The sequence below is a fragment of the Bidens hawaiensis genome, unplaced genomic scaffold (genome assembly GCF_021521415.1).
Source record: "Bidens hawaiensis isolate Kalapana, Puna unplaced genomic scaffold, B.hawaiensis_p1.1 tig00009085_1, whole genome shotgun sequence".
NCBI lineage: Eukaryota > Viridiplantae > Streptophyta > Magnoliopsida > Asterales > Asteraceae > Bidens > Bidens hawaiensis.
Window position 1 is genome coordinate 545,389 of NW_027491667.1, and position 144,179 is coordinate 689,567.

Here is a 144,179-nt window from a genome sequence, read left to right on the forward strand (position 1 = left end):
GGATATGTATGCATTAAACAATTGTGCCTTTCAATTAATCTATAATCAAGGTCATGGCTAAAAAGTGAATAATATCTTGATGATAAACTCCCTTTTACCACACACAAAACCACATTTTCTCCTTGGAGCGCCATAGAACTCATTAGAGTTATAATGTGGTTGATGCAGTGGGAAAGGTGATCCTTGGAAAGGAACATGACTTTAAAAAACTTTTGGTTTGTGACCCGATCATAAAAAACACTAGTATAATATGAATCAACGTAGTTTTGTTGGTAGTGATTATAGTAGTTATTATCAAAATAGTTGTATCACTGAGGACTTTGTGAATGATTAGTTGTTTGAGAAAATGATATTTTATTTGGTGGCGCATACTTACATGAGGTACTCGTTTGATTATAATTTTCAAACACTTTTGTTTTGATATTTTTATCCTCAAGTTTACAACTAGATTGAGAACAACTTGGTATGTTCACTTGTACTAGTTCCTTTGCATGAATTTCATGCATAGATTCTTCATAAATAATTTCAAAATCACTGTCTGAAATAACATCAACATTTTCATTCAAACTAATGTGAGAGGAATCTAAAACACTTTTCTTTTCAATACTCATGTTCTTTACCTCTGACCCACCTTCTTCTACATAACTTGATGAACAAGATGAATCACTATTAGAACTAACTGGCATCGGATTGGATCAATAATTTTATAACATGATTCATTATACGACTAAGTCAATCCATAAGTCTAAACCTTTCGTATATCCGACTATAAGTAATGGGATCGAGTGTCCACGAGGGCTTCTAAACACATTGTGTCTAAGCTTCAATGCATGACTTCTACACTCCATTAAGGATCATTTATCTCAATCAAACTCAAGTTTAAATGCTAAACACAAGTCATGGCCGGCTCCGAGAAAACAAAAAAAAAATCGGGCCAAAGGCGAAATTTTTTTTAGCCTAAAGTAAAAGGAGTATTTTGTTAGGTTTAAACAATTTAATTTTTATATGGGTTTATTTGGTTATAAGTGGGTTGTGTAAAAAACTTTTGTATAAAAATAGGATTAAACATGCCTCAAATGATAATAGAACTCACAACCTTTGGGTTGGGAGTAATACCCATTTGCCACAAAACCAAACTAATGGTTATGTAATTGAGTTTAAACACTAAATATACATATTGTTTTAATAAAAATACATATAATTTACAAAAAAGAAAAAAAATCGGGCCTACGGGTCGTAGGCCTATGGCCGTCGACCACCCGGCCACACCTCATGACCGCCCTGACTCAAGTGTCCCACTATGTGTCCTGAGTTACATGCTCAAAACATATGTTAGCTATAAAGCAGTGGGTACATGTAAAATCATGAAAACAGAAATTAATAGTAAGGATATGTATGCATTAAACATTTGTGCCTTTCAATTAATCTATAATCAAGGTCATGGCTAAAAAGTGAATAATATCTTAATGATAAACTCCCTTTTACCACACACAAAACCACATTTTCTCCTTGGAGCGCCATAGAACTCATTAGGGCTTTAATGTGGTTGATGAAGTGGGAAAGGTGATCCTTGAAAATGAACATGACTTTGAAAAACTTTTGGTTAGTGACCCGATCATAAAAAAACACTAGTATAATATGAATCAACGTAGTTTTGTTGGTAGTGATCATAGTAGTTATTATCAAAATAGTTGTATGACTAGGACTTTGTGAAGGATTAGTTGTTTGAGAAAAATGATATTTTATTTCATGGCGCATACTTACATGAGGTACTCATTTGATTATTATTTTCAAACACTTTTGTTTTGATTTTTTTATCCTCAAGTTTACAACTAGATTGAGAACAACTTGGTATGTTCACTTGTACTAGTTCCTTTGCATGAATTTCATGCATAGATTCTTCATAAATGGTTTCAAAATCACTATCTGAAATAACATCAACATTTTCATTCAAACTAATGTGAGAGGAATCTAAAACACTTTTCTTTTCAATACTCATGTTCTTTACCTCTGACCCACTTTCTTCTACATAACTTGATGAACAAGATGAAAAACTACTAGAACTAACTGGCATCGGATTGGATCAATAGTTTTGGGAACCGTAGGAACAAATATCTTTGATTTTGCTACATGACCAACTCCATAAACCATTTATTCCTCTGGTGAGGTATTGAAACTAAAGTGGGGTAGACTCACATAATTATCTTTAAAAGGTGGAGGAATGGAAGCATGCTCATAACCCAAACCCGTCTTTTGTTTCACCCATTTGTGCTCCAATGATGCCATTTAACTTATCATACGCCGTCTCAAATTTGTCTACAATAATGTTTCTTTCAGAAAGCTCTAGTTCTAGTTTTTCAATTTTAGCATTAAACTCGGCTATTCGCTTTTCATGAAATTCAATGGTTTTAGTAGACTGAAACAATTTACCATGAATTTTTGCCATGTCGTCATGATGAGTTCTGATTCTATTAGTGTATATCTTATCGGCCTTTTTGTATTCATCATTCTGATATTTCATGCCCAAGCTTTCATTGATTAATGCGGCATTATGAGTTCTATATATTTCTACCTTATTAATGAAAGCTTGATAGCATAGATGTGTGTATACCTCGGGAGGGATAGCACTTACTTGATTGTTTCCATCTGCAGCACATGTCCATCTTTATTTTCTTTGGAATGATTGTTTATTCGGAGCTTGATCTGAAAAGACTTGATGGTAGAAGTCGAGCTGAGAGTGTTGTAGTATTCATGTTTGTGGTTCTCTTGATGGTAGCCACACTGTTGTACCATGTGTAAGGAAGTGAATTCAACAACTTCATGTTGATCCCATACAAATCATTGATGATACCGACACTTCTCATTTTAGTGACGAGTGACTCAGATTGTCTGTTGATAAGAGAGGCAACCAATTCTTCTTTATTATGTTTAAACACGTTGAATTCTCCTTTTAATATTTCATTTCGGCTTTCCCTCATATCCAGATTTCCTTCAAGCTTTGGATTGTAAGACATTTTTTTGTGAAAAAGAAGGAAAAATTTACGTTTTTATAAGAGATAGCACTGATATACATCTATTTATACATCCCGAGTCCCTTGTAAAGTTGTGTTCCTTTAATGTTTCAAGTTCGTTTTAGTTCATCTTTTATTATTTAAGGTTTTTGAGTCAAGTATGTTATTTTTATCGTGTTTTAACTCTTTTGGTGTTTTGCATGTTAAACTTAATTCTTTCTATCATTTCGTGCGAAGTTTATGCTCGTTTTGCTTATCATTGATTACATGATTACTTCATTTACGATTTTTGATTTATGTTCATGTAGATGGTGGCTTGGTGATCAAGGGAAGGAAGATCTAGAAGGTTCTAAGCATTACTTGGAGTTCAAGGAAGAATAATATCAAGATTTGGCAACAAATAACAAGAATTAACAACAAAAATTCGTGAGCTACATCAGAAGCTAGCCGCGCCGCGCTAAGGCAAAAGGCAATATGCCTTCGCGCGGCGCCTAGGCCTCCTGGTCAGCCCATCTTCGCAATTCCAAGCCCATTTTCGTTATATAAACGCATGGTTGCAAACCTAGCCGAATGGAGACATAATTGGAGCCGATTTTCCAAGGGTTTGTGAAGGTTTTGAAGCTAGTAGTCAAGGAAGATCATCAAGCTTTCATCCAAGTGTTTAAGGGTCGATTAAGACGGGTTCTCTCGTTCTTTATCTTTGTTCTTGTTCATTATATTTCATGATGTTTTTCTTTGTTCTTGGTTTTAGTTATTTATCTTTGATTAAGACTATGCTAGGCTAGACTTTATGTCTACCTAGGTTTTATGAACATGTTTGAGACTTGATTCTTGCTTTGGATAATGTTTTGATTATGGTTTCGTTATATTAATAGTAAAGACTTGGTTTTGTTTTCATGATGCATATAAGTATTTATTATCTTGGTTGATTATTAACTATTGCTTCACATAGACCTTTTATCTTTTGTGTTCTTTAGATTTAGGGTTTATGTTTAAATCATTACTTAGTGTATTGATTATTGTGATTGAATGGGCCCATTAGATCATAGAAGCTTGTTAATTGTTAATTAGGATTTTAAATGTTTTGCTAAATTCCAATAGCTGTAAGGTGAGGAGTTATTCATGTATCTTGGTCAATTGCATGCTAGGATAGATAGTGACAATATTCTTGCTTATTGTGTTAATCCATGTTCATGATGTCATGCTTAGCTTATCAAGTTATCTAGGGTTTAGTGTTTCGTAAGATTGCTTGCCTATGATACTATTAGTTAACCCTATTTGATAACTTTGCGGAAATCAATTCAACTGATTGCTTAATAATCTAATAATTGATCTTTGGGATTTCATTTGATTCAGTCAAGGGTCCTTTAGGGTTTGTTAGATGAATACATTTAGAAATCAGTTTCCATAATCATGTTATTTGTCCATTTCTTGATGATTGTTGATTCATGGGATTCTTACCTAGGTAGATTGCTTCTCTGATTGTTTTCAATCTCGTGATTAATTGCTTATTTTCTCGTTCACTTGTTTATTTAATTTCTTAGCTTAATCTTAGTTTAAAACCCCCCCTTTAAACATTAATAATAAATAGTTGTGTCGTAAGTTGAGTCTAATTAGTTAATTAACGTAATTTATAGAGTCCTGTGGGTTCGATATTCCGGACTTACTTAGCTTTAGTACAATTGACCGGTTCACTTGCCGGTGTTTTGTGTAGTTGAGTCTTAAGTCTAGTTTTTATTACTTGTTTAGTTTAGTTAATATTTAATTGACTGTTTTAAGCACATCAAGCACCGAAATTACCAATAAAGTCAAAAGGACTTTAGTCTAAAAATCAATAAATCGTTCTATGAACCCGAACATAAAAACTAAAAACACCAAAAACATAGATATGATGGTTTTCGTGTAGAACTAAGGTGTAAAGAACTCCAAAGAAGTGAGTAGCACGAAAAACAACCTCAAATCCAACAAAAACTAAGATCAAAATATGAAAAGTATGATTCGAAAACCACAAGAAATTGAGCCGAAAGCTTTGATACCAATTGTAGGTCCTCTATATGGATCTCACAACTTTACTCCATATCTAGGTCATTACATGGCCAAGTGGGGTTGCCTAATGGGCTTTTAGCGTACAAAATACACGTACTTAGTACGTAATACATTGACTATAAGGTATTCCTGATAATAGAAAGACATAAGCAAACAGAAAGACATACACAGTCTTAATAATAGAATACAATATTAGCCCTACATCCTTAACACTTGCCAACTCAACTTTAACGCTCTAGGTATACCGTTGGGCGGCTTGGGCCTAATGAATAAAGTTTGTTGTTAATGAGAATTCCATTGTTGATGATGAGCTAGTAATGAATCCACGTTTCTGGTTTTTTGGTAATGTAGTGAATGAATGCAAAAATTAAGAGAAATTATTTAATGTAATTATGTGTGTAGAGGATTTTAAAGTCTATTAACATATTAAATGCACCTTGTGTTTAATGCCACTTAACCATGAAGGGAGTGTATGACGCTTATTAACACTTGTCGGCTCAGCTTTAACGACCTAGGTGTTAAGGTATATTATGTTGGGCCTAATGAATAAAATTTGTTGTCAATGAGTGAAGAACATTTATTCGATGATATATTGTAAGCAGAGTCGGGTGGTAGGTTTGGCGACCAAGACGACTCACTTAAGTTTTGGGGCACGAATTTATATATATATAGGGGATGGATCTTGCGAGAAGTGCGAGAAGTGAAGGTGCAACTCCATTAATACACACATTCAAACCTACCTACACATATACATGCGTACCTACACACATTTAAACATACCTACACACATATAAACGTACCGAGCCACATTCAAACCTACATATCTACACACATACAAACATACATACACATATACAAAAATACGTACCTACGCACGTACATACGCACCTATATAATAAGAATCAGAGTGAAATTAGGGATTAACGGAGTTACACCTTCACTTCTCGCTGTAAAAAACTTCTGAAATGATCCAATACCTATATATATATATATACTAGTTTGAGGCTCGTGTATTACACGGGTAATTGTTGAAAATTTTAAACTTTAACCATTTACTGAAATACGGTCAACAAATTGATCATATATTGTTAATACATTTAAAATTAAATTAAAATTACATAAATTACATAACTAAGCTTACACAAAAATGTTACAAATATGTAAAAATTTTCTTTTACACTACATTTGTGATTGTATTAGTAGGTATCCATTGTTTATCAAAAATCAAAATATTTAGTTCATGTCTGCTTATAACTCTTAATAAGGAAACATATATGCCTGCTTATAACTCTAGATATAGTAATATATGGTTGTATGTGTGACAAAAAAGGTTCGACTCTAAATAAATGATAATCAATGTTGCACGGGAACTGGTACGGGAACGGGAAACGGGCACGGGTACGGGAACGGGAACGGGAACGGGAACGGCAAAACTCAAAAAATCAAGAAACGGGTACGGCAAGGGTACGGCAATAAACACATAAAAAATAAATATATATTATAGATAATGTACCACAAAGCCCAAAATATATTCATACGTTGATGTAAACTTCAAAATTCATACATTTCCAATGATAATCAATCATAAGTTTTTCAGAATCAATCATAATCAATCATAGTAATAATAGAGAGGGTTAAATATTGAAATACAAAAACTATTTTAAACTTTTTATGTTAAAACTTATAAGTTTTGGGGACTAGATACAAATAATTGAAAGTTAAAATGGTAAAATGTTAAAATATCTATAGTTATTTAACCTAAATAACCTAATTCTAAGTTCTAACTTACAACCGCTATTCCAAAACCAGATACTCTTCTTCTTCTTCTTTGTTTCCGGCAAATACTTCAGCTCCAACGCTGGAATATGCCACCGGAAACGTTTAAAAATCGTCCCACTGGAAACGTATCGAAACACCGTTTGAATTTTCGAAACGGTCAACGACCGTCCCCAACTTCAAGGAAACGGTCAAGAAACATTTCCTGCCATCCCCGTCGGCGTTTCCGTCCCCGGCGAGTTTCCGGGACGGGGTACGGCACCTTGGTCGCGTTTCCGTGCATCAGAGATGATAATACATATCCATGATACTAATAAAAAAATATTCATACACATAAAATATCATACCTTTTAATCAGTTAATATAATATCATTTGTGAAAATCTGCTCATGTTTATAAAAAAAACATGATTATCCCAAAAACTATATACCTGAACTATGATGATATAATAATTTTTAGAATCTTTACAATTTGAAATTTATTAATCATGATAAATTTGTTGTCATTAATATTCCGTGTATGACATGTTTTTAATTGCCTTTATATTTTACAATTAAAAATTGTATAATCAAGCAACATAAAAATCGAAAATGTAAATATAACAAAATGATTTGTTTATTTCATATGAATGTAATTGCTAGGAAAATGACATTACTAACATGAAAACAATGTTCAAATAATAGTGATTATTCTGAGTTAGAAGAATATTAGAATATTAAAAGTTGTATAAATTGAAAGTAGTGATTCTTATTTATAGTCGTTGAAAGTAGGGCTGTCACTTTTACCTGTAACTTGAAACTTAACCCATGAAAAGCCGTACCTGAACCCAAATTAACCCGACCCAAGAAACTCGAACCCAAGAAAATACTAACCCGAACCTAAACTGAAGTAATTCGGGTTGGTTCTTGAGTCCAAATTCTAGGTTTCGGGGCAACCCGAAAACTTTTAATTTTTAAATTATATGTATTTTTAGGTATTAAAGGCTAGCCGCTGACGTTATGAGATTTAATCCAAGTCGATTATTCTCATTTCACATATTATGAATCGAATGTTTATTGTTTATTATTTTAAATATAAACCATAATAAACACTTTAATTAACACTTCTAAATTCACTAATCATCTCTTGTCAATCCATATGAAGAATACTTATTATATGTAGTAATGGATTTAATTAGAATAAACCTATAATTTAATTGTCATATATTAAAATGACTTAAAAATAAGGACCATACATGAAAATTGGTTGAAAGATTTATTTGAAATAAGCCTAAAATTTTAAAATCATATATTAAAATGACTTAAAAAATAATAACCATATATGAAAATTAGTTGAAGAAAAGGTGAAAGTGGCTATGGGATTGACAAGTGGCAAAAATGGTATGCTTTTATTAGAATAGATAGATATAGGGGCGCCTTTGGGGCATTAAACCATAGCGGCGCGCTGGTTGGGGCTTCGACGCCGCCCGGTGCTTACGTGGCGCTGACGTGTCACGCTGGAGGGGCTTTGAAGCGCCTCACCATAGAGGATGGTCTTAGTGATGAAAATCAAGAAACCAGTATATATTTCTCTATTTCCAGTATATTTACTTTCCATAATTGCCGACAATCTTTTTTGTAGTAAAGCTATATATCAGCCAGCATACTATAAGTTAGGAAAGAAACGAATAATTAAGTCTTGAGCATCACTTGTATTCTCTGGTCCCCAAAAATGATCACTTCACTGGTATGAGAGTCGATTCATCTCGAGTTAGCCATGTATGCTTCTAACTCACCTCCCAAGCTTAACTAGCCAAGCTTCAACACAATTCATATATTACGCGACTAAATAATTTGGTATTACCACCCGGTGTTTCAGCTTATTCACACATTCATTCAAAGAATATTACATGGCTATAAACTCAAGATTGCATATGCTCTTTTGATCTTTATAAATATTTAACGTTCAACGACTTCACACGCCTTGTAATTTTATACGTATTCCGTTTGTGTGTCCTCAGAAGGAAAACATAAAATTAATGTATACACGCTTTCAATCGACTGTGTTTGTTCAAAGATCGATGTTACATGAAAAAGGAAAACAACATAACAAAACCGATTTAAAATACGAAAGAATGGCTATGTAGAAAAAACAAACAAACAAACGAGAGTAAAGAGAGGGGGTAGAATGAAAAAGAATGGGATGAAAATTGTAAATTATCAAACCTTTGTAGAGTAACACAATTATAAAACCCTACGGTCTCTTTAATTCCACAGCCAGGACGCAGCCGCAAGACAACCTTCATCGTTCGGATCTGCTTCATCATTCATGTTTGATGAAAACATGCATCCTGATCTCACAAATTCGGTTAGTGGATTTTGATTTTGAATTCTATGAATCAGTTTTTTCAACTTGTTCGGATTAGCTTCTTGTGTTAGAAACTGGTTATGTTGTAATTGCAGTCTTTTGAATTTTTCATGACTATGGCTTGCTAACTTAGAGTTTGTATCATCATGCAGGGTATCGAAGAACAATCGGTGACTGTTCATAGGATTTCAGAATACAATCTAGCTAGGTAACTGTTAATTGATTCGTCTTAACTACCCACATCTTCAATCCAGTTATATGTCTATCAACAAGTTAAATATATGTCTAGAAAAATAATTGTACACGCCTGATTGTATAAAATGAGATTTTGACCGAGATAAAAATTTTAAAACTCTTGAGTAATTACTAATTAGGAATATAACAGTCGATAAGATCAAAGCTAAACCTCAAAGGCAATTTTAGGGATTCATTTGAGTCGGTATGTGGAAAGGGAACTTTGCATCTTACTTTTTGTACCCAGCATCATATATTGTACCATTTGTTTAGTTGTTTTAAGTGTTCTTTCCTTTTTATCTGTCTTTTGTCTTCACACAGAGAGAGAGAAAAGGATGTTATCGATTATTGGCATCTGGAATGATCGGAACATAAATCAAGTGCATTTAATGGAGATCAATGGAAATTCTGGCTCCGAAATGCAATGTGAACTCCGTTCGTTTGAGCATCAAGTTTTCAGGCGGTTTCATGTGCTTTCGGGTTCTTCCGATGATGAGATTTTGTCGCTGAATTGGGTTTCTAAGCACCGCGTGTCAAAAGATGATTTGAAGGTTATTTTATAAAGAGGTTCGTTGCTGCTATTGTGGACGGAAACGGAGAAGGCCGACTGCAGCACCAGTGCGGTGGTGGTTCCTTCTTTGCATTAGGTGTGTTTTCTACTCTTTTTGTATGAAATTGATTTGAATCCGTCTCCTTATTGCGGATAGTCTTAGAAAGTATTAAAATACCAAAGAATAGCTTTACAGAAAGGATTAAAATTATAATTATCAATTCTGTGTACAGAAACACAACATAAAGCCCTACAGTCAGGACGCAACCGTCGGACAACCTAGATTGCATTCACTTCATCATTCATGTTTGATGAAAACATGCCTCCTGATCTCGCAAAGTTGATTAGTGGATTTTGATTTTGATTTTTTTTTCATCAGTTCGTTCTTAAACTTGTTCGTCATTGTGTTAGAAACTGGTTGTTTTATAAGTGCTTTCTTTCAAATTTTTAAGACTATGACTTGCTAACTTAGAATCGCTAATTCGGTATCATCATGCAGGGTATCGAAGATCGGTGACTGTTCATAGGATTTCAGAAGACAATCTTGCCAGGTAACTGTTAACTGATCAAATTTCTTATTCATATTAACTACCCATTAGATCTAATTGCAATTGACGTTTTTTATTTTAACTTTTAGCTGGTTTTGTCGATCTGCAATGTAATATGTCTGTCTAGAAAAATATTCGTACACCCCTGGAGTCGGCAAGATGTTATATCGAAAGAAAATTTTATATATCCCTCATATTTATTCCTTTTCAATTATTTATTTGACTTAGTATTTTTCCCATTTTATAATAATACCGATGTATGAATGAACATATATTGAATTTGTTCTATAATAAACGTTAGATTTTAGAATTTTAGTATTCTCTAGATTAATTTATATTACGTTATTGGCACATCTCTATAACACTGATTTATTTTTATTTGAATCTGCTTCACTCATAGGTGGAATGCACAGAAGTGGATTTAATCAAAGAACATGTAAAGGGTGGTTAGTTTTCGTCGATCGACTAGTTTGTCATCCACGTCATTTTCTTGATGAGTAAAACAACGTAAAATTAGATGATGATCTAGACATTACCAAAGCATGTGCGAGAGATACTTACATCAAACGAGAGTCAGGGAAGTCAGATTGTGATTCGAAATAGGGGATTTCAGCTTTAATTGAGGCCCAACGAGCCATTAGAAAGAACATGGTCCCCGGTCTCCCTCAACTCCCCACTAGAAGTGCGAATGGAATAATAGGGCTTGGCCCAGCAGTGTAGTGCAGTCGTGCTCATCAATCATGTCCACAGATCTTTATAATCCTTGGACTTTTCTTGGTTATTGCAGACTTATAAAGGTCTTTCATATTTATAAAGGTCTAATGTACTTGAGATGAACTCAAAAACTACATAAACCAAATAATGGTACATTACCTGGTTCGATCACGTACTGCTCAATACTGAATCTTATAGTGATGTTATTCATGCCCTTCTTTACAATTCAAATTAGTTGGATGTATGTCTAAATGTCACTCACATAAAGCCGCTATCACAGAAAGCTAAGTAAAGAATCTGTATAAACAAATAAAAATGATGGCCTTAAGCTGATTAATATCAACTATGGTTCATGTGAAAGTGAACCATATCAACAAAATCTAGATCCAGAAGTCAAATCATCACATTAATAACATTAATAAAATCTAGATCAAGAAGTCAACCTAAAAGCACAGAGTGAGTACTGAGAGTCTTTCTATGAGACTTAATCTCGCTAAATAAGGAATCGATTTAAACTCAACTCCATGAGCCATTAGTATACTTCTCTATTTCTAGTAGATTTCCTATCCATAATTACCGAGGGTCAACATTGTTTTCTATTCCTTTTTGTTCTCGTTATCAGCCAACATATTTTAAGTTAGGAAATAAAAGAATAATTAGGTCCTAAATATCACTTGTTCTATCTACTTTCTCTTAAACTTCTCAAGTCCCCAAAACGATTCATGAGATTCATCACGAGTTAGCCATGTATGCTTCAACTCACCTCCCATGCTTAACTAGCCGAGCTTCAACGTAATTCAAATATTACACGATCATGACTAACCTGTGTGTTTCAGCTTATTGACACATTAATATTACACAGATATAAACTCAAGATTACATGCTCATGATTCACTTACGATCTTCATAAACTTTAAATGATATATGATTTATTCACACGCCTAAATATATTACATGATTCCATCTGTGTGTTCCTTGGTAAAAGAACATAAAATTAATGTATACGCTTTCAATTACCGGAAAAAGGAAAAGAGCATAACATTCCCGATTTAAAATACGAAAGAATATCTTTGTAGAAATAAACAAATAGGAGTAAATAAAGGGGCGTAGAATGAAAATTAATAGGAGTAAAATTGTAAATTATCAAATCCTTGTAGAGTTGCACAATTATAAAACCCTACCTACATTCTACAGTCAGGACAGCTGTCAGACAACCTAGATCTAGATCGATCGGATCTGATTTATCATCATCATGTTCGATGAAAACCTTTCTCCTGATCTCTCAAAATCGGTTAGTGGATTTTGATATTAAATTATTCTCATCAATTTTCTTAACTTGTTCGGATCATCGTCTTGTGTTAGAACCTGGTTGTGTTATGATTAAATTCCAGTCTTTTAAAAGTGATCACTTGTTAACATGGAATCGTTATCATCATGCAGGGAATTGAAGAACGATCGGTGACTGTTCATAGGATTTCAGAAGACAAACTCGCTAGGTAAATGTTGATTAATGAAATTATAATTTCTTCATCTTAACTACCCTTAAATTATGATGCATGTCTTTTATAAGAATTTGAAGAATTTTTGGATCTACAAAATAATATGTATAAGATGAGATACTTACAAAAGATATTCATCATGATTGTATAAAATGAAATTTTTACCAAGATAAGAATTTTAGAACTCTTAAATAAGGTTATAACAATTGATAAGTTCAAAGCTAAAGTTCGAAGGCAATTTTTGGGATTGATTTGATTCAGCTAGATGTCAAATTCATAAATTGTTGTTACAAAATCAGCTTTAGAAAGCAAATCTTGAAATGTCGGAGTCGGTTTGGATGAACGAATAGCTGTGGAAAAGGTCTCAAAAGTGGGCACTAACACCACATTAATGAGAATAGTTCAGAACCCAAGCAGTTCATTCTAAACTGTTTTTTTTTCTAATTTACATTCATCCGTATAATAGAATACATATATTTATTGTTGATATAAACCGTGCCCGTTCACTAAAAGCAACAAATTTGATTCGTTCTCTAATATGATTATTTTGACTGGTTCTCACTAAAAAAGATAATTTTGACCTGTTCACTAAAACGACAATTTTGGTCGTTTACTAAACTATAATTGACTGCTTCACTATAAATGGAATTTTGACTTGTTTGCTAAAATGATGACTTTGACCTCCACAGATCCTCAGTGAACTTTGTTGGTAGAATCATCAAGAATGAGGCGGTCGGATGGCCTTCTAAGTGTACACACAGATCCAACAGAGAGTTTGTAAACCCTATAACAATGTAAGTTAGTATATTCTCCAAACAGAAAGTACCAACTCTAAATACTATCTTGTGTAGTGTTTATATGGTATTCCTTGATATTAATTTAATTTTTCTTAACTGTTTTACGAAGTGTAATATGCACCAAACAGAGATAATACCGATAATACTGATGCATTATTATTATTATTATTATTTATTCCACGATCAGATGGTTTTGCGATTTTTTTGCTGAAACCGTTTATTAAATGGCACGTTTAATTGTACAAAGGGTGTAAAAGTTATATACCTCAAACAGAATCTTGAAACCTCATTTGTGCTTCAATCTGGCATATTAGAGCACCTGCAATGTGGATATCTCGGTATGCAAAAAAAAAATGCATAATATTACAATAAAATAAATACGGGTCCCGAAGTTGGAACCTATCCTCCAGATTTGAAATTGGAACCTATTCTCCAGATTTGATAAAACCCGTAGCCTGGAGAATAGGAACGAAGTGATTGTGTATTTTGTGAATAAACCTTATATTAAAATAAAAGACTCGATGAATATTAAAAGGACAGCTGTCCCATATTGGATTCGTTTATTATATAGGTTAGATTATATATATTAGATAGTAGGTTCATTTTATAATTGAAGTTGGGTTTTATAGTTTGATCAATTTCTGATATTATTTTTACCTTACACACAGAAGAGCCTCCCATATTGGATTTTATAGTTTGATCATATCCAGCTGGTATCATATGTTAAACACAAAGTGGAAATCACACTCAAATGGAAAATAACTATTGTATAGAGAATTGGCACACACTATCACTTTGCTCGAAAGCTTTTCTGTATATTGAAACTAGTAATTGAAAAGTGGTGCATTACAGTACATTAGACAGAAAATAAATAGGAAATAGATGACCCACTAACTCATGACCCATTACTTAAGCATAAAAATAGGAAACTAACTACCCACTAGAAAACAAAGTAACATGTGATAAAAACAAACTTTTTAGAGAACAACTTGCTGACTTCACAACCAGCTGGATGTTGACTCTTTCAACATCATATACGGGTAAACTGGAGTCTCGGGAGTCATATATCCGAAGCCCAATGAAGAAAAACTGGCAGGATTCTGAGGAAATTGATTCGGGCCAACATAAGTTTGAGGCGATGACATGGTTTGAGGGTGGGGGCCCACTTGGACAACTTCACTTTCTAAATTTGGAAAGTTTGATATGTGAATCTATTCTACTTCTTATATCAGAAATATTAGCATCAGAAGCACCAATAATGAAACCACGGTAATGAAGGAGATCGTATATTGCGGTCATGTGCAAAGCAATGCACTGCAAAATTGGATATTGACTCATGTATACCCTTGTATAAAAGGACGAGAAAATTAGATGCATATGTATTAATAGATGTAAGTGTTAAGAGTTAATGTAAATAGCTAATGTGTTTTCGTAACCAGTTGTATATTTAAGGTAGGAAAAACAATCACTTGATAGTAATCATCAGTTTATATAAAGAAAAATGATTCGGTTTTATAATGTGTTCCAGTTTTGTGATTTGGTATGTTTGCTAGATCTTGACGATTCTTTATTTTTGCAAGTTTTGTGAATTTGGTACATAGCGAACTCAAAGACTCTTAACAAATGATTGTAATGAAGTAGAAATCAGTCTCAAGATATTTTGCATGTTGATGTAAAACTAGATTAGCTGCTAGATAATTGTTACCAATTCAGGTGGGTGGATTAGGCAGTGTAATGCGAAGCTCCCATGGTATCGGCATGGCCCAACGAAGCTTTAGTGGCTGTATGAGCAAGGGTATTCTGTTAAACGTGTCCAACACCAAACCAAATTGAAGGCTCCTAGAATCTGGGAGAATAATTAATATAATAATTAGTTTGTTATTATTGGATAAGTTAATCTTATTTTATTTAATCCTATTTGTTTTGGATTCAAATTCTGTATTTGAGTTAGTATAGGATTAGGAACAGTGGGTTTATATATACCATTGGTTCGTTGTGTTAGTTAATTATTAAGTTTTTCTCGTTTGTCATTTTCTTAATAAAAAAGTCGATCGTGTGTTGATCAAATTTCGTGTTCGTGTTCTTGATTCACCTGCCTAAAAGTTAAACCTATTCAGCCTCAATGCCCATTAAAGACACAGTATCATGTGTGATAAATCGACAACGAGAGAGACGGAGAATACTGCCATTAAAGGTGGTTTGGATAACCAAAATAACTTAGTAGTCCATATCCTTAAGGGCAAGCAATGAGTGGACAGTGACACAGGTACACTATTGGTGTCGGTCGTCTTTTTATATGATAAAAATTTTGAAGCTATATGAACATTACCAAATGAAAAATTGCAGTTTATTAAATTAGCCTAGTTCCATACAAAATTCAAATGAAGCTCATATTAGTTTTTTAACGAGTACTAATTGTTACTAGAGGTGCACACATCGGGTATTAAAAAAACCCGGGTTCGGGTATGATCGGGTATGGGAAAATCGGGTATTAGTAATACCCGAGTCGGGTTCTGATCCGAGTATTGGCTTGAAAAACCATACCCTATGTACAGGGTTCGGGTCAGGTATTGAACCAGGTTTTCAATACCAGGGTATTTGAATACCCTATTTTCGGGTATTGAAAAAACTCGTTTTATGGGTTTTGAATACCTATTTCCGGGTATTAAAAAACCCTTTTTCTACAACTTTTTTCTGTCAACGGGCCTGCTTCATTTTTTTATCCTAACTCTATTTTTTCTCATACCAACTTTATAGTTCATTCAAACATATATAAACAACTACAAAATGATATAAAAACATATATTTTATGCGTTTTCGATTGTTGTTTGGTATATCAAAAAGTGTTGCTCTAAACAAGTATTTATATCATATATGTGCTCCAAAAAAGATCCGTTGGAGAACGATTATAAATCTGTGGGCAGCTACACAACATCATGTGCACAAACACTAATATCCGGGTATGCAAAAAACATGGGTTTTGGGTATAACTAGAACCGGGTTTCGGGTATTATCGGGTTTAGATCGGGTATGGGTTCGGGTTCGGGTTTCAACATTGAAAGTCATACTCTATCTGTACCCTACGGGTAGAGCCGGGTTCGGGTATTAAAATCCGGGTTTAAAAAATCCGGTTTCAGGTATTTTTTTCGGGTCTGGTTTCGAGTTCGGGTTTTTTGTGCACCTCTGATTGTTACACTTCAAGAGTTCATGAAACCCCTTTAATTTTGTAGCAATTATGTCAATTGGGCCATATCTCTACTTGGGATATATCTTAATTCATTGGGTTTTCAATTAACTTACACATATGGGTTTCAAAACTCTTGGCTTAGTATTTTACTTGAGCATGGTATCGGGCTTAGTAGTTTACTTCACATTCATCTTAAGGCCTAAAGGGTGTTTAGGTAAGCTTTTAAAACTTGCTTATTTGTTTTTTGAAAAACAAAATGTATTTGACTATTTGAATAACTCCTCCAAATGCTTTAAATTTAAGCTTTTCAAAAAGCAAATAAGCACATAAGCAAGTTTTAAAAGCTCACCCAAACACCCCCTTAATCTAACTCAATTATACGTTGGGTGTACCTTAGTTGGTTTAATCTGATTAAGTTTATAACGATTCTAAGATTAATCAAGTCAATTGCATCTAAAATTATTATTCATGACGTTCGCATCTTATGTTTTGTTTCATCATAATCGGTTCGATTATTCAACAAAATTTAGAGACAATTTTATAAAACAACTCAATACACGAAGATAAATAATTTTTAGTGGAGAAAAGTAATTTTAAAAGAAGTTTGATATAGTTTTCCAAAGAAAAGGAATTGTACACTTTTTATTAATTATTATAACATGACGAAGTTTCATTTGGAATCTATGTGGGTACATTGTGGGGACTAGGGGCGTGTGTGACTGTAATAGGGGTGTCGTCTCATGTTATCTTCTTGTTACTTTAATCAATATCAATCAATAATTGAGCACAAAAAATCTGTATTCAACTTTATTTACAAGTATATACTGTTGATTCATATAAATAGTTTATTTATAGGCTGATTTAACAAATTTGGAATTGGAGATGTGTAATTTAGTTTATTAATTTAGGTCCAATAAGTTTTTATGTGGTAACAAAAATTTCTCACTGTTAATGAGGTTAAGTTTTTCGTTAAATATTCTCATGTGCCTAGCACATGCGCGGCAACATGGTAATTAATTTTCAAACACGTCATCTGCATATTACTATATTAGGGTTCAATTGACCGAACTCTATCAACGTAACAATTCTTCCGCCTTCTTCACGACATCAGAGTTATTGATCTATAGGACAAAATCGAAGGAATCTTTGAATCTTCATGTTTCCAATTTCTCAAACTTAATGTGGTAAAGATTTTTCCATCAACACCTTTTTAAAAGAAAAAAACTCCAATTCATGATTCATATATAATGATCCCTCAAGAAGTTACAGTATAACCCTTCAACTATAGGTTGGCTTACCATTTAAGTCCTACTCCTTTTCATTTTCGTATATAAATATATTGTTTTTGTTAAGTGTTAAGAAATCAACCTAAAATGGCGGTTGTGATTAATTTTTTGTTCTCAAATGTAAATTCCATAACAAGCGGATAAAGCATACTTTAGTATTGTAAGCTATATCGAGTGCCATTACCATGTTGACACTGTGACGAACTGAACCAAAGAGAAATGTGGTCCATGTATTGGCACACTACAAGTAGTAAATGTAGGTCTTTTAGCAAAAGTTTGTGGCACTTCAAGAACAAAAAATACCCTTCGGAAAAGTGGTATTGTCAAGTACATGACAGGTCAGACAATGAAAGATGATCCCCAACAAAGTTAGTATATCCTAGTACTTGGATAAACATTGGTAAAATTGACACGATACTAGTTGGGTCAAGTGTACATATCAAAAGCATGATAAAAAGTCACAGGGGGAGGGGGATGTGTCACACCCGTCAAAAGAGGCCTAGACGTGACTAGTTGATATACATCTTACATAGTGGAAAATTAATAACAATTTTATAACATGATTCATTATACGACTAAGTCAATCCACAAGTCTAAACCTGTGGTATATCCACGAGTCTAAACCGAGTGTCCACGAAGGCTTCCAAACACATTATGTCTAAGCTTCAATGCATGACTTCTAGACTCCATTAAGGATCACTTATCTCAATCAAACTCAAGTTCAAATGCTAAACTCAAGTGTCCCACTATGTGTCCTGAATTACATGCTCAAAACATATGTTAGCTATAAAGGTCATAGCTAAGAAGTGAATAGTATCTTGATAATAAACTCCCTTTTCTGTCACACACATTGTCAACTGGTAATTTGACAAAAAATTTATAGTATTCACCAGTCCTTCACGAAATCACCATGCCAAGGTAGGATGTTGGTCTCAATTTTAAGTAGTACTAACCAAATTTGCATGTGGCACAAACGAGTTAATTACTTTACAAAGTCAATGTAAGCATACACCATAAATTTATTTAAATTAAGAAAATGAGAAAGTTATGATTTGCCTCTCTGTGCTTTATTGGCGAGCGTAACTTACAGGTCTCATTGCAATTTTGCGCGTTGTGTGCCACCATCATTTTGAGCAGGCCATTTTATTTTATGATTATGTTTATGATAATATACATTTGAAATTTGAGATGATTATTTTATGATAATATACATTTGAAATTGAGATGATTATGTTTATTATTATTATCTCAAAGGCTTAACTTTATATCTAATCTAGGTGATTATGTATAGTATTTTGGATTAATGGTGTTGATCCCCCCCCCCCTCCACATGTCTCTTTGTGTTCGGTGAATAAGTTCATTTCCTTAGCAAACGAACACGAACAAGATTTTCCTTCGGTTAGCGTTCATGAATTGTTCATGAATAAGTTTAATGCTAAACAAACGAACACGAACAAGGCTTCGTTTCATTCGGTTTAGTTCTTTTGCATCCCTACATATAACAAAATGCTAGAGTGGCACGTCCTCCTAGAAGCTTGCACATCAGTTCGCTCAATCAATCACAACCTGTAGACAACCCTCTAGAGGAAACTCACCATATGTAATAAAACCCTACCATGTGACCTAACCTGGAAGCTAGCACCCCGTATTTTTTGTCACATGTGGGACTTTAACTTACTACTTTTCTTTTTTTATAAAAATTAAATAATAAAGTTTGTAAATATTTCACGTCAATCACTTAGGCTATGGATCATTTGCCCTTGAACGGATTACTAAATATATAAAAATGTACATCTTTACAAAATAATTATATCTAAATATTGGTAATAAACGATATTACACAAAAAATAAAAAATTGAAATTCATATTCTTCAAGTATATTCAACAGTATTTATATAAAAATACTATTCAGATTAGCACAATCATAAGTATTAAAATAAAAATATAAGTAACATCGTTATCCAATCAATGTGTTTTGATATATTTAAATGGAGTTCTTTATATAAGGCAGGCCGGCAGTGAAAAAAGCGAGCTTGATGCTACGTCACTTGTTGCGTCATGTTTTATGTATAAATAAAAAATTTTTACTAAAATAGGCATGTTTAACCAAAATTTTACCAAAATAGACATGCCTCTTTTAGCCTACATCCCTCTAATCATTGATTTTTCGATCAATAAACAACTGACATGCCGCCACTTTATGGACACGAAATTTTATGAAAAGTATACGGGACCCACCTTTAGCCAATAAAATTTCGACACGTGTCAATGGCGGCTAAACTTAGCCTACATCTATGGTTATTTAGCCGGCATCATTGACTTTTAGCCGGCTTCGAGATACGTGTCTATTCACTTAGCCAGGCTAAAAGTCAATAATGTCGGCTAAATAACCATAGATGTAGGCTAGGTTTAGTCGTCTTTGACACGTGTCGAATTTTTATTGGCTAAAGATGGGTCCTCATAAAATTTTGTGCCCATAAAGTGGAGGCTAAGGCTTAGCCGACTTCGGTGACGTGTCAATTGTTTATTGGTCGAAAAATCAATAATTAGAGAGATATAGGCTAAAATAGACATGTCTATTTTGATAAAATTTTGGTCAAACATATCTATTTTAGTAATTTTTTCATAAATAAAAATCCTTCACCACCTCATTTCTTATTTCCTATTCTAATCAACTTATTTTTCAAACGTGGCAAATCTTTTGAACTCCATCGTATAAAGTTTAATAATTATTTAAACCATTTCAAATATAAATAAATATGAGGTCAATGCATTCCTAACTTATATTTAAAAGATTATATATATTATAATATGTAGAATATCTAAGAATCAAATCAAACGTTATTCCCCATCATTCCAATCACACAAATATATATAAAAATAAATAAATTTTAACATCTTTTATAGTTGACACAAATCTTTTTCTAGAAACGGATTAAACCATCGTGATCTTAGTTTCTCTGTCTTGGTGATGAAAATGTCTTTATTCATATGAACGATCCAATGACTTTTTTTATATAGTTTCTTTTTCTTTGTGATGGAAATGTCGACCGATACTGTTTATCATATGATGTTAGCTACTTCATCAGAAAATTCAAGAGGTTAATTAAGAGTTAAGAAAGTTATGGTTAAAAAAGGAATCAAACATACGGTACTTAAATCAAAAGTAATCAAATTCTAAAATAAACTTGGATCCCAGGCATTAACTTATTCTTTAACAACCAAGCCAACTTTTTTTACATAGAAAATTTCCCAAAACATCCATTTTTATATAAAATTGTATGTTTCAACATTTATCTTAAACAATCATGTATAGGATCTCTATGTTTAATATTCATAACTTATTACGTCATTTAACTAATGAAAATAAAAGAAAACAATTATGAAAATTACTACTGTAGTTTGATCATTTAGTAAACATGTCATTTTCAAAGAAACTAAATGAAGATTTTAACTGCAGCTAATGTAAAGAATGTAAGAGAGGAAAACTAACGATAAATATATAAAAAATATTATTTAGATGAAAATAAAAGATAAAATGCAATAACATTTTAGTTTAGTTATATATTTATATATCAGAAAGAGACGTGAACACCCTAAATTATGTTACAAAAGTAAACATAAAGAATTAAAAATATATCATAACTAAAGTTGTATTTTTTTTTGTGTAATTTTGTCCTTTTTTATTATTATTATGACCATGAATTAAAAAGATATTTTTATTATTAAAAAAATGATATATGTATATTCCTGGAAGAGAAGATATAGATATTGGAAGTGGACAATAATAATAAGTTGTCGTTGTTTGTACTTTATAATAATAACTAGTTTTTATTCCCGTATTACGGGGGTTGTTTTATATTGTTTGTTCTAATATTTATTTATTTATTGAATTTACTTTTTTTTTATTGTATGAAAATTAATAATATACTTATGGTTTAATGATAAATTGTTTAAGAAAAATGAGATGTTATAACCCGGTTTAAAAGCTATATGGTTTTGATGAGACCCAAAACCCGTTTATTTTTTTTACTATAAAATTGGTTTTTTAATTATAAATAATATTTATAAAAGTTAATAATATACTTATAGTTTGATAAGACCCAATACCTGTTTATTTTTGTTACTATAAAATTGGTTTTTAAATTTAAATAATATATATGTCTTTTTTTAAAATAAATAAAATATTAATTTTTAGTATATCTTATTTTATATGATTTTTACATCAATAATTTGGTGAGAATAATTTTTTATTTAATGAGATGTTATAACCCATTTAAGCAATATATGGGTTTGGTAAGACCCATACCCATGAATTCGGGTCAAATGCATGAGAAGCATCCATTTAAAAATCAAGCAAATCTGGCGACTCCAAAAAAAAGGAGAGCGACCACATCACGACACGTAGGGCTTTTTTTATGTTTTCGTTTATATATATTATAGATAGTCTAGTAGTTAATTAATAATAATAATAACTTAGCATCCATCCATCCATGGACCATCCATCCAATGATTGTATTGTAGAGTGAAGAAGTTGATGATGATCGGCGGAAGTAGATGAGTATACGAAATACCTTCTCTCGCCTTCTACGGAACCACTGTTCTTCTTATTAATTAATTCATTATATTATAATCAATACAAATACAATACAATTCAATTCAATTCAATTCAATTCAATCCCGTAACAACAACCCACCTAAGGTTAGTTCTTTCATTCTTTCTTCCTCTTATTATTATTATTATTGGATCATCATGATTGAATCGGGTATTTTACTTTCTGGGTTGCTAAATAATTAAAACTGATCATGTGAATTTCATGTGATTGAGTCAATTGACACGTGTTGACCATATTATTTTGGGTGTAATATATTATATATATATATATATATGTGTGTGTGTGTGTGTTTGATGGTGATTTTGTAGTTGAAGTTATGGCTGGTTGGTTTGATTCTGATTTTTATGAATCCCGAAAAGCGGGTTCGTGTTTGGTCCTGTAATGGAAATTGCTACTTTCTCTATGGAGGGTTTTCTTTTTGAACCAAATTCATAGAGTTGTATACGAGTCGAGCTCGTTTTACTTTCACGGAGCTCTATTTCTAAAACTCGAGCTTGGTTTTGGCTGGTTTGTTTTTAGTTAATTTATAGTTATTTTTGTATATATTTTCAGCTATGAATTTTATATTTAACATAATATGTATTATTTACTTGTTTTTATCTTAATTTAATGTATTACTAGTTATTTTTAATTATTTAGTTGTTTTTATCATCATTTAATGTATTATCTATTATTTTGATTATTTAGTTGTTTTTATCTTAATTTAATGTATTATCTAGTTATTTTTATTATTTAGTTGTTTTTATTATAACTTTATGTATAGCTATAATTGTTAAATAAATATATAAATTTAGCATATTAAATGAAATTTTATAAATAGTAGAAGCTCGTTTAGGCTGACGAGCCGGCTCAAGTTCGATAAGTGAAACCCGGGCTCAGGCTCGGACTCGTTTATTAAACAGCCTTATTTTTAGGCTCAGCTTGAGTATCTCGTGAGTGGCTCGGCTCGTTTACACACCTAAATATAACCTCCTTGACAACTGCCATAATCACAAAAGCAAAAAAAAATTAATAATAATAAGAAAATTGATAATATTATCTTTGTTCCATTGTTTCTGTCTTATATAATGAAAGGATTTAGCATATAGTTTTTTGGTAATAGGTTTACTTGGGTTTGTGGTAGGAAGTGATTCAATGGAGAAGAACTTGAAAAAATCTTTTTCAGGTGAGTTGTTATATTTTTATGGTAATGTTAATATAATTTGGTCACAAATAATAATACGAATTTGTATATTTTCATCATACAGGTCTGCCTGAATCTTATGCAGCACCGACCGTGTTTCAAGAAGTGGAAAACGTGTATCGAGCATCGACTGATATCAGTTTGTTTTCAAGCTCATTACCGGTCATTGTACATGAAAAATGTACGATAAATATTAATCTGTTACATTATTCAGTTGTATTTTATTTTTTATACAAATTAATTTAAACATAATTTTGTGAAGATGGATTTCCTCTAGAAGATGAGAGTGAAGACATCACAACTAGTTTAACCGGAAGCATGCTTCCAGGCGAAGAAGACGAGATATTATTTACAGGAACGGACGATTTTGACCTTGGTGATTTACCTACTCAGTTAGAGGATTTGGATTTGGAAGATGATCTTTTCGAAAGTGGAGGTGGAATGGAAATGGACTCTGATTCCCATGATGGTATCAGATTCGGTCTATCTAATTCAAGGTTATCCGATAACGTTCCTTTAACTGGTGTTAACCGTCACGAGCTTCCCAATGGTGGGGTCCCGGTTGTTGGAGAACACCCGTACGGAGAACACCCTTCGAGAACTTTGTTTGTTAGGAATATAAATAGTAATGTTGAAGACTCTGAATTGAGATCACTCTTTGAGGTATTCATCATTTTGAAGATCTTGTTTAGTTATTTGTTGTATTTATTATTAACTTTTGAGAAATAATTATTTTGTGTAGGAATATGGGGAAATCCGAAATTTATATACCGCGTGTAAGCACAGGGGTTTTGTGATGATATCTTATTATGACATTAGACACGCGCGCGCTGCAATGAGAGAGCTTCAAAATAAGCCTCTGAGAAGAAGAAAATTAGATATTCATTTTTCAATCCCTAAGGTTTGTAATTTTTTTTTTATCTGTTATCTTTTTGTATCTTTTTATTTATATTTTTATATGATATATTTAGGATAATCCATCAGAAAAGGATATTAACCAAGGAACTCTTGTTGTTTTCAACTTGGATGCGTCGATATCGAGTGACGATCTTCGTCATATATTTGCGGTTTATGGGGAAGTCAAAGAGGTATTTGACTCTCTTAAGTTTTAAAAAAGTTAAAATCTTTAAATTATTTTTTAATTATTTTTCGTTTAAAAAACAGATAAGCGAAACACCACACAAGAGGCACCACAAATTTGTTGAGTTTTATGACGTCAGAGCAGCGGAAATGGCTTTAAAAGATTTAAACGGGAGTGAAATCGCAGGAAAACGAATAAAACTCGAGCATAGCAGGCCCGGTGGTGCTCGTAGAACGTATGTATTTTTTATATTTGCTAGTAAAACCATATTTGTAATATTATACTAATGTTTTTATATGTATAGTTTGATGCAACAACTGAGTCTAGCACTCGAACAGGATGAAACCCGACCCTTCTGGCACCATGCTGGTTCACCAGTGGTCAACTCTCCTCCTGGTTAGTTAGTTGACCCGTTCAAAAGTTAACGGGTCAAAATGTCACCTCTGTTATATTTTTTATAATTATTAATATTATTATTATGTGGCAGGTAGCTGGACCCATTTTAGCAGTCCAAGAGAACACGGTTCACCGCAAGGGTACAGTTGGTCACCAGGGTTCGGACAACTTAGCCCGGTTCACAACCCGTTGCCTGGACTGGCATCTATACTTCCACCACATATGTCAAACCCTGTAAAGATTGCACCAATTGGAATAAAGTCAACTCTAGGAATTGACCATCAACAATCACATACCTCCAGTCCAGCAAGTTCACCATCTCTCAACAATTCAAATTTTGACCCGTCTAGCATCGGTCGGTTATCGGGTCCAGAGTTTCTCTGGGGAAGTCAAACTACTTACTCTGACCACCAAAGCTCTCCTTCAGTGTATGCCAGTCCTAGTCAGCATGGCTCGTTTCTGGGCCCACGCCATCTTGTAGGTTCTGCCCCTTCCAATGGTGTGGGGCCCATTATTAGTAACGGAAGTGGAAGTGGTTCGCCTATTTCACGAATGACCTTTTTTCTTAATAAAGGACCGGTTATTATCGGAAATGGTTCTTATCAAGGACGGGGAGTGTTAAACGAGGGCTTTATCGAATGTAACTATCCTCGGCGAGTTGACTATACTGTTAACCAGATGGCGGGAAATAAACAGTATCAACTGGATTTGGAGAAGATAATTAACGGGGAAGATTCTAGAACGACATTGATGATCAAAAATATTCCTAACAAGTAAGAAAGTGATAATCTTTTTATTTAGTTAAGTTAAAGTAGATTTTTTGGTTGGTTAATAACATTTTTTGAAATAAAAGGTACACTTCAAAGATGTTACTTGCAGCAATTGATGAAAATCACAAGGGTACTTATGACTTTGTGTATTTACCGATTGATTTTAAGGTAATTAGATAGTACCATGAACTCATGAAGTCAACTTTATAGTCAAACCGGTGTAAGTTTAGTAATTTGATTTTATCTTTAATGTTCACAGAATAAATGCAATGTGGGCTATGCATTCATCAACATGGTGTCACCTTCACATATTGTATCCTTTTATGAGGTTCTATTTTTTTTTATTATTATTATTATTATTTTTTTAATTTTCATATGAATGTTAATGAAATTTACTTTTTGTGCAGGTATTTAATGGGAAAAAATGGGAGAAATTTAACAGTGAAAAGGTTGCTTCGTTGGCGTATGCAAGGATCCAAGGGAAAGTGGCTCTAATTACACATTTTCAAAATTCGAGTCTAATGAACGAGGATAAATGGTGCAGACTGATTATCTTCCAGTCAGAGGCCCAAGAAAATGATAATCAGGTAACGTTGACCACTTGTTTGACTTCGCATATGTGTTTTGACTACTATATTTCCATTCAAAGATTTAAATTATTATTTTCATTATTTATGATAATATGCTAACTTCATTTGTTATCAATTTTATATTTTTTCAGGATTCTATTCCTTACCATAACATGAACATATGCATTCGTCAACCAGACGGATCATACTCGGTGGATTCACTAGATGGTTCAACAAGTAGTCCGGAAAAAAACTAGACTTGAAAAAATATGATTTTTAACGAGCCGATGTAAACCAATAAAAGGGAAGTTGGTTTGTTGTATTGTGAGGAACAAGTTTTATGGGAATTCGAGAAGACCGTGAAGCAGAGATATTCGTAACAATGTGCAGTCTGTGTGTAATTAAACTAGCGAATGCTTTCTAATAATATGTGTAAATAAATCCCTGCGAGTTAGAAGTTTAGTGTCATGGGGCTGTTTTCAAGTGTATAGAACGGAGACAGCAGACCCGTCGTAATCTGTTGGTGATCTTATATGTATGTATATATTGACACATTGTAATCCAGTAAGTTGTTTGTATAATAATTTGTGTAGACTTGCTTATCATACTCTCATTGTGCTTATATACATGTAAAGCTTATAAACATGGAAGTACTTAGAATAATTTTGGTTCCATATCGAAGTTGGAACAAAAAGGATTGGTAGGTTGATGCTATAAAATGAGAGTAAGGGTGGAGTTAAATTCATGATCCTTCAGGCACGTTTTGATGGGAAGTGATGAGTGGTCAATACTCGCACGTAAACATGAGAGAAGGGGTGTCCGCCCAAAGCCTGTTACGATGAGAGAAGGGTGTCCGCCCAAAGCCTGTTACGACAATTGGGCGCCTCTAATTTTAAACCATCTGATCCCTATTTTTTATAATATAATATTTTTTTGTTTTTTTTCTTTTTTTATGTATAATTTTTTGTTTTTTTTCTTTTTTTGAAATTGTTTTCTGATTTCTAATTTTTATAATATTTTTTGTTTTTTTTTTCTTTTTTGAAATTGTTTATTGTTGAAGTTAAAACGTTTTAGATTTCTTTTGATCATTTTCTTTTTTTGTTTCAGAAACATATTTTTATAATAATTTTAATTTTTTTAAAGTTATTTTTCGCTTTAAGTTAAAACATTTTTATGTTTCTCTAACCATTTTCTGTTTTGTTTAGAAACCAACTTTTATTCAAAAATCAAGTTTTCAAAATCTAGGAACTGCTTTAAATAATCTATACTCATTATAAAACTTTAAGAGGGCATGCTAAGAATTTTGTTTAATTTACTTTTACAAGTTACTATTCATTTACTTTTTCTTATACAATTAAAATTTAATTATTCAATTTCTATTGATGATCTCCTAGTTTACATCTTAACCATCTAATTAACACTTGATGTGTTCGCTTTAAATAATTACAACTTTTTAAAGAAGTAAAATGTTTTTTAGTCACTAGTCAGGCATTCAACTCACTAAACTCTTAATGACATAGGTTTCTTTATTTTATTTAATTTATTAATTCATAATTAATAACTTCAACTCTTTTTATTTTTATTTGTCTATACAACTACAAAAGCAACCCATTCCATGGTTTAAACATGTTTGCCACAACATGTAACTTAATTAACACTTAAATTTTTTTATAATCAACAATGGTCATATTTCACACCACCGTGAAACGCAGTCTCTCCACTGGCCTGTTAATAATCATGTTTTGGTTCACTCTTCAAATGACTGGAATCCCTCTTGGGAATAAATTTTCAAATATTATGCCTCATACCATTGTTTATGTGGTTCTTAGACCAAACCTAATGGTGAGTATTTTTGTCAAAACCATTGTTTAATCATGTCAAAACACATTCATATCAAATGGTTTAGTACCCATACCCAGCCAAACAACCATTTTATACCATTTTTAATCTTGTATTAATATGATTATAAAAATAGAATCGTTACAATCACGAATTTAAATTTTGAATCGATGTGATACTTCGCAAACTTCATTTGTTATGAATCTCAACTTTAGGATTATATTCCCAATAATAATATTAACATATGTACTCGTCAACCGATCTTACTAAGTAAATTTCATTAGACTGTTAGAAAGACGATTTTAGATGATTTGTTCATTAGTTTGTTATTATTTTGGTTAAAAACCCGATAACGAGAAGTTGATTTGTTCATTAGCATCAAGTTTGATACAAATTTGTTGAAATGAAAGATTAAAGAAGTAAACTCCCACACCGAAATTAGAAGAAAGTGAATGGCACTAGGGATGCTATAGAAAGGGATTAAACGTTCTCTTGGAAGTCATGATCTTTCAAGCAAGTTTTAATGGGAAGTGACGAGTGGTCATCACTCGCATATAAACATGCGAGATGGGGTGTTCCCCTAAAGTTTTTACGACAATTGGCACCTCTATTCTTAAACCATTTGATCCCTATTTCTTAATGTTCTCAAAAAAAAGTTGTCTTTTAAAAAAAAATTATTTTGTTTAGTCTTTTAATAGTTTTTGGTCAAAAACCTTTCTTTTTTGTTCTTTTTAAAGACAAGATATTTTCTAAAGTGTTTTACTTTTAATTATTTTGGTTTAGACTTCAAAATTTTTTTTGACAAAATTACGTTTCCTTATAATTTTTATGTTAAAAACAAGATGCTTTATAAAGTGGTTTATTTTAATTATTTTGTTTACAAAATTGTAATATGAGTTGGCATTTGCAAATTAAAAAACGTGTAAGCTTATGATGTGCTAGATTGACATAGAAGTGACTAATGCAAAGATGCACACAATTGATTGACAAAACCATACAGCCCCATATATACTTTTGAAATATCTGCACAATACTGATTGACAAAGCCATACGCCATACGACCCAAATATGCTTTTGAAATATTTTAATATCAGTAAGTGTTTTGTCTTTCAATACTCTCATTGTTAAGGCATTTGAACAAAGATGCTTTGTGCATATCACTAAAGGTTTATAATCACATGCATAACATAAAAAACGGAAAAAAGTGGACGAAAGGGTAGATGGTTATCAATATGCTCAGACTGTAGATATCAGGCCATGAGGTATGCTCTAACTCATCTTAACTCTACATAAGCTTCACATCACTTATTTTTTCTCTTTCACTCCATGTCATTCAAAGGAAATGGTTTAACCCATTTAACTCCATCTCTCTCCTATTAATACATAACTAAAATAACAAATCAATTAGTAATTAATACATAGTAAATGCATATTGTTCCTTTTAACCCGTTAAAAGCATAACCCATGAGCCTTTTTAACACACTTAACACAAGTGGGGAGTGGTTTAATCCATCTTTAAAGTGTCATGTCATTTTAACATTTGTAGGGGTTAGAGTATACCCCCATGGCCTCACACTAAACCCAGTCATCGAGCTCTCCTAGGCGTTTCATTAAACAATAACCGGACATCATCAAGTGTCTAAACATGACCAAAACATATTACGCCGCTATATCAGTATAATATAACAAAACCATATGAAAATAACAACCGCCAATGGCGACTAAAGTAGTCCAAAAGGATTAAGGAAACCAATGATAAAAGAAAAAAATGATTTTTTGAACTCTAATAATCCAGGTGGATAACAGCATTGTTTGTTGATTAGATGACAAAATTAGTTATTGGATTACTCATGATCAGTGTAAAAGTGTTGTGGTTGGTTTCCTATTATTAGCATCATCGTAGGTTATATTGGTCCCATATCGAAACTGGAAGTAAAAGGAGTGGTCGGTGGCTATTATATAAAGGGGTTAAGTGTGAGGTTGAAAATCATGATCCTTCAGGCGCGTTTTGATGGGAAATGATGAGTGGTCAATGCTTGCACATAAACATGCGAGAAGGGGTGTTCGCCCAAAGCCTGTTACGACAATTGGGCACCTCTAATCTTTAAACCATCTGATCCCTATTTTTTTCCCCTATTTTAAAAATATATATATATATATATATTTCAAGTTTTTATGTTTTTGATTATTTTTTATCTTTTTTAATGAAACTTTTTAAAATTTCTATTTTTGTTTTCTTATAAACCTTTTTCATATATTTTCAAACAGACTTTTTAAAATATTTTTCTACACAACAAATAAATTTTCAGCTCTAATCCTAGATCCAGTTACATTTCTACAAATCCGATAATCATTTTAGTTTTTAACAACTTAACATATTTCTTATCATATTTTGAAGATATAGAAAGTTTTTGTTTTAATTCAGGTAAAGAGGAAGGTAATGAGACGGTATCATCTAATACCATATCCGGTCCAAACCAACATATTATTTTAAAACTGTTCTCGTACCCAGTACTAACCAAATACACGTGCTAAGTTCTCGGGTTCTCCCTTTGGGTTCTTTGGCCATCTAATATGTGAGAGAAACCTACCTTTCGTGCTTGGTGAGCATTTGAGATCCCTGATGGCGTATATTGTGTTGAAGTGATACCTATATTAATTCGATCGATTGCTTAAAGTTCATGGTAGCATTGGGCCAAGAACGTATATAGAAAAAAAAAATCTATCATATTAATGCAACAACTTGGTAAATCCGTTCTTACCTACATGCTATCTCTGTAGACCATGAGAACAAGGTGCGGCGGGAAGAGGATTGTAGCATGATAGAAGCAAGGAGATCAACCTCTTTCAAATATACTAAAATGATATTTTTAATCGACACAATGTAACTGAATTCTTGTGTTAATCAAACAAATCATCCTTTTTGCGAGGCAAATCTTTTTCTGTTATATATAAGGACAACAAGTTACACTGAAAGTTTAAAACTTTGAAACCTGACACAGAAGGTCTAACATGATTGTAGTTTGTGGCCTCGGAAGTAATTGTTGTTTTAATATACAAATGTTGGTGTTGGTCCCCTATTCTTTCTACCATCATGGTTAGAGGTTGAATATTATTAGTCACACATCGAAGTTAGAAGAGATTAGATGGTTTAGAGGATACTATAGAAAGCCATTAGGGTGTGAAGGGAAAGTCATGATCCTTCGAAGCAAGTTTTAATGGGAAGTGATGAGTGGTGATTACTCGCACATAAACATGCGAGATGAGGTGTTCAATCAAAGCCTTACAACAATTGGACATCTCCATTCTTAAACCATCTGCTCCCTATTTTTTAACTGTCTTAAATTTTTTTATTTATTTTAGTCTTTAATAATTTTTTAGCAAGACCCTTTTTTTCTTTTTTGGTTGAAATGAAAGACAAGATGTTTTTTTTTTTTTTTAATTTATTTGAGTCTAATACTTTTTGGCCAAAAACCTGTTTTTTTAAAAAAATAAATTTGAAAGACAGGATGTTTTGTAAAGTGGTTTACTTTAATTATTTTGTTTTAGACTTTAATGATTTTTGACAAATTAACTTTTCTTATAAAATTTGTGTTAAAAAGAAGATGCTTTGTAAAGTGGCTTACTTTAATTATTTTGTTTACAGAAGTGTAATATTCGACTCATTTTTTGTGTAGGTAATTTTCATTTAATATAATTTTTTTAACATTTATTTTTTCCTCAAAATTCATCAAAGATGTAAAAGTGATTTGAGAAGGCAATAACCATTTTCAACGGCAAGGGTCATAACCAACTCCGTTTTCATTGACAAAGTGTCGTACCCGTCGCCATTTATAGTTGACAAGAACCACACATCGCCATTTGCATTGGCAATGTGTTATCTCATACCGACAAAAACTCTTACATTCATTTACGAAGGCTGACAAGCCTGTAAGTTTAAAAAACCATCGGCATTGTCATTGGCAATAGATCCTGCAAGATTCAAGACTTCAAAAGGAGTGTTTTTTCAATACTTTTTACAACACGAGAGCATGAACCAGTGACCCAAAACTAGTTTTCTGCATACTTAATAACAAGACATTGATATTTCACATACAGGTGTGGTCAAACGTAAACGGTTGATTAACATGTCAAAACATATCCGTACAAAAACATATAATGATTTAGCATCAAGTGAACGTGTAAACTCGACATTTTGCCACTACAAACAACCTTTGTCATCGAAAACAAAATCTTTTGTATATAGACAATGTAAATTGTAAAACAAAATTACAGACAAATTGGAAACTAATTTTTCTTCCAGTAAGAGGCCAACATTTTAACTTAACAGTTTGAATGCGCCCGTTTCCAGGCTAATCCTAAACTTTCTCATTTAATTGTTGTTAAACGTATTTTTAGATATCTGAAAGGGCAACCGAAGCTAGGTCTTTGATATCCCAAAAACTCAGATTTTGATTTATATGCTTTTGCTGATAGCAATTATGGTGAAGATGATATTGACAGGAAGTCTACGTCTGCTGGATTATATCGTAGTTAGAAGAAAGTTGATTACTTGGGTGGATGCTATATAAAGTGGTTAGAGATGTATTTGTAAATCATGATCCTTTAGGCACGTTTTGATGGGAAGTAGTGAGTGGTCATTGCTCGCACATAAGCATGCGAGTCGGGGTGTTCGCCCAAAGCCTGTTACAACAATTGGGCACCTCTGTTCTTAAACCATCTGATCCCTATCTTTTAATCCCATTTAGTTATTTTACATTGTTTTTATTTAGTTTGTTTTGCTTTAATCACTTCACTTGTTTTTATTTACTTTGTTTTTAAATTAGAAAAACAAAATGTTTATTAAAAACTTTAAATATTAAATTAAACTAAATAAAAAAATATTTTGTATTGGTAAGTGATTATTTCAAAGAAAAATGAAAACAAAAGGAAAACAATAAGTTATCAATGTTTTTCACACAAGACCTATTCTTTATGAAACACCATGTCCTAATAAACCATCATTAAACAAACCATCCCCTTGGGGCTAACCAAGTTTTTGTTATTAAGAATTCTAGGTCCCATCAAAAAAATGAATGATTACATTGCATCAAATGGCACACATGCGGTTAGACATGATGAATAATCACTAATCACTGGCTAACGACTCGTTTATTTGTTAAATAAACCACAACAATACAAGCAACCCATCATATTTGAAGTGCATCTGCAATCGATCCTGCAAGACTCAACACCTCAAAAGGAGCTTTGTTTTCAATGCTTTTCACAGTAGGCGGGCATGAATCGGTTATCCAAAAGTAGGCAAACGCCTTGTTTGAGTTCTCTGCACATGATAATAGTAAATATGAGAACCTGTATCTCTATCGACATGACTATTAATAAACAGATTATAGGCCATCTAAGTATGTATCCTGATTAATTTACCAAATCTAACAAAAAACATGTTGAATATAAACAAAGTAATAACTTTTTTACTTTACAACATAATAAGATAATCAAGGATATTTTTGGTTATCGAATATTTTAAGGTTTATTCTTACCACCATTTTTGTGAACAAATTTTTCCCATGAGTTTTTAGGAAACACTGCATGAGTGACATAAGCACTGACTTTAGTTGCACCATGAGCTGCCAAAACTTTCTGCAACAAAAGAATTATCATAACCATAATTATTCAACAAACTTATCCTGTAAAATATACAGTGTGTCGAAAAAGTACCTGGCATTCAATTAAAGTGCCTCCAGATTGCACTAAATCATCAACAATAACTACATGGAAACCGCTAGGATTACCTTCTTTCAACCTTACTATTCTTTTATCACCCTCACGAACTTTTGCACAAACCACCTGATAGTAAAATATTATATAAAGTTATACATTTTCAATTTGCTATTTTTGTAATAATATTCAACTCACCATGGGAAAGTGATCCAACTGCTTGTGGAATCGTTTCCAAGCTCCATCATCCGGAAACGCAATTACAATCTAAAGACCATATGTCCATATGAAAGAATCGCATTATCATCATAATATGTGAAAACAATATTCTTGAAAAGTGTATTATCTGGTATAATACAAGAACATCATGAATATATCAATTTTGACATAGGATATTAACAATATAAACTTGACCCTTTAAAAATACAAAAATAGCATTTATTTTTTTTAATTTCCACCAATCACTGACAGATTAGACTCTCAACTAAAATCTCCTACGTTTGAGTGAAATCTCCTGCGTCACGTTTTAACTTTAAATAAAAAGAAATCATTTTTTTAAATACGCAGGGCCTCTGGATGCATGGATCTGCTGCGACATATTGAAATCTGTTGCATCAAAAGACATTTGTTGCACTCTGGTTGATTAGTAATTTTATAAAGTCAAGACTACTTTGTTTAATTTATTGGTCAAAATAGATATTTTCATGATTTTCCTTGATAATAATGAAAGTTAAATATAAGAAACATAAAACTGAAACAGAGACAAACGAGGCTGTTACGTTATCAGAATCCGGAAGCTCGTGAAGGCGTTGTTTCAATAACGGAATCCCAGTTTCAAAACACGGCAAAACATTGTCACTAAAGTAGAATCTTTCCTGCATAAAAGATAAATTATAGCATAATCTATATTAGAAATCGCTTAATGTTAGTTAATCAACAACAGATAACTTTAAGTACTTTAACTGACCTGCAAAGCATGAATGTCATATATGACAATGCTTGTGGGACCACCTCTTGATATTGGAATGTTAGATAATATTCTTGCCATGGTGAATGCAGTAGCCACGTCACCTTCTTCTTCCATTCTTTCAAAGGATCCGGTCGGGAAGAAAGGTAAAACCAAAGTGAAAGAAGCTACAAAGAGCCTTGGAAGCGCAAATATAACAGATAACTGCTCGAATATTACAGCCGGTGAGCTGAAAGATGCAAGAAAAGATACATGTTGCCCTCTAATATCTTGTGCATTGTTTATGAATAAGTTAGGAAATCCATCATCAAAACTCCTGAAAACAGTATATATGTTAAACAATAAATTACAATATCTTTCAGCATATGGCTTCAAATGTCAAAGATTTTCATTGATTTCGATTTAAAATTTAACAATATTCACTTTCAAGATAGGAACTAGCAAGTTCTCATAACCATCTTTCACTGTGTAAACGAGCCAAACCGTTCATGAGCTACTCAAGTTCGGCTCGCAAAAGGCTCAAAGTGATTCGAGCTTAAACAAGCTCGGGCCTAAATATAAGCTTGTTTAATAAATGAGCCCGAGCCTGAGCTTCACTTATCGAGCTTGAGCCTGTTTGCAAGCCTAAACAAGCCTAAGTATTTATATGAAATTATGAATTTCAATAATATATATTTATTTAATAATTATCTATATCATACTATATTATAATACATATAAGGAGGACAAAACCGTAATTTTACAAATTTTTAATAGTTTAAGCAATAACAGCATAAAAAACATATGGTATGATCCTTTAAAACATATTGTTGCCTTTTAAACCAACTACCCCACGATTTTTAAACGGCCATAACCTTTTTATACGCTAATATTTTAAAAATTTACATCATAAAAACGAGCATTTTTATTCTTTGTAATGGTATTGCAATAGTTTTTTTTTTAAATAAATATGTTACGTGATTACTAGTATTTGTGTTCCCCGTCGGCCGTCGCATTGCACGGGTATCCCTCTAGTTATTATATATTATGTTATAGAAAAATTAATAATTAAAATACATATGTATAGATAAATATAAATATATAAAATTTAGTTAAATATAATAAACGAGCCCAGCCCAATCCAAGCTTGAGCTTTAGAAATAAAGCTCGAAACGAGACGAGCTCAGGGCCTTAGTGGAAGTCGGTATCCACTCGTTCACAACCCTTTAGTTCCAATACAGAAAAACCACTAGAGTTGAAAATTAGGGCATCAATTTGAACTAAAAACAGTTTTAGATAGTTGAATCCCCCAAAAGCAATTCACATTTTATGGAGCGACAAATGGAGAGCTGTTCACGAGCCGTGCCGAACCGAGCGAAGGCTTGCTCATTTACAACCGAACGGCTGAAATTCGAACCGAGCAAAAACCAAAACGAGCGAAAATCGAATCGAACATCGAGCGATTTCGAGCATTATTTATTTCCTTTTTCACTTAATAAATTTCAATAAGAAACAAGTTTGAATGTTGTAAATTACATATTTTATAAATAAATTATTAGTTTTTAGACAAACTGTAATAGATTGTAAATTTTTATTAAAAATAAGTTTGAAGTGAGATATAATGATCATGTAAACAAACTTCTAGTATTCTATAAACTTGAAGCGAACAAATAAAATTATAAAATTGACGGAAAAGGAAATTTTAAAGAATTAAAGGGGTTAAAAAAATTTAAGCTTATATTTATGTGTTTTGTCTATATATTTATATTTGTTCATATATAATTATATATAAAATAAATCAAAAATATTCGAGCCAAACTGAACCGAGCAGACCTTTGCTCGTTGCTTGGCTCGTTTACAAACTGAACCGAGCATATAATAATAATAATAATAATATATTTGTTTATTAAACCTCCAGTTGATGGATTGAAGCTGAATGTGTTCCGATTGAGCAGCTATTTTGCGAGCTAGCTGTTCAACTTCAACGCAGTAGAACAGAAGCACCTGCTTCTTCTGCGGCTTCTCCATTTTGAATGTGTTAGGGTTTTGGTAATTGAAGAAGAAGACTGTTGGTAGTGGTGGATTCTGAAGAAATGAGAGTCACTTCTTTTTAAATATTATTATTATTATTAGGGCTTTGTTTTCAAAAGGCATGATTCGAACTAAAATGCCTTGCCACCTCAGCTTAATAATAATATAATAATAACAATAATATCTTTGGAAAAAATTTATAGAAAATGTTTTTAAAAGTTGAATATTGTCGTGTAAAATAAGTTTAAATAAAGAGTTAATTGTAACTGTGGTTTTTGTGGTGAAACTTAAAATTCAGGTTTCAACCACATGGTGATATTTTCGGTAGTTTTAGGGGTTAATGTATTTTCACCTCTAATCAAAACCTCGTTCCACACCCCCCCCCGGAACTTACAACCCTAAATTAGTATTTCTGTCGTCGTCTCCCACCTTCCCGATCATAAATATGGTTTGGATTTTTTATGCAATCCTTAATACCATGTTTTTCACAGGTATCAAAATTCACATTTTCCTCCGTTAATTCTTTTATTCGATTAAATTTAGTTTTAGGGCGATGCTTTGTAATTGAGACGATTATGTTATTGGTTTTATAGCCACAATTTGGCTGGATGTTAACTTTGACCACCTGAAACTTGAGTTGGTGGTTTTGGTGAAAATCTTACCATACATGATCTACAATTTCCAGTTTCAAGCGGGTGCTCAGAATCAAATTGAGTACGGTTAAGTAGTTGGTGGTTTAGGTGTTTTATATATTATTAACTTAACTAGTAATGACCTAGACTGGTAACCATGTATTTTGTATTATATCAACAACTAATCAGGGGCGTTTTGTATCAACAACTATAGTGGTAATCTTTTTATGCAGGGGCAATGTTGTATTAACTTATGTATAATTAACGTGGGGTGTGATTGTGTGTAAGGCCCCGTTACCAGTAGCCCTACTTTCGTGTTGGATTTACTCATAAACGCAGTTCTAAATATCAGAGTTAATTAAAACATTCGCGGAATATAAAAGCTTTCGTAAAACATTTCATAGCAAAACGCATCTTGTCTTAAAACAACATCTTGTCTTTCAAAATAAACAAAACATTAAACTTAAACGTCTTGAGTCTTCCGATGCCAGCCTCTTATTCAGTGCCACGTGTCTCCTCAAGCGAGCTGCCTCATCCTACTCACATGCGTGCATACTAAAAGTCAGCTACGCTGAGTGAGTTCTAGTTAATCATACATTATACAATACACATAAACTTATATCCTTTCAATCATACTTTCATACTTTCTTTTGTAATAACTTGCTTTCATATCTTATGTTATAAAGAGCATTACGCCCTACATTCCTCGAGTATTATTAGGCTCGGTACCCTCCTTCCTCGAGTATTATTAGGGCTCGGTACCCTCCTTCCTCGAGTATTATTAGGGATCGGTACCCTCTTTCCTCGAATATTAGTAGGGTTCGGTTCCCTAGTTCTCGAATATTAGTAGGGTTCGATTCCCTCTTCGTTACCATACAACCATACATCATACCTCGAGTATTATTAGGGCTCGGTACCCTTTTCATAACCATACAACCATACAACCATCCTTTCCTTCTTTTATTAACTTTATCACGTTCATACACATAAGCATACATATCATACTTACCTAATATATAGCGTTACAACCTGACAGTACGTGCAATATCCGAAGATCGTTCACGTACCATCAAGCAATCATTCATACATTTCACATTATTCACATAAGGCATACACTTATCTCTTAGGATAAGCGTATTAACAAACATATTGAGTATGCATACAACCCCGAAAACATAACACATAAATGGGGCTAGAAACTCACCTGAATCCTGTTACGCTCTCCGTTAATCGTTATTCCCTTCTTGAGCTGTGCACGGCTAACTGTATAATATTTATATGTATCAATTAACTACTACTACTCATGTTGTATTTCTATCTTTATATAACCCACAACGAACGGGGGTCGGGGGGCAGCGCCCCTGGCAGCGGGGTCTAGGGGCGGCAGCCCCTAGCAGGGTCCAAGGGGCAGAGCCCCTGGCTGGGGTCGAGCTGCCAGGTCAGCTTGGAAAAATTTTATTTCCATTAATTGTCTTAACACATTTTCCATTAGCATTTTGAATCATTGAATAATATGTTACTTAAAAGTTCAAGGGCTTATTTGTAATTAAATCATTCTTTTCTAAGTCCAGAGACCATTCTGTCATTATGTTAAACTTCTAATTCGTTATTCAGTCTTTAACGAATTGACTTATCTTAGCGAACTGGTCATTTGTAACGAACTGAACCCTCTAACGAACTAGACCTCTGACGAATCCGTCCTTGTACGAACCAGTCCACATAGCGAATCAGTTCAAGTAACGAATTGGACCTTCTAATTCGTTATCTCCTTTAACGAATGGCTATAACGAAATGGGGGGGGGGGGAGTTAATTCGTTATCTTTTCCTTAACGAATCAGGACACGAACTAAGGCTAGTTCGTTATCTTTCCTCAGCGAATCTACTTAACGAATCACCCTTAATTCGCTAAATTTCCGTTAGCGAACTAGGGTTAGGTCAGGGAATGTCAGAACATTCCCTGACATACCCTTAACCTCGTATTACTTTTCCGGCGCCGTCATTGCCGGAAAGCCGCCGGAAAAACGCGAACTCACCGGAAAAACGATTTTTAACTCGTTTTTCACCGTTTTTCGCCCCGTTCGATCCAGATCTGAGCTAGGGTGATCCCTAAGCTCATCATAGGTTCGGTTTATACCCGATTCCATCCGGATCTCGTGACTTAAACGGTTTAACGGTGTCGGCTCGTCGTTTCGTGACTATATCTAACGGGTTTAAGCTAATAAAATATCATACTAGTATTACCTCGGGTCGGTGCTCGGTTTCCTTCTTGGTTTCGGTGTAGATAGGGAAGAATTAGAGAGAAATCTTAAGTGTGTGTTTTGGGTGGTGTATGGAATATGTGTGAATGAGGATTAAATGGATATTAAGGGTTTATATATTTATGGATCATGAGCTTAAGCCCATGGTCTTTCCTTCTTTCTTTCCTAACCCAAGTCCATAACCCATATTCATTTACCCAGCACTGGCCCAACTCGTATTCTATTTATCTAAACCGATAACGACCCACTATAAAATAGACGATATTTATTCTATTAATAAAACCGAAATTAGGATGTTACATTGTGTCTGTATCTATGTATGTGTTGTTTTTGTGTATATGAATTTGTAAAACTGTGTGCATATGTATGGTTTTATGTTGTATGCATAACTAGATGTATGTGTGATTGTATTAAGGAGTCTAACTGTCTAAGTGTTTTGTTTGATTTTATTAGGTGTGTGTATGTATAATTAGATGCATGTATGTATAATTAATTTTACTAACTAGTATGTATAATTAGATGCATATGTTGACTTCGTTTGACTTCACAGAACAACAATAACAAACTAATTAGTTAAGGAATCAAGTGCTTGCAATGTATGTATGTGTATTTATGCATGGGCATAACAGTCTTTTTATATATGTATGTATGGTTGTGTGTGTCCTTATAACTGTATGCATCTGCGTATGCATATCTGTATATATGTATGTGTGTATATGTGTGTATCTGTATGTATGTATGTATGTATGTATGTATCTGTGTCTATATATGTGTTTGTGTGTATCTGTGTGTATTTTTATGTATGTATATGTGTATATACATGTATGTGTGTATATATATGTATGTATGTATTGTATGGATCTGAATGTATGTAAAGTCATAGTTGACCTCAGAAAGTCAAACTCTGTGTAGTGTGTATTGTATGGATTTGAATGTATATACATGTATGTATGCACCTTGTGTTCCGGTTGGTTAATGTTGTGTAAAGTCATAGTTTGACTTAGGAAAGTCAAACTATCGATAATTTTTATTTCATATCAATCTGGTTAATTTATACAAATAATTAGTTTAAATAGTCATATTTATGATTATTTATGTTTAGTAGATTGTAATAAGCAGCTTACAATAAAAGTCAACGAGTCAAAGATAGTCAACCATAAAAGTCAACATTTGGTTGGTTAAAACTGTTAGAGGGAATATATGTTAACAGACCGAGGCTCCATGTTGCAAGGGTACTTTTCGCATAAAACAAATTTTGGGTACACGACGAGGTCTCGATTGCAAAAAATAACCACCACAGGGCCCATATCAGCGAAAATGTCACCACGGGGTTGAAACCTGCGTTTTGGGTTCCACCACATGGACCATAATTGCAATTAACTCTTAAACAAATTACATGAAACAACAATGAGTTCATCATCTAAATTGATAAAACTAATAACTTAATAACATGTGTTAACACTCCTTTTGTGAGGAAGCAAGTCGAATAATTAGGGACTTAGGGTTGTTTAACGATCAAGTTGAGCCATCTTTAATCCAGGCTCGAGAACGAGGTTAAATGAGTCAGCTGTATCATACCCGTTTATTCTTAACAAGCCAAAACATTAAAAAAAAAAAAAAACTACAAACACCAACACTGAATTCAAATTCCTAAACCCAAGCATGACTCTTGGTCGTATGATCTTCAAACCCTTAACTCAAACCCATCAAATTCTCATCAATCTTCACTTTCACTCCAAACCCACTTCACAAACAACTCACACTACTCATCTGACTCATCACACACCCTCCAAACAGTCACCAACCTCATCTCCATCTTCACCCACCAAAACCCATCAAAACTAACTCAATTTGACATCAAACTCACCACAAACTTAGTCGAAACAGCCCTCAAAGGCTTCAAGAACTGGAAACCAGCCTTCAAGTTCTTCAATTGGGCATCAACCCAACCCGGGTATCGCCACAATTGCTATACTTACAATGCCATGGCTTCCATCCTATCAGGTGTTCGACAAAATGCCCCAATGAAAAGTTTGTATCTTGATTTCATTAATTCAAATTGTTATGTTACCCCGGGTGGGTTAGGGTTCTTTATTAGGTGTTTGGGTGGGTTAGGGATGATTAATGAGGCGAATGAGCTTTTCGATCATGTTAAGAGAATGGGGTGTGTGGTGAATGATTATAGTTATAACGCGTTGTTGGAGGCGGTTTCGAAGTCGGGGTCAGTTGAGTTGATGGCGGTGCGGATGAGTGAGATGAGGGATGATGGGTGGAACCCGGATAAGTTTACGTTGACTTCGGTTTTGCAGTGTTATTGTCGGGCGAAGTTGTTTGAAAAGGCGTTGGATGTGTTTGGACAGCTGGAGGGGTGCGGGTGGGTTGACTCGTATGTTTTCACGATATTGATTGTGTCGTTGACGAAAGCGGGTGAGGTGGAGGAAGCGATTCGGTTGATTGATAAGATGGGTGAGTTTAAGATTAGTTTGAATGAGAAGACTTTTTATGTTTTGATTCATGGTTTTGTGAAGGGTGGGAAAGTCGATTATGCGTTTAACTTGTTACAAAAGATGCAAGCTTTAGGTTTTGCTCCTGGGATTTCGCTGTATTCGGTAATAATCGAAGGGTTTTGCAAACAAAAAGAGTTTAAAAAAGGTTTAGAATTGTACTCACAGATGAATGAAATTGGTATACAACCTGATGTTAGTATATTTAAGAGTTTAATATCGTCTTTATCCGATGAGAAAGATCTGATCTTGTTACTTAAAGAGGCAAAAGACCGCGTGAATAACAAATCCATGACTGCATTGTTCAACACTGCTTTGACTAGTCTGGTCAAAGGCGGGTCAACTGATAAAGCGCATCACCTCCTTCGAGCAGTCATCAAAGATGATGTTGATGACGACACTTTCAAGATTCAAAATCTTGTTTCTTTAGACGCCTCGTCTTTTGAAATTGTCATTAGCAGTTTATGCGAAAAAGGTGAGTTAGACATTGCGTTAGACCTCTTCAACGATATGGATCAAATCGGTTGTAAAAAAAGCTTGCTTATTTACAATAATCTGATTAACGCTTTAAGCAATGCAAACAAAGTGGAAAATTGTCACGAGCTTCTTAAAGATATGAAAACGAACGGTTTTTCACCTTTGCAATTCACTTACAATTCTATATTTGGATATTATTGCAAGATTTGTGATGTAAGTGGTGCTATAGACGTGCTTCGTGAAATGCATACTCACGGGCATCAACCGTGGATCAAACATTACACTTTGCTTGTGAAAAACTTATCAATAAACCGAAAAGAGGCCGACGCGTGTAGCTTTTTGACAATAATGAAGGAAATCGGATATTTTCCAGATATGATTGCTTATTCTACAGTTATTGACGGTTGGTTAAAGATTGGAGAAATCGATTATGCGTTAAAAATGTTAAGGATATATCGGCTAACGGGTATTGTCCCGATGTAGTTGCATATAATACTATCATAAACGGTCTTTGCAAAGATAAACGAGTGTCAGAAGCACGTGACATTTATGATGAAATGTTACAAAAATCGTTTGTACCGTCTGTTGTGACGTATAATTTGTTAATCGATGCGTATTGTAAATCCGGTGAGGTTGATCAAGCGGTTTGTTTCTTTTCAATGATGAGTGAGAAGAAACGAAACCCGAATGTTATTACTTATTCTACTTTGATTGATGGATTTTGTAACGTTGGAAAGTTGGATGAAGCTGTGTTGACTTGGAATGAAATGGTCAAAGTTTGTGACCCGAATAAGATAGCTTATATGGGTTTTATTAATGGGCTTTGTAAATGTGGGAAACCGGATTTGGGGTTAGTTTATTTCGAAGAAATGGAAGCGAAGAGTATGAAGGCGGATGGTTATGTTTACGTGATGTTAATAGATGCGTTTGTTTTTGTATCGAATGCACCGAAGGCGGTTTATGTTTTGAGAAAGATGATTAAAGATGAACGGGTTCCGGATTCTGTTGATAAGTATTGTGTAGTGTTAAAGGAAGCTTTGGTTAAACTGTTGGATGATGAGTTGACTTGTTTGGAAGTCAAGAGTCTTATTGAAGATGGTAGTGTTCCGGGTTATGTGTTAGAAACTGGTGGGACGTAGTTGTATTTGTAAGATGATGTTTGGTCGCTCGGATAGTCGGATTGCTAGCTCTGAAGCTACACTGCTACAGTTTCTATGATCTCTTTATTCCTCGCGTATAGGTGTTGCATCTAGGTTGGCTCTTCCAGTTGTTTTCGTAACTGTCTGCTCCAGTTGGCGGACACTTGAATGAGCTTGTTCGACAATGTGTGCTCCTCATTTCTGAAGGGTGGCTTCTATTTAAGGTTTGGGGAGCTCGGCAGGGGAACTTGAGGTATGTCGAGTGGTCGAGCCTGTCGGTCAGTTTAATGGAGTTTTGACTCAAAGTTGGTATTTAATTGGGTTGAATGGAATCTTGAATTCCGGTTATGTGTTCTCTGGATGACTGAACACAGGCTTAGTTTATCGGGTCAATGTATCATGAAGTGTAGAACTGTATATAAACAATATCCCATTTTTGGAGCTCATTAGAAGGAATACATAACCTTGTGTTGACTTGGAACAATAACCTAGAGGTCGTGGGTTCGAAGATCCTAAGCGCCAATCGCCTTGCCGCTGAGTGAGGCTGATTTACCTCTCACGTGATGGGCCTGGGATGGTCTGACGTGGGCCGGTTTGCGTGTCCGGAACAACACGTTTTGGAACAATAACCTTGTGTTGAGTATTAATATATGTTTAATTTTAAAATCTGAACTTGACTTCCGGTTGAAATGTCAAATTGTCAATAATTCCAACTATAGATGCATATTGTGGTACAATGTTTTTTTTTCTTTTTTCTTTTTAAGTTTAGCACATGCTTGTGACTTCATGTTTTAGTTCTTCTGTTGTTACATTTGTACATTGGTTGTTTTGCCATTCATGGATTTTAACTCACTTTCCAATAAGTTAAAACTCGAACATATTTTCGACTTTCAATGTATTTTTGAACAGATTAGACCAAAGGGTAACCAGTCCCTAAGTGTTTTTTTTTTTTTTGTTGTGGTGACTAGTGAGTATGTTGATACTACTTGATAGTGAGGAACATTTGGGCTAGGATTGACTTTTCAGAAAGTGTGATGAAGTATATATGCCTTCAGGATAAGGGCAACATGATTGCCTTTAGTACCAAACCCAATAAATGGGTGCTCAAATAGTCCTCCATATAAATGGACTATATGTTTTAATTTGATTTTGAAAGGTCTGACCCTAATAACAATAGGTTTAATCAGTTTTCGGGTAATGTGTTTGTTCTGGCCAAGTTAATCTGGTAGATGTGGAATTGGGTCAGGTCGGGTTGGATTAATCAGGTGCAGGTAAAATTGACGGGCTAAAGGGGGGACAAGCATTTGCCAGATAGGGTTTATGGTTGAAAGGGTTGGGCGGGAACATTGCCGCAACTGCCTCTATCATGCTAGACGGGATCATTTTGAGATCATTTATGGGTTCACGAACCCGTATTGGATGAGAGGAAAATAAGGAAAAAAGGGGGGGGGGGGTTAATTTTCTTGGAAAACGTGGGGTTTCAAATGATGAGCTAAAACATCGCCACAGACGGCATGAGATTAGGTTACTACATCATGTTGGGTAGTTTCATGGGTTTGTATTTGAGCAGCCCAACCTGGAGTGTCAAGTGATGTTGTATAGCATAACGAAGAATCAAACTTCATTAAAAATAACTTCATTCGTGAAAAACTAATCATCTTCAGTTTTTACTATAAACGTGAAGTATGTCTAAAAAATCATGAACATATCCTCATAACTTTTGTTAATGCACAAAATAATAAGTGTATCATGCATTCTAAATTAAAGAAAAATGTGACACGTAAAGCAGCTCTCAAGCTTTTGTTATCCACGCATCCTTTGACATATTCAAACACCCACCATATGAGTCGTATGAAACCTAAGTCACTAGTATGATGGGTGTATGACAACATGGAAAGAGTAAGTCATACATACAATATCCGTGTTCGTGTTTGTTTATGTTCGTTCATTTAAAATCTAAACGACCAATTTATGAACTTAATGAATATAACTGAACAAAGATAAACAAACATAAATGAATATGAACAAACATAAATGAACACAAACGAACAAGTATAAAACATTAAGTAGACGATTATCCAAAGTTTAAATCAAAAATGAACATAAATAGATGATCATAAACGAACGAATGAAACATTATTCGTTTACTTAGACGAACACAAGTTTTTTTTTTCACGGTCGTAACTTTTCGTCAAACGGTTCACAAACGGGACAAAAGGATCACGGGTCAAAATCAAACGGGTAGTTGACCCTGACAAACTGAACACTACACTCTCCACCCAAACTCCACAACAATGGCGGCTGCTTCATCAACCGTTCTTCTTTATCGTCTTCACGACACCAATTCATCATTATTATCATCAACTGGACTGCACAATCGTTCATCTTCACTATCTCTTCTTTATCACCGTCAAATCTCATCCACGTCACCACTCATTCAATTTTCCCCAAAAGGTAACATAACATAACATCTAGGGTTTCTAATTCCGCATTCAATTTATTCAATTTGTTTAATTTCCACTTATTACTCTCTGTGTTACTGTTAGGTTTAGCAAATCCGTTAATTGTAGCGCCTGTGGAGAAGAAGAAACTGTCAGTTCAAACCGAAGCTGTTCGGAAATTTACCGGGTTCTTGACGAAAGCCGAGGGTTTTCGTTTCGCCATTGTTAGTTTCTAATTATCTGCTTTTATGTGTGTTTGGGAATTCAGCTGCATTTCGTGTTTAGAATATGAAAAAAATATATAGGTGTGGTTTGAGTGTTTAATATAGTTATGTGTCTAGCAAATGCTATAGAAATTAGGGGTGCAAACTTGCCGAGATCGAATTGACACGAGCCCAACCCTCAAATAAAGCTCATTTAGTTATTGAGCCCGAGCCTTGTGTATTTTTAATTTTTACCTCTTTTGGACTTCTATGTATTAATTTTACACTGCACCACCAACTGAGCTTAGGCTCGTTTAACGTTTTTTTCTCATAATATATAATAATAGTTAAAAACATATATAAGCTAATTAATCATAATAAACGAGCCAATCCCAAGCTTGAAAAAACAACTCACTAGCCAAGCTCGAGCTTTAGAATAAGAGCTCGAAATGAACCGAGCTCGAGCCTAGTCAAGCACAGGCTAGGCTCGTTTATACCTCTACTAGAAATCAATGTTACTCAGTGTTATAGAACTCTCTAGACACTAGTCGGGCGGTGGGGTAATGACTAGCGATTAATTGGATTGGCATTTTATATGTAATTTTTCAAAATATATACATACAAAATTTTATATATGATTTAAAACTCCCTAGGCGCTAGTCGGTAGTCCTTTTATTTCCGATTAATCAGCACCTAATTGCGATTGTTACAACACGGATTTACTAATATATGAAAACAAAATTTTGTTCCTTTTGCTCACATTAGTTTGAATTGATGCGGTCTTTTAGCTTCATCATCATCATCATCATCATCATCATCATCATCATCATTGTACTCAGTATATCCCACCAAATAGCAAAACTATGGTAGGGTCTGAGGAGGGTAAGATGTAGATAGCCTTACCTCTACCCTTTAGGAATAGAGAGGCTGCTTCCGGTGAGACCCCCGGCTTGATAGTAGTTTTGCATCAAGCCTTGGACATAAGGCACATAACACTCAACCATCGAGACACCGCCGATTGGTGCATGTACCCTTGTATTTCGGCTATCAATGCCACCACATGATGCCTAATGAACCTTCCGCCACTTTTAACGTTATTTTCACGAGATTAGTAAAATAACGTCAAAATTAGTGCAATTTCGGCTAATCTTTAGTCTTTCGTCAAAATAACGTCAAGATTAGTATATAACCTTCCGCCACTCTTTCGGCTATCAATGCGGTCTTTTAGCTTGAAGAGTGTAATTCACATTGTTGATTCTAGCTTTCATTTATAACACAGAACTCTAGCTTGTTTTGTATTTTAACAATTCAAGTTTAATTTTAGTTAACCAAAAAGTTCGGTATTTTATAACATTTATACTTATATGTTGCTACTTATCATGACATAGGTTGTTGCAAGGTTCAATGAAATTGTCACAAGGCCATTGTTGGAGGGTGCTTTGGACACATTCAAGAAATATTCAGTGAGGGAAGAAGACATTGATGTATGCAATACGTCTTGTTTTTCTTTCTTGAATTCTTTACTTTTTGTGGGCTATAACCAAAATGCAATTTGGTTGAACCATTTAAGAGTATATTGTGACTAACAATATTGTGTTAAAACTTATTAGGTCGTGTGGGTTCCTGGAAGTTTTGAGATCGGGTTGGTTGCTCAAAAGCTTGGAAAATCCGGGAAATACAATGCAATCTTATGTATTGGAGCTGTGGTAATATTATTGTTATTCACAAGTTATACATGATATTGCCATAGTAACACTACTAAACTAAATTGACATCAATGTCTGAATGTATATAACTAACTATTTATGTTATTTTAGGTAAGAGGTGATACTACTCACTATGATGCTGTTGCTAATACAGCTGCATCTGGAGTTCTTTCAGCTGGAATTAATTCAGGTTTGATTACATTTTTATTTAAAAGTTTTTGGTTGAACTGATTTCATACTATTCAATAACAACGTTTTAGGTGTTCCTTGCATATTTGGAGTCTTGACATGTGAAGACATGGATCAGGTATATTTATAATCGTCTTTGTGTTTTGTTTTGTTTTTAATTGTCTAAATATATGTATGGATGTATTAGGCCTTGAATCGTGCTGGTGGTAAAGCTGGGAACAAGGGCTCTGAGGCAGCTTTGACCGCTGTAAGTTGACTTTATTTTATCAAGATGTTACTGTGTGTTTGTTCTACTTCATTTACATAAGTCAACTTGTAATTTTGTGCTTATTTTGTTCACTGAAATCTTTATATGTATTGCAGATTGAAATGGCATCATTGTTTGAGCATCATTTGAAGTATTAATTATTGTGACAGTTTATTCATGCAAGAAGAACAAGAGAATCCTGTCATTTAAACTACTTATAGAGTTGACTAATCGTTTTTTCGTTCTTTTTTGTTTGTAATTTGCTTGAAAAGTCACACAATAAAGTCTTGTGGTTTTGTTGAGTACATGACATTTCAGCTTAATAATGGTGAGAATCAAGTGGAAAACCTGTGATGGATATGTTGATTTTTAAGCAATTAGGTATATTTTTGCAAACACAAGTTGAAGTTTTAAGTAATCCTGCATTGGGTTTCTTGATATCTAGATTATGAGACTGAAAAATGACTTACAATTAGCATAGTCAATGCTAAAGAAAACATCACTAACACACTATCTATACACCGTTAACAAGTGACAGGTCATACGGTATGTATGACTTTTTTGCCAAACCATACGGGTTGTATAACCCGTATGATATGATGAAATTTGGGTCATAATTTTACGGAAACTAATTGATGTGACGGTGTTGTGTTACATGGCTTGTATAAAACCCAACAACTTGTTGCGCTTAAAGATTATGAGATGGTGTTATTTCTACATGCTCTCAAACATGATGTCTTGTGAGATTTGGGTGACGGTTAATGACAACGTTTTTATTATGCATTTCTTACTTTTACTAACATATTTTCAACTCGCAAGTGCCAATAGCCACATTACGCTCAAGTCCTCGTCCCGTGTCTGGGTGTGAAACACTTTTCCGACTGTCACTAGGGGGCTGTTTGGTAACCTCTTATTGGCCATTTAAGAGGCAAAACTAGTGTGATATTACTTTTCCTATAAAAACCAAAAAAAAAAACAAAAAAAAAAAAAAAAAAACTTTACGTAACGTTTGATACGCATTAATTATAGATGGAATGAAATAGATCATCCTGAAAGAATGAGAATGAGATGGGGGTGGGGTGGGGTGGGGGGGGGGTTGATCAATAAAATAAAATCAATGATTACATTATTTTTGTTTCACCATATTTTTGTGAGACAGCCGTCGCCTTTGCCGCCACCACCAACGCCACCAATTGATCCATCTCAATTGTTATATATTTATCTATATTTTTTATCTCCGGTACCGTAACAAACATAACTAAAACCGATCAAATTCGTGTCAAGTTACCGCTTTAATGTCTGGGACCGACAACACTTGGGGTTTTACCATCGACGGGGTTTACCAAACAAACAAAGGTCAAATATTTTATTGATTATATGTTAACTTTACGAATTTATTTTTCTAGGTTTTAACGTAACTGAATTCACTTAAAAGTCGTAGGGGGTGTTTGAGATTTCTTATTTTACCTCCTTATAACTTTTAATTAAATTAATAAGATATAGTGTAATAACTTTACCTCTCCCAAACATCACCTTAAACTCACCACTGCTTAATGCGATCCACAATTAACTGGTAACTGTGAATGTAAGGGATATGTATGTATAGATTGCAAAATGAAACTCATTTCTGGTTGTTAATTAATTGTTTACTCTTCATGCAATCTCACAATGCGTATGTATTTGTTGCTTTGATGACCTAATTTGCCGTTACATTTCCGAAAGAATTATGTTTTTGTTACTTTATAATAATTAGGTCATTCTTCATAATTTGGTACACAATTTGGGGCTTAGGAGGTGCACTGCTCATCCAAGTTATTATCGACTGACTTGTACATTAGTAGAATTCGCTAGGTGCTAGTCGGGCTAACAAGGATTAATTGGATTGGAATTTTTATATGTAAAAATTATATATAGGGGGGCGGTTATTGTACAATGCCTCCTTATCGTACAAAGCGTACGAAGGATCCTACCTCTCGATTTCATTTTAAAACTAATGCGGTGGCATAAAATTTGGGCTTTCTTCAATTAAGGGTATTATTATAGTCTCAAGTTACTTCTTATTTGTAATCGTTCCACTAAAATCCGCACTCGTCTCTTGAGTATCTAAGCCCTATTCAAAGTCACTACAAAATCTTAAAAATTTATTGTCGTTGATCATGGAAAATTCATTGTTAAAATCAAAATCAAAATCAAAATTAGTTGCATCTATGTGTGTAAAAGAAAACAAAACAAAACAAAACAAGTATTAGAGCATGTTTGGGATATAGTTTGAAAACAACTTATTGATTGCGGCTTTTAGAAAAACAGCTTTTTAACCTTATCAAAAAGCTCAATAAGGACTTTTGTGATTGGCAGACATTTTTTAAACTTATTGGCTTTTTGAAAAAAACAAAAAGTCAATAAGTTGTTTTCAAACTCAATCCCAAACATGCCCTTAGTCTATCTTAGAGGGTTTAGAATGTAAACACTTACTCTTTTATAGTCTCCTTGTATTCTCTTCTAGGGATGAGATCGGTACCGTACCCGTACTTGTACCCTTATCTGTACCCGAAAGTACACGTACCTAAAATCAGTAAATCTGGGTACCCATACTCGTACCGAATTTTATGGTACGGGTAATATAGGTACGACGCCTGCTTTGGTATCACTTTTTACTTTTTTTTTTAAATCTCCACTAAACTTGGTATCGATACCAGTAAGGTACCGACAATCAATTATCTATAATACCAAAACCAAAACCGTAATACCATAACCATAATACTAAAACTAATTAACTAAAAATGAAAAAAATCAACCATAATATAAAATCCATGCATGGTGGCTGTTACGAGTTATTGAATGGAAGAAGAAGAAGAGAAAAGAACTATGGTTTGATTAAAACTGTTAGCACTTAATATTTTGATTATCAATGGTTTTGAAAAGCCCACTTGAAGCCTTGAGAATATCCCAATAAAAACACGGTTAGAGTTATTAGTTTTGGAAATCTCAATAAAAACCCCTACATATTTCTAACGGATACTGAGTACCCGTAATACCCGCACCTGTACCCAAAAGTACCCGTACCTAAAATCAATAAATCTAGGTACCCATACCCGTACCAAATAGACGGACGGGTACAGGTATTCGGGAAAAAAATCTCATCCGTGTTCTCTTATGTAAACATACAATCAATTACAGTACAATATCACTATCAATCGATCACCAAGTTTATCTCATGCATATTATATTCATGCAGATAAACAAACAACACACAAGAGGATGAAAACTTTTGCCGAAAAGGTAGTAAGGAAAGCACGAAAAGAAAACATTGTTAAACGTAAACATGTTGTTTCTGACTCTGATATCGACTTCAAACACTTAAAGAAGAAAGGGAAAGCATCAGTGACTAAAGAATTAAAAAACGAGCAACCTTTTGAAGAGTTCCTGGATATTAAACTACGGATGAGATGTTCGCCTGTTAATTTATGGGAAACAATCCAGTCATTGACCGAAGAACAACAAGCTTGTGTTAGGGAGATGGGATTCGGTTCAATTTTGCAAATGAATATAAAGAGCATTCCAACAGCCTTAGGATATTGGTTGCTTGTGAACTACAATCACCATCTTAATGAATTAAACGTGGGAGATCATGTTATCAAGATAACACCTTCACTAGTTCACGAGATCCTGGGAATACCGATGGGTAACATAAAGGTGCTTCAAGGTACAAATCCAACGACAGATCTATTTAAAGATCAGTTCACAACAGCAAGGATTAGTATTGGAAATGTTGTGGATAAAATCAAGGAAAGCCGGGACACCGGGGCGAAGTTCAAACTATATTTTCTTGTTGTGTTCAATACAATCATGGGACATATGACAAAATCCACAACAGTGAATTGGAGATTCATTTAATGCCATTAAAGACTATTCTCATATATCAAAAATAGATTGGTGTAGCTATGTAATTGATAATTTAAAAAGCACAAAGGAGGGATGGGGTGGTGAAAATGCTCAATACGGCGGACCTATAACGTTCCTTGTGGTACTTTACACACACGAGTACCAGAAAAGGCATGGAGCACTTGGTGATCCAATTCAAACGCCTGCAATCAACTACATAACAACAGATTCTCTTTGGACAATGCAGGCAGATTTGTATGATAATGGTCCTCTAACACAAATGGTACGATTTTTAAATTAAGCATGACAATTCTTTTGTATTAAGCATTGTTGTAATCTAATTAAAAAAATGAAATTGTTTTGTACAGAAAATATAGAAAGAAATGAAAATGAAGAATTGATTGTTGACAATTTAAATGAAAAGCAAGGAGAACCGTCTTTTGAAAACGAGGAAAGAGACAATAATCAAAGTGGTGACAATGAAAATGATGAATCAGGTAAATAACTTATCATGCATGTTTATTTGTATTATTATGCATGTTTGTAATAAACTGTGCCTTATAATTAATTACGCATGGTGTATACTGTATAGTATCATACGGCAGTTGCACCAACCTGAAATTTGACTAAAATTTGAACGTTTTGGCTCGATTTAACAAGCTTTGACAGCCTACCAATTATTGGGTCCGACAAGCTAAAATGACATTGGTCTCTCACCGATTACTTATTAATCAGCGACTAATACCGATTAGTCTACTTTGCTTTTAGTTAAATGGAAAGGTTGTACTTTCTGCACTTTTATATTTATGAAGATTAAAAAGAATCATGAAATAGTGTACTTGTATCTTTTCACTTCTGCCAATAAAGTTCATGGATATGTTTTAGATAAAAAGAATTTGTTTTAAACCGTCACAGGATAAGATGCTTAAGAGTAGAACCCTCTATGACTGTTTAATTCTAAATGGTCAGTGCTAAAGAAAACACCACTGACATACTATCCATACACCACTAACAAGGCAGTTCGTATTGCATTTTTCTCCGAATAATATGGGCCGCATGACCCTATGTGACCCGTATGATATGGGAAAATTTGTTCCCATGGGTCATATAACTTTACTGAAACTGAGTGATCATGATGTGACAGTGGTGTATTGTGGCAGAAGTCATACAGGTTGTATGATGTAAAAGTTTGGTTTATAGTTTATACAGCCCGTGTGATGTAAAAGTCGAATAGGCTAGTTTAATCAGAGTTTAGTTTTTCTGGACAGATTGGATTGATGATGAGCCTATTGCTAACTTGCTTCCGAAATCAATAAAGTTGACCCATGTTGACTTCTCACCTGAAGAGCGATCTTTCTATCAGAAGCTTGACGTTGAATCACGCTCACAATTCAAGGTGCTTTTGCTAACATATGTGTTCATATTCCTAAAAGTGAATACTGAATTGTACCTATTTAAAACCAAATCAAGAAGAATAAATATTAAGCTAATAATACTCTTTTAAAGACATATGCGGATGCAGGTACTGTGAGTGAAAACTACGAAAACATCCTTTTGATGCTTTTGCGGCTTCGACAAGCTTGTGGCCATCCATTGCTGGTTAAGGGATTTACCAAAGAATCTATTAGTAGATCTTCAAGAATGGCAAAGAACCTTCCTAAATATATGCAATCTTATTTGTTAAAATATTTTGGAAACTCTCAACATATGTTGCTTGTGTAATGTGAGTTTCATTGGCCTTCACTATTATTATTATTATTATTATTATTATTATTATAATTATGAAGAAGCACTAGATAACCCCGGCAGATTAAAGGTAATCTGGGGGTTAAGTAGATGTTTCCCACGAGGGTTAGGTCGGGCAAAGATGGTTATTCTTCTCGACCTGCAAAACAGACACCGTAAGCTCGTCACTGAGAAGGGGGGGGGGGTTCCTCCTTGTGACCACCCTCCGGCGTGAGAATCAGACTAGATTGCTCTGAATATAAGTGTATATTGAGAGAAATAGCTAGAGAAGATAAGATGATATGAGATCATAATACCGTTCCAAGGTGTTGGAGTATTTATAGCCGAAGGTAGGTTTCCAAGCAGGTACGACCAGCTGTATATAATATTCCTTTTCCACCAACTACGGGCTATGTTCGTGCCACGATGGGAGTTGGTAGGTAGGCAGCGGCTGATAGTGACATTTTGTACTGGAGCGTGCTCCTCCTGGTACTATTGTCAGTGAGCTGTCACCCTGTGATTGGTTCATGGGTCGCTTTTGTCAGATCTTGTCTATTTGTCCATACCTTGGTAGGTATAGTACAAAAGATCTTCTAGAAGCGTACGGACTGGCTCTTTTGGGCGGGAATATTCCCGCCCTGCTCATTCCTTCTTCAGGTGACATTACTGAAGTATAAGAGTTAGTGCCTTATGCGTGTAGCCTTACTGTTAGTGCGGGTAGCCTTCCTTCTTGGCTTGTATCTGCAGCTGCGGGAACAGGCAGGGTACTTTACCAAGGGAGGCTTTCCTGCGGGAACAGCTGGCTTACTGCGTGTAAGGTCTTCATCTCTGAGCATGGTGGGTCATGCGGATCCAGTTGGTCTTTGCGCAGACGTCCCTCTTTAAGGTGAGTCTTGCGGGTCCAACATGGCTTTGCTGGGACCTACCTCTTCAAGTCCCCCAGTCCATTGTTCTTCTCATGAATTGTTAATAAGTGAGGGGAACTTTTGGACTTTAAGCAAGGGGTTTTGAGAAGGGTTTTTCGTTTTTTAAGGTTTTCCGTGGGGATTGTTCCCGCAGTTTTCCTAATGTCACTTGCAGAAATTCCCGACTTTTCTGCCTGATCTTTGGGTATGATGCGGGTAGGTGTGTAACCTCCTCGCAAGTCGGGAGCGTTGAGTTTCACTTGTGTAGATTCTCCACGAGGTTTTGGTAGTTTTAGACATAGTGATCAATTATGTTAAACAACCAATTTCACTTGTGTAGATTCTCCACGAGGTTTTGGTAGTTTTAGACATAGTGATCAATTATGTTAAACAACCAATTCCACCTTGAAGCTTCAAACAATCTAGTTCTCAACGTTCCCGCCATGCGGGTGTGCTATTTCTCTTTCCGCAAGCATGGCCCATAAGATCCTTCTTGGTTTCAATTCCCTGCAGGTGCTAAGTATGTGAAGGGTTTCGCCTTGACACTGTACCCGCACTTGGCTTATGGTTCCTTGCTTTCCAAGGTATTCTTGTCTTCAATTTCCTGCAAGTGCTAAGTATGTGAAGGGTTTCGCCTTGACACTGTACCCGCACTTGTCTTATGGTTTCTTGTTTTCCAAGGTAAGGGGGTATATTCCCTCTTATTTTTGAATCTTTTTGAATCTTTTTGGAATTCGGAGAGTTGGTGAAAGGATGAGGACAGTCCAAACAGTTGAAGGGACGTTGGCGTCTTCTGACGGTTTCAGGACGTGCAGGAAGTTATGACGACGTGACAGCATGTGGTCAATCAGGACGCTTTTTCAGGCGCGTGGGCGCGAGTTTCATGACACGCGCCATTCCGACACCTGTTGCCAGCTTGCTGTATCCACACGTGTCGCCGTGTCATTGCGCCTGCGCTTTCTCTCTCATCCGCATTAAATTCATCGTATTCATTGCGATGAGTATATAAGGGGGGAGAGGGTGTATTTCATCCATCATCTTCACTTCACTCTCCTTTTCCTTTTAAGCGATTTCCGGCGAATACTCATCTTTTCCGGCGAGCATTCTACTGAAACCGCTTTCTTAACACTGAAAAATGTCTTCTTCTACTCAAGATCCAGAGGTTAACGTCGAGGAGTCCGACGTTTACCTTGAGAACCCGATGTCTACGTCCGATAAGGATGATAAGAGTACTGCTGGCGAGTGTCAGTGTACTCTTTCTGTCGATGTATACCATTATATCGTCAAGAAGTTCATGCTCGAGCCTTATGAGCCTGAGTTTCCGGAGGCCCATCAGACGGTGTACGATGCCCCTAATGGCAAGATAGGGGTTTACGCCTCGTTCTTCTTATATGGGAATCTAAGGTTCCCATTAATGAAGTTCGTGTACCGTGTTCTGGAGAAACACGGTGTTCACTTGACGGAGGTGCACCCAATGGCAATTGCCAAAGTTCGCCATTTCGAATGGGTGTGCCGTATTTTGGGCATCGAGCCCCGCGTCGACCGTCTGATGACCTTCTACACCTGGAGGTGCATCCAGGGTTGGTATACCCTTGTTACTCGGATCAAGGGGTTGAAGATCTGCGCTACCGAGCGTAGTCTTCGTTCTTGGAAGCGGGAGTTTTTCTACATCTCCGCTCGCGTCATCCCCATCGCGATGACGTTCAAGAATGGGAGGGCACTCCCTAACCTTCACGCCTCCAATTACCAGGAGACGGAATGGTTCGCCAAGATCTCCCAGATCCAGACTCTGGTTTATCGCTTCGCGGAGTTTGGGATGGTGATGCTTGGGATGAGCTGCGTGTGGAAGGATGCCGGGTCTGGGACGCCGCAAATACCCATCGTCCTTGAATACGGTTTGAACTATATTCCTTACGGTATGCTCCGTCTTTTGTGTTGGTTTAGGATTTTCTTCTAACATTATGTTTTTTATTTCAGAGGGGAACGACTTACAGTCACTCTTGCATCCGCGGGAGACTGGTGGTCCCGCACGGTTGGGTACTCGTGATCTCGATGAGAACGAGTTGCCCATTTTGGAGCAGACGGCGGATAGATTCGCAGAGGTCTACCCGCCAGGCCACGAAATTTTAAGCGCCACTCGGCCAGGTAAGGAGTTCTTTAATCCTCGTCCTCTCCATGCTCAAACTTCTGCTGGAATTCCTCTGATTTTGTCATCTTCTGATGAGGGATCCGCAGATGGGCCTTTCTTTGTGAGGAAGAAGAAGGCTGCTGGCGTGAAGGGCAAGGCGAAGGTTGCTTCCGTCGTCGACCTGGGAATCAGTCTGATTCCGAGACTGAAAGTGAGGAGGCGGCGGGGAACCTTGGTGGTGGTGACGAGACCATTGTCTCAGAGGTTGAGACAACGGCTGTCACTTCCGAACCACCAAGCGCTGCGAAGGTGACTGGCGCAAAGAGGCCAGTTTCATCGGGTCTATCTCCGCCTGTCAGGTCTTTCAGGATCAAGAAAGCCAGTAAGTATATTTTTTGTTCACCTTTTCCGCATTTCCTTCCGCCTTTGTTTTTAATATCTTGTTTTTCTTCATGCAGGAGTGGACTTATCCGCTTTCGAGAGCGGTGCGGGAGGAAGCGGTTCAGGACCCACGACGATAGGTTTGGTCAACCTATCTGAGACGATGACCCAGGCGGCTGCGCCTGTTTTTGGTGCTGGTTCAGTTGCTCATGCTGTTGAAGCAACTGTTCCAGTTATGACGTCATCTCCGCCGGCCGTCAGTGCCATCTTTACTACATCCTTCACCGGACCGGCAGTGACATTTTCCGTGAGCTCATCTGCGGCTGCTACCACGGTTATGAGTTCATCTCAAATGAGTTCATCTCCGATGGTGTCTACCTCAATGGCTTCTGCATTGTCGCATTCGGCGTCAGCGACTACCTCTGTTGGGGCCAGTTCTCCAGGTATGTTTAGAGTTGGAACCTCTAGACTTACCTCTGTTGATGAGGGAGTCCAACCTTTGCCTCCTTCCCATCTCCTTGACCTCTTGGATGGATATCCTTTAGGTTCAGGTGATGGGTTTAGCGGCTATCGGCCTGTTATCGACCCTACAGGTGCGTGGGGTTATTTTGGCCTATTATCCATTCTTATCATTTTTTCCTAACTGTTTTTTGTTTTTGCAGTTTCGGATTCCAATGAGGTGTATGCTCCAAGGTGGAATATCCGCCGGGGAACAACTCTAAGGACGGATGTGGACTGCGTCGACTGGGCGCGTCATGCTGCTCCAAGCGGTGCATTGGGGGAGGCAATGGCTAGCTACCAGGAGGGTAGGTTGTCCAATGAGCTTCGAATCCTTCTCACCCGGATGCAGCCGAGTGTCAAGTTACTTTGTCGTGAAAACGACAAGTTAAATACTGCGCGTAGCCTGGAGGTGGCTCAGGCGCGATCGCTGCGGGAGGAAAACAAGAGGCTTGCCGCCATCGCTGCGGAGAAAGAGAAGGCCTTCAAGGACCTTGAGGCCGAGATCCAAGCCAGGCATGAGGCCCGTTCCAAGGCTACCCAAGCTGTTAACGAACAGCTTAGGTTGGCTAAGGAAACTGCGCGTAATGCCACCGAAAGGGCCACCAAAGCCGAAGCCGTTGCTGAGCCTCTGCGCGTTGAGAATGAAAAGCTTAAAGCCAAACTGGAGAAGCTTCAGCAGGCTCATGAGGCTTTGGCTTTAGAAGATGCCAAGAAGCTACAGGAGCTTTTGGATCAGAGGGCTGTGCTTGATTGCACTGAGCGCAAGCTTAAAGGCGTTGAAGAGGCTGCTGCCAAGGACGTGTTGCTTGCCAACCTCAACAAGAATGAAGCCGAACGCGCCCGCGATCAAGCTCAAGCTACCCTTCAAGAAGCTCTATCTAATAAGGATTGGCTTCTACGAGAAGCGTTGCCGCAGGTACGCATAGCTCCATAATTTATTTGCTTTGCGCTTTTCTTTATACTTAGAAAAGTTTTTTATATATATTTTTTATTGTAGATTGTGCATCGGATATTCGCGAATACATCCTATGATGATGCCATGAGCGCAGCCCTCAACGCTTCTCATGAGGATGGGGAGAAGGCTGGTTTCTTGCTTGGTCTAGGATTTGCAGAGAAAGGCATCCCGCCTTCCAATTTTCCTTTACACGATGTTGATACTGAAGTTGCCTATGACCAAGCTGTGAACCAGTATGCTGCCTTCCCGCATCCGGTTGTGGAGAAGGTGAATGAAGTTGCTGCTGCTGATGACGGGCTAGCTGTTCTCAAAGCTTTCCTCGAACCACCGCAGCCGACTGATGGTGCGGGTTCAAGTGGGTTTGGAGGAAGTGGTCCCGAAGCTTGAATCTTGAGATTCCTCCCAGCCGTTAGGATAGATTTGTACATTTTATAGGCGGGTAGATACCTGGCCATTTTGTAATGTTTGAACAGCTTTTATCGTGAATATAAATGATTGTGCGGGTAGGACCGTCACTTTCACTTAATGGCTTGCTTTATAAACGTTATATGATTTGCTCATGCATATTTTAGTTTAATTTAGCAATTGCCTTGCCTTATAAACATTATATGATTTGCTCATGCATATTTTAATTTAATTTAGCAATTTTCTAAGTGTTTTGAATAAGTTAACTTTTCGACGAGTGTCAGATAATAGGTTAATGTTCTGTTTCCTCTATCATGATTGTGCGGGTAGGACCGTCACTTTCACTTAGGATGACCAAACTTTATCTATATCTGACCTACGTGAAGGTTTTCCTCATATTTTCCTTAGAAATTTTCTAAGTGTTTTGAATAAGTTAACCATTCGACGCGTGATTGATAATAAGTTAATGTTCAGTTTCCTCTATCATGATTGTGCGGGTAGGACCGTCACTTTCACTTAGTAGGATGACCAAACTTTATCTATATCTGACCTGCGTGAAGGTTTTCCTCATCTTTTCCTTAGAAATTTTCTACCGTTTTTGTGTTTATGCGGGTTTTGCCGCTTTCCACACGCAACGACTTACTTCCTCCCTCACTTATTTATGCGGTGAATACCGGCATATCAGTGTGGTCAGTTCATAAGTATAAAGGTAAGGCTATCAACATCAATGTGATAAGGAGAATCATTTCCATTAGAAGTGGCTCTAGGCCTTTTCTTTACAAGTTTGGAATTGATCTACATGTAGCATCTGCGTAATTGAGCTCCATTCCATGTTCATCGAGCCTTTCGAGCCGGTATGCGCCCTTTCCCAGAATTTAATGTATGGCCCTTCCCAAACCGGGGCCAGCTTTCCTGGGCGCTCCTGGTTCGGAATCTCGTTGTTACGCAGTATGTAGTCTCCGACATTGAAGTTGCAGAGTTTCACCCGCGTGCTGTAGTTGTTTACTCAACTGGGGTTCTACACGCGTTAGCCTGCTCAGCACCTATTACGCCACGAGGTGTGTGAGTTTCCCATCTCTGACGAATGTTTCGATGACATCCTTCAAGGATATGCATTCCTCCGTGGTGTGTCCTTTTGTCCCGTGGAAGTCACAGGATTTGCTCTGATCAGCGTTTTGACGCTGTCGGATTATTGGAGCCTTTGGCCATGGGAGCCTCTCGGTGGCAAATATTTTGGTGACGCTTTTGGTAAGTGGCGTCCATCTGGGATTCTGGTTCGACGACTGCATGTTGTCCCTTCCGCCTAAGAGAGGGCGAGAGTTGGATGAGGTGTCAAAGTTTACCCTTGAGTGCCAAATACCAAGCTTCCTCTTTTTGTTTTGTCGGGCGGTATGGACGTTATTTTCTCTTGTCCTCTGGGTGTAGAGGTTTGTGTTCTGGGGAAGATCTCTACCCAGTTGCTTCTCCATTTCGGCAAAGCGTTTAGCTGCCGTCATGATGGCATCCCACGTGGATGGCATGCCGTCTTTACCTGTCAAGGTGCGGATGAGCTCTGGGTACTCAGCGCCCTGGATGAAAGCGGCGCGAACAAGATCTTCGCTGATATTGCCCAGACTTAGCTTCTTTGAGTTGAAGCGAGTGATGAAGTCTAGCAAAGATTCGTCTTCTTCCCGGATGCAGTTGAGGATCGTCCATTGCTCTTCAGTATATTTTCTTTGTTGACTGAAGTGCTGGCTGAATTTGTGCTGGAAGTCTGCCCAATCATAGATGTGGTGGACCGGTAGACAATCAAACCACGCCCTGGCTGCCCCGACTAGCGTCATCTGGAACATGTAACACCATGTGGGTTCCGTCCAATTACTGACGGTTGCCCCCGCTATTAATCTGTTCAAGTGATCGTCCGGGTCAGATATGCCATCATAAGTGCCTATGTTGGACATCTGTTTGGCACTCTTTGGGGCGATTGCTTCCGCAATGTCCCTTGCAAATTTGGACGTTCCCGCATTCGCAGCTGTTGGTCTGAAATTTTTGAAGGTTTCCTCGAAATTTCTCTTCGAGTGGAAGTCTTCTTTACGCTTCCCTTTCGCCTTATGACGAGGGTTTGCGTCACTGTCAGATTCTTCCCAATCTTCATCATCCACGTACTCGCAATCGTTGCTCATGTTGAGCTGTTGTCTAGTGCTTCCGAATTTGTCATTGGCCTGCTGGAGTGAACGTAAACGTTCGTCCAACTCAGCCTGGAATTCTTTCTGACGTGCTTCCGCCCAAGCTTTAACTTGTTCAAGTGTTTGTTGGGGAAGTCTCGTCTGTTGTTTCTCCACCTGGGTATTAATGAATCCCATGGGAGGATTGTTTACTGCACTTGCCCCGGCTTGTGTAACCGGGGTAGTGTTCGTAAAAATCGTGTATTCACCGGTGTTCCCCCCAGTAGCTGGAGTTGTGGTTACCGGAGTTTCTTGGTCACTCGGTGGCCTTGGCATCGGAGTAACCCTAACCATCTTTCCAGAAGTTTGAAAAAACTGAGAGAGAATTAGTTCTAGCTTAATGCACGGATGGCGCCAATGAAGAAACACTAGATGACCCCGGCAGATTAAGGATAATCTAAGGGTTAAGTAGATGTTTCCCACGAGGGTTAGGTCGGGCAAAGATGGTTATTCTTCTCGACCTGCAAAACAGACACCGTAAGCTCGTCACTGAGAAGGGGGGGGTTCCTCCTTGTGACCACCCTCCGGCGTGAGAATCAGACTAGATTGCTCTGAATATAAGTGTATATTGAGAGAAATAGCTAGAGAAGATAAGATGATATGAGATCATAATACCGTTCCAAGGTGTTGGAGTATTTATAGCCGAAGGTAGGTTTCCAAGCAGGTACGGCCAGCTGTATATAATATTCCTTTTCCACCAACTACGGGCTATGTTCGTGCCACGATGGGAGTTGGTAGGTAGGCAGCGGCTGATAGTGACATTTTGTACTGGAGCGTGCTCCTCCTGGTACTATTGTCAGTGAGCTGTCACCCTGTGATTGGTTCATGGGTCGCTTTTGTCAGATCTTGTCTATTTGTCCATACCTTGGTAGGTATAGTACAAAAGATCTTCTAGAAGCGTACGGACTGGCTCTTTTGGGCGGGATATTCCCGCCCTGCTCATTCCTTCTTCAGGTGACATTACTGAAGTATAAGAGTTAGTGCCTTATGCGTGTAGCCTTACTGTTAGTGCGGGTAGCCTTCCTTCTTGGCTTGTATCTGCAGCTGCGGGAACATGCAGGGTACTTTACCAAGGAAGGCTTTCCTGCGGGAACAGCTGGCTTACTGCGTGTAAGGTCTTCATCTCTGAGCATGGTGGGTCCTGCGGATCCAGTTGGTCTTTGCGCAGACGTCCCTCTTCAAGGTGAGTCTTGCGGGTCCAACATGGCTTTGCTGGGACCTACCTCTTCAAATTATTATTATTATTTTTAATTCTTCTATAATTGAGAGAATAAGTCAGTTTAAGAGAACACTAAAAACTGATTATGATTTATAGGATATACCGGAAGATGCAGTTGTTACCCTGTGTGGACATGTATTCCGTTATCAGTGTGTATCTGACTTCCTAACAAGCGATGATAACACATGTCCATCACCAAAATGCAAAAGCCCGATCGGGCCCGATGTGGTATTTAACAAAACCACATTAAGAAATTCTATATCTGATGATAATGGTCTGCAGCAAGATTATACATCTTCCAAGATTAAAGTTGCAGTTGAGATTATTCAAAAAAATTGCAGATCAAAAGGTTCGGGCGTCAAAGAGCTACCAGTAAAAGCGATTGTGTTTTCACATTGGACGAAAATGTTGGATCTTCTTGAAATGGCACTTGATCAGAATCATATTGAATACAGGAGACTTGATGGCTCAATGTCGTTATCGTCAAGGGACCATGCTGTTAACCAGTTCAACAATGATCCCGAGGTTTACTTTCTACTCTTTATACTTACCAAAGTCAAAGTTCTTTTACTGATTGCTAAAAGTTGGCTAACGGGCGGGTTGGATAAATGGTTGGGTCAAAAACACATTTTTTTGTTTAACTAAAAGTTGTACTCGTCATTAAATTTCACACGTTTAAAACGGCATGTGCTTCATACGGATAAAATTGACATTTTTGTCTAGCGAGTACTTACTTTTTTCGGTTAACCAATTTATTATAGCTAAAATTCTCATTAAAGTTTCAGAAAATATGATTAGTTAATTGTGATAATATAAGTTAACTTTTATATGCAATCAGCCCTTTTTTAACAAATTAGTGCCGAATATTATTACAAATATTTTGTTATTTTATAATAATCTGAGTTTCTAATTAAAATGATTTAGGAGGTTTTATCGATTAAAGATTCACTTTGTGCGGCTTTAAACCCGTTTGACATGTTAAGCATTTATTTGGAATTTTGTTTTCATTTTTATCAAGAAACGAACTATGTTGCAGGTAAGGGTAATGCTGATGTCACTGAAGGCTAATAATCTTGATTTAAACAAGCTGGCTGCATCTCATGTAATTCTTTTGGATCTGTGGTGGAATCCAACTACTGAAGATCAAGCCATTAACCGAATCAGTCAAACTCGTCCTGTTACAGTGTCCCGGCTCGCTGTTAAAGACACAGTTGAAGACAAAATTTTTAAACTCCAGGTTTGTACTTCTGGAGTTAAAAACTGTAGTTTCACTATTTTACCATGTCCCTGAAATTTTACTTAATGCAGGATGAAAAGAGGAAAATGGTTGATTCGGCTTTTGGTAAAAATCGAAATGGAACATCAACCGATCGTTTAACCACTGAAGATCTGATATATTTGTTCATGGGTGCACATTAACTTATATTAGTTAGGTGGTAATTTTGGGTAATTTTGTTTAGATAAAATGCAAAGCCCAGTAAATAGTGGTAATTTACTATTGCTGCTGAAATGAATATAATTTTTAAAGTAAATATTTTCATTGATTTCAATCTCTATTTAACATACAAGGAAGTATCCTAATTAGAGAGAATACATGAACAACAAATGAGAATTACATGGAATATATGTAGTCTATTATAGGTATTTTATATAGGTGTTTATATACCAAAGTTTGAATGTAGTAGGATGTTAATATCTTAGTTAACTAACCTCTTCATAACACTTGTTTTTTATTTGGTTGGTTGGTTAACACCCACTGGCTACATGATAGTGACGTCAGAGACCTTTTAAACTAACCAACCTCTCAATAACACTTAGACCACTTGTGGTTGGCATCAGGGGCTTTGCCACCTCAAACACGACGCCGGACACATTTTTTTTTGGGGGGGGGGATGAGGGGGATCCGGAAACCAATTGACGAGGCGACATAGGGGAATAATGGTAGAGCCATGATGGAATGTTTGTGGGGTTTGTGTGATGGGGTGGGTGGGTGGGGGGGGGGGGTTGGTTCAATCCCAATGATCGTGAGACTATTCAACATAAAAAAGGTAGATCTATTTAAACAATCTACCTTCTTCTCCAATACACACTCTCAAGCCAGAACACGAATGCGGGCATGAAACTGAACCCGTGGGATCCGTCACAAATGTTTTGGGCTAGTATGGTTTCGAACAACGACGGCTAACTCTTTTTATTCTATTGTTTTGTTTAATTTTATAAAAAAATGAAAAAACAAAAAACAAATAATGGTTAAAGCCCCTTAGGGCTTCGAACCACAACGAAGCAACAAGACATAAGGGCTTTATAGCCTCCGATAGAGGTGCACAAAAAACCCGAACCCGATAAAAATATTCGGAACCGGTTTTTTATACCCGGGTTTTTAATACCTGGACCCGTACCCGACCCTACCTGTAGGGTACGGATAGGGTATGCATTTTAGTACCAAAACCCGTACCCGATTTGTATCTAGTAATACCCGAAAACCTGAACCGGTTCCATACCCGAACCGGGTTTTACATAAATACCTAGGACCGGGTTTTTTCAAATACCCGATATTACCCGAAAAATAATCCTAAAAGGTGCAACCCCTTAAAAAATCCAATATATATCCGAAAAATACCCAAAAATTGGGTTTTTTTCAATATCCGTAAATAGGGTATTCAAATACCCAGTTTTAGAATACCCGGTTTTATACCTGACCCGAACCCGATACACAGGGTATGGTTTTAGAGACAATACCCGAACCCTAACCCGGGTATTTAAAAAACCCGATTTGTGCAACTCTAGCCTCCGATGCTCACAAGATAGAGTAACATGACATATTGACATGTAAAGGGCTTTAAAGCCAATTCACAACGGTTAAATAGTTAAAACTAATATGATGACGTCAGTTACTAGTGTTTTGGGATATTAATTAACTAGCTTATATCCCGTGTTACACAAGGGTGAAAAAAAATATTATAACACATTAATATTAATAAATCTATGAAAATTTAAAATCAAAATAAAATATAACCAAATAACTAAAATATATGAACACAATTAAAGACAAATAATAAATGCATAAAATTATGTTTTAAAATGTTACAAAATGTTCAAATGAGAGTCAACTTTTAGTGTGAACAAATGAAACAACGTTAAATTGACATCCAGAAGTGATCATAATATTTTCACATAAAAGTTTACAAACTTAACAATTCACATTAATAAAAAGGGACTTAAAAAGAGCGTCTTTCGAAAACCCGTGATTCAATACAACTTTAGCAATTGACTTATTCTAAATATCAGGATTCAACATCATCTGCATTTAATCAAGATAAATATAAATAACAATAACATAATCTTGATGTGATAAAATAAACACCCAAATTCATTATAAAAAGGAAAAATTAGTAATGGAATTGAACCTACCCTATGCATTTACAAAAGTTTTCTCTCATAGCTTATTACCTATGCTTTTATACCTCACTTCAAAACCTGCATATAATCAATTTTATGCGTCAGCTTAGTTACTGAATGGTTTATAGTTAAAAAGTATTGTTTGATAAAAAAAACTTAAATTGCAAAATAAAAAAAAATCCATATCTCATGACAATTTATTTGCTCACTTCTCACACAAAGAGGGAAAAGAATCTTGATAGATGGAGTATACCTTAATTCTTATATTCCTAGAATTAAATCTTTAAGAATAATACAACGAAAAGCTAACAAATTTAATTAACAAAGCAAACATGAAAATCTCAAAAGGAAAAATTAGTAATGGAATTGAACCTACCCAATGCATTTACAAAAGTTTTCTCTCATAGCTTATTACCTATGTTTTTATACCTCACTTCAAAACCCGCATATAATCAATTTTATGCGTCAGCTTAGTTACTGAATGGTTTATAGTTAAAAGGTATTGTTAGATAAAAAAAACTTAAATTGCAAAATAAAAAAAAATCCATATCTCATGACAATTTATTTGCTCACTTCTCACACAAAGAGGGGAAAGAATCTTGATAGATTGGAGTACACCTTAATTCTTAGATTCCTAGAATTAGATCTTTAAGAATAATACAACGAAAAGCTAACAAATTTAATTAACAAAGCAAACATGAAAATCTATGAATCAAAGTTCAGATAAGTAATAAATTTGAGATTATGACCCTTTTAATAATAAACTTTTTAATTTGGAGGGGAAACAGGTTTAAAAATTATCAAAGGAAGAGCAAATTCAAAGTTACATTATTTTTTATATTCAAAATTATATAGCACATATTAAATTTTATTCAAAGTTACATTATTTTTTATATTCAAAATTATATAGCACATATTAAATTTTATTCTTATACAACTTCAACTTATATTCAAAAGAAATAAAATAAATTAAAGGTAGCAGCAAATTGCAAGTTATATTATTTCTTATTCCTAGGCCGTTTCAAGTTATACTAAAAATGACCATTCTAACCCTAACCTCCTATAATACTAAAAAACGACTTATTTTAACCCAAGCCTCCTAAAAACCTGTAGATTATAGAAAGTTTTAAGTTATAACCATCTAAATTTAAACACATCCCGGTTTCAACCCATTTCAAAATATACTAAGTAACGACATGTTTTAACTCCAACGCTTGGAATAACAAACTTAACAGCTAATGGAAATAGAAGTCATGTGGCCTAAACAAAAACAACAATTTTGACCAACACATAAGTCAAACAAAATGAATTGTGAATCTTTATAATGCATATCACTAACCTAAATATACCTTAGTTCTCACGAGTAGACTTGCTGGCCTCTAGCTGTTAGTCTCTTAGTTGCCATTACAGCGTCTTCTATCTTCCTTTGAGGAAACTATAAGATTTTCAAAAATTAATAATTAATATATTAATAAAGAGAAATTGTAATTTTGGACGAGCGTGAATAATAGTAAAACGAATACACAAGATACTAAGAAATTTCACCATTTTTTATGTTAATTAAGAGCTACCAAATTGTGTCTTTCATATTTATTCATCCTCCCTTCCTACTTTAGCTGCAAATAAAGTAAAGCAAAATTATTTGATTTTCACCATTTGAATATATACAATAAATGCAAGTTTTTCTTAGTGAATTATCGTTTAGCTGAAAAGGGAAATCAAATATCAAATAATAGTTAATAATGTTCTTCAACCGGCTTAAAAAAAATAACTTTAAACGACCCGAACCAAATTGATACATTTTTAAACGACCATTTTAACCCAAATCCACTTTCACAAAGCATTGCATAAAAAGATGTTCTCAGGTTTATGATCACAATGGATAATAGCAACATCTTTCATAAGAGCTAAACGTATATGAGGCACAAATAATAATGGCTAAAGGAAAGATACTAACTTATAACAATTTTAAAATTTTACCTGTATTGTGAATAGCTTCACAAAGCTCAATAATAATCCACATAATCGATTTAGCCTTAAAAGCTTATACAAGATGTAAAATCACAAACAAAGCCAAACTCATTACACCCTAAAAAAGGAAACTCAAGTTATTATTATTATTATTATTATTATTATTATTATATTTGGCCACAATAAACAAAAATAACTATGCATTTTTCATATGTTTATACGCTGTTGTTTTTGCTATAAGTTGATACTATAATAATGAACGAACCTGTTGTTTTGTTCTAATTTGTGAAGTAACATAGAGCTAATTAGACCAATTGCAACATCAAAGAGGTCCTTTACAAAAGCAAAGTGTAATTAGTATGTTTAGATTGATTATTGCAAATATACAAAATTGCAAACGAAAAGATTAAAATAAACACCTTTTCAGGATTAGCCATCTCGACGCGAAACTTTTCCGACTTACGAGCCATAGAGAGTAAATTCTTCTCCATCACTTGATCGTGCTCATAGTTCTCTGCATGAACCTTTTTCTCATGTTCAGTTGCAGCCCTTACAGAACAAAAATATCATGTCACTACACATTCATATGTAAAGTAATTGTTTTCAGGATGTTATATGTTTTGAAGAAAAATGAAAACAGATGGTGGTTCTACAAACAAAAAATACTTAACATCATCAAAAATCATAGTTCCATATCAACATACAAAGCGAATAAACATCAACAACTCAACATTTATTACTATTTAAATAAATAGTATACATGTATGCGAAAAAGCAATCATAATTCCACATTATAGAAACTTCAATTTTTAAAAGAAATGATAACACTATTACTCCAAAAAACTACTAATTTAAATCTTTGCACCCGGAAGAATGAATTGTTCCATAAATTAATTCGGAAGGCAAACAACTTGTTTAAAACCTTAAGCTGATCACATTATTAATTGAATATAGCTACTACAGAAAAAACACCAAACATTTTGAAGTTACATCAAAATATACAAAGGCAATATTCATTTCATAGGTGATAAAACCAAACCATAGATAAAATAGAATGATAACAAATCATGTAAACTAATGTACGTCAACATGAAACTAAAATTGAAAGATTACTTTTAAAACCTAACCTCATCACTTATGGGAGCTGTACAACCAGACCAGGCGAAGAAACCTCATAACCAAAAAAAAAAAAAAAAACTTTTAGTAATTTTGCTTGTTCCCTGCTAAGTTTTTAGTAACATAAAAACTCAGATATGCTTGAAACCAAATGAAATATGCACATGAAAATTAGGGGGGAAAAGTTAAATAATAACGAGAGACGTGGCCTTCTATATTTTTATTAACATAAAAAACGAATGTAGTCAGCTTTTTGTAGGGTTTTGAGGAAAAAAAGGGACGTTTATAAATGAGAGACGTGGCCTTCTATATTTTGAACACAATAGCAAATTAAAGGTGAAGCTGACACGTGTTCACATGAATGTGGGTGACAGGTGTTAAACACGAGAAAGCTTGTTAAACACGAGAAAGCTTGTTTAGATAATCAACATGTCTTTCTACCATTTGCCTTTGATACATTTGGTTTTCTGGCTCCAGAGGTTGTGAAATTTTTGAGTAGGGTTCAGCGCGTCGTACACGGAACCTCTTCAGCTTCTAGGTCTCAAAGCTTCGTTTTTAGCAGGATTGGCTTTGCTGTTCAAAAGGGGGTTGCGGCGCAGCTTGTTGCCCGTTTGCCTGCCACTTTATTGTAATCGTTTTATAGTAAATTATATAAAACTTCGATTATTTATATAAAAAAAAAAAAAAAATAGAGATACGACGAGAGAAAAAGGGGGAAAACCTTCACACTTAATAAAACCCCCAAAACACACACACACACACACTCACAAACTCTGCAATCGAATGAATGAATCCATGGTGTTAGGGTTTTGACAGAAGAACAACAATCACACTATTCACTGCTGTTGCGATCAACAATTACAAGGTGCCTCTAATTGTGAATGTATATTATATTATATTATATTATATGATTGCAAACATTATACTCATTTCCTTTTAATCCTTTACTCTTCATCGTCGTTTCTACTATAATCTCACAATGTGTACGTATCTGTTGCTTTCATGTAATTACGTTACGTATTTAACCTAATTTGATAATTAACCGTTACATTTTTGAAAAACTGTGTTATTGTTACCTGTGTATGTAAATTACAAGGCATTCGTTAACGATACGGATCGATCATGCTGTTCGGCTTTTGGTTTCAGTTTTATTTCAGAATGAGTTCGTTAGCAGCCTAATTCAGGGGCTGATTACTTAATTAGGTTATTTTTTGTGATTTATATTCAGGCTGGTGATATTAGTTATTGAGTTGTAGTGTCTCCAATGGAACCGATAGATATTATTGCTTGTTCAACAGATAAAGTGATTTTTTGTTAATTGTTGAATGATAGTTCAACAGATACTTTTGATTTTGATAAACAAATTTTGATTTCTCGTTAATTGTTAACGCTTTGTCGTTTTAAGTAGAATCTGACAATGCGCATCTGTTGCTTTAATGAAATCGTTAGTGCTGCTCAATTCAGGGGCTAATTAGGTCATTTTTTGCTATATTTTTATAATTCATATTCAGGCTGGTTCAGAATTTGGGGTGTGTAAAGAAGATGGTTGTAGTGAAAGTAATGTTTATTACTTGAAGGTGTGAGAAATACATAAACAACTACATCTATTTATACACAAATAAACCCTAGCTATCAACCCATAAAAGGCCCATGGGCTTTAGCCAACTATATTGGCTAAAACCCTAATTATAACTAAATACAACTAACACTCCTTCTCAAGTTGGAGCATAGATGTTAATCATGCCCAACTTGTTACAAATAAAATCTATCTGAGCTTTCCGGAGCGGTTTAGTTAGAATGTCTGCTAGCTGAAAATTTGTCTTCACATGAACTGGTTGAATGGAAGGAGGATCAGTTTGTGTGCCTACTACTCGATCTCTGATAAGGTGGCAGTCGACCTCAATATGTTTTGTCCTCTCATGAAATACTTGATTATTGGCTATGTGAATGGCTGACTGACTATCACAGTATAACCTCATCAAGTCAATAGAAACAACCCCGAGCTCTCTGAGAAGACGACGAACCCATGTCATCTCTGATGTTACATCTGCCATGGCTCTATACTCCGATTCGGCACTCGACCGGGAAACCGTGTGTTGCTTCTTACTCTTCCATGATACAAGATTTCCTCCAACAAACACACAATATCCGGTGGTAGATCGTCGAGAAATTGGACAACCTGCCCAATCTGCATCTGAGAACCCTGATATCCGACCATCTCCTTCTTCCGTGAAGGCACCTACACGACAATGACCCTGATCGGAGTATAATATACCCAAGCCAGGTGAGGTTTTAAGATATCTTAAGACACGAAGGGCAGCATCCCAGTGACCGGTGTATGGTGTAGCCATAAATTGGCTCAGAACACTGACAGTAAAGGAGATATCCGGTCGTGTGACGGTTAAATAATTAAGTTTACCAACCAACCGTCTGTATCGCTCAGGATCTTTCATTGGATCTCCTTCCTTTGGGAGGAGTTTCTTTGTAGGAAGCATTGGGGTATCAACAGGTTTACAACCCAGTAAGCCACATTCAGTTAACATATCAAGAACATACTTTCGTTGGGAGAGAAGTATTCCTTGTGGAGAGCGGGATACTTCTATGCCAAGGAAATACCTCAATCGACCTAAGTCGCTGACCTGAAACTGAGACCGAAGAAACTGCTTGAGTTCGATAATCCCGACCTCGTCATCACCTGTGATTATAATGTCATCCACATAAACAACTACGATAATCCTCTTTCCTTTCTGGTGTCTAAAGAAGACAGAGTGATCGTAGGCACTCCGAGTCATCCCAAACTGTCCCATAACACTAGAGAATCGACCAAACCATGCCCTGGGAGACTGTTTAAGACCATATAGAGAACGACATAGTCTGCAAACTTTCGAGGCCTCCTCCTCAACAACGAACCCTGGGGGCTGCTCCATTTATACCTCCTCCTCAAGAACACCATTAAGAAAGGCGTTCTTGACATCAAGCTGGAGGAGCGGCCAATGATTAATGGCAGCAAGAGCGATACAAATACGGACAGATAGCATTTTAGCAACCGGAGAGAAGGTTTCATCGTAATCAATGCCATATGCCTGAGAATACCCTTTTGCAACCAACCGAGCCTTTAAGCGGTGTAAGGAGCCATCCGGGTGTAGTTTAACCGTAAACACCCAACGACAACCAACAATACGCTTCCCTTTAGGAAGTGTTTCAAGATCTCATGTATGATTGGACTTTAGAGCCCCAATTTCATCTTCCTTAGCCTGTCTCCATCCTGGGTGAGCGAGAGTGTTCGTCACATTTTTGGGAATCGGGTAGGAATCAAGGGTAGTGGTGTACGCATGAGATTTAGGAGATAGGTGGGTGTAGGCAACATAGTCCTGAATTGGGTAACGAGTACATTTCCGGGGTTCCTTGCGAAAGGAAATAGGTATATCGGGAAGTGGGGCACCGGGAGGATCATAAACGGGTGTATCAGAGGTTGTTGGATCGGGTAAGGATGTATTAGTGAGAGGTGTGGATTGCTCAGATGTAGACGGAGTATCGGAGGGTATTTCGGGGTCGTGGCCAGGGTCTGAATCAAGAGTCGCTAATGTTTGACCCCTACCCCGCCTAGCATATGTGAAAAGCAGTGGCGGAGATTCTGTCGGTGGGTCAGAATCAGTAGAGATTGGATCGGTAGAAGGAATTGACACAGGAATGGTGGGGATGAAGGGAGATGTGGGTATATCGAGGTCGGGAAACGGGTCAGAAACAGGAGTGGAACACTCGGGAAAGTAAGGAGACTCGTGAAAAGTGACATCGGCACTGGTAAAGTATCGGTGAAGTGATGGGCTATAGCATCGATACCCTTTTTGAACCCGTGAGAAACCAAGAAAGACACAACGAATGGCTCGGGGATCAAGTTTGATGGTTTTTGGACTATGGTCATGAACATAGGCGACGCAACCAAATACTTTAGGTGCGAGAGGAAATGGATTATCGTTGGGAAATAGTACAGAAAACGGTGTTTTACCATGAAGAACGGTTGAGGGCATGCGGTTAATCAGATATGTGGCAGTGAGAACGGCATCTCCCAAAAAACGATGATGAACACGTGATTGGATCATGATTGTGCGAGCAACATCCAATATGTGACGATTTTTGCGTTCGGACACACCATTTTGTTGAGATGTATAAGCACACGATGATTCATGAATAATGCCGTTGGTTTTTAAGTATGAAGAAAAGTCGGTGGAAAAATATTCTTTAGCATTATCAGATCGAAAAGTTTTAATGGTGGTGTTAAATTGGTTTTGAACATAAGCATTAAATTCTCGAAATTTGGAAAATACCTCACTACGAGATTTCAACAAATAAACCCAAGTAGTGCGAGAATAGTCATCAATAAAGGTAATAAAATATTCAAAACCCAACGTAGATTTGATAGGGCAAGGACCCCATACATCAGAATGCAACAGTTCAAAACAAGAACTGACTCGATTGGGCACCCTAGGGGGATAGGGACGCCTGGTATGTTTACCAAGTTGACACGACTCACAATGAAAATTAAAAGACGAAAGTGGTAAATCTGGTCGCATTTGCCTCAGAACCGCTGTAGAGGGATGACCTAACCGACAGTGAGCCTCCCTGACAGCGGAATCACATAAGTTTGCTACAGGATGCGAAAACGGGGATATACGATAGAGACCTCCTGATTCAAAACCAGTACCAATTACCCGGTTTGTTCCTAGTTCATGAAAAACGCAGTGAGTTGGGTAAAAGGTCACAGAACAGTTGTTTTGTTTGGTAATCTGACTCACTGAACAAAGACTGGTAGGAAATTTAGGAACAAATAGTGAACAGTGCTTTCCGCGTGAACAGTGATTTCCGGCGATGAACAGTACTCCGGGTGAACAGTGATTCCGGCGTGAACAGTTCCCGATGAACAGTGATTCCGGAGTGAACAGTGATTCCAACGTGAACAGTCTCGTCGGTGAACAGTACTTTCACGGTCGAAGAAAAAAAAAAGATTTCGTGACAGGACAGAACAACAAGGCAGGAGCTTGTTTCAGATCTGAAGGCTGCTGGTGACGGCTGGTCAGACTCAGGTTCGGGTCAGATCGCGGCTAGGGTTTGGATCGAGAGCCGTAGCTCTGATACCATGTAAAGAAGATGGTTGTAATGAAAGTAATGTTTATTACTTGAAGGTGTGAGAAATACATAAACAACTACATCTATTTATACACAAATAAACCCTAGCTATCAACCCATAAAAGGCCCATGGGCTTTAGCCAATTATATGGGCTAAAACCCTAATTATAACTAAATACAACTAACAGGGTGTAAGAAGTGGTGATGTTAGTTATTGAGTTGTAGTGTCTCCAATGGAACCGATAGATATTGCTAGTTCAACAGATAGTTTCAATTTTTATTTCTTTTAATTGTTAATGTTTTGTCGTTTTTAGTAGAATCTGACGTTGCGTATCTGTTGCTTTGATGAAATTGCGTCATGTCTTTGACCTAATTTGAGAATTTTTGATTACATTTCTGAAAATTGTTTTCTTTGTTGTTGTTGTTGTGTATGCGAACTACAAGGTGTTCGTTAAGAATAAGTGTTCGATCATGTTAATCTGCTTTTGGTTACGTTAGTGCTACTTTGTAATTTCAGTTTATTTGTATGAGTTTTTAGCACTTAGCAGGCTAATTCAGGGGATAATTAGCTCATATTTTGGGTTATTTTTCTGATTTATATTCAGGTTGGTTCAGAATTTTAAGAAGTGGTGATCTTGGTTATTAAGTTGTAGTGTCTGCGATGGAACCGATAGATATTGCTAGTTCAACAGATAGTGAATCGAGTGATTGGGATCTAGATGTATATAAAGCATACAATGAGTCAGCTGTAAAGGATACTGCTACTTCAGCTCCCAGTTCTAGTGTTCATAATACCCTTGCGTCTTCATCCAGGACGAATAATGCAGGTAAATAAAGCCTCTATTCATTTGTCTTGTTATGCTGCAAAGTAAACTACTTTATTGTTGGATAACTTAATATGCCTTTATCTAAATTCTAGGTCAACATGGATCAATAAGGAAGCCGGCTACAAATGGGCATTCGTCTCATGCTAATTATGATTTGGATCGCCAGCTTCAGATTCAACTCAGTTCAAGTAATAATGATGGAAGTAAGTAAACTGAATGATCTTCAACGAGTAATTATAATTTGGGTTTGATTGGATATATTACTATGTTTTTGGTACAGATTTTGATGATCAGTTACTTCCATCAGAGATTAAAAGAATACTTCCAGCATCTCTTCAAGCATTTTCATCTAGTTATAAGCCGAATGTTCGTGCAAAGAGTGTAGGCACCAATAAAATTCGTGAAACTTATGGACAACCTAACGAAAATGCAAGGGAAAATAATGTGAAAACTCATATGGGAGAAAGTTCCAGTAGGGCTAATAATGATTCGATGAATGAAAACTACCATGGAGGTAGGATTCTACCACCCTCAATGTGGTCCCCCAATGCACAATATGGTGGTGTATCCGATCCTTACCGCCCTTCGGCGGTTGTTGATGAACAAGCGGTTGTTGATGAGAGACACGTATATCGAGAAGCTTTACAGGTATTGATTTCTTCTTGTATTGATATGCATTACAAACGAAGAAAGAAGTTATTGTTGTTTCTTCTTATTATTTTAGTATAGAAAAAGGTTTGTTTCCAACAATATGTTCATTATATTGTTGCATATGCTTAATGCTGAAAAAGGTATGGTTGTTATATTTCAGCACGTTAACCAACCCTTAAACGAAGCAGATTTACCTGATGGTCTTCTGTCGGTCTCTCTTTTAAGGCATCAGGTTTTCTACTCACCTGATTACAATTTTTTTTTTCTTTACATTAGTGTGTGTGTGTGTGTGTGTATGAATTTATTTTTGGTTGCGTTTATTTATTATGTTTTTTTTAGAAAATTGCATTGTCGTGGATGATTCAGAAGGAAAGTAGTCCGACTTGTGCTGGTGGAATTTTAGCTGATGACCAGGTTACATATATACAATATATGATTTATATTTTAAAATTTTAAAATGCCACCTGGATTTACTTTTGTTGTATCTTTCTCCACAGGGTCTTGGTAAGACAATTTCCATGATGGCCCTTATACAGCATCACAGAGTTTCATCAAAACCGAAGTTAGATAATGTAAAGCCCACAGTAGTTGTAGATGCAGAAAAAAATGATGAAGTGTTAATAACTGAAGCCAGTAGCTCAAAAAAGCGGGTTAATAAACAAAAACCAGTAGCAGGATCACTGGTTGTGTGCCCTGCAAGTGTGTTAAGACAGTGGGCCCGTGAGCTCGATGAAAAAGTTGCAGAAGACGGTAAGCTTGAAGTATTAATCTATCATGGTGGCAGCAGGACTAAAAATCCTGCTGAGCTGGCAAGTTATGATGTAGTCCTTACAACATATGCCATTGTGGGAAAAGAAGTCCCAAGTAAAGATTTTGATGAAGATGAAGAAGATCAAAGAAATGGATTGAACTTTGCATTTGCTAGCAAGAAAAGAAAGGGTATATCTGGAATGAAAAAGAAGGGTAAAAAAGGATTTGGTGGTTTTGCCACTGATTCTAGTGGTACACTTGCTAAAGTTAGTTGGCTCAGAGTGATATTAGATGAAGCTCAAACGATTAAAAATAGCAGAACACAGATATCTAGAGCGTGCTGTGGTCTTAAAGCTAAAAAAAGATGGTGCTTATCCGGAACACCTATGCAGAACAATATTGATGAGCTGTTCAGTTATTTCAGGTTTCTAAAATGTGACCCGTATGCAAATTATAAATCTTTTTGTAATCATATAAAGTTCCCGATCTCAAATTTCTCAAGTCATGGTTATCTGAAACTTCAAGCTGTGTTGAAGGCAATACTGCTTCGTCGCACAAAAAGTACATTTTTAATTACTGTAAACAGTTTTTGCGAACAAAATAAATTGACAATAACAGTGTTACTCAGTTTTAGTTTTTCTGTGCAGGCGATTTGATTGATGGTAAGCCTATTATTAACTTACCTCCAAAAACAATTAATTTGACAGCGATTGACTTCTCACCTGAAGAAAGGGCTTTCTATCAAAAGCTTGAAGCCGAATCACGTTCACGATTTAAGGTTATATTGCTTCTGTCTTTTCGTTTTCAAATCTCTGATTTTTTAAAATATATGTGCTTATATTTAGGCTTGTGAGGTGTCAGTTCGTTTAACTTTGATAGAACAGGAACAGTCAAACAAACAAACGGGGTTTTCTTGTTTGTGTTTGTTTGTTAATAGTATAAACAAACAGTTCACGAGCGTAAACAAACAAACATAATTGAACACTGATGAACGAGCATAACTGAGCGAACAACTAAAAGTAAGCGTGAACTTCAATATATTGGGCCTAAAAATTTAATAAAACCAGACTAAATTGTAAGAGTTTAGTATTACAATTACATAAAACTAAACTAAATTGTAACAGGCTTAAATATTTCAAATGAATATATAAACAAACTTAAATAAACATAAATGAATGAAAATAAACATGCATAATTGTTCGACGTAAGCGAATGCTCATGAACATAAATGAACGAATGAGACATTTGTTCATGTTCATTTGTTTAACTTAATAAATGAACTTACGTTTGGTTCGTATACAGAGACCTAATTATTATGTTATCATCTGAATATTTGTGATTGGAATCAGGAATTAAGAACCAAATGAAGAGAAATAAATATTTAATTTCTAATACTCCTTGCAGGCATATGCAGCTGCAGGTACTTTGAGTCAAAATTATGCAAATATTCTTTTAATGCTTTTGAGGCTACGACAAGCGTGTGACCATCCGTTGCTAGTTAAGGGATTTACTTCAGAATCTGTCAGTAGACATTCTACAACAATGGCAAAGAGACTACCTAAAGATATGCAAGTCAATTTGTTAAATATTTTGGAAACTCTCAACATATGTTGCTTGTGTAGCGTGAGTTTCATCGCCCTTCATTATTGTTATTGTTGTTATTGTTGTTGTTGTTATTATTATTATTATTTATAATTCTACTATAACTGATTAGTGGCTTGATGGTTTTACAGGATCCACCAGAAGATGCAGTTGTTACCATGTGTGAACATGTATTCTGTTATCAGTGTGTATCCGAATACATAACTGGGGATGACAATACATGTCCATCACCAAAATGCAAAAGCTCAATCGGGCCCGATGTGGTATTTAGCAAATCCACATTAAGAAATTCCATCTCTGATGTTAATGGTGCCAGATCATCAAGAATCGATGAGAAATCTAATGTTCTTCAACAAGATTATAGTTCATCCAAGATTAAAACTGCAATTGAGATTATTAAGAAAAATTGCAGAACAAAAAGTTCATACTTATCTTCTAGTTCGGGTGTTGAAGGACCGATAAAAGCGATTGTCTTTTCTCAGTGGACGAGAATGTTAGATCTTATGGAAATGTCACTTAATCAGCATCGTATTGAATATAGGAGACTTGATGGCTCGATGTCTTTAGCTTCAAGGGACCGTGCGGTTAAACAATTCAACACTGATCCCAAGGTTGGCTTTCTAGTCTTTATAGTTGTTAAACTCAAAGTTAGTTGCTAGAGGTGGCAAATGGGCGGGTCGGATAATATGTTAGGGCCAAAACACTTTTTCCTTTAATCTTATTTGTGTTTCTAATTTTTTTAATGGGTTACTTGAAAATGTAAACAAACGAAACATCTAGTGAACACTTCGTGAACCGTTTGGCGGGAAGTTTGTATGCGTTAGTTTATCAAATAAACAAATGAACATTAACGAAAAAAGTGTTTATTAGTTAAACGAACGAACATGAACACATGTCTCGTTCTTGAATGTTTGTTTAGGTGGATTCTTTTCAGCTTGTTTATGTTCGCTCGTTTACATTTGTTAAGTTTGTTAGTTTACATTCGTTAATATATTTATTTAAGTTTTTTTGGTCCATTACAACTTAATAGTTATAATAACTTTTAGGCCCAACACACTGTTCTTCACGCTACCTATAACTAGTTTTAGCTAGTTATGTTCGTTTATACAGTTAACGAATGAACATAAATAAACACGCACATGTTTGGTTTCTTAACGAACGGACACGAACTACAAAAGTGTTCCATCGCTGTTTGGTTAAAGTTAAACGAACGAATGCTCATGTTCCTTTGGTTTGTCTACAAGGACACCGTCCACTAGACAAAAGGCACAATTTTAGGAATGTGCAACACTGCAACTAATGCGTTTTATATAGTTAAATGTCAATTTACCCTTATGAATTGCTTGCAGATTAACAATGCAGTTTAATGAAGGGTAGAATAGGAAACTTGACTAATAAATGTCGAATAATCGAACTTTTATAGGGCTAAAAGCCCATCAAAGCTTTAAATTTTTTTATTAACAGTAATCACTTAAGATATGAAAAACATGTTGCAGGTAACCGTTATGCTGATGTCACTAAAAGCCGGAAATCTTGGTCTAAACATGGTGGCTGCATCTCATGTTATTCTTTTGGATCTATGGTGGAATCCAACTACTGAAGATCAAGCCATTGACCGAGCCCATAGAATCGGTCAAACTCGCCCCGTTACAGTGTCCAGGCTCACTATTAAAGACACAGTTGAAGACAGAATTCTTGCTCTCCAGGTTTGTATTTCTGCGGTAAAACTGTAATTTCAATTTCATTATTTTACCGTGTCACTAAATTCGGTGAATGCAGGATGAAAAGAGGAAACTGGTTGCTTCGGCTTTTGGTGAAGATCATGGGGGGTCTTTGGCTGCTCGTTTAAGGCCTGAAGATCTTAGATATTTGTTTACGGGGGCTCGCTAAAACTTTAATTGGTTAGGTGGTAATTTTGGGCATTTTTGTTTTGATAAAATATAAAGCCCAGTAAATAGTGGTAATTAATTACTACTACACTGCTGTTTGTAGGATGATGTTATGACCCTTTAAAATGCATCTTTGAAGACGTTGCTTTAACTCTATATTTTGGTTTCTGTTTTATCTTTTTAATCGTTGTTGATTGGAAATTGGATACTGATGTTAGAACCGTCTTGTAGTGTATGCTTTTTAGTTGACGATATTGTGTTAGTTGCGAAGAGTAAGCGTAACCTGAATGTGAGGTTAGAAAAGTGAGAAACAGCTTAGAGAACAAAGGTTTAAAGATTAGTCGCTTGTGACTTCAGTGGTGCAAAGTGTAAACATCGATGGGAACATTGTGATTAACATCGAAGGCCAAGTGGTTCTGCAATTAACCAAGTTCAAGTATTTAGAACCGTTTGTACATTTCAGTAATGCAATGGGGACAAATAGTGGTGTAGCCTGCTGTCTCTTAGTTGGCTGGTGTTTGTGGAAAACTACACGTGTATTATGTGACATGAGGTAGTTATACGAAACAGTTTGCTAGGCCATTAAGAAGGCACAATTGCATAATCCAAAGGTAGCAGAGATCGGAAAGTTGAGGTGGATATATAGGTAGACAGGTCGGAGCGTATAACGATGTGAGTTTTATGGGGAAAGATTGTGTGCGACCAACATATTAGATAAGACACGGGATGCATTGAGATGGTTTGGGCATGTAAAGAGAAGGACGAGGACACTAGTTAGAGGACTAGATAATAATGACTTGCATATTTATGAGGACATGGTACAAGATAGTAGGATACTACTTTGTACATGTCTAAAATTAATGTTAAAAGACTTTTAAGGAGAGTATATATCTTAGTTGTGTTTTAGAGGCGTTAACTTTTCATATACTTTTGGTGACATTTCCATGTTACCCATTTTTTTTTGTCTAATATGTATATATTATGTTTTTTCACTCATTTTCTACTATTGGTGGCTTACAAATACTATTTTTAGTACTTTTGGTCTCAAGTTGTTTAGTGCATGTAGCAAACCCCTAATGTTATGCAAGATACAAAGCATGGTTTGTTTATTATTTATTTATTTAATTCGGTATTAGTTTTAGTGTAACATATTTCTTTGCATACTCCATGATATGTTTTAAATTCGGTTTTGTTTGAACTTAATAAAGGTGTGATTCGTTTGCGATCTAGATTTTAATTCGTTTTACACATCAAATCTTTCTCTGGCATTATCACTTAAGTTAGACTCACTACGTATTTAAACGTATTTGTATCATCATCATTGGCAAGAAAAAAAACATTTGAGTTAAAATGATTTCACTTTCTGCGTTATATTGATGTGAAAACTTAATGCATTAATTTGGTATAAAAAAATTTTGATTTGGGAAATTTATGGGAATATCCCATGTATATTCACGTATGATTCGAATTTAACTGCAAAACATACGTTTTATTAATAATGACTACTGAAAAAGTGATGTGTTATAGTAGATGTGTTTACGACGAGTATTTAAGAAGGCATTTCATGTAATAAAGTGAGATACGTGTGTTAAAGTTGATGCATGACTCTTCTGTCACGTAACACTTGATTATAATATTGTTTTCTTTTTTCGACATTCCTATAAGTGGTTTTCAAATTTGGTTCATCCTCTAAAAGTCTGCATTTCATTCCTTGTTTATTTCTTTATTCATTTATATAATTTTTTTATTCATTTTATTATTTTTCTCTTTCTTCTACTCATAAAATTCGAGAGAATAAGACGAGAAAGAATGGCAAGCCTCTAAATATGGAATTGAAAGTCACCCTCTAAACTTTATCTCCATCATACATGAAGAAACGTGGATCTACTCAGTGGTAGCAGATCTACTTTCCTCGGGTGTGATTATACTATTTCACCGATGGTTCCTCTGGATCAGTGTTCTTCCACCTACAAAATGAACAGCGCCGTTACTTACCCCTCAGAAAGGGACAGAGGGGTCCTCTTTGGGGTAACCCTCCGGCGTGAGAATAAGTATGTGTAGGAGAAGATAATAATGTGAGAGTAAGGGAATTGGGAGAGTATTGCTTAATAGCTGAATACTGTATGTTACTCTGTCTTATTATTCTGATTCTCTCTGTGTATGAGAAAGTAACTGACTAGGGCTGCCTGTCAGTGAATGTAATTGAATATGCTTCAATGTGAATCAATGTCTCCCTGTAACTGTGTACGTTATGATGTATTTATAGTGCTAGGGTTTCCACTGATTGAGCTGAGACCAAATTAGGGTTTTGTTGGCCTCCTCCAATCGATTTGCGCCACGTGTCCCTGGAGACACCTGGTGCTCTTTCATTGGTTATGATCACGTGGTAACCCATGAGTCATGCTGAGCTGTCCAACTTTCATTTAGCAGCTGTCAACATCAGCATATCCTTATTCCTTAAAAAGATGCCTTCTGGAAGGTTGTCTGACGTGCACAATCAAGGTTGCCCTAATCCTGATTTGGATAAGGACGAGGTTGATTATGTGCACGTGTGATATGTGCCCATCCTGAGGATGCGCGAGGTTTTCTCTTTATTCTCACGCGCAGATATTTCATGCGCAGATGCGATACGCACAAGCATGTAATACGCGTCACGCGCGGATGCCCCACGCGCAGCTGCGCCATGCGCAACTGTGATATGGGTGGGCATGTATGATGCGCGAGCATGTGATATGCGCCGCGCGCGGATGCGCCACGCACGATGTGATATGCATAAGCATATATGATGCGTGAGCATGTGATACGCGCGAGCATATGTGATGTATGAGCACATGTGATGCGTGAGCATATGTGATGCTTGAGCATATGTGATATGTGCAAGCATGTGATGCTTGAGCATAAGTTTTGGCTTTGTGCCTTGATAATATCTTTGATTTCTAATGTCTTGTATATATCTTGTGGGTTGACCCGCCCCGCTCGATGCTGAGGCGGGTACATACCTCTTCAAGCCCCCCCAGTCTAATGTGTGTCTTATCTCGCGCGAGCGCGGTAAGATAGATATTAGACTTACTGATTTGGTCTTTTAAAAGGGGTTTTGTCGTTTTCTTGGTTGTTTCCATCATTGCGCGAAGTTCTATCCATTTGGTTGAAACGAATCGTCCATGTACGTGACGGTTGCTGACGTGGGTCAGTGATGGAGACGTGTCAGACATTTCGTGTGCTCGAGGTGCTACAGTTGCCTTTCGTGTCCCCTCACAAGCTGTCAGGGACACGTGTCGCGCTCGTGTTGGCCAAGACCTGCGAGTGGGGGCGCGTGAACTCTGGCACCCGCCGTATTTTTCTTTTCGTGTCCTCTCACACAGTTGTCAGGGACACGTGTCGCGCTCGCGTTGGCTATTACCTGCGAGTGGGGGCGCGTGAAGTCCGTTCAGCACCCAAATTTCTCTCTCCTCGGCCTATAAAAGCCAGCCCTTGGAGTTCTTTATCCTTCATCTTCTTGTTTTCTCTTCTGATTTTTTCTTTCTTTGTCTTCTGAAATATCTGTTGTTCAGAAGTTTCCGTTGTTAGATTTGACAGTTGTATGTCTGATAGCTCGGACTCGTCGAACCTGTCGATCACCTCAATCGTCTCCCGAAAACGCCGCGTTAAATCCGTAGTGATGTCGACGTTGAAGAAGAAAGGCAAGGGGAAGAAGGTTGCTGAGGGCTCATCGGAGGAGGTAAGAAGGACCAAGGTGGTGAGGAGGTGGAATGAAATCCCCTGCAAATTGAGGCAGGCTGATCTTGACAGCCTTATCGCCTCTCAGGGCTTTCCCACCCTGTTTGGCTGCATGTTGCCTGAGGCCGGGCAATCGGCGGCGGACCCGCCTGCCGGTTATATATCCTTATATAGCCATTTTTTCACCCACTGCAACCTTCGTCTCCCGATTACAAGGTTTGTGGGTGCACTGCTGCAGTTCTATGGGATTCATATATCCCAAGTCCATCCTTTTGGACTCGTGCGCATGACTCACTTTGAGTTCATGTGCAAATCCCAGCGCGAGGAGCCTACCCCTCGGCGCTTTCAGTATTTTTATAAGGCCAAGATCCAAGACAATTGGTTCTCTTTTATTCATCGCAGTCAGAAGGTGAAGTGCTCCACTGTTTCATTCAAGAGCCTTCATGACTGGTCTGAGAGGTTCTTCTACATTAGGGCCGGTGTAATCCCCATCCGCATGACGATGCGCGCAATCGATTCTGCGCCCGCGGATGCGGATGTTATTAAGAACCCAACCGGCGCCTGGGTTAAGAAACTGACCGATGAACCATCCCCCGCGAAGAAAATTTGCGAGGAGGCGCTGGTGGGGGTCGGCATGAGTAAGCTATGGGCCGACAGCGCGCTTGAGCCCGTTATCCAAGTCGACGGGTTGTGTAAGTTTATTTCATTGCTTTATTTCTTTTTCTGCGCGAACATAATTCTTTTTCTGATATCAGTTGACTTGTTTTTGCGCAGTCACCAAGGATTATATCCACGCCGCTTATGATGATCAAGTGGAGGGTGGCTTCGTCGCGCTTGGCGCTGGGGAGGTTGGTTTCCCAGATCGCTTCGATGACATGTTCATCCCAGTGGATCTGGAATTTGACTTTGATGGCGACGCGCCTGGTAAGCCTTCACACTTATGTTTATTCCTTGAGAATACCAAATTTTGCTAACACTTGTGTTACATGTATTGTAGATGCGCTGGAGAACTACGAGCTGGAGCTCGCGGAGGAGGAGGAGGAGGAGGAGGAAGAGGAGGCGCCCCTACTAAAGCGCAAAGCTAAGGGGAAATCAGGCGCAGGGGGCAGTAAGAGACAAAAGAAAGATGACACCCCTGTCGCTCATCCCCATGCTCAAACGAAGGGACCTAAGGAAACCCAGGTGTTTACCACCATGGGTTCTTTAGCTTCCCTGCCTGTGAAAGTGGGCAGACCTCCTGTCCACTTGAGGTATGGTGGCGTCACCTCCTCCGTTCGCGCGGCTGAAGAGAGAAGCAGTGCCGCGCCTGCGACAGGTATACTTTGCTTATCTTCATCTGATTGAATTATTATTAAACCTTTGCTCCTTTGAATGTTTGCAGGACCGGCGACGGTTGCAGATCAGCCGCAGGCGCCACAAGGTGCTGAGGCTGCGCCGGGGTCTGCTTCGAAGTCCCCCGTTCTACCCTCTGAGAAGGGTAGAATGAACTTTATGGCGATGTTCGCCGCGCGAACAGAATTGCGCCAAGGTATGTTTTGCACATTTGTCTTCTGAATTTTTTCATTTGGATTTAGTGATAAACCAATTTTCCTTGTTGATTTGTTCATAGGAGTTGTAGCTGGCGTACAAGTTGCCGGTGACACTCCTGGCGCCGTTGGCGGCGCCGCTGGTTCTGGTCCTGCTCCTGCTAGTGCTGATTCTCCCCTTATTGGGGTTACAAAGGAGCAGGAAGCCGTATTGCGCGCCGAACTGGCGGCGTCGAGACCTCCCTCGCCTCCTCCTACGCGCAGCCCTCTCCGCGAGGCTGGTTTGGAGCCCCCCAGGTCGCAGGAGAAGAGGCCTATTCAAGAAGATGAGGAGGATGAGGGGGCTCAAGCTGAGGACTCCTTGGGAGACCGCGCCAGCCCTGCGATGCCACAAGTCTTCGCAGCGCATACTTCTGGTGGGGCTGGCGCTGACTTTTCTGCTTCATCCCCGCAGGTATGTTTTAATTTGTTGCTCCGCTGCGCGTACCTCCATATAAGTATGTTTATGACTTAGAACATTTCTTGTGTTTTGCAGGAAGGTGACCACGTTTACCGCCCGAGATGGAATATTAATGAAGACTGCTCCTTCCAATCCATGGGCGTATGTGAGGACTTCTGGGCTCATGTCGTGCCTCCTACTGAAAGGAGGTATCAGGAGGAGCGCACCCGCGCTGACTTGCTTAATGATCACATTTTCGCTGGGTCAGCTTTCTTTGCTGCCTCCCAAGAGGTTCATCGTGATTATATTAAAGTACGCGATGCTCTTGTGGAAGCCCAGCGAGAGGCTAAGGTGGCCGCCTGGAACCATTCTGATGCTCGCGCACGAGCTGAGAAACTCCAGGCGGAGCTCAGCGAAAACCGAGCAAGTGCCAACACCGCCTTTACTAAGCGCGGGCATGAGCTCGAAGCTGCTAGGGAGAAGCAGCAGGTGGCAGAGGCCGAAGTTGCCAAGTACGCGCGGAGAGTGCGTGTCTTGGAACAGCAGGCGGAGGCGCGTGACCAAGCTATCGTCCAGAGTATCACTGAGAAATCATCACTGGAGAGCGAGGTTGCGCGCCTGAAAAAGTATTTGGCGGCCGCGCAGGCCGATAGAGATGAGGCCCTGGCGACGGCAGCGTCTAGCCAGGAAGCACTTGATGCTGCGCAGGCGGAAAAAGAAGAAATTTTGGCGGCAGCAGCGTCTGATAGAGAGGAGCTAAAAAAGACCAAGGAAACTGTGGAGTTATTAAACTCCCAGGTTCCTGCCCTCGAGACGTCTGTTGCTGGCCTCGCGCAGGATCGGCAATGGCTGGTGTCACAGGGCATAACTCGTTGTGCTTTGGTGATGAAATATTCTGCCGAGTTTCAGGCCCTTGTGATGGACTGCAATGCTTCCGCGCGCTTGGTGGGTCGAGCTGAAGGGTTTACGGATGGGTACGAATATGGTATGTTGAAGAAGAACCCATCCGAGTACCCTTACAAGAGCGACGCGGCCTGCGCGGACATGGCCGCGGTGGGGGAGAAGTATATGAGTACTCCCATCCCCATCCTTGTGCAGGTACCTTGACCTTAATGAGTTTTACTTGATTAATTTTCCAAGTGTTTTGTACTCAGTACTTTTCTATTGATTTGCAGATTGCTGCGCTTGCTGACCAGCCCGACCTCGGCGCGCTAAAGAAGTTGCTCGATGAATGCGAGGGGGCTGGTGGCGATGATGGTGGCGCGGGGTATGTTGCCCCTGCCAGCGCTTCTGGCGCGGCGAATGAATCTGCTCCTGACACCGTCGTGATAGAAGACTCCAATGAGGAGGAAGAACTTGACTATGGTCAGTTAGGAGATGAAGAGGAGCAGGCTGCGCCAGATGCCGAGGGCGATGATGAGGATGATGAAGAGGCTAGTGTCAACGTGGAGACTTGAGAAGCCCTTCATGTTTTTATTTTTATTTGTAATTTGTAACTCATCATACTTGTAAATTTCAACGCTATGGAATAAAATTTGTTTTCCCTTTTTCACATCTTGCGCATTTCCATTCATCTCTTCATGTTTGCTTGTATAGATATAAGATATGCTTGCACGTTAAAATAAGAACAAGGTTGTAAGGAAATTATTCACTTAACCATAGTCCTATTTTGTAAGTGGTTTCGCAGTATCTTGTTTATGCTGACATGCGCGATGACTTTTCGCTACTCCTTTTTTGCGCGTCGTTGTCGCGCGGTTTTTATATGGAAGTATGAGTTTTAGCCATTACATGTCAGCATGTGTTACTCAGATATCCACTATGATTCCGCGCGCGACCTCGACCTGAGACCTTAACAACTATGATAGGGCATGTACTTTGCCTTAGTTGTGTTTAAGGATTTTTATGATCAGGCTGCGCGGGATGTAAGATGGATGTTCGTGAGTGTTTTGAGCTAAGGCTCTTTGTTTTGGGCTAAGGCCCTGACGTTTTAGAGTTGAGACTCGTTAACGCGTTTGAGCTAAGGCTCGCGCATGTATGTTTTACTTCGTTTTATTTTGTTTTGAAGACAATATAGTGTTGTCATATTGCTCCAAATTAATAAAGGAAGTGTGAAACATGTATGCAAAGGTAATAGAACAAATATTGAAAGATAGCGCGAATCATCATTCATGATGGCTTAAAAGCCTTGATTACATGTTTGAATTTTTACATGAAGCACTTTCTAAGCTGTGCTGCGTTCCACGCGCGCGGTATCTTTTTTCCATTCAAATCTTTTAAAGTGTACGCGCCTTTCCCCAATTCTTCTGAGATTTGATAAGGTCCTTCCCAATTGGGGGACATTTTTCCTGGGGGTATTGCGCGGCTAGCTTCATTGTTTCGAAGGACAAAATCATTTTTCTTGAAGTGGCACTCTTTAACGCGCTGATTATAATATTTTTCCAGCTTTTTCTTGTATCTGGCTTCATTGATGATAGCCGCTTCTCTGCGCCCTTCAAGCAAGTTAAGGTCCAATCTTCTTTCGCGCTCGTTATCAGTCTTGCTCATCATGAGTACCCTATGGGATGGGCATCCAATTTCTGCTGGGATCATAGCCTCTGTCCCATAGGTTAGGCTGAACGGGGATTCGCCATTGCTAGTTTTGCTTAATGTCCTGTGCGCCCACAGGACATTAGGTAACTCTTCGACCCAAGAATGGGATTCTCCCTCCAACCTTTTCTTCAGCCCATTTAACAAACTTTGATTCGCGCGCTCCACTTGGCCATTCCCCTGAGGGTGGTAGACCGAAGTGAAGATTTGGTTGATGTGCAATTCTTTGAGCCAGCTGGATATCTTCCTGTCAGTGAATTGTTTGCCATTGTCGCTCACAATTTCCATAGGAAGGCCAAAACGGCAAATGATGTGGCTCCAGATAAATTGCTTCATCGCCTCAGCTGTGATTTTTGCTAGTGGCTTGGCCTCAACCCATTTTGTGAAATAGTCTATCGCCACTACCAAAAATTTCACTCGCCCTTGCGCTTGCGGCAGGGGCCCCACAATATCAATGGCCCATTTGTGGAAAGGCCATGCAGAGGTCACCGGAATCAAGTTGTTCTTTGGCCGCATGGTGTTTGGCGCGTAGCTCTGACATGCCTTGCATTTTTGTATTTCTTTTAGCGCATCCAAGTACATGCCTGGCCAATAGTAGCCCGAGCTCATTGCCTTGGCAACCACCATGCGCGGGCCAGCGTGTATGCCGCAGATTCCTTCGTGAATCTCCCTAATCACATAGCTTGCTTCTTCAGCATCCAGGCATTTCATGAGCGGTCCAAGATAAGAGCGTCGATATAATGTACCATCAAGTAGTTCATAGTTCTGCGCCTTGTGTCTTATCTTTCTCGCCTGTGCGCGATCGTCCGGTAACGTCCCCTCCTTCAGGAATTCCATTATTGGAGTTATCCAAGATGAAGGGGTTGTATGAATTACAAGGACCGATTGCGTTTGCACTGACGGGTTGCTCATCACTTCCACCCTGACATCTTTGCCAAAGTGATCAAAATTAGTTGATGCCATCTTACTCAACGCGTCAGCGGACTTGTTTTCGCTGCGCGAGATGTGTATGATTTTGAAGAAGTCAAACTGCTCAACGAGCTTTTTTGCCTGCTCTAGATATAGAGGCATGGTGTTCTCCTTGGCATCATAAAGGCCATTGACCTGTGCAGCTACCAAGTAAGAATCAACATGGGCCTCTAGCCTTTTAACTCCAAACTTGCGCGCAATGCGCAGACCAGCCAGCAGGGCTTCATACTCGGCCTCATTGTTGGTACTCTTGAAGTCCAACCTAATAGCATAAGTATATTCATGATTCTCAGGGTCCATCAGTTTGAGGCCTGCGCCGGACCCTTCGTTGTTGGAGGCTCCATCAGTGAATAGCCTCCAAACATCTTCTTCATCATTTGCTCGCGGAGGATCTACCTCGCGCTGAGCTTCTTCAATCTTTCCCTCTGGGATTTCCGTGATGAAATCCGCCAGAACTTGACCCTTTATTGCTGGACGGGGCTTATAGGTGATCGTGTGTTCACCTAACTCCAGCGCCCACTTTGTCAGCCTTCCGGAGAGCGCGGGGCGTCGCAGGACTTGTTGGATGTTGTAACCAGTCAGAACTTCAATAGGATGACCATTGAAGTATCTATGAAGTTTGCGCGACGCGTGTGTTAGTGACAAAACTAACCTTTCCATGATGGAATAGCGCGTCTCAGGGTCTGTCAGCACCCGACTCACATAGTATATTGGCGTTTGGATCCCCTTGCGATCCACCAAAAATACTGCGCCTATGGCGCGGTCTCCAGCTGACAAGTACAATGTAAGTGTTTCGCCAGGAAGTGGAGCTGTGAGCGCGGGCAGCTTTATGAGACATTCTTTTATCTCACTGAAAGCTTGCTCAGCCTCAGGCGTCCACTTGAATTGGCTCTTCTTCAAGCAATTCCTCAAAGTGTTAATGAATGGAGTAGATTTGCTGGCGTGGTTCGCTAGGAACCTGTTGATTGACACCAATCTACCATTCAGCTTCTGAACCTCTTTCTGGTGGATGGTGAAGGCATGTCAAGGATGGCTTCCACCTTTTCAGGGTTCACCTTGAAACCATCCTTAGTGACCATTACACCAAGAAATTTCCCCTCTTCCGCGCCGAAAGTACATTTGCTCGGGTTGAGCTTCATGTTAACTTCCGTTAGGCGCTGAAGAGTTTCCTCGATGTCTTTGAGCATTTGTCTCTCCTCCCTGCTCTTGATCACCAAATCATCAACGTAGACTTCCAGATTTCTTCCAATTTGTTCATTGAAAACCGAATCCATAAGTCTCTGATAGGTGGCTCCCGCATTCTTTAAACCAAAGGGCATTTTTGTGTAACAGAAAACACCCTTGTCGGTTCTGAAGGCAGTCTTGTCTTCGTCTTGTGGTGCCATTTGAATCTGGTGATAGCCTTTGTAGGCATCCAGGAAACATTTGAGCTTGAATGGCGCCACGGAGTCCACCTTTGCGTCGATGTTTGGGAGGGGGTAACAGTCTTTCGGACATGCTTTGTTGAGGTCCTTGAAGTCAATACACATCCTCCATGACCCGTTGCTTTTCTTTACCATCACAGGATTGGCTACCCACGTCTGGTATCGGATCGGGCGGATGATGTTTGCGCGCAACAGGTCCTCGACTTGCTCATTCATGGCCTTCGCCTTTTCATCCCCCATGATTCTCTTTTTCTGAGCAATTGGCTCCACCGACTTGAACGTGTTAAGAGAATGTTGCGCCAAGTCTCGCGGGACCCCAGTCATATCGGAGTGTTGCCACGCGAAGACCGACGTGTATTTTGTGAGCAACCTTTTCATTCTCAATCTCGTTTCGTCTGAAATGGTAGCGCCAATTGTGACCGTTTGCTCTGGGAATTTTGGGTTTAAAATCCACTTCTCTGGCGCATTGTCCGCCATTGGAAGTTTCATTCTCCCTTCCCGCGGCGCACTTGTCACTGCGCACAAATGATCGCGGTAAACAAATGTTACGCCTGTAGGTGTAGGGAACCCCAATGCGCCGTGCGCTGGCGACGGTACAGCATTAAATTGGGCAATCGTTCCCCTACCCAGGATCATATTGTGGCATGACGTGGTGGGCAAGACCAAGAAGTTGACAACTTCGGCTCGCTTGTGCTCATCATCCCCCATAGTTAGTTCAAACTGAATCTGACCAAGGGGATGGATGATTTCATTTGAAACACCACAGATTGGTGCGTTCACAATTTCGAGCCGCGCTTGGTCTGCCGGGTCTAACTTTCTGAAACACTGCTCATACATAATGTCAGATTCACTTCCAGTGTCCACCAGGACTTTTGACACTTCGTAATGAGCAATGTGTGTGGTGATGACGAGAGGACTGCTTATTGAAAGGCCTCCCCTGATTCTTGGGAAGATAACTTGCTGCTCGCGCCAATCTCCGTTGATTTGCGCACTTCTTTTTTTTGATGTCTGCCCTTGTCGTCCCCCCCTCAGCCACACAGATTCTTTTGTATTTCTTGCTGGCAGAGGCTCCTTCCGGTTGCTCATCTTCTATTCTTTGGTTTTTCACCAAGTGAGCCAGCCTGCCTGACTTTACATCCTTCTCGATCGCATCCTTTAAATGATGGCATGCGTCGGTGTTGTGGCCCGGGGACTTGTGAAATTCACAATATTTGCCACTGTTTTGCGGTCCCTTGTAGTGTAGTTGCTTGGGGGGCTTGAATTGAACATTCTCGGTACTTAACACCTGTGAAGGTGTTTTAGTGAGTGGAGTCCATATTCTTGGCAGAGGTCTGCTAGGATCTCTGCCGCCCTCCCTCTTGTCACCATCCCCGCGATTACGAACATCTTTTTGGGGCTGGGGTGAGCTTGGTTGCGCTTGCTTTTCTGCTGAAGAAAAACTTGTTGGCTGCAACCTGGACCATACAGAGTTCTGTTTGGCCCTCTTCTCTTTGCTGCGCGGTGATTCAGCCTGATGCGCTCTTTCTCTTGCCCTATCTTGGGCAATCTGTTTTTCATTTCTCGCGAAAACTCGCGATGCCTCCATTAACTTGGCCCACGTGGTGGGCATGCCATCTTTGCTTATGAGAGCTCGTCGTAATTGATCACTGCGCGCGCCTTGTATAAAGGCCACGCGCAGGAGCTGCTCAGTTATACCCCCGATTGCCAGGGACTCCTGATTGAAACGAGTGATGTAATCTTCAATCGTTTCATCATTCCTGCGTACGCAGTGCATGATGTCATCAGGATCGCGCGTGTGCCTGCGCTGCTGTACGAAGTGGGCTTGGAACTTTTCTAATAGTTCCTCGAACCCATCAATTTGCCCAGTCGGCAAGCTCTCGAACCATACCCGCGCTGCGCCTGTGAGGCAGCGAGCAAACATATGACACCATGTTGGCATCGTCCAGCTCTCTAGGTTTCCCGTGTTATAGAAACCTTGCAAAAAGTCATCTGGATCTGTTGTGCCATCATATTTGCCCAGACCACTTGGCATCTTGGTCTTGTGCTGGATGGGAGCCTGCGCGATGCGCGCAGTAAACTTTGAGTGTTTTACCAGGATGGCTGGTCTGTAGGGTGTGGTTACGTCCACTTGCCCTCTGACCGGTGGGCTGTACGGCATGTGCAGATCCAGATCTGCTCTGTCTCCAGGCGCCATGTTCACAGGCGCGCGGAGCTGTGAGCCTCCTGCATGAGTATCCCGTGTCTTCCTCATGCTATGCACTTCTTCATCACTGAACTCAGTGTGTGCAGTGTGAACAGAATGTCCTTCTTCCGGCGCGCGCGGCCTTTTTGTAGTCTGCTTATCAAACGCTTGCCTTTGTGTTTGGTCGGCTAGCTTTTTCTGTTTGACCATTTCATTGTACTTTTCCAGTAGACGCCGCTGCTCGTTTATGAGCCATTCATTCGGATCATTTGTTTCTTCTTCTGGACCCATTGGTCCTTTCAATTTCGCGCCGGCCATATTTTGTAACGTGAGATCGTCTGGAGGAGTTTCAGTCTGGCCGTGAGGGGTTGTGACGAAGGGACGGTTGCTGGTGGTACGCGTAGAATCACGCGGAACCCTCAGAACCTGCTGTCCGTCGTTAACACCCTCACGTTCAATATCCTCCAGAGCTTGATCAACGTTACGAACGCCAGAAACCATGGTGATTTATTTTTTTTTATGTAGATCTGATTGCCGTTTGTAACAGTGGATGGCGCCAATGAAGAAACGTGGATCTACTCACTGGTAGCAGATCTACTTTCCTCGGGTGTGATTATACTATTTCACCGATGGTTCCTCTGGATCAGTGTTCTTCCACCTACAAAATGAACAGCGCCGTTACTTACCCCTCAGAAAGGGACAGAGGGGTCCTCTTTGGGGTAACCCTCCGGCGTGAGAATAAGTATGTGTAGGAGAAGATAATAATGTGAGAGTAAGGGAATTGGGAGAGTATTGCTTAATAGCTGAATACTGTATGTTCTCTGTCTGATTATTCTGATTCTCTCTGTGTATGAGAAAGTAACTGACTAGGGCTGCCTGTCAGTGAATGTAATTGAATATGCTTCAATGTGAATCAATGTCTCCCTGTAACTGTGTACGTTATGATGTATTTATAGTGCTAGGGTTTTCACTGATTGAGCTGAGACCAAATTAGGGTTTTGTTGGCCTCCTCCAATCGATTTGCGCCACGTGTCCCTGGAGACACCTGGTGCTCTTTCATTGGTTATGATCACGTGGTAACCCATGAGTCATGCTGAGCTGTCCAACTTTCATTTAGCAGTTGTCAACATCAGCATATCCTTATTCCTTAAAAAGATGCCTTCTGGAAGGTTGTCTGACGTGCACAATCAAGGTTGCCCTAATCCTGATTTGGATAAGGACGAGGTTGATTATGTGCACGTGTGATATGTGCCCATCCTGAGGATGCGCGAGGTTTTCTCTTTATTCTCACGCGCAGATATTTCATGCGCAGATGCGATACGCACAAGCATGTAATACGCGTCACGCGCGGATGCCCCACGCGCAGCTGCGCCATGCGCAACTGTGATATGGGTGGGCATGTATGATGCGCGAGCATGTGATATGCGCCGCGCGCGGATGCGCCACGCACGATGTGATATGCATAAGCATATATGATGCGTGAGCATGTGATACGCGCGAGCATATGTGATGCGTGAGCATATGTGATGCTTGAGCATATGTGATATGTGCAAGCATGTGATGCTTGAGCATAAGTTTTGGCTTTGTGCCTTGATAATATCTTTGATTTCTAATGTCTTGTATATATCTTGTGGGTTGACCCGCCCCGCTCGATGCTGAGGCGGGTACATACCTCTTCAATACATAAGACGATTGCAAAGATTAGGTTAAAATAGAGAATATGATGCAAGTTTTGTTATAGTTGCAATAGTTGTGGTATAATTGCCAAGGCCGATGGCTTCTTGGCCTAGTAACATATGTTTTTTTATCTATACCACATAATGAGCAATTAATGGGTTTTAGAAACGGATTTTTAAGGCGCGTGCTCGCTCTTAAAAATTCAAATATATAAATGATAATGTATTATTTTTAAATAAAACTATTTGCAAGATAACAAACCTTTCGTTTAGTTTAACCTTTCCAAATCAATGACTCTTTTTATGAGTTAATTTGACTAAGGCATTTATGGATGATCAAACATTCATATTAAGAAAGTTATTGTATATGAAACCAAAAATGATATCTATACCAACACGCATTGCACCTCTAATTTTATCTTATCCTTAACACCAAAATGAGTAACATAGATTTATGTCATCTTTCCTTAGAAACAACATATGAAATAAGAAACGAATTGTCTTCTTTTCCTTCTAAATTTCGCACGCCATAGACACTCGATACTGATTATGGGAACCCATCATCACCATGGAGCCGTGGAGCTGCAAATGACGACGCTACAAGGTTGACATACAATATAAGAAAATAATCATCTTTACCTTCTCAATTTTGTGCATCGTAGACACTCGATACCTATGAGTTATAACCAATGATGATTATTTACGATTATTATCCTTGTTTTACGATACTTTTATTATAAACTTTAACGTCTTATGGACGAAAGTAGATGCGCAATTACAATAATAATACTCAAATCTATATATAATATAATACAAATCTAAGCATTTACACACACATCATTTAATGTATTATACATACTATTATATGAGTTTGTAATGTATTATACATTTATACATATTGTTATATATAATAAAGTTAGTAAACCATATATTATCAAACCTTTAATATGCACAGTTGATGTTATAAAATATTTTACTAACTTTATATATATTTAATTAATAAATATTATTATTATTATATTAATTCTCACTACAAACCAACCCCACACGGCACATCAAACTCACACACCAACTACCAATCACCCTTCCTAACGCCGTCTAATACACCGTTACGCGTCTTCAACACACTACCAAACAAACCGTTAACGCCGTTAGTCAACTCATCCACACCACCTGAAAACCTAACCACCGCCTCCGTCAACTCCTTCACGCCGTCCACCAGCCGTAACCGGTTCTTCTCTCCGAAGTCGGCAGCCACGTCATCGATGACGTCACACACTGCTAAAGCTCGTCTCGCCGTATCTTCAACCTCCAGTAACCGCCTCTTTTGACCGCCGTTGACCGAGTCAAATATCACCTTCCATACGCCGTTGACCGAGTCAGCAAACAGGAACTCAGCCGGAACTCGGACGTTAACCAGATCTGAGTCATCTAAGTCACCTGAACGTCCGTACAGCACGGTCACCAAAACGCCGGTGACAAAAACAGTCAACGCGCCGAGCGCGTGTAACGTACGCACCACCGGATCTCCACCGTCGCCTGCCGTAAACTTTTTCACAGCGAGGATCAATTCTCCGATCAGATCCTTAGCGCGTTGAGCTTTCTTCGGCGAGATACTTTCCGTAGAGTGTACGGACTGTACGGATCTCATCAGCGTATCCTTCGCCTTCTTCAGCTTCTCAGCCGCCGGAATCTCGCCGGAGGAGTTAACATCCATCAGCCGGAGGCTCAGCTTCAACAGCATCCGACGCTCCGTCAGCTGCTTAACCGCTGACGTAATCAAATTCGTCAGATCTAGCACCTTCTGACTGTACTCCATGTACAAATCCTGATAATAATCAGATCCAGAACTCAAACTCGAGATCTGTGAAATCTGACTCTCGGACTCGAAATGAACCGTTGAGATAAACGTAACGGCCTTCGTCATCCAGCTTAAGCTGAAAATCGATGAAGTAAAAGCATCGGATGACGGAATTAGGTTTTTGAGGTGATAATTAACCTTCTCATCGAAGGCTTTAGCTGCTAATTGATAGGTTTTGGATGATATAGATACAGGTGAGTTTTTGTTGCGTGTTAGTTTGAAATGTGAAGTTAAGTGAGTTTTATCGACGAGAAACATGACTTACAGTTGTGTATGTATATGATAGAATAAGTTGCCGGAGATGATATGTTTGGATTATTATTGATATGTTTGATATTGGAATGGATTTATTGTTATTATTATTATGATGAAAGACGTGGATTAATATGAGGAATGGTTTCCGGGAAGATAAGGAAGCTTGTGGAATTCCTGAATTGCCCTCATTGACCGTTTTTTATAATGTGTTGTTTTTTTCCTTTTACAGGGGTTGTTAATAAACCAAACTGAATCCGACCGAATAAGTAATTGCTTATGCTCATTTATTAAGTTTTTATTGAATAAGTGAACGGTTTATGAGCGTCTAACTGAACAAAATTTATTGTTTGTGGTCGTTTATGAATAATGAATTTGTTATGTAAATTGTTCATGAACGCAAATGAATGAATACTAATGAACACAACTAATGTTTTATTTGATTTGACATGGTAGTGAATATTCTCAACGGTTTAGTCCGGGTACTAGGTATATGTTATTTTTATTTTTTTAGAACGTCGACAGTCTACGGTATGACTGGGAGGATAGGGTGGTCGCAGGTCGGTTTGCGACCGACCCCTGTTTTGAACCCCATATCGCTCTTCTCCCCTGAAGCCATTTGACATTAGTTGCACGACCACAAGAGTCGAAACTTTCTGGTGTGACATAAGCAAGATAAATCATATGTTTTGACTCGGATTTGAACTGACGACATTCCGAAGAAAGCGTAGTTTTTATCGTTATTGTCATGACAAATTTGGCATGTCTGGAAGATTTATGTTATTTTATTTTTTGTTTAGCATTCATATTCAGACTTTAATTTACATATACGTAATCACATAATACTGTGCCACTTTTTAAAAAGCACTTAACATATATCGGTGCTAAAATCGTGAAATGCACTTTTAACGGTTTATTGTGGCCAGTTGCTAAAAAGCACTTAATAAAGCTTCATATAAAAGCATTTGGAAAAGTGTGTGGGTATTAAAAAGTATAAAATCATTTCAGGAACATGCGTTTCACTTAATTGTCATATGGATTTTATCTAACCTTTTTTTTAAAGCATTTAAATGAATAAGCAACTCTTTAAAAAAATTCTATATTTCAACTTCACCAAATTGGTAGTAATATTGTTTTATTCTTAAGACCAAAAAAATGGACAAACAAATATAAATATTTCATTTTTAAGAAAACAAAAATAATATGTAGCAAAAGGCCATGTATAGTGAGTGGGTTGAGTTGGGTTGGGTTTTGGTGATTGGTTAGAATAGGTATAGGTTAAGATGGATATGGTTCAGGATAGATTTTTAAAATAGATGGTTAAGATGGGTATGTGTCAAAAATTAATAAAAAAATAATAACTCAAAATATAAATCAAAAACGCAAAATGTAAAATAACCAAAATGCTTCTACCGTCATCCTCATTTATTAAAATATAAAAAAAATCCGTTTTGTATCGTTCAGGTTTGTTTTTTATCGATTTTTTCCGGTTCGGTTTTGCTTTTTTTCATTTCGGTCGGTTTTGGTATCTGTTCGGTTTCAGTGATTTCGGTTTCGCTTCCTCGGTTTCTATTCGGTTTCATGGGTTTTGTTTAAAATAAAATTGAATGAAGCTTGTTTAGTGCATTCTAACTCATAAACAAACTCATTCTAACCTATAACCAAAAGTCACTAGCATTTTCCCAACTCATTTTGACGTCCTTTAAAATTCTTTTAATTCAACCTAATTCATTTCAATTTTAAAAATTATCCAAATTAACCCAAAACAATCCATTTGGGTTTGTTTTGCCACCCTTGACCCATAAGGTATGCTAATATGGTTCATGGGTGTGAAAAATGGCATGTAGTCGTTACGTTATTTTGGTGGGTGGTTTCACTTTACGTACGGAGTGGAAAATGTCTTGTCATTCTTATTTTTTACATTGATAATTTAAAAACAAGAAATTTTTTTTTGGAAACACACTAACATAAAACAAAATACCCCTATTGACAATCTTGACTCAAACCCTTTCAAATGAGTCAATTTGAGTTGTTTTAAAAGTTAAATGAGTTGGTTTGGGTAAAAAGTTTTAACTAAATGTGTCAAAATAAGTCATTTGAAATTCCATCATTTTATTTTCGGGTCAAAATGGGTCGACAAGTTCAAAGAAATGGGTCGATGTGGGTTAGTGTCCTAAGGAAATGTGACGGGTTTCAGATCGGAACGAGTTTTCGTACAAGACAGGTTTCGGCACGAAACGGGTTTCAGATCGGAACGAGTTCGGTTCAGGTTTCAAGTCAACACGAGTTCGGTCTTGGTTTCTTTTGTTTCTTTCTGGTCAATTCCAGACTCGTTTTTGTTCATTTTTTTCAGTTTTGTTTTTGTTCGGTTTGAATTCTTTTAGTTTCGTTTTGATTGATTTTTTCGATTTCGATTGATGTGGTCCAGTTTTGGCTTTTTGTTTCTTTGTTTCATTTTCGTCGATTCTTTCGGTTTCGGTTCAATTCTAGATGGTTTTTTTGTTTTTTTTTGTTTTTTTTTTGTTTTATATATATGGAACGAGGAGAACGTATGAAACATTTTAGTGTTTTTATTTTTTTTTGTTTATGATTTATATTTTGAGTTATAATTTTTTTGTTGTTATTTTTGAATATTTTTTTGAGAGTTTTTGATCTTAATAGAAAACCTTTCAAAAAAAATAATTAAAAAAATCATAACTTAAAATATAAGTAAAAAACGAAAAGTCTAAAAAAACTAAATTGTTTCCGCCGTTATTTTAGTTCATTAAATAAAAAAAAAACCCGGTTTGACCCTGACCTATTTTGACCCAAACCAAAACAACCATTTTTTTAATTGACTCGTTTTGACCCAAACTAATTTTGACTCATGACTCATTTCAACCCATGACTCGTTCGACCCAACCCAACCCAACCCAACCCAACTCATTTGCCACCTTTACCTATGAACCATCTAAATTTGTATAAAGATTTGAACTCTACACATTTTAGATAAGGGGTGACGTCTTACCCAACATTATGTCAGTTGTCGACGTATGAAGATTTTAGATAACCACTAAAAAACAAAATATAACAAAAAACTACAACCAAAGGTTTCTCATGGGAAGGAGTTATCTCATTAAAGAAGTTCTCTCGTAAAATGAGGTTTCTCATGGGAAGGAGTTATCTCGTAAATCAAGATTGTATATAAAGGTTTACTATTTGTAAGCACATTATTTTTTGATCATTTTAGTGTGTATTTTCAATGGTGTGAGATAAAAAGACCATTAAAAGATACACATCTTGATGACAAGGACTCAAATTTGTGTGTATGTGTATATGTATGATGAAAATCATTCGGCCATAGTTAATTAATCATTCAACTATCATTATATCACATGATTTGTTATTCAATTTATAGTTTGTTATTGATTAATCTAATTATCCGTCTCAGTTATCAAGTGCAAAATGTTTAAGAGGATCGAAGTTAAGTTTACACCAGCCCACAACGTCATCCACACCCCCGCATCCAAGGGTCTAAGATTGTATAATATTTTCTTATGTATCACATCAAATTACTAATATATCGGAAGAGATAAATATATCATTATACAATTAATTAATTTTAGCTATTAGTGTTAGAACACTTCATGCAAATGTTGATTCAATTTTCACATTTCTTAACTTAAAGTTGGTTATGTATCAAATGCACCATCGTAATCAAATTTAATTGAAGCACATAAAATGGTTATGTAACAACATAATCATATATACGTATGACAAGTGCTACGGTGTTATTGTGGATATCTGCTTAAAAATTCCGACTGAATTAAGCATATCCATATATACAAAGACATTTAACATAGACTCAACTTTAAATTCAGAGATTTGTTGACGCTTATACATGTTGTGTTAAATACAACAAACGTCACTTTTTTAATTGCCTCTTCTTCTTTCTTAGTTCTTACCACCTATGATTATCATTAATATGTCGTATACAAATGTTTATGCAATTTTTATAATTATTTTATGATAATTATACGTAAACTAGAATTAATGTTATCATTTTAAATCATATTTAAGTGCGTCTATAAGGTTGACACTAAACATTGATATCGTACAAACCAGTTGTACACGTTCCTTATGTTTTGTTGGCTTTGTTTTAGGCAAGGGATCCTCTCACACCACCCTGGATCTTCATACACCATTTTTTGTCCTATATAGCTCGTATAGGGCTATACGGTCGTATAGGACCTGAATCGTGTCAGAGGTTATCTACCATCGTTTATTGTGTCTCGTATAGTCCTATACGGGTCGTATAGGCCTATACGGCCGTATAGACACTTTTTAAAAAAAAAGAAATGATGACCATATATACAATACATGTGATTTATACGGGTCGTATTTGGCTCGTTTATAGACACTTTTAAAAAAATAAATAATAATGACCATATATACAATATATGTTATTTATACGGGTCGCATTTGGTTCATTTATCTTAATGGGTTCAAATGTTGAGCTCAAGCTTAGCTCGTCAAAAGCTCAAGACTGTCTAGGCATATTTGTTGCTTACATATAATAAAAATTTGATGTTTTTTTAACATCTAGTCAACATACATTAAAATAAAAATGCACCCCAAAATTTGAGGTTTTTTTAAATCGTTTTCCGGCAACGATTAAGGCAGTCTGAATGTTTCTGCAAATGTTTTCTATACGGTCGTATAGCCCTATACGACCGTATAGCTTTTATTTTCTATATGGTCGTATAGCCTTATACGACCGTATAGCTTTTATGGTTTTGTCTGAATGCAATACGAGACATTTAATGCCTATACGGTCGTATAGGCCTATACAGTCGTATAGGCTGCAAAAAGTTGTTTTTTTGTCTCCTTGTCAGACATGTATACCCTATACGACCGTATAGGCCTATACGAGCCGTAAAGGCATGTGGGGGTGACGTGAGAGGATCACATCCCTTGTTTTATTTTTCTTTGCAAGTCAACGTCAAACATGGATGCTTCACGCCTCCATTCTCTTAAATCAGTTATTATTATTTTTTCTTATATCTCGACATAAGCCAAGAGGCAGATCTTGTGCCACTCCACCTGGTCGTATGAAACTGGCATGCATCCTGGCTCCCGAGACTCTTTCATAGAATTCCAACAATTTTTCCCGCTCCTCAAAAGCCCACAGGAACGGAGTTGATGCTCCCACATCCATAGCATGAGTAGTTAAAGCAAGTGAATGATTTGAAATTCGAGTTATTTCACGGAATAACACTCGTATATATTGAGCTCATAATGGTACCTTGCAATTCAAAAGTCTCCCTACGGCTGAAGAATGAGCGTGTTCTTGGGCCATCATAGAAACATAAAAGTACATATATATAATAAGCTCGTTTAATAAACAAGTTCAAGCTTTACTTATCGAGCTCGAGCCGGCCCACAAGCCTAAACGAGCCTGTCATTATATAATTTTTTTGAAATATATATGTAATAATTATTAATTAATAAATATAATGTTATGAATAAATAAATAAAAATAACTAAATAATATATATTCTTTTATACATAAAACTATAATAGAAAAAACTATATAAAAAAATAATTGATAAATAGTAACGAGCCGAGCTCGAGCTTTGAAAATAGGGCTCGAAACGAGCCAAGCTCGAGCTCCGTGTAAGTTAAACAAGCCAAGCTCGAGCCTAGTCGAGCTCGGCTCGGTTGCACCTCTATGATTGAAAATTCTAGTTCTGTTATAGACAAATATGTAGATTAACTGTAGTTGTTCTAAAAAAACTATATTAATATAAGAAAAGAAGCACAGTATAAATATATTGTTTTTTAGAATGACTTGTTTCACAAACCAAATGATCAAATATCGTACAAACCACTTGTATACGGTCCGTATTTTGGTTGAACCCGACAACTATCACGTTATTTATGTTTTCTGTTTCTTTATAAAACAACATGGATGATGCTTCAAGCTTCCATTTTCCTTAAATCAGTTTGTAGCTTTTTATATTTACTTTCCCAAAATAGTGTTTCAGACATCATCAAAAGTATATATGGTTAAACATGGTACTGTTACAAAGATATTATCATTTCATCTAAAGCTTGTAAAGAACCGAACAAGCATGTTCGTGTTTTGTACCTTTAACTTGAACTTAACAAACGATCGAACACGAACAATTAAACGAACATGGTTTTTTGGTTTGTGTCCATTCCATATGAAAAGGTGCATGTTCATGTTCATTCGATAAGACAAGAAACATGCTCATGTTCGCTTACGTTCGTTCTTAACAATATAAGCGAACGGTTCAAACGAATATGATTGATTGACCATAGATGAGAAAGCATAATTGAGCTAAAATTAGTGAATAGTAATGTGGAAAACAATGTGTTAGCCTAAAAAGTAATTAAAACTAGACCAAGTAGTAATAAACCAACACATTTTAAATGAACATATTAACACACGTTAACTAACGAAAACAAACAAATGTAAGCTAATGAACGAGCATAAACAAATTTAAATGAACAAATGTAGACGAATAAATATAACATAACGAGACATGTATTCATGTTCGTATGTTTAACTTAAATGAGTACAATCTTTTCATTTTGTTTCTTCCGTTTATTAATTGATGAACTTCCTGCCGAACGGTGTTTTTACTGAACGTTTGATTATTTTACAATCCTAATTTCATCAAATAGCGATCCTTGCCATCCGTGTCCATTTGTTTCTAGTGTTAAGTCAAGCCAAGTTGGGTAATACTGTCATTTCATCAAATAACAAATACGGATATTAAAAATAGGATGCATAGCTAACCACACGACTAACAAACCCAACCTAGGAGTTCTGTTTTCTTGATTCCAAACATCTTGTTAAACGACTATCAACAAAGTTGATCTCAACCGCTTTTAATACGACCTCACATCAATCCCATACATGCATGGACTTCACCGATGCAAGGCACATTGCCTCAACCTGAAACGGTGACCCAGAAAATACTAGTACTGATCGACCCAAACTATGGCCCTTGAAATATGAAGATTAATGCATAACGGCTGAAAGTGCAATTCCTTTTATTTAGTTTCCATTTCCAAGATACCAACCATGACCTTTGTGATCACAAATTTAAAGGTAACAAAGAACAAGAACTGTACTAGCTACTCTAAACATGTCATCACGGAGATCATGGCTAATAACTAGGCAATGGAAACTAAATATAAAGGACTGCACTTTGACACTTTATCCTGCCTTTAATCGAATTTTTTACCAAAATAGGTTGAGAGGAAAAAGTATTTACCTAAATGGATGATTTGAAAAATATTTACTAAAATAGGTATTTTTTTTAAATCTCTAGTTTCTCACTCATAATCTTATTGGGTCATTGGATAAAAGAAGATTTATAATAATAAAAACTAAAAAAAAGCTTCTAATAAACTTTTAACATTTTATTGTACTGTTATATTTTTTTTACCAAAAGTTGTTATTTTAAATATTTTTAACTCACGTATCTGTAAACTGAGTTGCTCCTTTATTTTTTTTTATTTCGTTCTAAATTTTATATATTAATAATAATGATATCTTAATTTCTTTATATTATTTTGTGTAAAACAAATTACGTTTATTAATACAATACCTTTTGATCATCTATTTAGATATCTTCAATCTTTTATCAGTAGAATTAATTTTTATTTGTGTTCTGTTTATTAAAGTTTGTTGAAAAACCAAGAAAAAAAAACACTATAAGGTTACATATAAAATGTATATAAAAATTAAAAACATAAATGTTCATAAAAATATTTTTTTAAAAGCTAAAAAATATTAAAAAAGTACGTTTGTAACAGAGTTATTAAACATTTATAACTTTCCTTTGATTTAATATTATCCAACTAAATATTTTTATTATATTTTATTAGAAACTTTTTTCTTTGCTTTTTTGGAATGATATTTCTTTAAAAAATATAGAACCTTTTTTATTTAATAAGATTAGGAGTGAAGGTGAATGGTGGAGTTTTCAAGAAAATATCTATTTTGGTGAATAAGTTTTAAATCACCCATTTTGGTAAATAGTTTTTCCTCTCCACCTATTTTGGTAAAAAACTCGCCTTTTATCATCATATATCTCAAGGGCCTCCTATTGTTTCTTTTGGGCCTAGCACTACATCCAGGGCCACCATTGCCAGCAAAGCCAATGATGCCCTGCACAGGTCAAGTCCACGCCTACATGGAACTGTTGTCAGGTCGTATCATATTTCATCAAATTATCAAACAAGTAACATAAACCAATTCGTTTTTAATGGTCAAACTACAAAAAAGTGTCTTACTTTTCTTAAGATTTAAACTGCTTAGATGGATCTTCTATGAGATCACTCTACCAATCTTTGTAACTGTTTATAACTAACATATAGTGCAAAAGCATTATTAACATGGTATTCAAGCTAACAGCCAAGTTACAATCCACGAAAGTGTCGGTTCAATCAAAATCAAATATGACTAAAAGGGTATAAACCTTAGTAATCAAAAGAACCACCGTCGAATCAAATTCTAACCACTAGGCAAGAATATCACATATAACAAGTAAATAACTTAAAACAAGACACCATCGTACCTTAGGCTCTTCGGTTTATATAGGAAGACTCGCTTCAATTTTTCCCCATGATTCTAACGCAGGCCCTCTAAGCCGTTTCTTGAAATCTCCAACAATCTCCTTCGCTTCATCCGCTTTCGATTCTTTAACCAACTCATTAACCAAAATCTTCGTGGCTTCAAACGGCGGAACCCATTTCTTGTTAATAATATCCTTACACACTTTCAACCCACCGTCAATCTCACCCTCTACAACCATATGCTTCATCAACGTATAATAACCAAAAGACGTCGCCTTTACATACCCATCACTCACCATTTTCTCAAGAACCGTCCTCGCAGACTCGAAATCACCAACCTTACAAAACCTGAAAATAATCGCGTTATAACTCGATGAATCCGGCTCCACGCCTTTCGATATCATCTCATCCAACAACTTCCTAGCCCGAGCACACTCCTTATTCTTACAATACCTCATAATCCTATAATTATACGTAACCAAATTCGGCTCCAAACTCTTCTCCGTCATCCGTTTCACCACCGTATCAAACGCACTCTTTTTCCCACTTTCCAAATACCCTCCCAACAATATATTATACGAACCCACATCCGGTTTCACATCACCTTTACTTTCCATCTCAGTAACCAACGCCTCCGCCTCGTCAACCCGACCCGCTTTTATACGCGCCTTCAATACCAAATTAAACGCCTTAACACCGGGTAAAACACCCGACTTCTTCACGAACGATTCATACGTCTCATGAAACTTCTCATCATAAATCTTGTTATCTAGCAACACCGTAAGCACCCCGCAAAGCGATTTTTCGGTAACCGGGCATTTTTTTCTTTCAAGCATTACATCGAACACCTGGAGTGCATTGTCCACCATGCCAGCTTGAGAGTAAAGCATCACAATCCGAAGCCAGAAACCTTCAGAGGCTAACTGGGTATGTGGAGAATCAGTGATTGATTTGGATAATATGCGGTCAATGAGGTCGAACCGTTTGGATCGAGTGAGTTTGTGTACGGAAAGAGTGAACAAAGGCTTGTAGCGTCTGAAAATGGGTATTGAAATTGATGATTCGAAGAGCTTCGCGAGCTTAAGTGGGTCTTGTTCGGATTTGATGGCGGATTTTAAAGCTCGAAATGAAGTGAGAGATATTGTTGTTGATGATGATGAAAATGGGTGTATTGAAATAGGGTTGTGTTTAGTGATTGAGAGTCTGGTGAGTCTTGAAATGTAAGCCGCCATTGTTGTGTTTGAGGGTTTTGTTCAAGGTGTAAAAAACCCTAATTTGGGGAAGATGATGAGTGTTTAAAGATCTGTAAATGTGTTAGTTTTTTTTTAAGGTTATTAAATTTAAAAGTATAAAAACTAGAAAGTAAATATAAATTTTATTATTTAGTGTCGGATTTAGGAATTTCTGCATGTTAGGGAACAAATGGGTCGGGCTAAAACGAAAACGAGTCTGGTCAAAACAATGTTTATTGGAATCGTGGACTAAAATTGATTTTTTTAGAACGACTTTCTTTTTTTGTGTTTTGGCCATTGACTTTTCTGATTTGGAGAACCTCGTGCCCCATTCTCACCTATGTTGTCTTAATCGAGTCCACGCTAGTTTCAGAGTTTGGCTTGAGCGTTCGTCCGGGAAGCCATACAACCGGCTGCCACTTGACAACCGTTGTGCCGCCACAATTATAGAAAACTCTCTGACGTAGCATACGGTGGAACGAAACCCCGGACGGGCTCAGGATCCGAACTAACAACCTCATAAGGTCTACCTCAAATCTTTTATTGTCAGTATTTACCCAAAGTGACACGAATAAAGATCAAACTTAACTGTTTATTTAATAACTCAAGTTTTCCTACAACTAGGTGACTCATTCTAATCATAGAAACAAAAATTGATTTTACATGTTTGTTTGAATTAGAGAAGCCAATACTTATTTTTCTTTTTAGAAGTTTTTAATGGGTATATATCAAAATTGCAAAATCAAAAACTTAAAATATATTCGTTTGATTAAGGGTTTTAATATTAGTAATTCGAATATATAACTAATAAGTAAATGGTGGGTCTCATTTACAATGTTTTGAGATTGAAATGGCACTTATACATTGAGATGAAATTCTTGAAGCACAAGATTAAGCAATAAAAGACGTACATTTTACCCTTGGCTTCGGCATGAATCCGCCCTAGTTAATTACACATAGTAATTGTTAGTTATTTACTATTAGTGGTTTAGAAGTTTTGTGAATTGAGTAGATTTGCACCATGTGGTGGAGACTTATGAGGTTACACCTTTTGACACCGAACTTATGCATGGTTAAGATATATATTCGTAATTTGGTTGCGTATATTATTAGTTAAAGTCGTATCATAATCCAGAGAGTTTGCAATGAATTCATGTAGTTTTTGATCCAATATTCTAACATGACTAAAATGTTATAATTACATGATTCACCTGTTATATTAAAACGACAAGTTTCTTTTCAATATTAATGTGAGGCTAGTCTATTTGGTGGAGACACTTAACTTTTAAATTAGAGGCCTCAGGATAAAGATGAGCAATACGGTAAAAACAATAAATAAACAAAGATACTTAATGGGAATTCACCATGAATATATATTGGATTTATTTGAATCTGCAATCATTTAATATGATTAGTTACATGATTAATCTTGTTTATTCTTTTTTTCCAAGAAGCTAGTCACACACAAGTTACTAATCCACCTAATTAAGCATAATTTCATGTAACATTTACAATCTTATGTGAATTAAAAGTCTAATTAAAAACTTTAAATAGCTTGTAGCTATATATCTACAAGGACTAGTATCCCAAACCGAATGTAAAACACATAAAATATCACATCAAAATTTTAAGTTAAATATCTATACAGTCAATGCAGTAGACCTACACATCGGGCAAACATTCTTCGACAATAACCAGTGCTTGATGCATTCGGCATGATACCGATGCCCACATTCTAGTCGCCTCATCACCTCCTTCTTTTCATAGTCACCCAAACAAATTGAACAAGTATCCACTTCAGAGTTTGCAATCATCTTTCCTTGTGTTGTGTACACATGTAGATGCTTTGAAACCTCTTCCTTTGATAAACCCGAACCACTTGTACTAGAGGTTAGTTGTAGCAAAGCATGACCGGCCTCTAACTTTTGCATGATCACACTGTCTTCTAAAAAATCTTCCAACGGATGAATAAATGAGTCAGATGTGTCTTCTAGACATCGATAAGGTATAATACTATACTGATCATTTAGTGAATATAAATGCATAAGTTCTTGATTCACCCACATAATATTAGGAGTATTGAGAATAGCTATGTTGTCTACAAGGTGCACAGATGGGTGGAGTATGCTCATGGTGTAATGAACCGGAATCACTTGTTCATACGCGACCAACGAAGTTGGAATTGGAGATACAAGAACATTGTACGCATAGTATCCTTGTTGAAGAATGGTGTGTTGATAACTATATGAATTCATCTTATTCGAAGCCGGAGTTAATATCAAAAACCCGAAAGAAATCCTAAATGAATAACCAAAAAAGTATATATCGATCGTAAAAATGTTGCTCCTATATATACTAAAGGTAGCCTAATGTGAACGTATTTCTAAACCAAATATCATGCTTTAAATAGCATCAAATTCACATTAGATTTTATATATACTTTTTACCCTTGTATGATTTTATCTGTTAAACTTATCTGGAAACAGCTCTTAATATTTGTTTGATTTAAATGATTTATTAGATACTCGATATTGATACTGTAATCCATTTAAAACATAATATATATCATTCATATATTTGTTTGAAAATTGAAACAATGCATGTATTTGGAAACAGCTAATATTATATTTTGTTTGATTTATATTAGTGATTAGATATTGTAAACCATTTAAAACAAATATATAGCATTCAAACATTTTGAAACAATGCATACAAACTTTAATTTAATTAGTTTACATTTATTTATTATCTGAACTTCTTACATATCCAATATAAATTAGTTTGTACATGTTACCTTTTATATTTGTGTTACGTAGATAAAAGAACTAATATTGATCCAAAAATATTCAGTAATGATAGAAGGATTATCTCCTAATTTGAATTTAAAGGGTTGAAAGTTGTTCAGTTTTAAGTACATTGGGTTCGTAAAGGTTTGGGCCGATTTTAGGTTTAGGTTTAAAGGGAAGGGTTATCCTAAAAACTAATATTGATCCAATGGTGAAAGAGTAATTGTAGGAAACTATGACGGTTTATTGTAATTTTCAATCTCAACCATTGATTGATATGATCCAATGACTATGATTTATTCTTAGTCTTTCTAGTAAATTATTTGTTTTTAGGATAACCCTTCCCTTTAAACCTAAACCTAAAATCGGCCCAAACCTTTACGAACCCAACGTACTTAAAACTGAACAACTTTCAACCCTTTAAATTCAAATTAGGAGATAATTCTTCTATCATTACTGAATATTTTGGGATCAATATTAGTTCTTTTATCTACGTAACACAAATATAAAAAGTAACATGTACAAACTAATTTATATTGGATATGTAAGAAGTTCAGATAATAAATAAATGTAAACTAATTAAATTAAAGTTTGTATGCATTGTTTCAAAATGTTTGAATGCTATATATTTGTTTTAAATGGTTTACAATATCTAATCACTAATGTAAATCAAACAAAATATAATATTAGCTGTTTCCAAATACATGCATTGTTTCAATTTTCAAACAAATATATGAATGATATATATTATGTTTTAAATGGATTACAGTATCAATATCGAGTATCTAGGATAACCCTTCCCTTTAAATTCAAATTAGGAGATAATCCTTCTATCACTACTGAATATTTTGGGATCAATATTGGTTTTTAGGATAACCCTTCTCTTTAAACCTAAACCTAAAGTCGGCCCAAACCTTTACGAACCCAACGTACTTAAAACGGAACAACTTTCAACCCTTTAAATTCAAATTAGGAGATAATCCTTCTATCATTACTGAATATTTTGGGATCAATATTAGTTCTTTTATCTACGTAACACAAATATAAAAAGTAACATGTACAAACTAATTTATATTGGATATGTAAGAAGTTCAGATAATAAATAAATGTAAACTACTTAAATTAAAGTTTGTATGCATTGTTTCAAAATGTTTGAATGCTATATATTTGTTTTAAATGGTTTACAATATCTAATCACTAATGTAAATCAAACAAAATATAATATTAGCTGTTTCCAAATACATGCATTGTTTCAATTTTCAAACAAAGGGTGTCAGTTCCCGAAGAACCGTAATTGTGTGTGTATGGCAGTGACAGAATCCCAAAAATAATATATGTTTCTGCTAAGATTGTTTCATGAAAACTATCTTATCAGTCAAAGAAAGATTTATAAAACGTTTTTAGAGTCAACGATTCACCAGCATATCGCTGACGTATCCCCCCCCCAAATGTCACAGGAAAAAAGTAAGCACAGGTAGCAAGGAATTATAGCCATCAAAGAAGATAGATGCTCGCAGGGTAGAGATTGCTCAGTTTTTATATATTAAAATATTGTAAACAATATTTAAACAAGTTTTATAAAACAAACAAGGAATATAAATTAAACTCTCGAATATTTATTCGAGAAGCTTTCTAATAAATCAAATATTCTATTAAGGTTTACAAATAAACTAATGTTTTAAAAATATAAATTAATATTTTATTATAAATTAAAGACTTCAGCTAAAACTCTGATATATTTATAAAACAGATACCAAATTTTGGTCACACGCCTAGGCCCTAAGTTGGAGTGTGACAGGTTGGTATCAGAGCCATCGATCTTAGCGAATTAGACTAGTTAAGGGTTTTGGTGGTTGGATTGATCAAAGGAAACCTTTTGAAGCTAGAATCTATGTCTGTCTGTGTGTGTGTGAGTGTGTGTGTGTGTGAGAGAGGGGGGGGAGGTGATTATTTGTTCCACGACTGTGAATAGCAAAATAATGTATCAAAAGTTGTTACAGTTTTTCGGTTAGGATTGGTAGTTGACGTTCTTAGTCGACACATAAAATGACTTTGGGAACCGAGGTTTGTGACTGAGATTGTTTGGTGTTGTGGCCGTTGACCGGGCTTGGTTTGTGCTGCAATGATGACCGAAGATGGCTTATTGGGCTAGCTGTTAGTTTCTTTCTTTCTTTTTTTGGTTGGGCCATTACCTAGCTTTTGGGCCAGAAAGAAAAAAAAAAGTGTCAATCAACTGGGCTGATTAACAAGTCATGTGATCTATTGCATGTTTGGATGACTTTTAGGTTAAGGTTTGTGTTAATTGATCGTGTGTACGGTCATAGAACCCTTGTTACCGCTTGTTTTCCACTGAAGCTCAACTGCTGTTATAACAATTTGCCTATTTGCTAATCGGGGAATTGTGATTGTTACCCCATGTTCGTCTGGAACTGTGAAGTAATTTCTTGTTCATTGGTTCAAAATGTGAAGGGATCCGAAAACTTGTACTAGGTGAAGATATTTATTGGGGAAACACGTTTTTGGATTCATCTCTTTGTTTGTTGATTGGTATGGTTTTGGATAACATGGAAAGTGGGAGGCATAGTTGACTTGGTGGGGTTGAATGGAGACGTGGACTTTCTTTAGAGTTGATGTCCAATATGGTAATTTCTACTTTTGAGAATATATTTGTGGACTCACTGGGAGGCAGTGAATACTCTTGGGTTATAGATTTCGTTTTGTTTCATTTTTATTACATACTTCAATGAAGCACTAGGCTATAGCCCGTGTAATACACGGGTGGTTAAAAAAATACAACAAAAAAGTTAAATTTAATATTACACGTAATAACATATCTTATGGATTCATATAAGATATATATAATGATAAATAAAATTTTACAATTCATAAATATCTAAAACCTTTATATAATACAACATTTAAAGTTACATTTGTAACTTAGTTAGTAATTCTATTAATAGTATTAGTTGGCATTATAGCAGGCTACTCTAGTTGAATGACATATGAAAGAATGGTTTTGCTTTAATAGTATAAGTAGATTGGTGAATATGTTATTGAAGACTTTTCTAGAGTTGTAAAAGTTTTGGCTCACTGCATCAGGTAGAGCTAAGTGGATTCGTATTGCAAGGATGAATATGGGAGCCAAAAGGATATCATATTAAGCTTATTCAGATGTTTAAACCTTAGATGGAGGTTTGGTAACTATGGGAACGCAAAGGTGTTCCGGCATAGTTACATAGTGAAGTTGAGTTTTTGAGACCATAATTCCAAATGAAAGTTCTCTCTTGGGTGCTTGATGCATTAGGTATGAATAATGGTCAAACAACTTGATCTCTTTCATTTACAATGGCAGGTTACATATACAAGTGGAGAGCTAAGATCAAGGCATAATTTATGGCCAAGATAAAGGAAAGTAAATACACTCATTACAAGGAGGTTACATAGTAATACATGTTACAAAATTCAAAACTTGAATTTGGGGGGAACCGAGTGAATTGCGGGTGGTAAGATGCTAACCGGGTTATGTCTTAATATCGCCCCTCAAGATGGACGACCGAGAGAGAAGTCCGATCTTGGATAATAACTCGTGGTAGCGTGGTTTGAGCAATGGTTTAGTTAAAGCATCCGCTAACTGATCATCTCCTTTAATATGGGTTACCCGTATAATACCTGTTTGCACCATTTCATGAACAAAATGAAAATCAAGTGCTAAATGTTTCATTCGTGAGTGAAAGATAGGATTCGCATAGTAGTGGGTTGCACTGAGGTTATCACAATATATAGTTGGAGTGACTGTGGATTTGTAACCAAGCTCGGTCATTGGAGAAATAATCCGTTGTACCTCGGTTGTAGTTGACGCAACCGCTCGAAATTCAGCTTCCGTAGATGAACGAGCCAAAGTTGGTTGTCGCTTAGAAGTCCATGCAATGGGGTTTGAACCAAGATAAACAATGTATCCCGTTGTACTTCTATAGGTTTCCTTGTCACCCGCCCAATCCGCATCTGTAAAAGCATGTAATTGCAAAGGTGAATTACGACGAATAAGCAAACCATGATGAATTGTACCATGTAAATAACGAAGCAATCATTTTAGGGCGTCCCAATGGATATTTGTTGGGCGATGCATGAATTGTGACAATTTGTTTACTGCAAAAACAACATCAAGACGGGTTAAAGATAAGTATTGTAAGCCCCAACGATGGACCTATATTCGGTAGGATTAGGTAATTGTGACCCATCATCGGTGTTGTAATGGACCGATGTTGTTATAGGTGTAGTTGCCGGTTCGCAATCACTCATGTTGGTTTTATTAAGAAGATCGAGTATATATTTGCTTTGAGAAAGAAAAAAACCATCAGAGTGGGGAAGAACTTCTATACCTAGAAAATAAGAAAGATTGCCCAAATCCTTTAGGGAAAATTTTTTGGCAAGAGAATTGATGAAAGAGGAAATAAGAGACGGGTTTGGACTAGTGATGATTATGTCATCAACATATACTAGAATATAAATGGGGGAGGTGGTAGAACGATGAATGAAGAGAGAGGGATCAGAAATAGTAGGTTTTAAATGATTGGAGATGAGAAACGATTTGAGTTCGTCATACCAAGCGCGGGACGCTTGTCGAAGACCATAGATAGCCTTGTTTAATTTACAGACGTGATATGGGAGAGACGGGTCAATGAACCCGGGTGGTTGAGACATGTAAACAATTTCGGTGAGTGTGCCTTGAAGAAAAGCATTATTGATGTCAAGTTGTCGTAATGACCAATTGCGAGAGGCGGCTAATGCAAGAACAAGTCGAAGTGAAGCGAGTTTAACAACATGACTAAAAGTTTCAATATAATCAATTCCCGGTCGTTGATTAAAACCTTTTGCAACCAATAGGGCTTTTAAACGGTCAACGGAACCGTCGGGTTTAAATTTTGTGCGAAAAACCCATTTACAGCCAACAAGGTTTGGGATGGATTCGCGGGGAACGAGGGTCCATGTTTGATTACGAAGGAGGGCTTCGTGTTCATCTTGCATTGCCTTTCGCCAGTGAGGTTGTTTGAGGGCTTGGGTAATGTTTGAGGGTTCGGGAAATGGTTGAACAATAGAGTGGTAAAGTAAGAAATCATTATTATGATATTTTGAGTTTGGTTTACGTGTGTTACAGGTTTGTCGTTCATTAATTAGATGAAGGGTAGTGGTTTGTGGGTTATTAGTTTGTGCTGGGCTGGAAATAGATGAGGGTGTAGTAGATAGATTTGGTGAAGGGAGTGGGCTTTCAGTTTGGGCCATAGGGAAAGTGGTAGTAGTAGTAGTAGTAGGGCTTGAAGTGGCAGATGGAGTTTGAGATGTTGATTGGCTTTGAGTGCCATTTGCGGTATCGGATGGAGTGTTGGATGGGTCAAACGTGGGGGAGGGGGGAGGGTTTGGAGATTGTGGAATGATGGTGATTTTCAACCATGTGTTTGGACCTGTTGTAGGTGTGGGTGTTGTATGAGTTAACGTGGGGTATGGGAAAGTTGTCTCTACAAAATGAACATGTCTTGAGGTATAGATTTTGTTAGTTATTGGCTCAAGAAGATGATATGCACTTTGAGAGGAAGAGTAGCATATGAAGATACAAGGCTTGGATCGAGATTGTAATTTATGATGTGAATATGGACGAAGCCAAGGGTATGCCAAACAACCAAAATTCCTTAATTTTTTATAATTGGGAATTTTGTTGAAAAGACGATAATAAGGTGAATCATTTTGGAGTGTATATGTGGGTAAACGATTAATTAAGTGGGTTGCGGTGGAAAAAGCAAAAGGCCAAAATTTTAAAGGTATGTGTGCATGTGAGAGGAGAGTGAGACCGGTTTCGACTATGTGACGATGTCTTCGCTCAGCTAGCCGTTATGTTCGGGAGTATGGGGTGGAGAAGTAAGATGAGTGATACCACAAGAAGATAGGTGAGAAGCAAGTTTTATGTATTCGCCGCCATTGTCGGTAAATAATTGTTTTATTTTGGTTTGGAAATAGTTCTCAACAAGATGTTGAAAACGAATGAAGGTGGTGAGAGAGTCGGATTTATGTTAAATGTATTTGGTAAAATGATCTACAAATATGATATAATATTTATAGCCATCAATTGATAATATTGGGGATGTCCATACATCGGAAAATGTCAATTGTAGATGTGATGTGGATGTGAGAGAAGAGTTATGAAACGACAATTTGTGACTTTTATTGATGCAACAAGAATTACAGCTAGTGTTTGAAACATTAATATTAGGAATAATAGATGATAAAACTTTTAAAACTTGGAGATGTGGATGTCCAAGACGATGGTGCCAAGAGATTGAGTTATTGGAACGCACATAAAAAAGTGATGGTGGTGATGTTGAACGAAGTTCATATATCCCACGACTAGCCGTTCCCCGGAGAAGAATTTGACCGGAGTTGCAATCCTTGATAAGAAAATGAAAAGAAAAAAATTGCATTAGTATGTGATTGTCAATGCATAGTCTTGAAATAGAAATAATATTTTTAGATATAGATGGGACGCAAAGGACATTGTTAAGGGTAAAGGAAGTATTTGGGAAATTAATCTTTAATGAGCCAACATGAGTAATAGCTAAAGACGAACCATCACCGATGATAAGTTCATCAGTTCCATCATAGGGTGTGTGTAGAGATAAAGCATTGATGTCATTGGTGATATGGTGGGAAGCACTACTATCAAAGAGCCAAAGGGTGCTGTTGGCATCTTTATTTGAGACTCCCATCATGTTAGCTTGAGGTTTGTTTGATTTAGGGAGAGATGGTAGATCCACTTGGGGATATTGTTTCTTGAATGCATAACAAGAGGTTAATGAATGCCCTTGTTTGAAACAAAATTGACATTTTCCCAAAAAAGGACGAAGGGATGATTGGGTTGGTGTGGGAAGTATGCCATCAGTTTTGTTATAGTTGGTGGATTGGTTCCTGTTATGCCATGGTTTTGAGGATTGCCGGGTATGGGCCACAAAGGCAGTTGTTGGTTGGTGTATGTTGGTCGTGGTGACTTTTGTTGAGCAAGAGATAACTCATGATTAATGTGACGTCTGACCCGATCCGACCCGACCCAGGTACCCGTTTCTCTGATCCGATCTCTTTCTGTGGTGATTTTATATTTATTTATTTATGCTTATATTTTACTTTAAATAATAATAATATATTTTCCTTCCCGCCTCTTTCTCTCTCTTTCTTTCCGCCGTCCCATCCCTTTTCTTCTCTCTTTCCGCCTTCTTTTCCCTCTTGTCGCCGTCCCGCCCTTAAGCCTTGTTTCCCTCTCCTTGTCCCTTGTTCCTTCCCGCCTAAGGTTGTCTGCGCAGCTCCACGCGCCAGACTCCTTACAAGGAAGCCTGCGTGAAGACCACCTGTTACTGCGATACGCGAGACGAACTGTCCCCGCAGCACGCTAAGGATTTTAGTTCTTCCCGCGGCGCGCTATGGATACCGTTCCTCCCGCGATGCGCTAAGGAATATAGTTCTTCTCGCGACGCGCTTAGAATTGAAGTTCTTCTCGCGACGCGCTTAGAATTGAAGTTCTTCCCGCGGCGCGCTTAGAAGTGTAGTTCTTCCCGCGACGCGTTAAGGTTGGTTCTGTCTGCCTTCGCGCTCTCGCACCTTTGCCTTCGCGCTCGATGCCTTCTCGCGCTTAACCCTTGAGTCTTTTCTCCTGTTTAATCTAGCCGTTTGCTTTTGTGATGTCTTATCTTCTGAGCTGTTGACCTAACCTGTCTTATGTCTGAAAAGTTACTTTCGGCGCAGCATGCGCACCAACCCCATTGGTTGGCAGAAAAAGTGACTGACATTATCTTTTGAGATCTGTTTTTTCCATGCTTGACCAGTACCTTTATCTGAACCGCCCATGCTTTTTACTGTTCCTGTCAGCTTTTCCTTTGCCCCCTGCAGCTGCCATATCTTTTGAAATCTTTTGCTTTTGGAATCTTTTACTTTTTGGAGATCTTTTCCCCTTTTCTAGGGATTGTGTTCCCTAGGGTTTCTCTATAAATAATAATATTATTTTTCCTAACACATCACACACCAACACTTAATTTAAACTCTCATGTTCTCTCTTGCTCCTTGCCGTTGTTCTTCCTCTGCCGTCTTCCTCTCTGCCTCCGTCTTCCTCCCTGTTCTGCCCTGCTTTTCCGGTAATATATAGTATATATAATAATTTACGTACTAATTATGCTAACTTATAATCAAGACTTAAAACAAATCATTAAAACAATAATCTTATTTATAGGTTAACTTGTGCTTGTTTAAAGTTGGTTCTTGCTTTATCTTACACCGCATCGTTTATCAAGTGAGTAATCTCGTACCTAATCCCTTTTTATTTTAAAAGTTTTGGGATGTTCATGTGTTCGTACAAACTTAGAGTCTCGAACTGTTTATGAACTTTAGTCGCGCAGTATCCCATGTGTTGAGGACGTAGACTTGGCTGTTTATTTGTATGTGTGGATCATTAACCGTCTTGTCGGTCTATTCCGCAGTTCTCATGGTACCATTAGATGAACACGGGAGAACTATCGTTTATGATTTTCTCTTTTGTTTACACATGCACAGTTTGTCTTGTTTGTGAGCTCAATTGTGAGCACTGGCAGTCTATGAATCTTAGAGTTGGTCCCGATCAGATTACACCCCTGTTGAAAACCAGACATACACATGTTGCGCGCAGTTTTATTGTTATCTATGTATTGTATTAAACTTGATTTCTCACCAACACGCAAGTGTTTGACGTTTATTTTAACACATGTTCAGGTTTGCAGTAGCTGTTTTGGAGCTTGTGGACACGTAGGAAGTTTTCTTTATTTTGGACCTAGATTAAAATGTATCAAGACAAGTTATTGCTGTTCGAATATTTTGATTTATAATATATTGATTTATGTTGGTTTATTTATATCTTGTGTATACGTTGCGCATGCGTGAATGAATATATTTATTAAATATTGACACCCAATAGTGTCACGAGTAATGAAACAATATGTGGCGCCCCGATGTATAATCCGCCTTTGGTCGGGGTGTTACAATTAATGAGTTTCTCATGTAACTCATGGAATGATATGGGATTGTCTCTAGCATGGGTGGATTCAATGATGGATTTGTATGCGGTTTGGTCAAGTCCTTTAAGAACTATATTGGTTATGTCTTCGGGATCCATAGGTTCCCCGAAAAAAAGCGAGCTCATCGGCTATGGTTTTAATGGCTTGCATGTAGTCGGTTATTGGCTGTTCATGGGTTTTGACAGATTGTTTGATGCGGTATTGCAATTGCTTAATGTGTCCGCGTGAAGCGGAAGCATATGTGTTGGATAATATCTTCCACGCCTCGAGAGAAGAGGCGGCATTAGTGATGAGGGGTACAATAGTGGGTGATAAGCTTCCGACAAGTGCACCATACAATAAACGATCTTGTCGGAACCAATTAGAGTAGGCAGTAGTATGTTTTCCGGCCTCATCAGTGGCAGGTTCGGGAGATGGGTGTGAGCCATCGTTGAACTTGTATAAGTCCAGGCCATGAAGAAGGGCTTCAACTTGGGTTTTCCAACTTAAGAAATTGTTGGAAAGCAGTTTCAAGGACTGAGGAAATTGGACAATGGTTAGGGTGGAGTTTGAGGGTGTTAGAGTGGTGGCAACAGGGCCGGAATCGGTGTTTGTAGACGACATGGTTGCACGCTGAAAATATGTGGGCGCGTAAAACCGGTGGCTGGAGGTTGTAGTTTGCCGGAACAGGATGAATTCTGGTCAGAATATTTTGGTGTTTTACCTAGTTGATACCATATGAGTAATGGTCAATCAACTTGATCTCTTTCAATTTCAATGACAGGTTACATATACAAGTGGAGAGTTAAGATCAAGGCATAATTTATGGCCAAGATAAAGGAAAGTAAATATACTCATTACAAGGAGGTTACATAGTAATACATGTTACAAAATTCAAAACTTGAATTTGGGGGGAACCGAGTGAACTGCGGGTCGGGTATGATGTTAACCGGGTTATGTCTTAATATTAGGAAAGTGTTTTTTCTTCTGAAGTATTTGGAGCGCTTTTTCCATGTATGGGACTGTGATGATCGAATTGGAGCTCTTGGAAGCTTCAATGGGCCTTTCGGGAAACTGATGCATAGACTACTACAACTAGGCGGATTAAATTGATTGACGTCTTAGTTTGTTTATGGAAACTGAGGTTTGGAAGACTTGTTTTAAAGATGATTGGAGTTACTAATGTAGGGTTAGCTTGGATGAGTGTTGATGTATTGTGCAAAGCTTTCAAGTAGGAGATTGTTGGGCTTGTAAGGGCTTTGGGCCGATTTTGGGTTTGGGCTCAAATTGGTAACAAGGAGAACAAGGGCTCATGCCTATAATTGTTTTTTTATTAATTAAGTTGTTAACCCTATATTTATATCTATATATAGCCTTGCAATGTAAGTGTAACCTTTGCACATTATTAATAAAATAATATAGGTCTCGCACTACAACCAAACCATGTAAAATTCTTGTGTCATTTATTGTAAAAAAAATTATTTCATGATAGTCATGTGTGCTCGTTTGTGTTCATGTTTTTTGCTCCTGCATGCCGCTTTATTCTTAACTGATCATTTTAAAGGGCACTTTGAGCCTTTTTCTTGAACCATTTGATTCGTTAAATTTTTTATTCCAATGACCGAGTTATTGTTTAAAATTAGAACTCATAAGCGAAGCTAAAATACACAATATTTTCAAGAAAACTTTAGTAATATTCGTTTCGACCTAAAATCCATTCCACACAAACCCATTTCAATCTAAACCCATCTTAATATGAACCTAGACCTGACCCGTTCACAAGGCCTAGATATAAACCCATAACAATGCGCAAACAAGTCAAACCTGCAAGACTCGACCCGAACCTAGTATTCTCACACCCGTGACCCGACCTTATTATAAATAACTAGGTCTGATCGGTTCGTATCTCATGGGTCTTATCCCGTTTATATAAAGAGAAAATGTTCAGACCCCCGATACCCAACCCATACCGTTTAATATTATTCTTAAAACCTAAGAACTAACCCTATTTCAAATAATCGTGTCTAATTCTTATCAGTCTCGCAAATCTTACCCGATTTACATTCGCCCATTTAAATCGAGTCCAAACTCCAAACACATCTCATGACATGTCGTCTACAGCCGTCCAACATCCCTGCTTTCACTTTCACCATCAACAGTCAACCTTCCGTATTAATTAACCCCGCGTTTATTCCGGCCCACGTGTACATCGTGCAGCCACCTTTATTCCCACCATCATTTCAGCTCTTCAATTTTCATCTTCCGTAACGTCACATTCTTCCCACTTTCTCGGCCATTAAACCCATTTAAATTTCAAGTCAAATAACTCCTGCCGACCATTCCAATCCAATTCATTCACTCCAATTCCAATCTGGGTTACGTTATTCATCAACTTTTAGCCATACCCATATCAAAATCTTGAAATTTAACACACCAATTTAGCTTCAATTCATTTCTAGGGTTTCAAAACCCGTTTTCCCCAATTCAATTTCATGTGTTAAACCTCTAATTGACTAATTCCATGTCTGCAACCTCCGATTGGTCCAAGATTCTGTGGATGTCATCAGTACAACCATTCAATTGCCCATGTCAGAAATCAATTGGAACCAGTTTTGTTATTAAGTCCTCAATTAGAAGAAACGGAGGTCTGGTTGTGGGTTCAATGCGTTCAATTGATGGCAAGAATCAATCTTTAAGCTTAAAGATTTCAACTTTAATGAAAAGGGGTTTAAAAACTCACCAAAAAGATCAAATTTTTGATGAGTTTAGTGGGTTTAGAGAAGACCCTGTTATAGGTAAACTATCAACTCAATTAGGGGTTATACATCCAGTACCGTTGCCTCCGGTTAATAAAAACATTGGTGGGATGTTTATTTTGTTTTTTATTAGTGGGGTTGTGTTTGATAAGATTTGGGCATCGAGAAAACCGAAGAAAGATGATGGGAAGCTCGGAATTTGGCCGCAGGTTCCGACGAGTTTTTCGCTTTTTCTTGAAAAGGATTTGCAGCGGAAAGAATCGGTTGAGTGGGTGAATATGGTGTTGGGGAAGTTGTGGAAGGTTTATAGAAACGGGCTCGAGAATTGGGTTATTGGGTTGCTTCAACCTGTTATCGATGACTTGCAGAAGCCTGATTATGTCGAACGGGTTGAGATTAAACAGTTTTCGCTTGGGGATGAGCCGTTTGTTGTTAGGAATGTGGAACGGAGAACGTCACGCAGTAACAATGATTTACAGTGAGTTATATGTTAAAGTTTTAAAATTTATATGCGAGTTGTTATTTGTTAGCTGTTACCTTGTTGGTAGGCTTGTAAATGAAACGAATGCACACGAATAGAGCCTGTTAGTGTTCGTTTATTTCACTTTAACCAAAAACGAACAATTAAGCGAACGAGGTATTCTTGTTCCTTCGCTCCTTAAGTAAGTGGACATATTTGTGTTTGTTAATAGTATAACAAATCGAATGTAAACGAACCTGGCTAAGCGAACACCAATTAAAGGTAAACTGAAAATCAATTTATTGGGCCTAAAACGTTGATAAAACTTGATTACAATGTGCCTAAAATATTAAGTGACATAACGAATGAAATGAACAAACGTAAATGATATAAATGAATGGACGAGACACACATTCATGTTCGTTTAACTAAATCTACAAAAAAAAAAACTTGCTCATGTTCGTTCGTTTATTAAACAAATGAACTTCCTGACGAAGGCTTCATTGAACATTTGGTTCGTTTATAGGCCTAGTTGCTGATTAACTTTTGTGTTAAATTGTTTATTGTATTACTTTTTAAAGGTACCAAATTGGTCTTCGTTACACGGGTGGTGCTCAAATGCTTCTAATGTTGACACTGAAGTTTGGGATTATTCCAATTAAGGTGCCGGTTGGCATTCGGGATTTTGATATTGATGGAGAACTTTGGGTTAAGCTTAGATTGATTCAAACCGAGCCTTGGGTGGGAGGTGTTTCATGGGCTTTTGTCTCACTTCCAAAAATTAAGTTTGAGTTGTTACCGTTTCGGCTCTTTAATTTAATGGGTATGCAATTTTGTTACATTCTTAATAATAATTATCATTATATTGTTGACTTTAACTAAATTCTAATACATATTCTTGATTTTTCTCTTTGTTGCATGTATTTATGTGATAACAGCTATCCCTGTATTGTCGATGTAAGTGGCTTTTTTCATATTATCATGATTTAGACATTGTGGGATGTATATCAACTACTTATATAATATTTCTTGGAATTTTAGGTTTCTGAAGAAGCTTTTGACCGAGGATTTGCCTCGATTGTTTGTTCGTCCCAAGAAAATTGTGTTGGACTTTCAAAAGGGGAAAACAGTCGGTCCAATTCAAAATGATTTCAAATCGAGTGAAATGCAAGAAGGAAATAAAGATTTTGCAGGCGAACTCTCGGTTACACTTGTCGATGCTCGAAAATTGTCTTACTTCTTCTATGGTGGGCACCATTAGATTTTTTATTTTTGTACAAGATTAATACACACTGAAATACAAGTCTTATCATGAATTTAATTTTTTATTTTTACAGGAAAAACCGATCCATATGTTGAACTAAGGCTGGAAGATCAAGTGATGCATAGTAAAAAGAATAGTCAAACAACCGTGACTGGGCCTCCCGGCAAGCCAATATGGAATCAAGTGAGATATTCATCACCATGAAAATTATTATTTATTTACGTCTTTTATATCTATATGAAGTTCGTTACTAATATTTGATCATCTTCGCTTTATGGCAGGATTTTAGCATGCTAGTTACAAACCCTAGAAACCAGAAGTTGTCGGTACAAGTAAAGGATTCTCTTGGATTTATACACTTGACTGTTGGCGCAGGAGAGGTAACCTCTCGTTTGGATCTTTGGATTTTAGTTTTGAAACCGATTCTGTGATTACATATGTTCTCCTTTTCGGTCAAACATACAAATATCTTATTATCTCGTTATTCAACACACTAATAAATAAAATCTATAATCTTTTAGGTTGACCTAAGATCGTTGAAAGACACGGTGCCAACGGACAGGGTTGTGACTCTCCAAGGTGGGTTGGGACCGTTTAACAAGGGACCCACCGGAGAGATCTTACTTAGACTCACGTACAAAGCTTATGTTGAAGATGAAGAAGATGAAAGAATCAAAGCCGACATTGATGCATCAGATGACGAGTTTTCAGAACTAGCTCCAGCTGGCACTACATACGAGCCGTCATCCGATAAAGAATCGTTCATGGATGTTTTGGCAGCGTTTATTGTTAGTGAAGAGTTTCAAGGAATAGTGGCTTCTGAAACATTAAATGTGAATAATATGAAGTCGACTTCAACGTCCTCTGGTCAAACGCCCGATGTCGTGACTACCAACAATGGTTCTGATTCAGGAGGTATTGACTATTGACTTTGACTGTTGACCAAAGTTGACATGTTTTGTTTCATAATGTTCATTCATGTGTTGTATTGATCAATGTTTAAATTTATTTGCAGGATCAGCTTTATTTTGGCTTGGTGTGATTACAAGTATCTCAATTCTAACTGCCATTAACATGGGCGGCTCGAATATCTTTAATCCTTAATTTTTCGCTTTATTTTCGTGTTGAAATGTTAATATTTTTGATAAAATAGAGTTACAAATGTGGCTCTTTATAGAGGTTTTGTAATAGTCCTGTTATAGAAGAAAATGAAATAGATTTTTTGGTATGGGGTGAATATTGTTGTTTTGGTTATGTTTGTAATATGCTGGCATTCAAAAAAAAAAAGAAAAAGAAAAAAAAAAGAAATGCACATTAATACAAATACAAGGATTAATTTCATATATACTCTTACAAACAATAGAAATATCATATTATATTCAACACACAATTAGCAGTGCACATCCAAACCAGCTAACCGGTTTCTAACCGACTCTTTACTAGGTTAGTAACCAGCCCCTCTCTAACCGGTTTCTACTCGGAGAAAATCGACGGTCAGTAACAAGTTTCTCATTTTGGCCTCAGAATCGGTTAATAACCTGTTACAAAGCCGACTAACCGAAACTGGTTTAAGGTTTTTAAATTATTTTTTTAAAAGTTTTTTAGATTTTTTTTAAAACTAGTTTTTTCCTGGATTAATTACCGGTTAACCGATTTAGGTTTTTGTGCTTAAAAATCGGTTACTATCCGACCCGATTAACTGGTCTAATCGGTTAATTGACTGTTGACCAATAAAAAGTTATTAAATTAACCGTTTTTTAATAATCGATTAACCGGTTTGTTCATGTCTACACGCAATCACACAAATCTCACGTTGTTAGAGCATCATGTCAATATAAACTAGTATTTACTGTCAAGTACGAGCTTGGTCGACGATATAACTCTCTTTCTGTGGTATGTTTTAACAAGTGTTGATTTGCCGGCTTATAACCATGAGAAGATTGAATACGAACATCTTTTTAGAAGATTTCCAACGATCTAGTATGAGGAAGACCCATAGGGTTGGGATATACCATGTTTCTTATGTGCATCGACAATAGGAGTGTTCAATATTTCTTATTTGAATTGTCTGTAAGGGTGTTCAATATTTGAGTTGGACTTAGACTTTGTTTGATAGCTTCTAGATGGTCATTAAGATGTAGTCTTTTAATGACTAATAAGGGCTACCAAACAACTCTTTAGACAAATCAAAATTTGAACTGAACTAAGTTCGACTTACGAATATGCATTCGATTTATTAAATCGGGTTAACATAAGAAACGATTTTGAATTCCGTTTCTAGATTAAATTCTATGTGATTTTCGAATCAATTTGGCTCGTATATTTGAATTTGCATCACATATATAATTTTTACTATGTAAAAAATACATACATTTTTTATTATACATAGATTTTTTTTATTTATTTACCTCATAGTTCAGTTAATTTATTCGAATAACCCGAACTCCCACCGAATTCAAGTTGGTTTTTGGAATTCAATTCAAATACGGCTTGAATTCAAATTTGAATTTAAAACTTTTAAATCTAGATAATCTGATTGTCATAACCCAAAAACTAACCCGATAAATACACTTGACGAGTTGTCGGCTTTAACAAATCAATAAAATGAAGGCAAAAGAAAGGGAAACATGTTTTATAGTTAAAGTGAAAAGATCCAATACAATGATGCATTAACATATAATACGTACGTGAATCCATTTTTTCACTAATCGATCCATGAAATCACATCCAAACATCCCGAAATCGTCAATACATATCCAATCAATCATTGGTTTACCGAAAAAAAAAACAGTTTTGGATGGTTAATCGATCAATTTTTCACTTTTTTCACGAAGACGTTTTTGAGCGTTTTATGAGCGTTTTAGGTTTTTGGCTTAGCGTTTAAGTTTTTGTGAGCGTTTTAAGCCTTTGAGCGTGTCGTGTACCTACCGTACGTTAAGGCATTAGCGTACAATATCTGCACCCTATAGTTAAATATGGTTTTTTGGGATATCCTCCGTATATAAATCTATACTATATAATAAATAAAGGTTCTTAATGACACATGACATCACATAAGATAGTTTCTTATAAAATTTTCCCACCTCTCTCTCTTATTAAATACATGTCCCTTTTTATTAATAGTTTTATATTTAACTTTTTTTCCTTCTTAATCAATTATTTTCTCTTTTTAATACTTATTTTTTAATTTAAAATTTAATACAAACATAGATATATTATTTAATTTTATATAAATATGTTGTATTAGTTATTAATATTAAGCGTTTATAAGTAACAAATTTTCACGTTGATTTAGATAAAATAATTAATTTCAAATAATTTTTTTTAACTTTTTGTTTGTTTTGCAATGAAGATTAATAATAGCTAAAGTCAATCAAGATAGATGGTTTGATTTGTTTTTGAGACAGTCTGTTTTAACGCATGGCAAGTGATGTGTTTCATTATCTAAAGTTGAAATAAAAAACAAAACGAAACTACTAATTTTGATATTTAGGTTAAAATTACAAATATTGTATACAAAAACAATATTTAGAGATTTATGAATGTTCAACAACTTTTTATTTCCGTATTATGTAATATGTAATTTATTCTACCATATATTATATCTTTATATTATTTGAACATATTTACATTGTGTTATTATCTAAACAAATTTATTTAATCTAACTCATGTTCTACACGGATCTTAATGCCATATGCCATTACACATGAGTGATCCTTACAAAATTTTTCCATTTCTCTCATGTTAAAAATATATTTCTTTTTCTTATTAATAGTTTTATATTTTATTCTTTTTTTTTCTTTTCAATATATTATTATTGACTGAACTGCGATTTTTGTCCCCATGGTTTGTCGAAATTTGCAGTTTTAGTCTAATAGCTTTCCCTCATCTCTCTCATATTAACTATGTTGATCATTACAAAAGTTCCCCTCATCTATCTCATATTAACTACATTTCTCTTTTTAATATTTCATTTTCAATTTTTAATAATTCCATCATATTTAAAAGAATTAATATCATCATAAATATGTTAATTTGTTTAATAAAAAATGTATTGCATTAGTTATTAATATTATATTTTTATAAGTAACCAATATGAAACGGGTGAGTTTCTTTAACCGATTAAAGTATCAAGCATTGTTCATGTCAAAACAGTTTAAGATTAGAATGAGTTTTGATTCACGAGTTGGCTTAAAAAAGTTGTCATTTACAACTAAGTTTTGATATAGAAAATAACAAAGAAATAATTTATGATTTATGAATTTTCTAACTTTTTATTTCTAAATTGTGTAATTACTGTATAATATATCTTTATATATGTGATGCATTTTTTTATATTTCACATTATATTATTATTTAAAAAAACTAATTATTCTAACCCGTGTGCTACACGGGTAACTAACCTAGTGGTGAAATAAATAAATATTCATTTCACACTTTGAAAAACAAAAACCAAAAAAATGAATATTAGCCGTCCAAAAACCAAAACACATGACAGATAATTAAACCAAATGCCGGCCGAATATTAAAAAAACAGTTGTGCAAGGAATTCAAATCTGGTCGAAAATGAAACCTTGATTTGTACTTATCGACCAAGGTGGGAATCCGTGAGGTTGGGAAAATGAAGGTTTTAACATGCGAATACTGTTTTGGACATTTTCGTTGCATTAAAATATCATAGATTATTATTATTATTATTTATGAGAACACACAAGTTGAAGTTAGTTTATTTATTGGCTGCCTTTTAACCTAAACCTGCTTGGAGCATGTGATGATGATGATTTGCATGTAAAATAAAGAGGTTGACTTTTACATATGTTTGAATGAGATATGGTGTGCTGGTAAGGTGTCTCTCCTCTATCATGTATGTGGTTTATAGAGTATATAGGAGTACGTTAGTCTGTTATTTAAAAATAAACTTCATATTTCATATTTATGTTCACGCTTTAACACTCCATATAAAATACATATTTATATACATGTATATATACGAGTATACGAGTCTTCAGAAGTTTTACAAGTGTTGGGTTGACATTTTTGACATTTGAGAAGTTGAGGTACTGATGTGTCAAGCCTATAAAGTTCAAGTCAAAGTACTAATTTGTCATTTATGAAAAGATGGCACTATTAATCGAATCCGGATACGGACGACCATGGCTTATCGGATGCGAATAGTATGAGTATCTCATATGGTTTGTATTGCAAACGTAAGTATGTCATTTTTGACACCGAGCTTGATAGATCTAACCCTCTTTTCTCGCCTCCAATTGTGTATGTACTACATTCATCCCAATTCAGTTGCAACCCCCAAACACACACTAATAGTAGGCATAGGCGATAATATCTTGACAACTAGTTGGTGCATCTAGTGAAAACACAATTATAAACTGGCTAACTGATAAGGTGGTTAAAAGTATACGATCAAGTTGATTGTTTATTCTATTAATTTATTTAAAATATGTTTTGATGCAGTCACCATAAAATGCTGACGTATTCTTTTAAGCATGTCTCTAACGTAATCGTTAGAAACCTGAAGACTCAAGGCTCAGTTAAGACTACTTACATGGTATCAACAGATCGCTAACCGTATGAGGTTCCACCATTTTTTGGGCGGCTTTTCCATGTAATGCATTATTTGCATACCATTTTATTTCGGTGATTGAAGATATTCAGATTCTAAGAGAGGGAAAAACGGTTTGGAGGTCATGACTCATGCACCGAATTAATAATAGTCTATAATAGTTATAAAATAAATTATCGTTATAATAGTTGAAGGTAGTTGAAGCGAAGATGTTCTTAGTTCTTACCATCTGCTTATTATTAATATTCATCCCTAAGACCAACTTGATCCATTCTTTGAATTCAACACAAAGAAAAACAAACATGATTGATGAATTTCAATGTTTAATAATATTGAATATTAAAATATACTTTGGATTTAAAAGTCAACTACAGTATTAAATTATTTAATTGGAAAAGAATTCAACAGAAAGGGAACATGACCGGCTTTAGCATATTATTAATAAGGGAAAATTCTCTAAATATGTTGACCAAACTTTTCTAAAAATAATCATGACCTTTTAAGAAATTTCTAAAATGATTAACGATAGCTGTCGGATTCGACGTAAACCATTTCTAATTCGACAGATTAGATTGGCCACTAAAATAGTAAAATCTCATCACGTGCCATGATGTATGGTTTTCCGACTTCTGTCGCCCGACGTAATTTTTTTTCATATTCATCTTCTACATCTCAAACCCTATGCCTTGTTCTTGAGTTTTTTAACCAAAGGAAGAAAAAGAAAGGAGAGGGAAGGATAAAAAGGGGAAGGGAAGGGAAGTGAATGATTTTTTTTTAATTAGGTGTGTTCTTGAATTGGAAGGAAATTAAAGAAAATGAAAGGATACCTATGTTAAAAAATAGTTACCTTAGTAATCATCTCATTTTTGGGAGGATAACTTATTGGGAAAATACATTAATTTGATCCCTCCTAACTCCTCCTACTTCTTTCCTTTCCATTGTAAAAAAAATCTCAAGAACACCCATTTTTTTAACTTTGCTTAGTTTTCCTTTCTCTCTTTTAAAAAAACTCAAGAACAGGGCGTAAAACCTCCATAACCAACCCACATCTCCGTGTTTTTTATTTTTCTATGTAATCAAGCAAATCTATAACGTAAATCGCTTAGTTTTTCAAGAAGAACACAATCATAGTGTTTATTTTATACGAATTACATTTGTTTATGAGAAATCAGCGCAAGAAAGCGATGAACCCATGATTTCAATTTAGAGAAATTCGATGGAAGATTAATCCATCGGATCCGACGGTAAAAAGAATTAAACTGTCGGACCCGACTGTTTTTTCTTTTACATCTGCTCCTTCACGAATGCATCAAAAAAACTTTAAATCGGTCGGGTCCACCAGAAAATGGAACACGTGGTGACTTCTGATAGGACACATTAATCTGTCGAATCAGAAATGGTTTACGTCAGATCCGACGGTTTGCGTGGTCATTTGAAAATTTTTTGAACACCATAGTTATTTTCTAGAAAAGTTTCGTCAACAATGGTTATTTAGGGAATTTTCCATTATTATTATTATTATTATTATGTAGTTTGTTTTCATGTACGTTATATATTATAAGTTTTTGGAAAATTGGATTTAAATAATCTCACCTTTAATGTATCGGCCAATAATAATCTCACATTCGGTATTTCCCGCTGGCAGTCCCACCTTATCAAGGTTTTTTGTTTTATGATCCCCCGTTAAAAATAATTAACGGAGTTAAGTTTTTGCTGATGTGGCTGGTGACTTGGCATTTTAAATATCCTACATGGCATTTATTTAGTTTTTTCCCCCTCTATCTGATTAATTACATGGCTTTCAGTTTCCCATTAACTTCTTCTTCACTCCATCAATGGAACACGATCATTCCAAGTTCCTCCTCGATTACTATTAATCTAGTTCCACCGTCAAACCGCCGCATCAAGCGTCGTAGACGACCACGTCACCACCGCCGGATTCTCATCCTCAGACTGTGACGAAAGCATCGTCTCATCACCACCACAACCACCATCGCCGGAGGATGAAATTAGGGTTCCGGTGAAGGCCAACAAATTAATATTATTCTCACACATCGCTGGAGGATGAAATTAGGGTTCCGGTGAATCAAAGCACCTAGAGATCTCCTTATTACTATCAGTAATGATTTTACCGAGGCGAAAAGACGGAATGGCAGCGAGAATGGAAACAGCAGCGACAGTGAAGTCAGGATCTGGAAACTCGAGGTCGTTGTGGATGCCGGTGCAGACGGTTTCCCAGAGATCGGTGGTGAGGCGAGTGGATCGGATGATGTTAGGCGAGTGGATCGGATGATGTTAGGCGAGTGGATAGTATTGATTAAGTATTTACAGTTTTTAAAAATAAGAGAAATGGTTTTAATGCCAAGTCACTCGCCATGTAGGACTATGACACTGCCAAGTCACCAGCCACATCAGCAAAAACTTAACCCCGTTAATTATTTTTAACGGGGTATCATAAAACAAAAAACCTTGAAAAAGTGGGACTACCAGCGGGAAATACCGGAGGTAGGATTATTATTGGCCAATACATTAAAGGTGAGATTATTTAAATCTAATTTTCATAAGTTTTTTGTAAGTTGTTAATAATTGTATGGAAGAATTTGTTATAATTTGCAGCTATCCAACTTTGACGAGAAGATAAGATGGTTTAAGTGTAAATCAGGAGGTCAAAAGTTCAATTCATAACGAAGGGTCAAATACATATTCGATACTAACATATTAACTTATATTGGTGCTGATTTATATCTTTACTGAAACATACTTTTTAGTTATATTTGTTAGCAGAATTTAACTAGATGAATGTTCATGATTATTTTTGATTTTGTCCTTCATCTTATAAACGAATGGTCGTGTTTAGTTGGAAGTTTGATTTGTGAATTTAAAATTCTAGAAGATTTGAAGTTCCCTATGATTTTAAATCATATAACACATTAAGTTAACTGAAAAAAGAATAGAATAAACTTAAATCCGATATTTTGCTTGGTGCGTGAATAGTTCAAAAGATTGTAATGTATGGGTTAGCATGAGTATTTGATTTTCCAACCAGTTTAGATGATGAGTAATTAAAAAAATCTTACTAAACTTTTAAAATTTCATATATACCTCAAATCACCTGTTTCCTAACTCCCAAATTTGAAGGGTATCGTGCAATGGTGTTATATGCACATATATAATCAAAGGTTCTCTATTGGAATTGATTGGCTTTGGTGTTGTCTTAGTTAGGTTTGTTTTGGTACAGAAACGATAAGTTATAAGAAGTCATTTTGACGTCACAAGCACATATACTGTGACTGGTTCGAACTGGCCATGATATGCCTTGACATGTGTCAGTTAAGTTCTGTAGCGTAATACAAATCAACAGTAAATTATAATAAGTCATTTTGGTGTTCAAAACACGTATATAGTTTCTGGTTCGCTATTGGGCCATTATGACCCTTGACACATGTTAGTTAGGCCTGTTTTGATCATATGAAGTAATTATAACAAGTCGTTTTGTTAAACAAACTTCATGTAAATAAATTACATTAAATTTCTCAAACATACAACATTTTTTTATTACATTTCAGACATTACAAATTATAACCGCATGCTAGTAGCGATCTTCTATGGATTAATGTAGACCACCATTGCTTAATTTGTGTGAGGTAAATAACGGTATAACACTATACTTTATTAATTAACAATTAACAATAGTGAAACCGCATATAAGACTCGGATTTCAAGACCACATCAACAATTTATCTTCGATTTCCAAGATGAACTATCCTGTATAAATGACGATACCACAAACAACGAGGCAATATAATTGTACCGATACCCATCGATGCCAACATTTTAACAACCATCAAACAAACAAACAGTTGAGTTTGATTGATTTTGTGTTGCGCTTGAGGGGAAATATGATCACAGTTCTATAGTTCTAGATGATTATAACGACGAAATATCTGTCAGGAATGGCCCCATCCCGATAATTGCTTGGAAAACCTTGTAATCTTATAAAAAAAGTTTCAAACCTCAATTATCAAAGTATTACCGACGGTTTTTGTAGTTGTCCTTATTTTGTCCATATATATATAATTGAGTGAAGGTAACTAACAAGTTACGGGATTTTCCTTGTAATCTATAACCAAACAAAAATAAGGGGAAAATAAATAAATCATGCATAATTAAATAATAATTATAACAGTAGTAATAATAATAATTATATTTAGATGTGCTTTATTTGACCAAAGATGGTGCGCTTCATTTTAGATGGTAAAAATACTTTAAAGTAAAACACACCATCTAACTAGGACACCACACTATATAAATAGAAAACTATACAATTTTTATAAACTATTAATTTCAACAACTAGATTCTAAATTCAAGTACCTAATTCTATTACTGTATTATGTTTTTCACAAAACTATTATTTTTTACATTAACCTTACCCAGGTAATCAATTAAGAACTCATGATTTCGTTAAGAATTCTAAAACTTTTCTTAACCAATCAGATTTATTTGATAATTTTATTTATTCTTTGAACAATAACCCTCTTATATATATATATATATATATAGGGGAGAGTTATCCTAAAAATAAATAGTTTCCTAGGAAGCCTAGGAATAAATCATTGCCATTGGATCATGTTAATCAATGGTTGAGATTTAAAATTACCAATAACCGACATAGTTTCCTATAATTACTCTTTCATCTTTATAACCGACATAGTTTCCTAGAATTGTTCTTTCATCATCATTTGTGATGCCAAATGCCAAAATTTTGTTGGTTCTTACCATTTCTAGGAAACTCCTTATTCTTATTTGAACCCTTATATATATATATATATAAATATATATATGATCAGGATCATGAGAGAAGTTCTTTGAAATTAAGAACCATGAGAATCATTTTGGACCACAAAAAACCCAAAAATAAAAAAAATCATAAAATAAAAAAAAACACAAAAATGAAAAAAGTAAAAAAACCAAAGTTCTTATTTTAACATCCCGGTTTCATTAAAAAAAACTCGGTTTTGCCAAATTATATACACATATGTATAATACATCCATATATGTACATTTACATGATTTTTTTATACACATGTGTATAGTTTAAGATAAATGATACTGTACATATGTGTATATTACGTAACTAAAGATTAAATAAAATTATACATATGTGTATAACAGGACAGTTTTTTTTTGTTTTTTTTGTATTTATTTTTTATTTTTTTAATAAAACCGGAATGAAATATAAGAATGTTGGTTTTTTTACTTTTTTAAAATTTTTATTATTTTTTGTTTTATGATATTTTTAAAATATTTTTTTCAAGGTGTTTTTAGTGGTCCAAAATGGTTTTCAAAGTTCTCAATTTGCAAAGGGTTCTCTTAGGATCCTTACCCTATATATATATATATATATATATATATAAGGGTTAAAATAAAAATAGATAGTTTCTTAAGAATGGTAATAAGAGCATAAAATTTGAAGTTAGAAAACTGTGTAGTCTAAATCCTAGATCCTAATAAACTATTTGTTTTTTTGGAAACTAGCAATCTCAACCACTAGATCATAAATTCAATGCCATAGATCTATTCTTACACTTCCTAGAAAACTATCTATTTTTATTTTAACCTACCCCTATAAATACACATACGCATACACTAAATGGGTGCCCGTGCGATGCAGTGGTAACAGAGACCGTTGATAATGGTTTGGTTTTAATTTTTAACTGTTTAATTTCAATTTACGTGATCCAAAACCGCTACTAATTGTTTTCTTAAAAACCATCAAGATCGGATCGCAAACACCGTTACGTAAATGTTGATTTTTTTAATTAAAAAAACTAAGACAATAGCATACTTAAATTAAAGACATTAAAATTCTCGTTTTTATTGTGTCGTTTTTTTTAAAAAAATATCAGCGTATGAAGAAATTATGATCGTTTAAAAGTCGTGGGCGAAAGTTGAGTTGAATGTGAAATTGAAAATAAGATATGGTTAAAAGTTAAAGGACTAAAGTTGTAATTATTACTTAAATTTACAAAAGTTAATTAAAGTTGGGGGGACAATATTATAGTCACTGTTAAATAATTGAAGTTTACTATTTTGCCCATTTTCAACATGCTACATAAGTTATACAATTTGTTAATTAAGTTGTAAATTACTTAAAATCTAAGTGTCTTAATTTACCTATTATATATATATGGTAGGGTTAACATAAAAAAATAATAGTTTTGTGAGAAACATAAGAATAAATCTAAGCCCTTGGATCTAGGATCTAGTGGTTGAGATTGGTAGTTTTTAAAAATCGTATAGTTTCCTATTCACATGGTATAGTGTACTATTTAGGTGGTGTTTTTTATTTTAAAGCATTCTCACACTTTCACAAAAACAATTGTTTTTTATTTGAACCCATATATATATATATATATATATATATATATATATATATATATATATATATGGGAGGGTTATCATAAAGACAAATAGTTTTCTAGGAAGACTAGAAATAAATCATAGCAATTGGATCATGCCAATCAATGGTTAAGATTTAAAATTACCAAAAACCGTCATAGTTTCCTAGAATTACTCTTTGACCGTTATAACCGACATAGTTTCCTAGAATTATTCTTTTATCATTGGTTGTAATGGCACATGTCAAAAATTTATTGGTTCTTATCATTCCTAGAAAACTTCTTATTTTTATTAAACCATTTTCTATACATATATATGTATATAAGGTAGTGTTAATGTAAAAAAACAATAGTTTTGTGAGAAACATAAAAAATGGATGCACACCATTGGATCTAGGATCTAGTGGTTGAGATTGGTAGTTTCTAAAAACTGTATAGTTTCCTATTTAGTGTCCTATTTAGATGGTGTATTTTATTTTAAAACTTTCTCACACTTCTCACAAAACAATTGTTTTTTATTTGAGCCATTATATATATATATATATATATATATATATATATATATTAGAAGAGTGCCTCCGCGATACAGCGGGAAACACATACTTTGGTAATCATGTAACAAATTTATGGGTGTTTATTATTTCGTTTGAAATTGTGAGACCGTTCATCAGTTTGGTTTCATGGTTGAAACCGGAGGTGAGCGTACATAATGAAATGTTAATTATTTACTTATTTAATTAATATTAGATATGTTTATAATATATTAGATATAGTTAAAATACAGTTAAACAAAGTTTTATTTATACGAGTAAACACGTCTATTACAACTTTAATTTAACGAAATTTCCGGTATGATTTTTTTGTAATCTTTATTTTTGTTATGATTATGTCTTCTATTTATTATAATAGGTTTATCATTTATGTGACAAAGTTATGTTTGTTCATATTATGATTCTTCTACGTAATGTGTTAGTTGATGCTTAGTTTGAAGTGAAGGTATAGACAAATAAATAATTCTTATTTTAAACCCAATTTATTATCGAAGTAGAAATTACATCAAACCTAATCGTTAGTAATGGTTCGACTTAGTTGGGATTTAATTTAAAACAGTTCAGTTTTGGTTTTCAACGACAAACTAAAAACGTGTAAAGTTGGCTCAGGCATAATTTAAAACCATCAAAACTGAACCGGAAACACGTTTGCATAAAATATTTTTATTTAATTCGAAAACTATAACAATATTATACTCAAATTAAAGACAATAAAATGCTGTTTTTTATGCCATTTATTTTAAAAAATATTAATGTATGAAAAATTTATAACTGTTTATAATCATGGGCGTAGCTGGGTTAAAAGTAAAAATAAAAGAATATATAAGTAAAAGATTAAGAACTAATGTTGTAACTTTAAGGGATGAAAATTGTTATTATTTTGAATAAGTTTCAAATGCACGTGATATTTAGTGTGTTAATGACATTTTTATCCTTGTTATAGGTTGTACCTCATGTATAGAATGTTGTAATTTATTTAAAATACGCGTCTTAATTTGCCATTTAGTTATTTATTATATATAGTATAGATAAATTGTTTCAAATAAAAATAAGGAGTTTACTAAGAATGGTAAGAACCAATAGATTTTTGACATGTGACATTACAACCTATGGTGAAAGAACAATTCTAGAAAACTATGTCGGTTATAACGGTGAAAGAGTAATTTTAGAAAAGTATGACGACTTTTGGTAATTTAACTCTCAATCATTGATTGATACGATTTATTGACTATGACTTATTCATAGTCATTCTAGGAAACTACTTGTTTTCGAGATAACTCTCTCTCTCTCTCATATATATATATATATATATATATATGTTTAAGTTCAAGAGAGATTTGATATTAGTGCGAGAAATTAATATGAGCCACTAGTTTTATTTTAGGGTTTAAATATTTAAAAATAAATAAAAAGATGTAAATGCAACAATAAATGTACGTTCTCTCTCCAATTAAGACAACTAATATATCCATAATAAATCTCTTTCTAATTATATATCTAACTAATTTAACTATAATAATTAAAAGATAAAAACACTACTTTAGTTTTATTTTTTATTTACACATTCTTTTTTTATTCAACATAAATACGATTTTTTCATATAATACTATTTATTTATATTAAAAAAATAATTTCCACTCAATTTATTAGCATATATCAACGTGTTTTTTAACACTAAATATCAAAACATAATATATATTTTTTTCAATTGGTATGTCTATAAAAATTATTGTCATAAATAATAATAAAAAAATATCATACAAATGTGTCCATTAAATGTAAACAATAAATATACTATATACACAAAGTTATATAACCTACACTTGTTTGAGCAATAAAAACATACAACATACAAAAAGCATACAACTTACATATATAATTCGACATCAACAATTATATAAAGTACACAAATATACTGTTAGTGCACGGTTTTGCGTCTCGAGTCTTTGTATTTATCTTTAACGTATTTGTCGTTTTGTTTAATGTAATAAACAATTATTTTATCTTGTATTTCATTAAATGTAATGTCTAGTTCGCTAAGGATGTTTAGCGAACTAGATCTAAGTTATATCCCTCCTGATTCGTTAAGGATGTTTAACGAATCAGGGGGTGATTCGTTAAGTTATTTTCCTTTTAATGTATGTAACGAATTGGATGTTAGTTCGTTAGGGGATGTTAACGAATTGTTTTTGTTTGGATTTGGAATTGACCGAGAACAGGGGATCGGTTTTAGGTCAGTTTGGTTATAGTTAATGGTGAATTGGATTATGAGACTGATACGATTAGACTCGTGATCGTTTTATGAGTAATTTGATGGTTTAAGTGTGCAATTTAGTTGAGTAGTGGTTGAGTATTACTGATTTGGTTCTGGGTTTGTGTTCATACGATTTCCAGATTTCTGGAAATCACGTTTGAAGATTTGAAGATCTTCAAACGAATTTGAAGATTCATCAATATCTGACCAATTCTTTATACACTGTTCATCAATTCGTTGGTTGATTCATTAAATTTTAAGCTCATTCGTTATGGAATTTGATTGATTCGTTAATCAATTCGTTACAAGTTCTGATTCGTGTCTACTGATTCGTGTGACACGTGTCATACCTCGGAAACTGCTTTATAACAACCTGTGCCACGTGGCATTCAGTGTCAGAGTTTGTTACAACCGTTGTAACAACCTGATTTGTTATTAGTTGATTCGTTAATCAACAGTAGCTGGTTCGTTATCTAATTTGCTAAGTCTCTCTTAGTGATTCGTTACAGAAAACTTTCTAATTCGCTAAACAATTTGTTTAACCATCGTTAGTTTGTCTGATTTGTTGACCTTCTGATTCGTTGACCATCTGATTCGTTGACCATCTGATTCGTTTAGCTTATTCGTTGATTGACTGATTCGTTGACCGTCTAATTCGTTAATAATCGGATTCGTTTAAACTATTTCTGATTCGTTACTTGATCATACTTTATTTCGTTAAATTGTGATTCACTAATTACTGTTCACAGTTCGTTACCATTACTGTTTCCCATTCGTTAACATAAATTTTCAACTCTAGTCCTTAGAGTTTAAAATTTTTCAAACATGGCGAGTATGTATGCATTAGCTTCTCAAAACATGTTGATGCAACAAATGTTACAACTGGACACCGAGATCGGTTCACATTCGAAATGTCCAAGGTTGATGAAATTTAGCGATTTTGCTAAATGGTAACCTCGTTTCCGTGCTCATCTAGGGTCAGTTCACCCTGATTGTTCGTACTGTTTGGATGAGGTATATACTGTTCCAATGATTGGGGATGAGATTATTGGTTTTACACCTAAGACTATCTCACAATACTCGGTTGAAGAAAAGAAAGATTTGGAAATTGAGACAAAGGCTTATTCAACTCTTACTATGGCTTTACCTGAAAACATCTTTCACCAAGTAGGGAGTATAAAGATTTGTGCTTCTTTATTTCAATATATCCGTATGAGAAGTATGGGAAACATCGCTGAAAGCAAAAAGGTTATGCTCAAGTTTCAATTCAGAAACTTTAATCTGCTTAAGGGTGAAACTGTTGAAGAAATGATAACAAGGTTTAATCATTTGATAGCTGAAATGGATAAGATGAGATTGGAAACTTCAGAGATTGATAAAATTGATACCATTAAAAGTGCACTACCGAGTTCCTACTCTACTTTCTTGATGGTTCTGAAAGAAAATAATTATTTCAACAATGAAGATTTGATAGCATCGGAATTTATGCAAAAGATCGAGGCACGATAATACGATCTTAAATGTCAAAAATTTTCAAAGGATAGTCAAGATCCTGCTTTGTATGGTGGAAGTATGCCATTGAGTTCAATCATTTCTCCTATCACAACATTTCTCACACAGAATGCAAGTGAGAATGCAGCAACAGTGTATAGTGATCCACGAGCATGTTTCTACACAGCTGGAAATACTGGATCTTCTGGTGTTTCTGGTTCATTTGGAGGATCTGGAAATTCATCACCCACAAATCAATTCTCGTCTCAAACAAATGTAAACATAAAGGAGGCTGAACAAAATTTTGCATTTTTGTCTGCCTTTATGTCTTCATACGAGAATTTGGTTAGTAGCAAGATTGCAGTAAGTGATTTAACAGATGAAGACTATGATCAAATTGATCCCGATGATCTAGGACTTATGGACTTAAAGTGGAACATGGCTATGATAGTCAGGAAAGTGAAGAAGTTTATGCAGAGAATGGGTAAAGATCTTCCTTCATTGAACAAGAAATTGGAGTTTGATGAGTTAAAGGTCAAGTGCTACAATTGTTAAGAGTTTGGGCATTTTGCAAAGGAATGTGATAAGCCAAAGAAAGAGTACACTGGTCCTAGAAAGCAATTTCTGCTCCAACTGAAGTTCCAAGTGATGATAATCAGGTTGATAATGTATCTACTTCTTCTGATGACAATCAAGTTGATAATCAAGTTATTGAGCTTGACAGTGATGTTTCAACTCCTGAGCTAGGAGAACATTACACTAATTTATTTGATAATGTTGTTGTTCATGAGAATCCCACTCTTTTGATTCATGGATATCATCCACAGGAGAACATCATTGGAGAACTTGATGTGGGAGTTCAAACACGTCATCAAGTTGCTTCGTCAAGTGAGAATAACGTATTGTGTGCTTATGCGGATTTACATTCCTCTGGAATTGTAAATGTTGCTAAATTTCACTTGCTTTCTATCCCAAGTTGAGCCAACAACGCCTCGTATGGCTCTTCAAGATCCGTCTTGGGTAGAAGCTATGCAAGAAGAATTACAACAATTTGCACGTTTAGGTGTTTGGGATTTAATCGACAAACCTGCAAGAGTCAAGAAAGCTATTCCGACTAAGTGGGTATTTAAGTGTAAGAAAAACGATCGAGGGGTGATTGTCAGAACCAAAGCACGTTTAGCTGTGCAAGGTTTTCATCAGCAAGAGGGTATTGATTACATAGAAGTATATGCTCCAGTTGCAAGATTAGAGTCGATTCGAATCTTCCTGGCATTGCTGCTTATAAGAATATTAAGGTCTATCAAATGGATGTTAAAAGTGCTTTTCTCAATGGTGAACTTCACGAGGAAGTGTTTTTTTTACAGCCTCCTGGTTTTGAAGATCCTGATTATCTGGACCGAGTTTACCGATTAAACAAGGCCCTGTATGGTTTACATCAAGCCCCGAGAGCTTGGTATGGCAAGCTCGCCGACCATCTGACTGATAACGGCTTCAAACGAGGGAATGTCGACTGCACTTTATTCCATAAAACTGTTGGTGACGATCTTCTCCTAGTTCAGATTTATGTCGACGACATCATTTTTGGGTCTACAAACGACACGTTGTGTAAGGAGTTCGAGAAGTCCATGCAAACAAAGTTCGAAATGAGCTCGATGGGAGAGATGAATTTCTTTCTAGGGTTGCATGTTCACCAGTCTGCAAACAAAATTTTTATTCACCAGACCAAGTATGTGAACGATGTGTTGAGCCGATTCAAGATATCTGCCGGAAAAATCCCTTCTACTCCTCTCCCTGTGGGTCACAATTTATCACCAGATGAATTGGAGGATACCGTTGATCTTACCCTTTATCGTTCCATGATCGGTTCTTTAATGTATCTAATGGCTTCTCGCCCTAACATTATGTTTGCTGTTTGTCTTTGTGCTAGGTTTCAAGCAAGTCCTCGAGTGACTCACCTAGCTGCGGTTAAGCGAATACTTCAGTATCTAAGGGGAAATCCATACATCGGGTTGTGGTACTCCAAGGATGATACTTTCGATCTTACTGCCTTCTCAGACTCGGACTATGGAGGTTGCAAGATCAACTTCAAATCAACGACTGCAGGATGTCAATTTTTAGGAAACCGGCTTGTTTCCTGGCAGTGTAAGAAGCAGACAACGGTCTCCACTTCAACCGCAGAAGCTGAGTATGTTGCAGCCTCGAGTTGCTGTTCCCAGGTTTTGTGAATACAACAACATCTTCGCGACTACGGTTTGAAGTTTCTTACTACTCCTATTTTGATTGATAATTCTGCTGCAATTTCTATCATAAAGAATCCCTTACAACATTCAAAAACAAAACATATCGAAATTCGATATCATTTTATACGGGATTGCTTTGAGAAGAAGTTGATTGACCTTGAGAAAGTACATACTGACTTTCAGAAAGCCGATCTATTTACCAAAGCCTTTGACAAAACGCGTTTTCAATTTTTGCTTGGTTTAAATGGATTGAAGACCCTCGCTGATATTCTTAAACAAGGGTGACTATCTTTCTTTTCTGTCAATTTTTCTTTTAAAATTTATTTTGGTTTTAGGGGGTGAAATACTAGAAAATACAAAAATATTGTGCTTTTTGTTTGTATAGTTAAAACCCAAAAACATTAAAAATTTAGAAAAATCAAAAATATTGTGATTTCTTTTCTTTAATGTTTTCCTTTAAAATATTTTGAAAAACCAAAAACATTTTAAAATCCGAAAATCCAAAAAGATTGTGATTTCAGGTTAGTATAGAAAAATCCGTAAATTCAAAAAGATTGTGATTTCAGTTTGTACAAAAAAATTCGAAAATCCAAAAAGATTGTGAAGTTAATTTTGTTTATAAGAAAAAGACAAAAAGATTGTGTTTTTTTTATGTATGTTTAGAGAAAAACCAAACATATTTTTGCATGCGTTCGCTGAAACTTATGTCAATTATCTACATTTGAAGGACATGTACTTGTATATGTTTGGTCCTGATATTTACTTGTAAATGATCGGGTTAGCCATTCACCTGATAATGGAAAATAGTTGGGGCGCTCGTTATGCGTTTTTAGATTATTTTCTCGCTAAAAATTATGTCAGTTATTTAAGTTTGTGAAGCATGCTTGCATGTTTTGGTCCTATTATTCACTTGTGAATGAATATGATAGCCATTTATTTATAAACTTAATGTAACTTTGGCGATTAAATTTATCTTTGTTTTGTTTTCTGCTCTTCAAAATTTTGAGTTTTTCAAAATAGTACATTGACTATTCTGACTCCAAATCCAGCAAGAAGTAAGCTTAAAAGGCTGTGTGCTTAACTGCATTTATGCATTGGTAGGTCTTAAAACAAACAAGTAGAGTAAAGTATGTGATATAAACATAAAAAACGCCAAATTGAAAAAGGTGTTAGTCTCTAGAAAAGTCTCGGTGAGGATGGCAGAAATGTAATAACCTGTCATACTCAAGCCTTATACTTGTTTGATCACCCAAAAATAAAATAAAGCAAATAACAAGCTTTGAGGTTCTGAACAATGTGAGTCTTTATGCGGCTTAATCATCTAGGTATTCATATGCATGAATATTTCACTCGCTTTTAGAGCAAACCCAAAGTCATTAAACTTGATCACTGCTGTACTTCGTACTAATCTAAATTATTGACTTGATCAAAATTCACTGTTAGTCATACATTGTTCCTCCCCTGCGCGCGTCTTAATACCATTAAGAAACGGACCCCAGGGGATACAATGTATGTAAGCCGACAGATGGACTCGTGCATATTCACTCATAGTAACAGAAAATCAATGCATTGCTCATGAACTTCTATAAAAAATCAAATTTTGATCAACATTATAATAATTTAAGTCAAGTTGGGGTGATATGGCAAAAAATCAAATTAAGCTTGAACCGAGATTAGAAGCTGATAGTTTCTGATATTCTGTGCTTTAATTGAACCTTTAATAATATCACAAAAACACTTGAAAGTTTGTTATTAGATTTAAGTGGACAACAATACCAATGACCGACTTAACACCAGTCATAATATTGCTAAAATAAAACTGTGATGGAAGGGCAATTTGGTCAATATGATTCTCTACTCAAACTCAACAAAAATCCAGAAAAAAAAATATGTACTGTTTTTGAAAAATCATACAAAAACACAAAAAATATATTTTTTGTTTTAAATTCTCGGATAATTTTCTGGTAAATATTTAGTTTTTATGTCAAAAATTTCAAAACACAAAAAGACTTTATATTTCTTGTTTCGGATTATTTTCATGTAAATACATTCTTTATATATTACAAAAATACCAAAAATATTTTTTCATTTCGTTCTACATGTTATTTAATATTTTTAAGTTATGTTTTCGAAAACATGAAACGTTTTTAAATAATCCGATTATCAAGATAAAGGTTCTTGATAATTCATTTAATTTATTATTAATTTAACTGATTTAATTATTTGATTTATTTATTTTATTTAAAGTTAAAAATTAAATAATGGTTAATTCGTTAATTATGGATAACGAATTAAGGTGTTTTTAACG

The 144,179-nt window shown here is 36.1% G+C and overlaps 7 protein-coding genes, 4 non-coding genes and 3 pseudogenes across 12 annotated transcripts; 11 read left to right on the plus strand and 3 right to left on the minus strand.

Moving 5' to 3' along the window:
• The first annotated feature begins 22,549 nt into the window (after window positions 1-22,549).
• Window positions 22,550-27,207, plus strand: LOC143531143 (protein MEI2-like 2). 2 transcript variants are annotated; one of them, XM_077026507.1, is made up of 13 exons: window positions 22,550-22,696; window positions 23,713-23,775; window positions 23,858-23,974; window positions 24,056-24,456; window positions 24,536-24,694; window positions 24,765-24,881; window positions 24,958-25,109; window positions 25,179-25,270; window positions 25,362-26,043; window positions 26,124-26,208; window positions 26,300-26,368; window positions 26,448-26,627; window positions 26,762-27,207. In XM_077026507.1, exons 2-13 carry the CDS (start codon window positions 23,745-23,747, stop codon window positions 26,864-26,866), a joined length of 2,190 nt encoding a protein of 729 aa, XP_076882622.1. In that variant the 5' UTR covers window positions 22,550-22,696; window positions 23,713-23,744; the 3' UTR covers window positions 26,867-27,207. The 2 variants fall into 2 exon arrangements, with proteins under 2 accessions (XP_076882622.1, XP_076882623.1); XM_077026508.1 differs by having other exon boundaries at window positions 23,734-23,775.
• Window positions 27,208-27,377: 170 nt separating this feature from the next.
• On the plus strand, window positions 27,378-27,518 carry LOC143531152 (small nucleolar RNA Z279/snoR105/snoR108; annotated as a pseudogene).
• A 1,455-nt stretch (window positions 27,519-28,973) lies between these two features.
• LOC143531157 (small nucleolar RNA Z279/snoR105/snoR108) lies at window positions 28,974-29,078 on the plus strand. Its single transcript, XR_013134980.1, has one exon. It is a non-coding gene; the product is annotated as a small nucleolar RNA Z279/snoR105/snoR108 (small nucleolar RNA).
• A 1,383-nt stretch (window positions 29,079-30,461) lies between these two features.
• On the plus strand, window positions 30,462-30,569 carry LOC143531156 (small nucleolar RNA Z279/snoR105/snoR108). Its single transcript, XR_013134979.1, has one exon. It is a non-coding gene; the product is annotated as a small nucleolar RNA Z279/snoR105/snoR108 (small nucleolar RNA).
• Window positions 30,570-31,668: 1,099 nt separating this feature from the next.
• On the plus strand, window positions 31,669-31,773 carry LOC143531154 (small nucleolar RNA Z279/snoR105/snoR108). The gene has a single exon (XR_013134977.1). It is a non-coding gene; the product is annotated as a small nucleolar RNA Z279/snoR105/snoR108 (small nucleolar RNA).
• A 1,296-nt stretch (window positions 31,774-33,069) lies between these two features.
• Window positions 33,070-33,176, plus strand: LOC143531153 (small nucleolar RNA Z279/snoR105/snoR108). Its single transcript, XR_013134976.1, has one exon. It is a non-coding gene; the product is annotated as a small nucleolar RNA Z279/snoR105/snoR108 (small nucleolar RNA).
• Window positions 33,177-33,452: 276 nt separating this feature from the next.
• LOC143531121 (ribose-phosphate pyrophosphokinase 4-like) lies at window positions 33,453-37,204 on the minus strand. Its single transcript, XM_077026496.1, has 7 exons — window positions 37,025-37,204; window positions 35,134-35,449; window positions 34,946-35,041; window positions 34,365-34,433; window positions 34,167-34,295; window positions 33,989-34,088; window positions 33,453-33,771 (listed from the first exon to the last, which is right to left on the minus strand). The coding sequence occupies exons 1-7, from the start codon at window positions 37,138-37,140 to the stop codon at window positions 33,638-33,640; spliced, it is 960 nt and encodes a 319-aa protein (XP_076882611.1). The 5' UTR covers window positions 37,141-37,204; the 3' UTR covers window positions 33,453-33,637.
• Window positions 37,205-41,695: 4,491 nt separating this feature from the next.
• LOC143531122 (putative pentatricopeptide repeat-containing protein At5g08310, mitochondrial) lies at window positions 41,696-44,159 on the plus strand (annotated as a pseudogene).
• Window positions 44,160-46,447: 2,288 nt separating this feature from the next.
• On the plus strand, window positions 46,448-49,294 carry LOC143531123 (6,7-dimethyl-8-ribityllumazine synthase, chloroplastic-like). Its single transcript, XM_077026497.1, has 8 exons — window positions 46,448-46,607; window positions 46,700-46,818; window positions 48,186-48,281; window positions 48,408-48,503; window positions 48,615-48,693; window positions 48,764-48,810; window positions 48,880-48,939; window positions 49,056-49,294. Exons 1-8 carry the CDS (start codon window positions 46,448-46,450, stop codon window positions 49,095-49,097), a joined length of 699 nt encoding a protein of 232 aa, XP_076882612.1. The 3' UTR covers window positions 49,098-49,294.
• A 2,903-nt stretch (window positions 49,295-52,197) lies between these two features.
• Window positions 52,198-64,663, plus strand: LOC143531104 (helicase-like transcription factor CHR28; annotated as a pseudogene).
• Window positions 64,664-70,473: 5,810 nt separating this feature from the next.
• On the plus strand, window positions 70,474-80,816 carry LOC143531144 (helicase-like transcription factor CHR28). Its single transcript, XM_077026509.1, has 12 exons — window positions 70,474-70,595; window positions 75,460-75,681; window positions 75,774-75,884; window positions 75,962-76,329; window positions 76,493-76,564; window positions 76,672-76,746; window positions 76,830-77,643; window positions 77,730-77,860; window positions 78,487-78,705; window positions 78,816-79,295; window positions 80,181-80,390; window positions 80,464-80,816. The coding sequence occupies exons 2-12, from the start codon at window positions 75,516-75,518 to the stop codon at window positions 80,572-80,574; spliced, it is 2,757 nt and encodes a 918-aa protein (XP_076882624.1). The 5' UTR covers window positions 70,474-70,595; window positions 75,460-75,515; the 3' UTR covers window positions 80,575-80,816.
• A 15,348-nt stretch (window positions 80,817-96,164) lies between these two features.
• Window positions 96,165-97,211, minus strand: LOC143531105 (UPF0496 protein 4-like). Its single transcript, XM_077026484.1, has one exon. The coding sequence runs from the start codon at window positions 97,209-97,211 to the stop codon at window positions 96,165-96,167; it is 1,047 nt and encodes a 348-aa protein (XP_076882599.1).
• Window positions 97,212-105,596: 8,385 nt separating this feature from the next.
• LOC143531124 (pentatricopeptide repeat-containing protein At1g11630, mitochondrial-like) lies at window positions 105,597-107,112 on the minus strand. The gene has a single exon (XM_077026498.1). The coding sequence runs from the start codon at window positions 107,027-107,029 to the stop codon at window positions 105,815-105,817; it is 1,215 nt and encodes a 404-aa protein (XP_076882613.1). The 5' UTR covers window positions 107,030-107,112; the 3' UTR covers window positions 105,597-105,814.
• A 13,992-nt stretch (window positions 107,113-121,104) lies between these two features.
• LOC143531146 (synaptotagmin-2-like) lies at window positions 121,105-124,594 on the plus strand. The gene is made up of 8 exons (XM_077026510.1): window positions 121,105-122,108; window positions 122,672-122,913; window positions 123,029-123,047; window positions 123,132-123,337; window positions 123,428-123,537; window positions 123,636-123,734; window positions 123,876-124,269; window positions 124,370-124,594. Exons 1-8 carry the CDS (start codon window positions 121,396-121,398, stop codon window positions 124,456-124,458), a joined length of 1,872 nt encoding a protein of 623 aa, XP_076882625.1. The 5' UTR covers window positions 121,105-121,395; the 3' UTR covers window positions 124,459-124,594.
• Window positions 124,595-144,179: the final 19,585 nt, after the last annotated feature.

Coding starts and splice junctions, on each gene's coding strand:
- LOC143531143 (XM_077026507.1), top strand. CDS start 23,745: ATGGAGAAGAACTTGAAAAAATCTTTTTCAG. Junction 24,695..24,764: donor TTCATTTTTCAATCCCTAAG/GTTTGTAATTTT, acceptor TGATATATTTAG/GATAATCCATCAGAAAAGGA. Junction 26,369..26,447: donor ATATTGTATCCTTTTATGAG/GTTCTATTTTTT, acceptor CTTTTTGTGCAG/GTATTTAATGGGAAAAAATG.
- LOC143531121 (XM_077026496.1), bottom strand. CDS start 37,140: ATGGAGAAGCCGCAGAAGAAGCAGGTGCTTCTGTTCTACTGCGTTGAA. Junction 34,296..34,364: donor AGTTGGATCACTTTCCCATG/GTGAGTTGAATA, acceptor TTTTACTATCAG/GTGGTTTGTGCAAAAGTTCG. Junction 33,772..33,988: donor ATTTGTTCACAAAAATGGTG/GTAAGAATAAAC, acceptor TATCATGTGCAG/AGAACTCAAACAAGGCGTTT.
- LOC143531123 (XM_077026497.1), top strand. CDS start 46,448: ATGGCGGCTGCTTCATCAACCGTTCTTCTTTATCGTCTTCACGACACC. Junction 48,694..48,763: donor TTCAGCTGGAATTAATTCAG/GTTTGATTACAT, acceptor ACAACGTTTTAG/GTGTTCCTTGCATATTTGGA. Junction 48,811..48,879: donor CATGTGAAGACATGGATCAG/GTATATTTATAA, acceptor TGGATGTATTAG/GCCTTGAATCGTGCTGGTGG.
- LOC143531144 (XM_077026509.1), top strand. CDS start 75,516: ATGGAACCGATAGATATTGCTAGTTCAACAGATAGTGAATCGAGTGAT. Junction 77,644..77,729: donor ACTGCTTCGTCGCACAAAAA/GTACATTTTTAA, acceptor TTTTCTGTGCAG/GCGATTTGATTGATGGTAAG. Junction 80,391..80,463: donor ACAGAATTCTTGCTCTCCAG/GTTTGTATTTCT, acceptor CGGTGAATGCAG/GATGAAAAGAGGAAACTGGT.
- LOC143531105 (XM_077026484.1), bottom strand. CDS start 97,211: ATGTTTCTCGTCGATAAAACTCACTTAACTTCACATTTCAAACTAACA.
- LOC143531124 (XM_077026498.1), bottom strand. CDS start 107,029: ATGGCGGCTTACATTTCAAGACTCACCAGACTCTCAATCACTAAACAC.
- LOC143531146 (XM_077026510.1), top strand. CDS start 121,396: ATGTCTGCAACCTCCGATTGGTCCAAGATTCTGTGGATGTCATCAGTA. Junction 123,735..123,875: donor TGACTGTTGGCGCAGGAGAG/GTAACCTCTCGT, acceptor ATAATCTTTTAG/GTTGACCTAAGATCGTTGAA. Junction 124,270..124,369: donor CAATGGTTCTGATTCAGGAG/GTATTGACTATT, acceptor ATTTATTTGCAG/GATCAGCTTTATTTTGGCTT.